Genomic DNA, 124999 nt, shown 5'->3' on the forward strand with positions numbered 1-124999 from the left:
GATTTAGTATGATATAGTACGCTCTGTTGTTTTCTGGTTCACAGATGACTTGAAAGTACATTCTATACCTAATCATCATTATTTCTAGAATGACCTCTGTTTCATAGTTATTGTACTACTGTGTATTTCATAATTATTTTTTTATTAAATTATTTAGTCATTTATCACTATGATTTACATATTTACCATAGCGCGCAGCAGGAGAAGATCCTAGCTGTATAGGCCGAGAAGGCTCATCATCAGCTCAGTAGCCCTACCCTCTCTACACGCAAACCATACATCGAAAGGGACTTCTGCCAGGAAGGGCTGCCAAGTCGAACCCACCACGAACTTTCAGCAAGAGAAAAGGCAAACTAGATGTGAACATGACATGAACAGATAATTGAAGATCAAGTATACAAATTACATCAGAAAAAAGTGTTAGTTGTCTCACGTGTTAGAACTGATCCTCGGTAACCCAAGCTTGTCGCAAGAAACTTCTAATGGGATCGGTTCCCAACTGTGTAGATTTATGCTCATGTTGATGATCATTAGTCTGGTCCAGACTCGATTACCTACAGACAGCCGTCCTATAGCTGGAATATTGCAAGGTACTGCATAAACCTAAACTCACCTACTCACCCACTCACCCACACACGCCGTACACCAGTACCCCTGCCTACAACATCGGTCTGTGAAAAATCAAATCTTGATTCTCAAGATATGGACGAGACCACCAGTGACACAAGCGTGTATTCGTCATTTTTGTTGCAACACTATGATCAGTGAACTCATCTATAATTATTTCCGACAATGCGATGTATCATCACGTAGCATAAATAAACATTGGCAGTAATCAATCAATCAATATTAAGTATAATAATAAAACACCGTAAGGATCTGCCCCAGTGGGTGACAAAAATACATACTGACGAGGGTACTTGGAAGTCAACGTTGTAAACGTCACAGTGACGAAAGTAAATCAATAATCTGTAGTCATCACTGTCTGCTTGAAAGATGAGGTCCCTCTGTGTAGGAAACAAGCTTGAAAGCAACACCTAGTCCTGTTATGTTACATTTTCAAAGGAATGTATCTTCTTTTACTTCTCATTGCTAAAGGTTGACTAGATCTACGTCTATTATTGACTTTTGTAAAATCGACGCATTCATCGAAGATATACATGTAACCGGTCCTTATTGAACACATAATGAGTGAGTGAGTGAGTTTAGTCTTACGCCGCTTAACAATATTCCAGCAATATCACCGCGGGATTCACAAATTGTACCCATAGCACACCCGGATCTTAGGCGTGACAGGCGAACGCTTTAACCGCTAGACTACCCCACCGACCTTATCATAAAAAAACACACGTCACACTGCGTTCGACCCATTTGTGATCTATGCTTGCTGTTGTTGTGTAAGAAATGAGATTCAGGCGTCCCTGCCCTATGCTAAACGTTCGATTACAACAGCTCCAGTCTTGCAAAAGTCCAATACAATATGATAATGATTCATTCGGAATCGTACCACTTGTCTGACAGTCGACTTCAGCATGCTGTAGGTCCTACTCCAAGAGTACTCCATCTGTAATGTTATGGGCAAGTACACTATGCTTACCATTTCATTCATTTCATGTTCATCTAACAACATGATTCAGTTTAAGCAGTCCCATTTGTCTGACTGTCAAATACAAGATGCTAAATATTCAAGTCAAAGTCATGGAACAGTCGAGAAGAACTTGCTAAAGGTTCATTTCAAACAGTCCTGTTTGTCTTACAGACGAACACAACATGATAAGGATATGATCCTAACACTTTCCTATTTATACTAGTATATACTATACTAGTATATTATATTCCCATGGCTTTTCACGTGAACAATTGCCTTGTCGCTGCATGTGTTTGTGATGATAACACGGGTGGAACGGTATATGCTCGCCGATCGCGAACATCGACTGTTGTCATTACTGATAGTGAAAACGAATGCATCTGATATAGTTGCAAACGTATATTTTAAATTACGATGCTCTACGCGGCTTTGTCGGTTTTAATCACAGAGCATCATTTCAGCAAGGTTCGAGTTTCCACACGCGTTTGAAGTATAGTTATCAATCTCGTCGTGACGTATTCAGTGAAGTTTAGATTGATTTATAGTAAAACTTATGGCGTAAAACATCAAATTCGGATAAGAAGTAGATTAATTGACGTCATGCCTAAAATATGTTCCATCTGTTTTTTTCACCGAGATTAAATGCACTCGACTGGAAGGTCGAGCGCCGACGATCTTAATTTGAACTGACTATCCAGGAAAATAAACAGTAAGTTCATGTTGGCTCAAGGAACAGTGTTTCAGTGTATCTGTTTCAGTTGAATTTTCCATGATATTGTTCCTCTGAATAAGTATAGAAAACATTTTCCTCACCATATCCGGCACCAATCGCGAAAAGCTCTTTAACCCTTTTGTTTTTTACTTGATAAAATAGTTTCTAGACATCACAATTTTGAAACGAAATGTATAAAACCCCCAAAGCATACCTACAGCTTTGATGATGCTATTTCCAATTCTTTGATTTATTAAATGGAAAATGAATGGAAATAGTGTAGCAATTGTTTGTATGGTTAATATAGTTGCTAATATACTTTCTTCCATCAATAAACATTTCATACAGTTAATCCGCAGGCGTCTGCCACAAGACAATGAATTATACTGACCATTATAACAGCTGCTGTGAACGGTATCTACATAGCAGCCCACGACAGAGCAAATGTGATGTCAGCGTGGTAACGCATAGTCCTTACATTTACTGTGCAAGAGTAACGTCCCTTAAATGTGGCTGAATTCGCTGACCGCCGGCCACATTCACCCTCCATACACTCTCCAGTTCCTGACCCTAATCGAGGTGTCAAAGGTGTCATTCAGTTCTCAACAAAACCGTGCGCTCACTTGACGTTTCATGATTTGCTGTATAGCTGCACAATATTACCTAAATGGGACAGGTGAACATGAACAAAGGAACAAGTGATTGATGTCATGAGCAACGACAACACTCACTGAACAAAGTCATCGCTTGTAATCAGCAGTCCCATCATCTCCCTAAGAGGTCTCCCATTGTCATTCAAAATCATTTTTTGCGGCTCGAAAACTCTTACCTGGCCATGGCGAGTGGAAGGTAGCTCCTAAGGCCAGAGTGTTTGGCAGAAACTCTGGATCGAAGTCCTGGAGGAGGTATGGATGATGGGGCGTGGTGTTTGTCTTCATTGTGTCTAGTACAGGGAGAGATTTCGTACTTTCAACAATGGTGCGCACGTTTTTCACTTCTGAAACATAAGGCAGTTCAACAGAATATTTGTCTAAAGGTGACGAGAAAACGTAAATGAATCATAACAACCGTTTGTGTGTGAGTAGTTTCTGGACATGCGTCTGTCTTGCAACTGGTACATACCACCGTGACACTGTGTACCCACAATGGTACGCAAACATACAGTAACTTAATTTCTAATACAATTTTAACAGCTACTCACGTTCCACAGCTATACGTTTTTCAGGTTGTGTCAAATGTTTCTGCTGAAGATCTTGTGCTGCGATTGTCGGACCTGAGAATGTTGGAAAACTATTGAAATCAAAGGAAACATATCACACATGCACATTTGAATATGTTCTGTATGTTAAATTAACATTTAAAGTCACTTTGTGTGAATATGGCCAAGCTAATAATTGAGCATATATAGGGCTGTCGTTGCCGGAATACAACAGCAGTGAACATGAACGAGTGGAGAGTTCCAAAGTTATCCACTCTGGATGCAGACATCATGTGTAAACGGTTCCAGTAAACAGTGGAAATGTCTGAGAATAGGTTCCGCCATGGAGTGTACTGGCATTAGGAACTGTCAAGTCGTGAGAACCCTCCCCTTGTACAATAACCCCAACATCTCTCCCTCCACCCGCTGAACGCGCTCGCGCGTACACACACACACACACACACACACACACACACACACACACACACACACCTTGTCATTTAGCAGAAATCGGATTTTACGTCTCATTTAATACAACACATTTAAATCAATGTTAAAAGAGCTATACTGAGCTAGGAGCTAGTTGTGGGTCCCTACTAAGGAACATCGTATGCCTTTGTAGGCCTTTAGATTCAAGTCTTGGCCAGACAATTCAGTGATCAGCACTGTGAGCATCGTGCTCGACCGTCAGGGAGTCGATATTTTTTTCAGTGGACTGGTACCTTTATGGAATACAATTTTTATCAGTTTCTTACTCACGTTCAACAGCTATACTTTTTTCAGAATGTGGAAAATGTTTTTGCTGAGGATCTTGTTCTGTGACTGTCGGACCTGAGAACGTTGAAAAAGTATTGAAATCAAAGAAACATATCACACATGCACATTTTAATATGCTCCGTATGTTAAATTAGCATACATAGTAACCTCGTGGTGTAAATGTTACCTAATAACTGAACTTATATAAGCTGCCGTTGTCGGAATTCAGCTACATGAACATGAACGACTGGAGGGCTCCAGAGTCTTCAGCCCTTGATGTAGACAAGACGGTATGCGTGTTATTCCCGGACAAGTCAAATAGTAAATCGTGGAAATGTCTGAGAATAGGTTCCTTCTTAGACTGAAAGAAATATCTCAGAGTTATTTTCTTAACATATGTTTACTCACGTTCCACTGCTATACTTTTTTCAGGTTGTGGGAACTGTTCCTGCAGAGGATCTTGCGCTGTGACTTTCGGACCTAAGAACGTTAAAGATTTATTTGAAGCATATCACTCATGAGAATTTGAATACGTTTGGTATGTTAAGTAAACGTTAAAAGTCACTCAGGCAGTGTGTCAGTCATAATGTGACGAGGAAAACTCACACCAACGCTCTCAGGGGCAGACGATCCGATATTCTAGTTATGGGGCATGGATGTTTGGGTATGATTGAAGCATCTGAAACATGGCGAGAAACGTATCTGTTCTTCCAATGCTGTATCCGATGAATGAAACACATAAATAGGAACATACTGGTCACACATGTAACACAACCGTACTGTAGCTTCAAACGAACTGTGAGACTGTTCTTGTCATAAGTGACAAAAAGTAAATTCTTGAACACTGAATGAAATTCCCTTTCGACTAATTGCTGGATTTTGGAATAATCTTCGTGTGGAACCATGCCATTATTGTAAGGCTGCAAATGCATCTTTTAACCAACAAAAGTATAACAAGCCAATTATTGAGAATTCATGTTTTTAATTTTAATGCTAATTAATCAAGAGCTATAGAGCATAATAACTGGAAGTAACTGAATGCAAAAGACCGTCATTTAACGGCGAATCACCAGTGGGTAGTGGACAGTTATTCTAGGATTACGAAGTAAGGCAAAAGGCCAATGATTGATGTAAGGCTTAACGAGTCAGCAATGTTGTATCGGGACATGTGACAGGGGTAGAGCAGGCTCGAGCACTACAAAAGGACACATTCAGTAATTCTAGGATTTCGAACTAAGACTAACGGCCAAGGAATAATGTCAGTTTTAACCAATCAGCAATGTTTTATCGGGACACGTGACAACGGCAGGGTCGACTCGAACACTTTAAAAGGACACCGTCAGCACTAGTCAATGGTGTGGTTTCAAAGTCAACACAACATTCGCATTGGGGTCGCTGCAGTTCCATTTTTGATAAAGAGCTTGCCCTGCCTTGTCCACTCACCATGCAATGATGAGAGGAATTAAATAAATCTATGCGAGAAAAGAACCTGGTCATGATTTAATTATTGTATGAATGAGCGCCAGTGCATGGCTACAATGTTGTTACTTAGGAGCACTTACTTCATCCAAACAATGATGAGGTCAGTTACAGATCCTGAACTCCAGACACCAGATGATGTAAATAACTGATGTAAGTGAGGTTATCGAGTATCTCAAAATGACGCTCAAACCAATCTCTTCTGTAGCATAATCTCAAATCATGAGTCCTACCTTTTGTCATGATCAGACAGAGACTTCATAACCCAGATGATAATGAGGATGATTTTCTGTGATAATTGAAATCCTGCCCAAAATGACGTTAAACCAAACTCATTCACAGTCGGACTCACCTGGTTTCCATGCAGGTAACGGCGCATCGTTTACTTTGTCTTTCGTTACAGGAGCTATCTTTGAGATAATATTGTCTATGATGTTCTGCTTCATGCTTTCTGAAATCCACTTTCTGTCGTCTGTTTTCTGTTTTTGAAATAACGATTCCCTCCATGACTTCTTCATCTTGCGCGATACACGTCTTTCCATAGGAGCTCTTATTCTCTGTGTTCTTCGCCTACTATATCTAGTAGGGTTGTTGGTTTGTCTGTTACGATTTTCATTTGTACTAGGTCTTCGATCCCGAGGGTATTCAAAGGCAGAACGAAATCCTGGATACGTTAGACTGTCTTTGGATTTGCTATATCTAGGAGATTTAGGTCTGACGGAAAACGAAATGCCTTTTAACCCTTTCCGGCGAAAGGAATCTCTCGGGCCAAAGGTCCGTCTTGCGTCTAGATCTCCCTTTCTTCTTTGAATGTTGCTTATACGCCGAATGTTGCTAACACGTCGGTATGGCTGGCTGTTCCACGAAGGATAAAAACTATTTCTATTAGTTGGAAACTCTCTGTTTTGCCGTTGAGATTCTCTTGAGTACTCATAGAGCCTGTTGCCACCACGCCTGTCTGAACAAAGAGCCAAATCGTCAGTAGTCACTGATGACACTAAACTCACATTTTTTGCTAGTATGCGCAGTGATGGTATTGATCAGAGAGTTTGTCTTGATTTTTGTTTCAATGTCCTGTTCATACCTATTGTGTCTACCACCCTACACGCTGAATGAAAGAACACGTCATTCTGTTGTTTACTGACTGCTTGCTGAATATTCAGAGACACGAATATTCGGATGTTAAACCAGTAACAGATTTTACCCCTCTCCTATTTAATGTAACATATGTTCAGCGCCAGAGATTCCACCAGAAAGAGCCTCATGAAACCCTTGATGTTTTACCCATATCTCCTTTCATAGTAACTGGTGTCAAACACTAGGCGTGGTACAAGGTATTGTTGGTCGGTGTCTGAAAGGATAGAGCTCGGGTACCGATATATCAAGTTTCATCTGGCTGGCTTCTCCACTATAATGACACAACATCCATATATACACCAGGACAATCAACAACTGAGTTTTAAGTTAGAATATAGTCTTCAGCAACAGCCATATGTCTGAAATTTTGTTGAGTCGGCATTAAACAAAAAATACATATGTAAGATATGAAGACATAATTTGGCACGTATTTTGGTCCTTCTGTCCAGTTGTATACACATAATGCACAAGTATAGCAACATGTATGATACCCGTACGTACAGGAAAGAAGTGTGCGTGTGTACATGCAAGGGACTTGTGAGTGGTGGAGACGTACATTTAAGCACAGAAATAGTGACTGTTCTTATTATTTTTATCGAAAGACAAAACAAAAATATCCCCAGAGAATTCTTAATTTCATCCCATTTGGATATATCCTACAGGGTCTGGGATACATACTGTCATCATCATTGGGCTTCCTGTTTTCAGACACATACCTTGTAGCCTCTGGGTGTGGGCTCCTTCCATCAGCACCAGCACGCCCGACATACACAGCAGGAGTCGAGCCATGAACTGCAAGCAGACATTATTATTGCAATGGTGAATAGTATAGTATCCATGTGTACACAGAGCGTGACGAATGTGTGATTAGTACTAGGTGCACGTGTGAAAAGTGGATGACGAATGTGTGCATAGTGCAAGGTGCATGTGTGAAGAGTGGAGGACGGATGCGTGAATAGGGTATTAACTTTTCGATGTAATGTGATACGCTCTATCTCGCCTCAAAAAGTCTTTGTGCACGTCTACCATCATTTCTAAGGTTTACCGACCACTGCTCACAGAGTCTACCATCATACACATCTATACAGTTAGTTATGGTTGAAAGTGGCAGATACACAATACGATTCTCTCTTACTTGGTTAGGAACTGACAGTACTCCACATTCCAGTCTTTATCTTGTTTTGACAATCGGTTTTAGTTCATACCTACAAAAATCTTCTAAATGGCCAAGGATAGTTTCCATTGTGATATCATAACAAATGTCCAGTCTATTACGTCTTCGAAAACATCATTTTGGGAATGGAACTAACACCTAGAAAATGGCTACAAGCACGATGTTGCACGTTATTGATAAGACAGAAATCTGTAATTTATGTAATACGTTATAAGGCATAGCTCCTATAGCTTCACATCCAAATATTGATCTAAAAGACGATCAAAGATGAACATGTTTCTAAATAAGAGTCGCGACAAATAAAATATGGTTGTTATTTTGGTATTATGATTATGAAAATGAATAGTTTTGGTCTTGTCCCCATTTATCTTTAATTTCCTATTGGCGCACCAAGTATTTGAACAGTCAAGCAACAGTTGTAGGTCTTTTTCTGCTAATAAGACAGGATCGTCGGCATACATGAGGTAATGACTTGATCGACTGAATCACACCAAGCAGAAAAACCACCTCCGAACGTTTACAACGTTATAAGATAACCATACATACTGTGTGCTCCTTCTGTATCGTGTCCGAACCGAACCTGATTTGACCAACTGACCACACGACTGGGCATGTAACTGATATTTGTTGCCATTACAATTCATTACTCCACAAGATAATTGTCGTCTGTAGTTGCACAATAGAATATCAATCAATTGTCTGACAAGGTATAGTTTATGGGCAGGTCATTCGTCACGGCCAAGAACTGGACAATGTACCTCACACAAATGTGACAGTTGCTGCTCATTTGCCAGGTTTTATTGTATGTCTACAAACAGAAGCGAAGGGACTGCTTATGAACCTGTACATTACCAACCCTCATCTTTATCTGAGATGCATTGTGATACTCCTTAATAGTTTTATTCGTTTAATTAAAGAAAAGAATATAATGATGGAGTATACCATTTTACCCTCAGAGAGAATCGAAATAGGGACTTAGACCCGAACGGTAAATGCTTTACCCACTGGGCTAAGCAAATATTGATGTTGTAGTCTCCCCTTTTATTTCTCCACGTATATATGCATGACAGAACATGTGTATTACAAGCCTCCCTGGATGTGATCTCGTTGATCGAAACGGGTTTTTCTCCCTTAGCACTCACGAAGATCAGTCAAGAAAGATCACGCATTTTTTCTTCGTTGCTTTTGCTTTTTTTAATCTATCTACGTTAAGGTCTTGCTGCCTCACAAAGGCAACTTACTCGGATCTATATCTTGTCATGTTCGCCCTCTAAAGATGATTCAATCACTGACCGGATGAGTGTGATCTAACTCTGTGACCTAACACAGTTACGCAACTGCTGGTCTGCTTAATGTGGGAAGAAAGTCTGAAGTAATTTATCCCTTGCAGGTTTATTTATTTCATGAAACCCACAGACACTGGTATGTTGATGACAAGTCTCAATCATAATTCTCTGCAATAGTAGATGTACCACACAAACTGGTCGTACTGAGTGGTGGACTATTCTGCAACTACTGAGCGATGGGAAGGTCATATATATTTCCTTTTGTCCCTCTGTCCGTACGTCCGTCTATGTGCGAACAGTTCTTAAACAAATGCATCGGTGGTACTGAGCTGATTTCGAGGAATATCGACATGCTGTACTTTTCTTCGTTTGATGCGAAATGAGCTCAAGATGACGTGTAATGGTGTGTAATGAGTGAGCACCACATGGGTGATCGAAACTACCGCCTTTCACCAATCTTTCAGATCTCGACTAACCTCGTCTAGATGTCTATTGTCTGTAAGGCCAGTTGACAACAGTTCAGTAATATAAGGGCTTCATTTCGGAAATATTAAAAGTTGAGGTGAACCCTCCATTCCACGAATGTTGCAAGAATATTAATGAAAGTGACGTAAAACATTTCCCTTCTCTGGAAGTGTGTGTATTAGATTGTCTAATGCTCCACTTCGCAGTGTTCCTGTCGCGCGACAGTGGTCAATAAATACTAGTAATCGTTTCTGGACCAGACAATCCGAGAATTGATATTGTGAACAAGCATGCAAACCGTGAGGCGAACATGTCATGCAATCAATCATGTAATTGTTCTTGACCACTTGAACCACTCAATAGCCTTGTAATGATAGCAATCAGCTTGAGGTCAACTCTTGCCCTTATTCCCTAAGGGGACTTAAGTGGTAAGTATAGCTTGATGAATGACAAACAAATGATATCCATATGCGCTGTTTAGTACGGCGCTATTGAGTATTTTATGTGATTAATCAGTCTCCATGAATAATAATGAAATGATATCTATTTAAGCTGTGCACCTCAATGAATGTTGAAATTAGTATTCGCGATCTCACGTCGCCCTGGATTTTGTTATAGTTTCATTTACTTTGATATCAATCTGACTCGTGTAATTAGATGAATGTTTAGTGATCACAAGTCACTATTGGCTACGTTAAGAGGTAAAACACATGTCTTTGATATCAATCTGACTCGTGTAATTAGATGAATGTTTAGTGATCACAAGTCACTACTGGCTACGTTAAGAGGTAAAACACATGTCTTTGATATCAATCTGACTCGTGTAATTAGATGAATGTTTAGTGATCACAAGTCACTATTGGCTACGTTAAGAGGTAAAACACATGTCTTTGATATCAATCTGACTCGTGTAATTAGATGAATGTTTAGTGATCACAAGTCACTATTGGCTACGTTAAGAGGTAAAACACATGTCTTTGATATCAATCTGACTCGTGTAATTAGATGAATGTTTAGTGATCACAAGTCACTACTGGCTACGTTAAGAGGTAAAACACATGTCTTTGATATCAATCTGACTCGTGTAATTAGATGAATGTTTAGTGATCACAAGTCACTATTGGCTACGTTAAGAGGTAAAACACATGTCTTTGATATCAATCTGACTCGTGTAATTAGATGAATGTTTAGTGATCACAAGTCACTATTGGCTACGTTAAGAGGTAAAACACATGTCTTTGATATCAATCTGACTCGTGTAATTAGATGAATGTTTAGTGATCACAAGTCACTACTGGCTACGTTAAGAGGTAAAACACATGTCTTTGATATCAATCTGACTCGTGTAATTAGATGAATGTTTAGTGATCACAAGTCACTACCGGCTACGTTAAGAGGTAAAACACTTGTCTTTGATATCAATCTGACTCGTGTAATTAGATGAATGTTTAGTGATCACAAGTCACTACTGGCTACGTTAAGAGGTAAAACACATGTCTTTGATATCAATCTGACTCGTGTAATTAGATGAATGTTTAGTGATCACAAGTCACTACTGGCTACGTTAAGAGGTAAAACACATGTCTTTGATATCAATCTGACTCGTGTAATTAGATGAATGTTTAGTGATCACAAGTCACTATTGGCTACGTTAAGAGGTAAAACACATGTCTTTGATATCAATCTGACTCGTGTAATTAGATGAATGTTTAGTGATCACAAGTCACTATTGGCTACGTTAAGAGGTAAAACACATGTCTTTGATATCAATCTGACTCGTGTAATTAGATGAATGTTTAGTGATCACAAGTCACTATTGGCTACGTTAAGAGGTAAAACACATGTCTTTGATATCAATCTGACTCGTGTAATTAGATGAATGTTTAGTGATCACAAGTCACTATTGGCTACGTTAAGAGGTAAAACACATGTCTTTGATATCAATCTGACTCGTGTAATTAGATGAATGTTTAGTGATCACAAGTCACTATTGGCTACGTTAAGAGGTAAAACACATGACTTTGATATCAATCTGACTCGTGTAATTAGATGAATGTTTAGTGATCACAAGTCACTACTGGCTACGTTAAGAGGTAAAACACATGTCTTTGATATCAATCTGACTCGTGTAATTAGATGAATGTTTAGTGATCACAAGTCACTACTGGCTACGTTAAGAGGTAAAACACATGTCTTTGATATCAATCTGACTCGTGTAATTAGATGAATGTTTAGTGATCACAAGTCACTATTGGCTACGTTAAGAGGTAAAACACATGTCTTTGATATCAATCTGACTCGTGTAATTAGATGAATGTTTAGTGATCACAAGTCACTATTGGCTACGTTAAGAGGTAAAACACATGTCTTTGATATCAATCTGACTCGTGTAATTAGATGAATGTTTAGTGATCACAAGTCACTATTGGCTACGTTAAGAGGTAAAACACATGTCTTTGATATCAATCTGACTCGTGTAATTAGATGAATGTTTAGTGATCACAAGTCACTATTGGCTACGTTAAGAGGTAAAACACATGTCTTTGATATCAATCTGACTCGTGTAATTAGATGAATGTTTAGTGATCACAAGTCACTACTGGCTACGTTAAGAGGTAAAACACATGTCTTTGATATCAATCTGACTCGTGTAATTAGATGAATGTTTAGTGATCACAAGTCACTACTGGCTACGTTAAGAGGTAAAACACATGTCTTTGATATCAATCTGACTCGTGTAATTAGATGAATGTTTAGTGATCACAAGTCACTATTGGCTACGTTAAGAGGTAAAACACATGTCTTTGATATCAATCTGACTCGTGTAATTAGATGAATGTTTAGTGATCACAAGTCACTACTGGCTACGTTAAGAGGTAAAACACATGTCTTTGATATCAATCTGACTCGTGTAATTAGATGAATGTTTAGTGATCACAAGTCACTACTGGCTACGTTAAGAGGTAAAACACATGTCTTTGATATCAATCTGACTCGTGTAATTAGATGAATGTTTAGTGATCACAAGTCACTACTGGCTACGTTAAGAGGTAAAACACATGTCTTTGATATCAATCTGACTCGTGTAATTAGATGAATGTTTAGTGATCACAAGTCACTACTGGCTACGTTAAGAGGTAAAACACATGTCTTTGATATCAATCTGACTCGTGTAATTAGATGAATGTTTAGTGATCACAAGTCACTATTGGCTACGTTAAGAGGTAAAACACATGTCTTTGATATCAATCTGACTCGTGTAATTAGATGAATGTTTAGTGATCACAAGTCACTATTGGCTACGTTAAGAGGTAAAACACATGTCTTTGATATCAATCTGACTCGTGTAATTAGATGAATGTTTAGTGATCACAAGTCACTATTGGCTACGTTAAGAGGTAAAACACATGTCTTTGATATCAATCTGACTCGTGTAATTAGATGAATGTTTAGTGATCACAAGTCACTACTGGCTACGTTAAGAGGTAAAACACATGTCTTTGATATCAATCTGACTCGTGTAATTAGATGAATGTTTAGTGATCACAAGTCACTACTGGCTACGTTAAGAGGTAAAACACATGTCTTTGATATCAATCTGACTCGTGTAATTAGATGAATGTTTAGTGATCACAAGTCACTACTGGCTACGTTAAGAGGTAAAACACATGTCTTTGATATCAATCTGACTCGTGTAATTAGATGAATGTTTAGTGATCACAAGTCACTACTGGCTACGTTAAGAGGTAAAACACATGTCTTTGATATCAATCTGACTCGTGTAATTAGATGAATGTTTAGTGATCACAAGTCACTATTGGCTACGTTAAGAGGTAAAACACATGTCTTTGATATCAATCTGACTCGTGTAATTAGATGAATGTTTAGTGATCACAAGTCACTACTGGCTACGTTAAGAGGTAAAACACATGTCTTTGATATCAATCTGACTCGTGTAATTAGATGAATGTTTAGTGATCACAAGTCACTACTGGCTACGTTAAGAGGTAAAACACATGTCTTTGATATCAATCTGACTCGTGTAATTAGATGAATGTTTAGTGATCACAAGTCACTACTGGCTACGTTAAGAGGTAAAACACATGTCTTTGATATCAATCTGACTCGTGTAATTAGATGAATGTTTAGTGATCACAAGTCACTACTGGCTACGTTAAGAGGTAAAACACATGTCTTTGATATCAATCTGACTCGTGTAATTAGATGAATGTTTAGTGATCACAAGTCACTACTGGCTACGTTAAGAGGTAAAACACATGTCTTTGATATCAATCTGACTCGTGTAATTAGATGAATGTTTAGTGATCACAAGTCACTACTGGCTACGTTAAGAGGTAAAACACATGTCTTTGATATCAATCTGACTCGTGTAATTAGATGAATGTTTAGTGATCACAAGTCACTATTGGCTACGTTAAGAGGTAAAACACATGTCTTTGATATCAATCTGACTCGTGTAATTAGATGAATGTTTAGTGATCACAAGTCACTATTGGCTACGTTAAGAGGTAAAACACATGTCTTTGATATCAATCTGACTCGTGTAATTAGATGAATGTTTAGTGATCACAAGTCACTACTGGCTACGTTAAGAGGTAAAACACATGTCTTTGATATCAATCTGACTCGTGTAATTAGATGAATGTTTAGTGATCACAAGTCACTATTGGCTACGTTAAGAGGTAAAACACATGTCTTTGATATCAATCTGACTCGTGTAATTAGATGAATGTTTAGTGATCACAAGTCACTATTGGCTACGTTAAGAGGTAAAACACATGTCTTTGATATCAATCTGACTCGTGTAATTAGATGAATGTTTAGTGATCACAAGTCACTATTGGCTACGTTAAGAGGTAAAACACATGTCTTTGATATCAATCTGACTCGTGTAATTAGATGAATGTTTAGTGATCACAAGTCACTATTGGCTACGTTAAGAGGTAAAACACATGTCTTTGATATCAATCTGACTCGTGTAATTAGATGAATGTTTAGTGATCACAAGTCACTACTGGCTACGTTAAGAGGTAAAACACATGTCTTTGATATCAATCTGACTCGTGTAATTAGATGAATGTTTAGTGATCACAAGTCACTATTGGCTACGTTAAGAGGTAAAACACATGTCTTTGATATCAATCTGACTCGTGTAATTAGATGAATGTTTAGTGATCACAAGTCACTATTGGCTACGTTAAGAGGTAAAACACATGTCTTTGATATCAATCTGACTCGTGTAATTAGATGAATGTTTAGTGATCACAAGTCACTACTGGCTACGTTAAGAGGTAAAACACATGTCTTTGATATCAATCTGACTCGTGTAATTAGATGAATGTTTAGTGATCACAAGTCACTACTGGCTACGTTAAGAGGTAAAACACATGTCTTTGATATCAATCTGACTCGTGTAATTAGATGAATGTTTAGTGATCACAAGTCACTACTGGCTACGTTAAGAGGTAAAACACATGTCTTTGATATCAATCTGACTCGTGTAATTAGATGAATGTTTAGTGATCACAAGTCACTACTGGCTACGTTAAGAGGTAAAACACATGTCTTTGATATCAATCTGACTCGTGTAATTAGATGAATGTTTAGTGATCACAAGTCACTACTGGCTACGTTAAGAGGTAAAACACATGTCTTTGATATCAATCTGACTCGTGTAATTAGATGAATGTTTAGTGATCACAAGTCACTATTGGCTACGTTAAGAGGTAAAACACATGTCTTTGATATCAATCTGACTCGTGTAATTAGATGAATGTTTAGTGATCACAAGTCACTATTGGCTACGTTAAGAGGTAAAACACATGTCTTTGATATCAATCTGACTCGTGTAATTAGATGAATGTTTAGTGATCACAAGTCACTATTGGCTACGTTAAGAGGTAAAACACATGTCTTTGATATCAATCTGACTCGTGTAATTAGATGAATGTTTAGTGATCACAAGTCACTATTGGCTACGTTAAGAGGTAAAACACATGTCTTTGATATCAATCTGACTCGTGTAATTAGATGAATGTTTAGTGATCACAAGTCACTATTGGCTACGTTAAGAGGTAAAACACATGTCTTTGATATCAATCTGACTCGTGTAATTAGATGAATGTTTAGTGATCACAAGTCACTACTGGCTACGTTAAGAGGTAAAACACATGTCTTTGATATCAATCTGACTCGTGTAATTAGATGAATGTTTAGTGATCACAAGTCACTATTGGCTACGTTAAGAGGTAAAACAGATGTCTTTGATATCAATCTGACTCGTGTAATTAGATGAATGTTTAGTGATCACAAGTCACTATTGGCTACGTTAAGAGGTAAAACACATGTCTTTGATATCAATCTGACTCGTGTAATTAGATGAATGTTTAGTGATCACAAGTCACTATTGGCTACGTTAAGAGGTAAAACACATGTCTTTGATATCAATCTGACTCGTGTAATTAGATGAATGTTTAGTGATCACAAGTCACTATTGGCTACGTTAAGAGGTAAAACACATGTCTTTGATATCAATCTGACTCGTGTAATTAGATGAATGTTTAGTGATCACAAGTCACTATTGGCTACGTTAAGAGGTAAAACACATGTCTTTGATATCAATCTGACTCGTGTAATTAGATGAATGTTTAGTGATCACAAGTCACTATTGGCTACGTTAAGAGGTAAAACACATGTCTTTGATATCAATCTGACTCGTGTAATTAGATGAATGTTTAGTGATCACAAGTCACTATTGGCTACGTTAAGAGGTAAAACACATGTCTTTGATATCAATCTGACTCGTGTAATTAGATGAATGTTTAGTGATCACAAGTCACTATTGGCTACGTTAAGAGGTAAAACACATGTCTTTGATATCAATCTGACTCGTGTAATTAGATGAATGTTTAGTGATCACAAGTCACTATTGGCTACGTTAAGAGGTAAAACACATGTCTTTGATATCAATCTGACTCGTGTAATTAGATGAATGTTTAGTGATCACAAGTCACTATTGGCTACGTTAAGAGGTAAAACACATGTCTTTGATATCAATCTGACTCGTGTAATTAGATGAATGTTTAGTGATCATAAGTCACTACTGGCTACGTTAAGAGGTAAAACACATGTCTTTGATATCAATCTGACTCGTGTAATTAGATGAATGTTTAGTGATCACAAGTCACTATTGGCTACGTTAAGAGGTAAAACAGATGTCTTTGATATCAATCTGATTCGTGTAATTAGATGAATGTTTAGTGATCACAAGTCACTATTGGCTACGTTAAGAGGTAAAACACATGTCTTTGATATCAATCTGACTCGTGTAATTAGATGAATGTTTAGTGATCACAAGTCACTATTGGCTACGTTAAGAGGTAAAACACATGTCTTTGATATCAATCTGACTCGTGTAATTAGATGAATGTTTAGTGATCACAAGTCACTATTGGCTACGTTAAGAGGTAAAACACATGTCTTTGATATCAATCTGACTCGTGTAATTAGATGAATGTTTAGTGATCACAAGTCACTATTGGCTACGTTAAGAGGTAAAACACATGTCTTTGATATCAATCTGACTCGTGTAATTAGATGAATGTTTAGTGATCACAAGTCACTGCTGGCTACGTTAAGAGGTAAAACACATGTCTTTGATATCAATCTGACTCGTGTAATTAGATGAATGTTTAGTGATCACAAGTCACTATTGGCTACGTTAAGAGGTAAAACACATGTCTTTGATATCAATCTGACTCGTGTAATTAGATGAATGTTTAGTGATCACAAGTCACTACTGGCTACGTTAAGAGGTAAAACACATGTCTTTGATATCAATCTGACTCGTGTAATTAGATGAATGTTTAGTGATCACAAGTCACTACTGGCTACGTTAAGAGGTAAAACAGATGTCTTTGATATCAATCTGACTCGTGTAATTAGATGAATGTTTAGTGATCACAAGTCACTACTGGCTACGTTAAGAGGTAAAACACATGTCTTTGATATCAATCTGACTCGTGTAATTAGATGAATGTTTAGTGATCACAAGTCACTATTGGCTACGTTAAGAGGTAAAACAGATGTCTTTGATATCAATCTGACTCGTGTAATTAGATGAATGTTTAGTGATCACAAGTCACTATTGGCTACGTTAAGAGGTAAAACACATGTCTTTGATATCAATCTGACTCGTGTAATTAGATGAATGTTTAGTGATCACAAGTCACTACTGGCTACGTTAAGAGGTAAAACACATGTCTTTGATATCAATCTGACTCGTGTAATTAGATGAATGTTTAGTGATCACAAGTCACTATTGGCTACGTTAAGAGGTAAAACACATGTCTTTGATATCAATCTGACTCGTGTAATTAGATGAATGTTTAGTGATCACAAGTCACTATTGGCTACGTTAAGAGGTAAAACACATGTCTTTGATATCAATCTGACTCGTGTAATTAGATGAATGTTTAGTGATCACAAGTCACTATTGGCTACGTTAAGAGGTAAAACACATGTCTTTGATATCAATCTGACTCGTGTAATTAGATGAATGTTTAAATTAGACTCGTCATTACTGAGTATATTAATTTGCTAAAATACCTAGACGAATGAGAAACAAATGATATCAATCTAAATTTGTTTGTACGATGGAGGTTTAGCGTAGTACTCGTGATAATACGTCACTATGGAATATGTTCACTTGTTGATATACCATGATGGATAACAAACAAGTGATATCAATCTGAGCTGTTTACGTCGATGAGTTTTGGAACCGTGAGCTCACGTCGCCATGGATTATGTTCACTGATCATTAATTATGAACAAATGATATATGTCTGAATTGTGAAGATTGTGGGTTGACATTAGCACTCGTGATCACAAGTCACTATTGGCTACGTTAAGAGGTAAAACACATGATATCTATATGAGCTGTGTTCATTGATTGGTTATGTTATGTGGTAAAACCCATGATATCTATCTCAACTGTGTTGATTGATCAATGTTGAAGTTAGTGTTCATCTCACGTCACTATTGGCTACGTTAAGAGGTAAAACAAATGATATCTATCTCAGCTGTGTTCATTGATTGGTTATGTTATGTGGTAAAACACATGTCTTTGCTATCTATCTCAACTGTGTTGATTGATCAATGTTGAAGTTAGTGTTCATCTCACGTCACCATTGGCTATGTTATGTGGTAAAACACATGTCTTTGATATCTATCTCATCTGTGTTGATTGATCAATGTTGAAGTTAGTGTTCTTCATCTCACGTCCCTATTGGCCATGTTATGTGGTAAAACACATGTCTTTGATATGTATCTCAACTGTGTTGATTGATCAATGTTGAAGTTAGTGTTCATCTCACGTCACTATTGGCTACGTTAAGAGGTAAAACAAATGACATCTATCTCAGCTGTGTTCATTGATTGGTTATGTTATGTGGTAAAACACATGTCCTTGCTATCTATCTCAACTATGTTGATTGATCAATGTTGAAGCTAGTGTTCTTATTCTCACGTCACTATTGGCTATGTTATGTGGTAAAACACATGTCTTTGATATCTATCTCAACGATTGATCAATGTTGAAGTTAGTGTTCTTCATCTCACGTCACTATTGGCTTTGTTATGTGGTAAAACACATGATATCTATCTCAACTGTGTTGATTGATCAATGTTGAAGTTAGTGTTCTTCATCTCACGTCACTATTGACCATGTTATGTGGTAAAACACATGTCTTTGCTATCTATCTCAACTGTGTTGATTGATCAATGTTGAAGTTAGTGTTCATCTCACGTCACCATTGGCTATGTTATGTGGTAAAACACATGTCTTTGATATCTGTCTCAACTGTGTTGATTGATCAATGTTGAAGTTAGAGTTCATCTCACGTCACTATTGGCTATGTTATGTGGTAAAACACATGCCTTTGATATCTATCTCATCTGTGTTGATTGATCAATGTTGAAGTTAGTGTTCTTCATCTCACGTCCCTATTGGCCATGTTATGTGGTAAAACACATGTCTTTGATATCTATCTCAACTGTGTTGATTGATCAATGTTGAAGTTAGTGTTCATCTCACGTCACTATTGGCTACGTTAAGAGGTAAAACAAATGATATCTATCTCAGCTGTGTTCATTGATTGGTTATGTTATGTGGTAAAACACATGTCCTTGCTATCTATCTCAACTATGTTGATTGATCAATGTTGAAGTTAGTGTTCTTATTCTCACGTCACTATTGGCTATGTTATGTGGTAAAACACATGTCTTTGATATCTATCTCAACGATTGATCAATGTTGAAGTTAGTGTTCTTCATCTCACGTCACTATTGGCTTTGTTATGTGGTAAAACACATGATATCTATCTCAACTGTGTTGATTGATCAATGTTGAAGTTAGTGTTCTTCATCTCACGTCACTATTGGCCATGTTATGTGGTAAAACACATGATATCTATCTCAACTGTGTTGATTGATCAATGTTGAAGTTAGTGTTCTTCATCTCACGTCACTATTGGCCATGTTATGTGGTAAAACACATGTCTTTGATATGTATCTCAACTGTGTTGATTGATCAATGTTGAAGTTAGTGTTCTTCATCTCACGTCACTATTGGCCATGTTTTGTGGTAAACCACATGTCTTTGATATCTATCTCAACTGTGTCGATTGATGAATGTTGAAGTTTGTGTTCTTCATCTCACGTCACTATTGGCTATGTTGTGTGGTAAAACACATGTCTTTGATATCTATCTCAATTGTGTTGATTGATCAATGTTGAAGTTAGTGTTCTTCATCTCACGTCACTATTGGCTATGTTATGTGGTAAAACACATGATATCTATCTCAACTGTGTTGATTGATCAATGTTGAAGTTAGTGTTCTTCATCTCACGTCACTATTGACCATGCTATGTGGTAAAACACATGTCTTTGATATGTATCTCAACTGTGTTGATTGATCAATGTTGAAGTTAGTGTTCTTCATCTCACGTCACTATTGGCTATGTTTTGTGGTAAAACACATGTCTTTGATATCTGTCTCAACGATTGATCAATGTTGAAGTTAGTGTTCTTCATCTCAATTCACCTTTGGCTGTGTAGAGTGGTAAATATACGTTGATGAATGGCAAACAAATGATGTTGGGTAATGACGTACCCTTCGGTCGAGTATCTTTCGGAAGTTTTGTTCGCAGCGGGGTATCATGTCTTCGCTTCGGGACAATATGTTTATAATTACCTACAACATATTGAAAGTTTCTAACATGGTTCAAACACTTAAAATCTTAAAGCTTTTGAAAAATTTCATGGCCGACATGTGCCATTTCTAACCTTGACACATTAGTGACAAAACTGATGTCTGATGCAATCGCGCGTTGTGACTGATATACTGTGTGCTGCTGTGTCTTTGCTTGTGTCTATAACAGGTGTCATCGCGTCCGACTCTCTTGCTTAAAGATCGCATGCCACTGGAATTTTGTGAAACATTCTGGGAGCAGTTAATATTTTTAAATGAATACCAGTTACCCAAGAATATCAAAATATTAATCGAACAGCGTAAAATAAAAAAAACCAACCTTTTGAGCAATATTGCCCGTAACATATTCATTCTAAAGGAACGTTCCCAGTGTTCAGGCAGATATGACGTCACAGTGTCACACTGACCTTCCCGACAAGAACTCTACTAAGGCAGGTGTCGCTCATTCCCGACGTACGTCAGGGATTATATTGTCAATCGAGTGAGGGATTTACTGAACCACGTTTGGGGAATACCTGTATCTACAAATATCGTCGTTTGGGACAGTATCATCATGCGACCCTTAATATAGACCATGTTTGAAAGGGGACTACGTACGAAGCGTTCATTTGTAGTTGCAGCGTTTTGCAGCTTTGATAGCTCAGTCGGGAAATGCAACCACGTCCTCTAGTCGTAGCCCACGCCATCAGTACTCATGCAGCCGACGCATGATCACAACACACAGCCGAAGTACACTGTTCATATGAACCTGTATCCACCATCAACCGGATATGGATTTGATATATGTTCCTAATTTCCTGGGTGAAACTTCCATTTCAGGTGATGTCGCCTCTAAAGCAACTCTCTAGTTTAGAGAATAAAATAATTAGTCTGACGCATATTTGAAAGAGTTGCTTTGATACACATAACTGTGAATAAAGGGATTAAATTTATGCTTGACGTTCAACAAATGAAGAAAACATTGCCTCTCATGAGCAAATTTACTTTCCATCTAGAGCTTCTTGCTTCTTGAAATTTGTTCAAGCGTCAGCAAATAGAGCTTCAGTCTTCGGATGGCTATATTACCCCTTAACACCGCCCTCAGCAATATTCAAGGTGTAAATATCGAGTCTTTACCAGACAGGAACATGAGCATCTGTCGACCTAAGTTAGAGAACCTGACCACCCGTTCCCGACAAGCATGGGTTACTGTAAAGCAATTCTAACCCGGTCTCTTCGCGAGTCCAGTTCTTAAATGACGCCATGTTTCAGCAAATGATTCACTGATAACATAACTCGCCAAGTCGGCAACTTGTGGGTAGTCACGAGTAAATAAATGTTTATGAACATGACATGATTTTTAATGTGTTGGAATACACTTTTTGCGAATCGGAAAGGAATAGGGAACTTAGGGAATATTCCTATGGAGCCATATATATACACGACTGTCTCATCGTTACGATTATGTGTGATGAAATCTGCTCAACCAACGCAGGTGGCATACATAATCATACATACAATTAACTGAAATCTGCCTTTTTGAGAATAACACAGAAGTCTAGACGCCGTCGTGATGTGCGACTGTATCATTTACTGCACATCTATTTTTTACGTTTAAACACGAAGCATCACACACAAGATGCCGATTCTTCTAGTGCCTGGATGAGTTCTGTCACTATTACTGGCAGTTTACTGTAGGCTGGAGATTTGAAAACGGAACCGCTGTATTCCTTGGAACTACTTTTTACTCCAAGAAGTGTCGATAGATCGTTCTCCTCTCCACTTTGACCAACAACTACCACGAACAGTTGGAAGCCATTAAACCTTGCTCTTCTTACTTCTGTCACAGCTGTTGAAGCATCTTCGATTTGGCTGTTGATGAATAAAATCCCGGCCGATCTAACACGGCTTGATTTCTTTGGTATTTGATAGCGCATTTTCTTTATCAAAGGGGCGTAACTCTTGGATCTAACGATTCGATGTGAATCGGCACATTCCGTCATAATCTGTGACGTGCGGACCTTTCCGGGCAGACCCGACAGATTCTCCGTGACGTCGGAGAGAAAGGAGAGAATGTTTTTCGTGGAACGAGTGCTGACGCCGTTGGTGTCGACGCCGATGATGAGGCTAAGAACACACTCACTGGAATCTGCGGAAGATGAAATGATCACTCTAAAAATTTACTGTCTGCTTTGACACTGAAACTAAACACAAGTGGTACGTGCAGTTAAAAGGATATGCTCATTGACGTTCATTTATGCATTATGTGCAGACTGTTCAGAGTAGTGTGATGGATTTAGTGAGTGAGTGAGTGAGTGGGTATGTGGTGAGATGAGTGAGTGAGGGTTGACATTTTAACCGTATTTCGGATAATATTATATAAATCAGAGCTTTAACATGGTTTGTAGGATTCGTGGAACCAGCAATTTTCCAACCATTGCACTGCGGCTTACAAGTAAGCTAGCTTCGCAATAGAAGAAAATCATAAATTTATATTCCATAACGTGCACCCACCAAACGTTAACCGCTCGTATTTTACACAGATACTGGCAAACACCTGCTTTTCGTATATGTTTTTACTTTGACAAAACCTGACAATATGTAAAGGTAGTTGTCCATGTCTTTGTCTTTTCCTGTATACAAAACAATTCAGCAGTCGTACTATGTCGGTGTAATTGTGCAAGCGGACGTAAAATACGTTGTGCAATATCTGCGATGGAATTATACTTTTAGTTCTTTGACGCCGCCGTATTTCATCGAGTCAAGACGAAACAATAGAATGGTTGACATCACGAGCATGGATCTATGGGGACAGAGTGAGATGCATGAACCACTTCACCAAGAGTCATCAGCCTACAAGTCTCATCTTACAAGACGCATGGGTTGCTGAAGATCAGTTCAACCCGGATCTTCACGGGTCGGATCATATTACAACTGTGAACAACAGCTCCTGCAATATTTAAAGCTGACTTGGGTCAGTATCACAAGTGCATATTCAGACAACTGGACAATTTGTTTCCTCATAAATCTTAACCATGCTTGTGTAGAGAAATATCAAAGCTACAATGCGTGTGTTACATTACTCTTGTATGCACAGCAACACCCGTTGAACTAACGAGGTTTTAATGGACTTTTATTTTCTGCAGTAATAATTCTCACACTGACGTGTTTGGTCGTATTGGCGATGGCTAGTTAGAGTTGTTACAAAGTTACTAAGCATAGTTACGAAGGTACTGTTCACATCGCAATGTTGTCTGTCTAGTTATTAGACACACACCCCACCCCCACCTCTACACACACACACACACACACACACGCACACGCACGCACAAACGCACGAACACGGACACTTACATCTGACACTCAAAAGCAAATACACACAAGCACTGACACACATATGCATCTTACAGAGAGATGGAAACCAGTACGCACACACCTCAAAACAATCAGACATACACACATACTTACACACATATATATCTCACAGACACACGCACGTCTCACACACAGACACACAGACACTTACACACATACATATCTCATAGACGCGCACACGCACATCTCACACACAGATACACACACCACACACTTGCACACATACACATTTCACAGACACGAACACGGACACACCCCTCTCACACCTAGACACACTCAGACATATGCATCTCACACAGACACACACACATCTCACACACAGACACAGACACATACACGTCTCACAGACACACACACACACACACACACACACACACACACACACACACACACACGAACACACAGACAGTACAAATTGTATTGAGAAATGAGTTAGGATAAACGTACCACGTTCATCGGGCAAATCGAAACTAGAATTTGGACCCACAAAGAAACATCCATGTACAGTATCAACACTGTCTTACCAGCAGGGGCATCAGCTTGTATGGTCGGAGCGGGTGTAGGCCTCGGAGTCGGCTTCACATACTTCACTACAGGCGGAAAATGAAGATACAAACATGATTTAACTAATTAACTATTCTTACATCTACAGGCGACATTTCACCCTCGTGCCCAGGTAAACCAAACCAGACCAGAATAACTGTTTTAGCCATACTTATTATTCAAAACATCTTCATCTTGGGACAACCGATATCTAGTTTGAAGAATAACGCAAGGCAAGGACTAATTGTGGAGACAGATTATATTTATTGCTAATGTTATCTTTTCTCATATAAGGTTGAAGCAATGGAAGTGGCATCGAATACTCAGTGACGATAAATTACCGCTCTCCAGAAACCGAAATACAAAATAATCAGACAAGACAAGAAGCCATGTAAATATGACTGCATCATGTCCATGACGTTCTCAAACAGTTACTGTGGAGACCCTAAGTTACCGGTCATTTTGGTCACACAGCCACCAGGGGTCACATAAATGCATAAAGCAACACCAAAGTACTACTTACGGAATACTTCAAGTGCAACAACGCCAAAGAATGACTATTCCCTGACAATACAGATTCAGTCATTGGTGAAAAACATATAAATCAGCGTATTCCCAAACTGGTGAAAACTGTGAAACAGCGTGTTCCAGAATTGGTAAAAAACAACATAAATCAGGGTGAAACCATATGAATCAGCGTATTCCAAAACTGGTAAAAAAATATCAGTCAACGTTTTCTGAAACAATACAAATCACTCAGGAACGATTATGACACCAGGTGTTCATACTGTCTTCGCACCCCTTTGGTTCTCATTCGGAGCCTACAGATATCCTCTTAACGAAAATCTCGAACATTTCTGAATCTTACCTTTGCACGTCTCAATTGCTAACCTTGTCTTTATACTCTGGAGGATAGAGTAGTCACCGATACGATGCAGGTAGGTGGTGTGAGGGCTAGAGGCAAGGGCAGACAACTCTGTCATATCAACTCCAGATCCAATACCAATCACAAACGTTGTGATCCCAGCCTCATGGTTCAGAGTTGCTTCATGAACGGTCACGCTCCGATCATACGACTGACCATCGGTCAAGACAATGGCAATTTGTGGAACCCCCGGACGAACATGTTCCTTGAATTCATGTTCTCTGATGTATTGAAGTGCCGTCTGTGTCTGGGTGCCTCCTACCCGCTGGATAATTCCCTCGATGGCTCGTTCCATGGCAGGCTTGTCAGTGAAACGTGTTAATCCAAATACAGGATACTCCTTTGTGCTGAAGAGGATGACTCCTACTCGAGTCTTTTGGGGGCCGATGTCAAACAGGTCTACCACGTCGCTCGTAAACTCGATCTGTTTGTGGAAGTCTTCAGCACTGATACTTGCTGAAGAGTCAAGGACGAATACCACATCTGCAGGTTTGCCTCCGCAGCCTTCGAAATACAAAATGTCAACATGACTAAAGTATAATATTTCGAAGTGTTTTAAAGCCATTCAGACGTAGGAACACGAATAAAAGGCACGTTTCTTGGATAGCAACAAGCAAATTAGGAACGTGCTAAGGAAGAAAAAGAATTTATAAAAACCTCGTGTCGAGTGTTTTTACAATGTTTTAAGTCCCAAGAAACCACTAGAAAGAAAACTGTTGTGACTTGAGACATGCATAGTGGCAGGTTTCGTGCTTCTGATTTGTTTGAGGCCACACGCAGTAGTTTGTAGTTTTTCAGCTGCGTGAAGGCTATAAACAAGCGAGTCTGGACCAGACAATCAAATGGAGAATATGGCGAGCATCGATATGCGCAACTGGGATAGGATTAAACATGTCAACCATGTTAGCGAGTCTGATCACCTGATCGTTTTAGGAAAATGACACACTGTATGAAGAAATCGACATACTGTACGAGGAAATTGGCACATTGTATACACACTTGTATAAAGTAATTGACACACTGTGTAAGAAAACTGACACACTGTATACGGATTTTGACAAAGAATGTCCGGGATAACGCAGTGTGTTTAGAAATTGGATAATGCTTTACACAATGGCCTGTTAGGAAGGACAGGGTAACTTTGAAAACTTCAATAACCTTCACTGGAAACGTACCCCTATTATACGTACCCCTATCATACGTACCCTTATCATACGTGTCCCTATCATACGTACCACTCTCAGCTGAAGACGCCCGCTGAAACACATTTCGACATATGTATTCTGAATTCGTGACACAACAGGCATCTTAATCAACATGTTAATTTAACGTTACGTATAATGAACAATAAAAAATCATTGTATTACTGTAGCAGTTTGCACTTTGAGTGAGTGAGTTTAGTTTTACGCCGCACTCAGCAATATTCCAGCTATATAAGGGCGGTCTGTGAATAATCGAGTCTGGAGCAGACAATCCAGTGATAAAAAGCATGAACATCGATCTGCACAATTGGTTAGTCACCTCTTACGACAGGCATAGTCGCCATTTTGTACTTTGATAAAGGACGTATTTTTGTGAAGTGTTTAATAATGAAGTTCACCTTCAACTTTCAAAATATTAATTAGATATTGAAGTAAGGCACGCATAAGATTTAAGGCCTTTCCCATCGAATACTCTTTGAGATACTTACGATATGTGCAACAAGCACTACACAAGGAATAATAAATCGCATGGTGCAGTGTTTTCCCACGATTGCGGTGAATGAAGCAATGGAATTAGTGCTAATGGTATTGACAACCGCTCTCCCACACTATATAGCCAGTCCGGCAGACCAGGGATTGGTTCGGACTATGCTAACTGAAGGTTAATACATTTATCATTAATCAGCTCACATTATGCCGTTTGTAATCATTTCTCTGTTAGCTACATAACTACATAAACTACGACTGTTTCCTTATCATTGTTCTCATCTACTCTCAACTTACACATTTACACACCGTTTAAAAATAATCATTATTTATTATTTGCATCGCTATTTTTTTGTAAAAGATCGTTTTGATAATTACCAAACAATAAGACATTCAGTCCACTTATATAAAATGTCACATATAATTTCCGGCGACTGAAGTATTTCGTGGCTCAGTGTGTGTTATTCAGTCGTCTAATGTCGTCACTGATTTTGTATCATCATAATGGTAATAGGATACTGTATGTACCCAGGCCCGGTTAATGACGGGGATGTTCTGTCATACAACAGACGCACACGTGTCAAGGTGACAGTGACCCTACACATATGTATTAAAGAATGGTATCAACAGTGGTCACTTCTGTAGACTGACGAAGTAGTCTACGCTCCATGCAGTCATGACTGTTGATACAATAAAGGCCAAACATACAAGCTATAAACGGGGTAAACACCTGAAAAGTAATTTTAAAGAACTCGCAAAGTTATGAAAAGTTTGGCGAAACATTGAAAATTTAAGTTCCACACACAAATATGATCTCGTTTCAAATGCATGAACATTTTCTGTTAGCCACCATCAAAGACATGTGTATAGTTTCTCATGCAAGGAAGTTTATAATAAAATGGTACAAAAACAGCCATTAGTGTATGAGATTAGTGTTTAGTCTCCTGCCGGCACCATTCTAGTCACATCAGGATTTGGGATTTTCCAAAACCTTACCACGTGATGCAGCTTTAATCAGTGCGAGGTGTTATTACTTTAATCAGTAGACTACAAAACCGTTGGAAAATAAAATACATGATGCATTGCGTACAGTGTTTGCCGTTCTTTAAGTTAACAGTTGGCCACCAGGGCCTGCTGACGCCTGCACGTTCAGAAACCTACAGATCCTGAAGGAAATTTTGTTAAATTCAAAGCAATAACTACAAAACAGATCGCGACTCCATTTTTCTATTTCTACAAAATCAGTCAACTACGCCACTGGCACACAGAAAAGATTCTATTTGTTAAAGACTGGTGTTGACATTCTTCATCGTAACATGATGCATCATGGGTGATTCCCAAACGTTAATAAAGAAAATTAAAGACAGAAATTATGGGAAACGATTCCAGTTTTCAAAAAAGACAGATAATTTACCGAAGAGCCTGCAACTATTTGAAACTCCCGGTCAGATGACATGACAACCGGCGTTGGGTCGGTCATTTCGAATGCTGATTGCATGATTTATATTGCTCTGTTCTGAGTATCAGTTTCACTGTCCAAAAAATAAATTGAAATTTGACCGTGCTCGTGTGCTCTTAGAAAAATGAAGATATGTCTGTCCTGTGATGAAAATTGTTTGTCTGTCAAAATCATTGTCTAATAATAATAACTGGTGAAATAAAAAAGTGATTGCCGCTCCTAGCATATTCCAGCAATATCTCACGGCGGGGTGGGGGGGTGACATCAGAAACTGACTTGACATTATACCCATGTTAGGAATCGAAACCGGCGAGACGAACGAACGCGCTGACCCACCACTCCTCCTAATACTAACGATCAGATAATTTACTATACAGCAGATAAACTCCCCCACCCTCACCCCGCAAAAAAACCCCCCAAAACAAAAAAAAAACATAAAAAAAAACCCCAAACCAAACCAAAACAAAACAAAACAGCAAAAAAACCCCCCCAAAAGCAACAAAAACAATCAATCAAACAAACAAATAAATAGCAACAAAAACAATCAATCAAACAAACATATAAAAAACCCAAAAGGGCATGATATAGGGCGATCTCTATATTTATAAGCACAGAAGGAAAATAGATGCCAGACCTGTTACTGGTATTTACGTGCATCGTCAATACTGACGTTGATAATTGTCTCAGAATGTATAATTTGTTTACTAGAATTGATCAGAATGTGCACGATATAGCCATCAGTGGATGTTTCTGGTCATCATTAAGATTTGCTGTGGTCTGCAGTGGGAGGGAAACATGTTGCAGAAGCAGGCACTTCAATGTCACATTACAGAGTTGTTTCCCTTTGCATGGTGCGAGACTAGTCTAACAACAGGGAAGTGCAATATTAAACAATATTTACGGATAACGACGTATTTTATTCGTGAGCGCGACATTTTGATAATTTAGCATATGGTACCAGAACCTATACCTCGAAATGACGAATAAAAAATGCTGTTAACAACAAAGTGTGTTCTTTATTGTGTCACAATTCCCGAAGCGCATTATGTTACCTAGCGCCCAACCCTTTCTGCAGTGCTGAAGATCTAAATTAGCAAGTCTTGTCTTGATTTCATCAGGTTCGGGAATCTCCCACCACAATGGGCTCCTTTTACATTTATAACCGATATTTGTTTGTATCAAAATTATATTCAGAGAATATCAGTCTAGCACTGACAGAACTGATAGCTCTTATTTTCATAAACCGTCTTGAAAATTGCCAGTCCTTTTGCGAGAAACATTATGTCCTAAATTTACACAAGCTAGCTTGTCATATCAACCAAGCCATTTTCGAGATTTTCTCGAACAAATGAATGTTTTGATACTTTCACCTTGTGCTCTGGGAATACAGGCGCGTAGCAAGCCATTTATTCGTGGAAGCTGCATATTTAAAAAGTATTGCGGGCTTGCCTATTATCATGTGTAAGCCCCGACGTTTTTCTTATTATGGAACCAACACCCCTGGGATATTTACACCAAATCAAACTCGGAATCTGTAGTTCTCCACTCCATGACAAACTATCACGTACAAAGTTATTTTATCGCTCTTGCTTGTACTCTTGTATGTACGCGAAGGAGAGCAACATGCTACCGTATGATTCCACCTGTAACATCCTGATTACCTGTCTCAACCTACAGACTACTCAGCACAACATGAAATCGTATTTCATGGCGATCTCAATATGATATGATCACTGCTAAAACCACAATTTATTCAGATTGTATTAACAAGGATGTCAAAACCCCAAGTTTCTGGCAAAGTAATGTCTTGCACTTAGTAACTCCCCCTTCATAAATAACAATAAATTACAATCACAATGAATGATATAACTGTCGACGGGGTGAATCACCTGTTCTAGTAACCCGTGTGTGAAGAGTGGAACAAGCGAGTCTTATAACTCAACATACACACAGCACATAATCCACGCGCTGTCTGCGTCTAACGGCAACCGTAAGTGGTGTGTTGTTTATCTACAAGAGCATTTTCCATCAGACATTTCACGTGTCGCTGTGTGTGACCCAAGCAGCAATGGGTTCTGCCTGTTCCTATAAGTTCACTACGTGCTGGGAGTAATATATCTGAGCATAATCATGAAATGGGTCACTGTTTGTAATATTTGCGTCATGTCAGAGGAAATGTAAAACTGTTTATGTCATGGAATATTAATATTTTGTGTGTAGGCTGACGCATGACACTAAGTAATAACCGGGCTTGTCCGATATACAATGTATACTAGCGAAGTACGACTGAAGGAGCATTGTTGGTTGGGTTCTGTTCTCGAGGGTTTACAAAACATTGTAGCTGGCTTAGACACCGACTAATCACGATGTATATTATACATATGTTTTAAGAAAATGTGTTATGAATTAACAAGTACACGAGTTGTTTGTTCCCAGTATATCCAATTCCGCACGTGCAACACAAGTGTTTTGTAACACAAACGAGCGCGCCGCATGACGTTGAAAAAGGCTGCATCGGTTCGCGAAATGTCAGCAGGTGAAGGGTTTCAAATGACAATGTCAGCGAGTGGCTTTAGAAATATAATAATGTATCGGAGGTACAGTGAACGTAGGAAATTCTAAACACTGATTCTCAATTATCAGGCAATTCACAATAAGGGACCTGTCTATCTTCAAGACTCCCTCCAGAACGCTCCGCTCCCATGATCAGTTTCCCTTGTACGTACCGACTTAAAAACTAAAATCGTTTGGTGCCAAGTCCTTTCAGTATGCAGCTGCTACCCTTTGGAACTCTCTGCCTTTTTGATCTAAAACTAGTACCAACTCTTCCACGCTTCAAAAGGAGACTCGAAACACACCTCTGTCAACAATGTATGTTTCATAAATCCATGTATTATCTTGTGCATATGAACTGTGACTTGTCAGCGCTTTGAGCATTGCCTTAGTGTGGTGGAAGTCAGCGCTACATAAATAATCTTATTATTATTGTTTATCATTATTACAGGCGGGATGATATTATACAGAGTAAACACGTAACGCGAATTTCGGGAACATACTGTACATCGCTGTCCCTCGTGTCTATTCCTGTACAACGCTATAGTGTTTCTATTTCCGGATCCTATGTGACGAGCGTGAACTAACAATGTCTAGCCACAGGAGACCCCTCCAAAAAATCGTCACATATTGTTCTAAATCCTGCCATATCAGACAGAAACATCACCGTTGCCTGTTTGCATAGGGTAAGGCAGAGATCATGACTGACTGTGTATCCTACATTTACGTTTCTGAATAGTCTTTGCTGCTTAACTACGCACTCAAAAAGGATAGCGACCCGAGGGTAATCACGTCTACATTATATAAATGCCAGTTTACGGTTTAGAACAGATATGTAAGTGTAATGTGACGCCTTTGACGAAACAGTCAATTCGTCCTTGAATGTCTGGAGAACCCCAGAAGATTTATGTACTTTGTTCTTACTCAATGGTCCGTCACCATATCAGTGGCATGCACGCAATCATCAACATTGTGATTGACATTTCCTGGAGACATCAGGGAGAGAGTTGCTATTGGCTGACACCACGTATTAGCAACATGTTACAGACAGCATGTGATGGCTCACGTCATCCAATAGATATATACTGATGATACAATACACGATTTTAAGAATTCCAATGGGCTACTCTGCATGAAGTTTTAAGAGACTAGCACGTGGAATGGATGATTGACCATGATAAAATAGGTGCTAAACAGTTGCTGTTTTATTGGTTTGATACCAAACATCCCGACAGTCAGTCATGATTGTATAGGTCGTTTGTGGATTTTGTTAGTAACACTGTGTTGTCTGCATGTACGGACATGCTGCCTTAGGAATAGGAACAGGAAGTTAGAAACGGATTTGGGATTTGGGATTCGGGATTCGGGATTGGGAATTCGAAACCCGAATCTGAATATTTTTTCCAGATTCGGGATTCAAATCCTGAATTTGAATTTCTGTTCACATTCCGGATTTTTCTTTTCTCTCTCACTCTCGCTCTCACTCTCTCACTCTCTCTCTCTCTCTCTCTCTCTCTCTGTGTGTGTGTAACCTAGGAACTATGAAAAGCACATAGTATATAGTTGGTCCATAATGTACTGTCACTTGTATATAAGGAACGTGTCACTTTGATGTAATAGTCTGACACTTGTATAGAGCCACCATTCTCGGACACACACTCCTGTATCTAAAGAGTTACCCCCTTGTTTTGTCAGGATATTAAAGTCTCAATCCTTGGCATCAGCGTGATTAACGAGCAGCACGTTTGTATATAATATGAACAGCGTAAAAGAACACGGGTAGTGTCCAAATCTCACTCACTCACTCAGAAATGGTGTTGAGACGTGTGCACAATGCAGGTGAGGAGAGAGTGTGCAATGCTAAGTCGGAAGTATGGTTGTCTGGCTCTCTGTCTCACTGTCAAGACTATGACAATGGAAATATGTTCCACTCTGTCTTTTTGATTGCCACTGCTCCTCCAGTCGCGCCCGAGGAGACGTATGTCACTCACACGTGCGCGTTTTATCACTCCGATGAGAATGAGTGACGTCACTGCAGTCTACTTCATTTAATCTATCTGTATTGTCGTGACGTTAACGGATAACGTTTCCCGTTGTGACCTTCTCACTGTCAGTTAGTCATTGTAAGGCTGGTATTAACATTGCGTCATAAGCCATGTACAGTGTGGTGTTCACACCGTGCCCTGAACACCCGGTATTGCATGTAGGTTGCGGTCTTACATTTGATCATGAACAAAACGGAGGCTATGGAATGTAAATCGCTTCATGAGCAGGGTATATAAGCTGTAATGTGATAATCTTGTCATGAGAGCCATATTCTAGATGTAGGCTGTGGTATGATAATGGCGCCGTGAACACTCTCTACAGGTAGACTGAGGTGTTTGATGCTCTGCACAATTTGAACGATATCATTTCTGTATGGCGGATTCCAGAACAGTCCTTCCCGTCCAGTGCCCCTGTGGATACAAGGTCATCAGCGCACGCTGATTTATAAGACAGATGGAGTTCAAGGTCATATATCTTAAAACACGATTGACTGGGGAATGTATAAAAGCACCAAAGCCGCATCTAAGTGGTAAACTCTATTCAAAACAGTGACAGTGAGTGAACTATAATTTAGTCTGAGCCGTGAATGAAATAACATATAATGTTCAATATGTCTCAATGGCAAATGCCAACTCTTAGTTTCTGCTGGATATTTATGATTAATTCAATTCGGATCTTAGACTCCCGTCGTTGGATATGTTTTAAGGACGATATAACAATAAATGTTTACATTATAGCCACGCAGACTAATACGTCACTGTGCAGTGGGTCGACGGTATCAATTCATCTCCACACAAAGCCTCCAAATCTGTATATTTCATGGCGGTACTGTAGACAGGTCGATTACCATTCTGTTCGTTTGATGCTATGCACGGCAGTATCAAAACCCCAACCAGGCCTTTGACAAGAAGAACTGACAAGATCCTGCCCTCCACATACATCGACTGACTAGGGGTTCAATCATCCACCAGTCGCTGCAGTGCTCGATGTGATTTCATAAACACTGGCAGTATCATCCGTGGTCAGCTGCGGGGCAAAGAAGTTGCATTCTGGTGGCTTAGAACAGGATGTTCATTATCAAATGTCTGATACGTTCCGATATTTCTTTTTTCCCTCGAAATATTGAACTCAAATGTGATGTTCAACACATTCATCAGTGTTAGCAATGCTATTTATAGCATCTACAAAATTATGTAACAAGTCAAAACATTTGGCTCCCCCCCCCCCCCGCCGCCACGTTGCGCTGTTACCTTTTGGTCACGCCCCCAAAGGTTTGTTTTGGAAACCTGGAGCCCTGAGCGGAGGATTTCAGCACTTTCACCTTGACGAACTATACTTTCTACAAGTATAAGTAATGTTTATGTCTTTGAAACTGACTATAAGCATGAAGAATCTATATATACGCCTTCTAAGACCTCACGTTGTTTCAAGGGTAGGACATACTCACATTGTCGGTGTTGATAATTTGTCTGAACCCTCCAAGACATCTGTGTTGATACTAATCTTGAACTACACATTTTAATACCGTAAGGCATATATACAGTGTTCCCAGAAATTATTGAGAAAATCTTTGTTTTGTTTTCTAATGATCCTAAGATTGAAAACAAGGGCTTTCACTATGCACTAAGTATACTAAATAAGGGAGACAATTCTTGAAGGCTTAGAAGGCAGCTCATTACGTCAAGAGTTAACTCCCTTGTCTGAGCAGACGGCTTCCTGTGTTGACATGGCAGAATTTACAGCAAGAGAGAAAAGAAAGCTCATTCTAGATGATTTTGAAAGGGGTGAGGCTGATGCTAAAGTGTTAGCTTGTAGACATGGAATTCCTCTGTCTACAGTATACAGAACTTTGAAGAATATTCAAACAGGAACCGGGATAGAGCACAAAGCAGGGGCAGGTCGGCCTAGGAAATTCAGTGTTGTGGATCGCCGAAGACTTGGGCAGATTGTGAGTAGGGGCAAATTGAAAAGTGTTGAGAACATCAGAAATGAAATGATTAGCAGAGGAAGTCCTCAGGTATGCAATGAAACAGTTAGGCAGGAATTACAGAGACTTTGTTGGGTGAAAAAACGTGGAATTGCCTCGCCGTTGATGAAAGATGCACAAAAGGAAAAACGTTTAAACTGGTGTCGGGCTCATGAAAATCAAGATTGGGATAATGTTTTCTTTTCGGATGAAAGTTCTGTTTGGCTTTTCCCTAATTGTGTGAAAATTTGGACCAAAGATACTGTCAAACCTATCTACCAGCGACCAAAACATAGCCCGAAGTTTCACATGTGGGGTGGCATATCGGCTCGCGGAGTGACGCCATTGTGTGTTTTCACGGGAAACTTGACAAAAGAAAGATACGTTGACATTCCAAATGGTCACCTTCTTCCGACAGCACAAACATTGTATGAAGATGATTGGATTTTCCAGCATGATAATGACCCAAAAACACACTGCGCGCTACACAAAACAGTGGTTGTCGGGCGAAAATGTTCACGTTTTAGACTGGCCCAGTTACAGCCCAGACCTAAACCCAATTGAGAATGTGTGGGGTGTCATGAAGGACAGAATAAACCAAAAGGGACTGAGAAATATTGAAGATATGAAGGCCGAGGTGGTCCAATATTGGGATACCCTGTCACACGATTACCTACAAACTTTGATGGGTAGTGTGCCTAGGCGTATTCAGGCATGCATTGCTGAGCGAGGAGGTCTAACATTGTACTAAAACAAGACTGAGACTGTAAAAGGATGATGTTTTAACATGTTTATGTAACGCCAGAAGTTAATAAACGTAATGAGTTACATGATGCAACATGATTCTCAATAATTTCTGGGAATACTATAAGTACAGACTGAAGAATGGGTAAGGTTTCAGGACCCGCTAGTCTGATAAGAGTATTTCTCTCGTCACGATGAAGAGACGCCCTGTTTCCTGTTCGTGGTTTGGATTTGGACATTTGAAAATGAAGTTTAAACTCTCCCAGTGCTCGGTACTCACGCGCTCATCCACTCACTCACTCACCCTTGCCGTGATTAAAATCTGTGTATAGATAAGAAGCATACTTCATGGATAACAACTTCTTTTATTTCGCGAGTACGACATTTCCACAGATTCTTGTATCGTTGTCATTCAGGACTAGCATGCCACTCAAAGGAGTTATATATACACGAACTGTCCGCATGAAACAAAAACCAAGCAAGGCTATATATAAGGTTTGTTCTCGTTCCACGTCACTGCCCCCGTCGCGTGACACCTACACACCTACATGTCGTAGGGCATGATGACCTCATATATGCCATATGTTATCTGTATGTGTTGACATCTTATTCAGCATGGAATCTGACATCTGAAAATAGAAACATGACTAATTGTCAAATTCAGACTAATATTACTTATTTATTATTACTTATATTTATTTAGAGCTCCCGCTTCTCACGATTTCGTCAGTCTTATAACTTCTGGTAACTGTAAAAAATTAATTTTCCTATTTGTAAAGTGTAAACTATAACGTATCCTTTGATGATGAGTGGGTAAGAAATTTTTTACGCCTATTGTAATGGTTTTCTGTTAAAAAAAATACGCTTTGAACCCACCATTACCGAAAGGTGAGCACAAATCAACATATTCAATGTGATAATTTCTGTATCCCGTGCTATAGTGAGGGAGGTGGATTAAAGAAGCACAACAGGGACTGATACTGAAGGACATTGTTTATGGATATGCAGTTTCTTTCTTCTGTATAGACGATTCTTATGTCATTGTCAAGCAAGAAAAGACAGTCACGTGCTGCACAACGACATTAGAGCCTATATCGAAACGTCGGTTACACAGAATAAAGGAGTTGTAATATCAAGGAAATAGATGTTACTTTCTGCATTATTATGGTAGGGAGTGACTACGACGACCAATGTCGCTACGGACATTGACGTCGTGAATGACTTTAGTCGTGTATGTAATTCCAGGTCATGACGTACCGGCGACTGTGAGTGAGTGCTTGGTACTAGACTGTTTACCTTGGTGCTATCGTCATAACCCGGCCACGTGAATCAACAGAGGTGATCAGAAAGAGATACGTGAATCAACAGAGGTGATCAGAAAGAGATACGTGAATCAACAGAGGTGATCAGAAAGAGATACGTGAATCAACAGAGGTGATCAAAAAGAGATACGTGAATCAACAGAGGTGATCAGATAGAGATACGTGAATCAACAGAGGTGATAAGATAGAGATGCGCGAATCAACAGAGGTGATCAGAAAGCGATACGTGAATCAACAGAGAAGATCAGAAAGAGATACGTGAATCAACAGAAGTGATGAGATAGAGATGCGCGAATCAGCTGAGGTGATCAGAAAGCGATACGTGAATCAACAGAGAAGATCAGAAAGAGATACGTGAATCAACAGAGGTGATGAGATAGAGATGCGCGAATCAGCTGAGGTGATCAGAAAGCGATACGTGAATCAACAGAGAAGATCAGAAAGAGATACGTGAATCAACAGAGGTGATGAGATAGAGATACGCGAATCAACAGAGGTGATCAGATAGAGATACGTGAATCAACAGAGGTGATAAGATAGAGATGCGCGAATCAGCAGAGGTGATCAGAAAGCGATACGTGAATCAACAGAGAAGATCAGAAAGAGATACGTGAATCAACAGAAGTGATGAGATAGAGATGCGCGAATCAGCTGAGGTGATCAGAAAGCGATACGTGAATCAACAGAGAAGATCAGAAAGAGATACGTGAATCAACAGAGGTGATGAGATAGAGATGCGCGAATCAGCTGAGGTGATCAGAAAGCGATACGTGAATCAACAGAGAAGATCAGAAAGAGATACGTGAATCAACAGAGGTGATGAGATAGAGATACGCGAATCAACAGAGGTGATCAGATAGAGATACGCGAATCAACAGAGGTGATCAGAAAGAGATACGCGAATCAACAGAGGTGATGAGATAGAGATACGCGAATCAGCTGAGGTCATCAGAAAGCGATACGTGAATCAACAGAGGTGATCAGAAAGAGATACGTGAATCAACAGAGGTGATGAGATAGAGATACGTGAATCAACAGAGGTGATCAGATAGAGATACGCGAATCAACAGAGGTGATCAGATAGAGATACGTGAATCAACAGAGGTGATCAGAAAGAGATACGTGAATCAACAGAGGTGATAAGAAAGAGATACGTGAATCAACAGAGGTGATGAGATAGAGATACGTGAATCAACAGAGGTGATCAGATAGAGATGCGCGAATCAGCTGAGGTGATCAGATAGAGATACGCGAATCAGCTGAGGTGATCAGAAAGCGATACGTGAATCAACAGAGGTGATCAGATAGAGATACGCGAATCAACAGAGGTGATCAGATAGAGATACGTGAATCAACAGAGGTGATGAGATAGAGATACGTGAATCAACAGAGGTGGTCCGATAGAGATTCGTGAATCAACGATTCGCTTAAACAATGGCGATGTTTCGGTATAAGTTCTTATATTGTTTTTAAGGATATGGTGAAATACAAAGTTTATCAAGGCGGAACATTATGAACATTATGAACATATGATAACGAGATAGCAATGACAAAGGTTCGAAAACAAAGCATCAAAGAAAGTCACATGAGCTACAATAACATGACGTTGTTGTTTTGTCTCTACACCAGCAACTTCTAGAATGTCACTCAACCAAATCACGCGTGTAATCGTGTTCTTATTTTGTGGAATGTTGTTCATATCAGACGCGTGATTGCCTGGTCCCTACACAATCAATAACATCCAGGCGCCATCATTATAGGGACTTTGTTTTGTGGCGTTGAACAACAGTCAGGAGGGTTTCATGGAGGGTTCATCGCAGAAAATGAATAAACAAGGGCGAAGTCCTCAAGGCGACCTAACACTTCAGGAAACAGATTTAGTTTGAAAGACAATATTTTGTTGGATATCCACTCATACTAGACCATTCGAAGACAGGGTACCTATTCATTCGTTGTCGGTTAAAATAAGCATATAATACAGTAAATCTTTTCCAAACTGTTGTATAATCTACCCTGGCAAGCAAAACAGTTTTATAACCTGTCCAAAGACAGAATGGGTTGTATTTTACGCTGTCTAAAAATATAAATAAATGAAATAAAAACCACTGGAGATAGATCTTTTTCAACAACAGTCCCGCTCGTATGGAACAGTTTCCCAAACTGCATTATGGATATGCGAACTCAACCAAAAAGTGAATATGCTGGAATAAAGATTTCTTCCTCAACTCATGTGACCCTCTGTATTTTTTTTTCTCTCTCTCGCTCTCTCTCTCTCTCTCTCTCTCTCTCTCTCTCTGTATTTATTATCAGAACAGTGATTGCTACAAACGCATGCCGTTGTATAACAGGACATTGCTACTCATGAGCAGACAAAGTAAAATCAGTTCATTGGCTCACAGACCATGTCTAATGCTTTGAGGGCAACATTACACAGGTGATTATGTCGTCATTGCTTGACACTCGAGAAACTGAAACCTTTAGAGACAGGGAAATCAACGTTATTGCTGCACATGCTAATCCAGCACTGTAATATCTAGGTAAACGCTGCCGGAGGGCACCTGGACGCTTGCTGACACTGATGAACACATGTCCATTTCTTCACACCTACACTGGACACTGGTCATTAGTAACGTCTCGGCGCAGTGACCAGAAGGTAAGTACTTACAAGCCTGTTATATCTTAAATCACTGGATTATGCATAAAACATGCGTCTAAACATCGAAGCTGAAGGATCTAATATGTAGTGATTATGGATAAACATCTGACTCAGTGTTACTTTTTGTTGTACCAAGTTTCCATGTATTATTGACAGACATGTTTATATCCTGACATTAGATCTGTGATGCTTATGTACTGTTAAACCCAAACTCAATAATTGCATATAATGACAATGACGTTCTACAATAATAAATATTGTAAATACCTCCATATTGTAAATGTACTCCATGTACAATTACAGTGGAACATTGGCATTTTTACATTGGTACACAAAAAACGAAAGATGGAAAAGGACTGTCAAGCAATATACTGTCATCATTACAGAAGGTCTCAAACACACACACACACACACACACACACACACACACACACACACACACACACATACACACACACTGTTTCAACACGTGTTCAAAATGGAGACATTTTAGCCTGATGTTACAAATTTAAGCCGTTATGTCCGGGAGAACAGCTCTACGTGATCCCCGCCTCAGACATTGCCATTAAGGTCAAAACCCTAGAGCACGAAAATGACGCCAAAAGATCAAGGAACATAGCTGTCGAACGTTGATATGCGCACATATGATGCATTCAGGTTAAAGCAAAGCCACGTTTTATAAGAGTTAAAACATTTAACTCGGACGGACACAATCATTTTGTGTCTGATATAAGTTTTAACGGTGTAATTTATGCAGAAAGATTTTGTTAGAAAGACTTATTTGATGGAATAGCGATGGACATACCAGCATGGGAATAAATTCGTTACGCATTGTTACATATATGACAGACAAGTTCGATTTTCCTTTTCATGCTCCACCATTGTCCATTCTCAGGAAGTCTGTAGTTTCTTCTTACTCCAGCAAAACCATATAGGTAGGACATAGGATAATTCAAACGCATGTAGTTCCTCGTGAAGTAATTGCTGTGACACAAGGAAATACTCAACTCACGTGGACACCACCAAGCATATGTGAGCCAGAACTGCTTAAACTGATCAATGATAACTCTATCTGCATCCATTTAAGGCTGTGTATATCCAAATACAAAATTTGCTTCTATTCTGGAGGAGAGGTTTGACACTTTTGACAGAAGCACAATTCCAAACATCTGTACGTTTTGACAAGTTGTGCATAACAAGATACACACCATGTGATGGCGAGAAGACTTATTATGAAACTATTGCAACCTTTCAAATATCTATTTTCATCATATATCGTGTGATAGTTGACGATCTACTTACAATATTTACTTTCACAATATGTGCATAAAACGTAAGTGAAATATCGCTTTCTTGAAAGCCCCAAACCCCAATGGTAAAAGATGATTGGAACATCAAGTCAGTTGGCATGTCTCTCTGACGAATCGTTCAAAAAACAACAAACATTGCTTTCGGGCCTGATGAAAATGACAGAGTTCGTGACGGGCTTGTGTTATAATGGGATTGTTGCCACATTTTGCAGTGACAGATGTTTCTTTTGGGTCAGGTGGGAAATAATGAGGGTGTTGAAACAATTGATTATCGACTGAAACAATCTTTCCGACAGTTTAGTTGTGGTTGGGATGAGAGATAAACTATCCAGCTAGTATACTATTAGATCAATATGCATGGTTAAACCTGATATGTAGGTACACATATGTTTATGTTCCTTTTGGCAAACATTAATGACGATGACGACGATGACTATGATGAAGCAGACAATGATCATATTGATGGCGCCGGCGACGATGATAATGACGGCGACAATGATGGTGATAACGACGACGACGACGACGATTATGATAAATACAACATTTCTGAAATTCAGAATAGATGACATAAATAGTGGCACATTTGACGTTAGTCAGTGAAACGATTACAATGACGGAAACAGCCAATTTAAACAATTGTGTTCGAGAGTAACTGTGTGAGTGAGAATGATTTTTACCGCTCTTAGCAATATTCCAGCAATATCACAAAACAACATGAGCTTCACATACAGTACCCAGGTGGTACATCGAGCCCGGGCCTTCAGAGCTGTAGTGGGCGCTAAGGAATTAATAAACTATTACTTTACATGGAGTATTATGTGCTTATTGGGCATTTAGAAGATGGAATATAACAGACAAACGTATTATACCGATTGACGATGTTGTATACACCAGGATGAGACAAGACGTAGCCATGAAACGTCGTATGGTGGAGTTGTACATCCACACCATATGGTGTAATGGAGTATTGTGTGTAGTTAATATTTTAAGATTATGTAAAAAAAATGCAACCTTTTGTATCAAAACAACATGTCCGTAGTACACATAACTCAACACGGAAAGCACAATACAAGAGATAAGTGGGGAAAAGCGGATACAATAATTCTTCCGAATTGAAATGATGATCAGTCCGTAGATATGAACTGATGGACGTATGTAAACACGGAATCATCTATTTAATAACAATAGATGTAAAAACATAATGTAATAATAATGTGTATTTCTATAGGGTATCTATTCACACAACATGCTCTGTGCGCTGCTCAGACAAAGTGGTTGTTAGAGAAATGTCCTTTGAGAGAGATAAGTCTTAGGATTAATTTTGATGGCAGGCACAGTTTCAGACATTTGGATGGATGCAGGCAGCTGAATCCATTAGTTAGAGGCAGCAGAGGCTAAGGTTCTTTTACCAAATGTGGCCGTTTTACACTTTGGAACAGTACAGAGATGCTTGTGCTGAGATCGAAGAGCTCTAGGTGGAGAATATTTGTGCAGCAGTTCTTGCAGATAAGATGGAGCCAGATCATGGAAGCACTTGTAGACAGTGAGAAGAATTTTGAAGTCTGTGCGAGAAACAACAGGCAGCCAATAGAGGTCTTTCAGCAATGGTGTTATATGGTCGAACCTACCCAGAATTACCTAGTTTTACCTACCCAACCTATAAATCGCAATATGAAGAAATTTTGTCACACAAAATACCCCTGAATACATTATCGTTATTCCGTATATAATTTTACTTACACATTCTATGGAAAAAGTGTGGAGTGTAAAAAAATGTTGATAAATGGTTATCATGTTAAGAAATGCTATTTTAACACGTGAACTCCACTGGTTTCATGGATTCGTAATGAATGACGTAAATGTTCTGCCAACTTGTCCGTTACGTTCCTAACGTTGATCGTAATATCAACAGGTGATCTGTTTTGAGGTGATGTGTAACTTGTCATGTCTCATCAGCTGGTTCATAATGCATCTCATAGCGACGTAAAAGGTGATTTGATTTATTGCCCACGTCAGCAAACACAAAAGCTGATAATGAAGGACAGGTCAGCATATCCCTTAGAGGGACACCCGTACTCATTACCACCGCCACTCAAAATATAGCATCCACACCACAGGTAAGCCATGTTTATAGACAGTAGAATAGAAACGTCTCACACAACTAAACCATCATTAAACAAACTAAAATGAAATGAATTCAGAAGTTTTCCAAAGAATTATATGAAAATCACTTATATGATACTTGTTTACAACGGCCAATGGTAACTCATTTTTTAATGCGTAGAAGTGTTCCCTGAGCCATGACAGAAACCTGCTATCGTGAATTTGAATCCCAGTTCGCCCTCATGATAATTCCAGGTTTGTTGGCATCTTGTTCGTTGTCGTCGTTGTTGCAGACGTCAAAGACCCGACATGCAACAACATATGTAATGCATGTTACCCACACTATACCCAGTATACTGACAATAGGAGCTCTGTAAGACATTTTCGCTGAAATGATGCTTTTTAGAAACACATGAGTTTGATTTGAAACCCGACCAGCGTAGAAGATTCCACATGCGATTGCTTGAAGTATCAAGTTGACATCTCCGAATTGTTATGACAAGACTCGAGTATAATCTATAGACCATTTCCATCTGAAAGGATTATTGGGTTTTTTTTAGTGTAGTATTTAACAAGCACACTCACAATATTTGATATCATAATAGGTGTCTGCCTGTACAATCTAATTGGTGCATGTTTGAAAAGCAAGTAATCTCAACTTCTTGGACAAAATAATTTAAGCGCTGTCGGTATCAAATTACGAGTGTTAGTTTACAAACACAAGAGAGGCCAGAAGGGACTTGCCAAGTATTTATGTTGCTCTATGTCAAGACGACAAGGAAATACATATTAACTTATGTTAAAAAGAAGTAAGAATCAAAGTGATGTAAAGGTATGTAGTGTTAACAAAGCAGTTTCTTTCTCTGTGTCGTGACAGAGATCGTGCTTAAATCAATTAACGCCTTGAAAATTACAGTTTTATAATTTTTAATCTGTATAAATATCATAAATCTGTCTGGTTGACGAATGAGAAATTTCAAGCCGTCACGCTCCAGGTTCAACAGCTTCAACTCAAGCATGTAAGCTTAAACGTATCTAAACTTGGACAAATTGTAGACTAAGTATCTTTACAGTTTTTTTTTATTGTTTCGTAAAAAAACAATTGTCTTTTGTTCTATAGTGCAAAAGTATTGCATTTACTTGCAATGTGTTTCTTTTCATTTATAATATATGCATGGATATTTCACGGGGATACATTTCAAGACTATATTAGGGTGAGTGAGTGGGGTTTTACGCAACAACAAAGCAATATTCCAGTTATATGGCGGCGGTCTGTAAATAATCGAGTCTGGACCAGACACTCCAGTGATAAACAGCATGAGCATTGATCTGCGTAATTAGGACCCAATGACATGTGTCTGCGAGCTTGACCACCCGATCTCGATAGTTGCCTCTTGCGACAAGCATAGCTGGCATTTATGGCAAGCATAGATTACTGAGGGCCTATTCTACCCCGGATCTTCACGGGTCTGTATTCGGAAATGTAAATAGAAGTACGTGTGTTGGTACTTTGGGGTTTGTTTTCTTGTCAGAGGTAGGAACAATGTAATTTTTCATTTGTTTCAAGACATTTAGGGCGCCCAGGCAACAAGTTTTGTCTTATTTTCATTTTGTCTAGTTGTTTTTTTACTACTGTCTGTAATAAAGCATTGCTTTAGGAAATCAAAGGAACATTCAAAAGCATCAAAGGACGGACGTTTATAACAAATTACCGACCTTTCAATCCACGAGGGATTCTGATAATATAATCCTCAACATCTGGATGATGATATTCGCCAAACATTTTAAATAAAGATATCGATGTGGGAGGCACTGTACAACACAATTCGATGTGAATAATCCCGACTCCAAACAGTTCGTAATGCTATGAGCTATCGTAACTGCATCGTTTATCAAGGGCTTACAAATGACGTAGCGCCAGGAATACTGTGCACCCTGATCAATAAATGCGTCCCTTGTGTTTGATAGTTTGTGAGGAAATATACCAGTGTGAGCCTGTGATTATGTGGTAAACACCCAAGATATACATCACTTTAGTTTCGGTTAAAAAACACTGAGGTGTTAAACCATTCTAGATCTCATATATCCTTTTCACAAAAGATCGACGGAACACTGGAATGTATATATGTTATGTGTCAACTTTGTTTGGACGTTGATAATTTATTAAACGTTTAAAACGCCGACCATTGACGCAACTACTATATTTATTTGATTTTGCATATAGAAGACGATTGTTCCAACCAAAATTACTAGGCAGGTGCTTCCAAAAGAAAGACTTGTCTTTTTCGGTTTACATTACGCCAGCATATATAAAAGAAGATTGTTCCACCCCAAATTACTAGTCACGAGCTTCAAAAGAAGCGTTTATTTTTTCGGATTCATTTACGCCTGACTATATCAAAAATATATTCCGCCCAAGATTACCTGTTTCCAAAGAAGCACTTTTTTGGATTCAATTACGCCAGTATCCCGGCGTTGACATAAACATTTTATGACTTTCATTGGTATGTTGAACGTAGACACTATGCTGATGTCCATCACTATCTACGCCCTGACGCCATTGCCAGACAATAGAGCAGTAAACCATGTAAATGCCCCAGGACCTAGATACTGTACCATACATACACTGCCTCTTACAATACTGTACACACACCACAATCAAATATCATGTTCCTTAAAAATAATCAGTTTAATAAAGTTTACCAGATATATGAAGTTGTCATCGTGCATCTACCGCTCCGCTCTACCGCTCCACTCTACCACTCCACTCTATCATCAGTGGTATATCAGAATCTGAAACATACACGTATACTCCAGAATAAAACTCCGTTCCCATCATAATGCGGCCTTTCGAAAACCTGTTTCAGACAAGAAACTACATTACCCCTATGCAACACAGTATTTGAAGTTAAAACTATTATACCAGTCATATACTACTTCATGAAATACACTCGAATATGAAACTGTTCCACCAATATACCTCTTTATGAATCCATGTTATCATTGGAATTGGGTTATGGGTGATATCCTACACGATTAAGTCGTAATACCTGTTGTAAGTCATATATAGCGCTGTAGCTGTTTGACGAGGCAAACACTGCACAATAAAATTATTACTATCTATATTATACAGTTGAATGTATCCAGCGTTCAGTTGCAGTTTTCAATTGCCTCCAGAATATATGATGTTTCGCCACAAGAACACGTGCCCCTGAACACTAATGGCCAACAAAAAGTTGAATAATGCTTTGTAGTGACAAAACTCAATCAATCATTTTCGTTGAAGAATTCAATTTACTCATCTCACTTCCGTAATATAAAAATTGATCACTTTAGGATGAATTATTGTACACGTGTTTGCCAAAAACATGTATACGCTCAGAATCTGCGACTAAATGTATTGTGAAGTGCGGAACCACATGCTCCTGTTTAAGGTATAACAGATGACGTTTAATAACGGCACTTTATAAGAAATGGCTCACAAGTGTAAAACGTGTCACAAGCGTGTTTGTAAGCGATGATTAACGGATTCGTAAACAATGGCTGATCAGTTTAATGAGCGTAACAACTTGCTTGCGATGGCTGACGAATATAAAGGATGTGATATTTCGTAAGCGATGGCTAACGAGTTTAAACGCTGAAACGTGAAATGTTATGGCTACGTTAATGCTTCATGTGAACCGATATGTGTGTGGAGTAATAATGAAAAGTTCAAGTTAACGACCGGTGAATATTTTGTTGAAAAGGTTCAAAGTACTTATGATGTATATTATATCACCCTTTTCACTTTTTACCTGTCAAAGCAGCTGACCAGCACGAACTGTTGAAACAAAATTCTAAAATAAAACAGTGAATAATAAGTTTCCCAATACGAAAAGAGCTGTGTACACGATCTCACCCTGTCCCCGTGCCTTTCCTTGCTATGATTGATGGCTGCTCTCCGTTTAATTACAATCTGTCACGCGTGATTTATTGGACAAAACGAACAATCCTATTGCTTCTAAAAACTCAGCATGTGAAGGAAAAGAAACGTGCCAGTTTGACTACGAATGTAACATTTCTTACATTTGGATTGCTGTTTGTGGGAAGTTTGAGGTATGGAGCTAGATGGGAGGACTCTTGCTAAACGATCACTATGTATGTACCCGTGTTTATTGTTAATTTGTTTGTGATAAACTAGGGCTACATAGATTGTTATTACCAAATGAGTTTTGTAGTTCACTTTCACATTGTTGTTGTTGTTGTGTAAATCTAGACCATCTACATTGGACACAATCTCAGGTGTACAAACGTATGATTGCAACACATGTATATTTGTCAGCGGATGAGATACATTTGTGCTGAAGTCCGTTCTTTACCTGTACGTTGTGTTTATTTCGCATAATGAGCTGAAACATCGGACGATGGAGGTAAGACGCCGTGTCAAACCTTATTTGACGTTTCGTCAAACACGTGGACGGACAAATCTCGTTATTTATTAAAAATTATTTTCAAAATCATTCTACGAAGCCAGATTTAAATGAGTGAATAAAATATCTGCAAAATATATGCAAAAATATTCGGCTTTCCTATGGAATGCGAACGTTGTTAAGAGCAACGATATAAATTGGCAAGTTCAGCTTATAAAGAATAATGATACTGGATTCAACTGAGCACATGTGCGTTTAAAGTTATTATGTAAGTATTACTCTACAGTTGTCCTTTGGTTGTAACTACCATGTGGAAACATGGCTGATATAACTTGATATTACCAGTAGGGATTATCAGTTTTGAAGTAATGAGAAGGTATTGTAATATAAGAAGTCGGAAGACCAACAGTGTTAAGGACATTTGATCCTCTATAGCTGTTATATGTTGAAGATATCACTTAGTTCATTTTTGTTTCCTTCGATACCTGGAAGTACCCAGAAATACTATCATTATCGGCGTTGCTTTTATTGTAGCTTTTTAGATATGGAACACTGAAATACTCACCGTGAGGCGGGACTACTCACCATAAGACGCAATACAAACTGCAGGCATGAACGTGTCTCGTAGACTAAACAGTCTTTAAACCAGTTAATCTGTTATTGTTCTGTTCGTTTTTAGCCATTGTGAACTACAAGTTCTTTCAAACTCTATCGCAAATGGATAGAAGCCCCAGTTTGAGTATAACCTCGTAACTTTTGATCATATGTAACCGATTCACATTTTCAGGTATCATGATGGCAGCGTGTGCGATAATTGTTCTAGTTCTGCTTCTTAGCCACAACGATGCTTCAGCACAGATAACCGGCTTCAGTAAGTTCACAGTTTACGTTTTACGAAATCAAGGATTCGTCTTTGCCTGTCATGCAGATTTTCAGATCAAATTCTTGTTATTGCATGCCACTAGAGTATTTGGGACTCCAGGATACCGCTTCACTTTTTACTGAACAAATACAAGCACCTGTCTTATTGAACATTTTAGGAAACAACTGTATTGTGTGTTGTCGTTAAAAATCCCTCAAAACGCGAGTGGCAAATGTTCGCTTACTCATTGGTGACATTTAAGGAATTGTAACATTGCGTAGTGTTGCATTGTTCTTCCATTCAGGTATCGTGCTCAAGTCTGTGTGCTCTTCCGATCGTTCACCAAAGCTCTGTACATCTGTAACATTAATATACCATTTCTAGTATATGCCCTTATGTGACAGTAGTTATACATCTGTTGATATACACGTCTACTGAATTTAATTAATTGTTTTATATATTGCTGTTTTATTGCAGGATATAACCGGAACCCAAACCAACAACAGAACTCTGTACGAAATGGGCAGACTTTCCCACAGAGGGCTAGTAGACAATTGAATGCACGGGAGAATGCAGAAACAAGTATAAGCTCACAAGGGAGGTATCAGTCAACGGAATGGAAACCAGGAGGGACAGGCCAGTACAGTAATAACATGGATCTCGTGCCAGCAATAGCAGGCAGAGGTGCCATGCCATCCAGTACACGTGGTACAGGCCACTCACGACCATCTGGGGGCAATCGCCAGATAGATTTTAATGGATTGAGGACGACCCAGTCAGCAAATGATATAAACAGTGGTAGGATTCAAAAGTCAGACATGGGTCAAAATAAACTGGTCCAAAGAAATAATTTGAACAGAGATATAAATGGGTTGTCACCCAAGAGGACAACATTGTCTGCACATGGACAAGGTTCATTTGAAGACAAGCAGCAACGTCTACACTCAATGACGACAAGACATCCACAGATGGCGGCAAATATGAGAGACAGCACTGCCCAGCATCATGACCGTTCAGCTATCCACCAGCAACGCCTTTCAACAGGAAGTCCCGAGCAAGCAACTAGTCTATCTCAGATGCAGATGAAACAGCGTGAACAAGAAATGCAAAAGTTACAACTGCAGCAAAACCGTTTAGCTCTCCGTCAGCAACAAACAGCACCGGGGCGTTCCGATCAGGCTCACAGCATCTCACAGGTTCAGATGAAGGAGCGAGCACAACAACTACGATATCAACAGCAGCAGCAGCAACAACATAGGAATCTTCGTGAACAACGGCTGTCAACGATACATCCTGATCAGTCATCGAGCCTGTCCAAACATCAGATGAAACAACAACAGCTAACACATCGCCAACAACAGCAGCAACAACAAGAACAACAGGGTTCAGGATACGATCAGTTACATCAAGGACGAACGCATGAAATGGATGTCTCTAGCACACCGAGATCAAATCACAGGAGAATAATCATACGAGGGGGTATGCCGGCTATGCCTGAGATATATTCATCTAAATCTACAGACATGAAACAACTTCAAGAGCCTTTGAAGTCTAACAAATCTCATTCACAGGGACCTGGCGAATCAAGACATCCTCTGTCACCATTTCCAGCCGTGAAGACACTGCCTTTACAAGGGTCCGGAAAAAGCAGAGACGTTTTACCAGTCTCCGAAGCCTATTATTACACTGGTGAAAGAAATGCAACCAATGGTGGCAAGAAGGGTTCAACAGTAGCTTTTATTAGCGTTGGCGATGGGCCTCCAAACCAAGGAGACATTTTCAAAGTCCACCCTAACGGAAATGACATTACTAGATATGAACGAATGAATAAACCAACAACAAAAACACACTCGTCCTATCGAACAAATCAGAGCACGACGAAGTTCATAACAAATGTATCAGATCCAGAAATAATGACAGCCGTTGACAATGTGTCTGCAATTCCAGGAAATGGAGCTGCTGCAGAACGGCGGAATGATCAGATGCATACAGATTCCGGATCAATGATGTCTACCAGACTGCCGATATTGTCCCCTGCTAATATTAACATCCATTCACAAAATCAACAATTTCCGTCTTCTACATTCTATTCCACACACAATGGCAATTCGTTTCACATTAAGTCTTCTAAACCGTCAGGATCACAATATGATGTGGTAAATCCAGCTGATCCACTTAGTACAAGAACTGGTACGAGACGGGATCGATACACAACACATGGCACCGTTTTCAACCAACAAAATTCATCACCAAAGTCACCATTTGTTGATGCACCGTTAATTGTCCCAGACAGCCACCATGGACCCTCCGCAGTTTCAAATCAGCAAGGACAGAACGCCTCTCCAACCAATCATAATTCACATCCTTCTCACCACGACCGGGGAACATCAAGAAATACAGGACCTGTTGCCTATACCAGTGCACAAGGTCAGCCAAGCGGAACCAAACATTCTTATCAACAGTCTGTCTCGTCTTTCCATTCCGCACAGCAACAAACAGAAAAACATGTACTGCAGCCGATGTCTCCTCCCAGTCCAGTGCAACAACACGCTGGACGACAGCAACGGCAACTGTCAGAGTATCCTTCTATTTCGACGCAACAAGGACAACAGAAGGTACAACAACCAATGACCCTTTCTAACCAATGGCCACAAAGAGGACAACAGCAAACACACCAGTCCGTAGATCCTTCTGTTTCAGCACGGATGTCGGTAGCGCCATCCAATCCAATGCAAGAACAAGGGCAACAACAGGCACACCAGCCAATGGCACCTTCTGATCCACTGCAACATCGAGGACAACAGTATGTACATCAGTCTCCAGATGCTTCTGTTTCGATGCAACATGGTCAGCACCTTGAACAACAGCCCATGGGTCCTTCCAATCCCGTGCAACAACGAGGAGGACAACAGCAAAGACAACAGTCTGCATATCCATCTAGTTCAATGCAACATATACAACGGCAGGCACAACAGCCGATCTATCCTTCTAATCCAATGCCGGTACAAGGAGCACAACCGCACGTACAACAGTCGATGGCTCCTTCCAACCCAATTCATAAGGTACAGCAGGTACAACATATGGCTCCTTCCAACCCAACATCGATACTGGGAGGACAAAACCACATACAACAATCTGCATATCAACCTAGTTCAACGCAACCTGGAATGCAACAGGCACAGCAACTGATAGGTCCTTCCCACACAATGCAACAAGGAGCACAACAGCAGATACAACAGTCCATGGCTCCTCCCAATCCGATGCCAGTGCAAGGAGCACAACAACAGATACAACAACCCATGGCTCCTTCCAATCCAATGCCGGTACAAGGAGCACAACAGCAAAATCCAATGCCGGTACAAGGAGCACAACAGCAGATACAACAGCCCATGGCTCCTCCCAATCCGATGCCAGTACAAGGAGCACAACAGCATATACAACAGTCCATGGCTCCTCCCAATCCGATGCCAGTGCAAGGAGCACAACAACAGATACAACAACCCATGGCTCCTTCAAATCCAATGCCGGTACAAGGTGCACAACAGCAGATACAACAGCCCATGGCTCCTTCAAATCCAATGCCGGTACAAGGAGCACAACAGCATATACAACAGTCCATGGCTCCTTCCAATCCGATACCAGTGCAAGGACCACAACAACAGATACAACAACCAATGGCTCCTTCAAATCCAATGCCGGTGCAGGGAGCACAACAGCAGATACAACAGCCCATGGCTCCTTCCAATCCACTGCCGGTACAAGGAGCACAACAGCAGATACAACAACCCATGGCTCCTTCCAATCCAATGCCGGTACAAGGAGCACAACAGCAGATACAACAATCTGCATACGTTTCGAATCCGATGCAAAAACCGTCGGCTCCTAACAATCCAATACAACAGGGACAACAGCAAATACAACAACCGCCAGTCCTTTCTAGTTCAATGCAGCAAGGACAACAACCGGTACAACAGTATCAGCCAACGCAATTACAGCCCAAACCGAACAGGACCCTTGCGTATTATGGTTACACACACAGTCACACTCAAAGTCAGTCACAGACTGCAAATTACCAGATACCAAGTAGTGGGGAGACTTTCTCGAATGGACAACAGGTACATGGAGTTTCCACTGCACAGAATCAAGCTGGACAGGCGCATCCACCAAGTAACCATCCTGTTGGAGTAGCAACCTATCCATCCAATCAACAAGTAATGAAGCAGCAACAAGTCAACGGTGTTTCCAGCACGCGATATGAACCTGGCAATCAGATCAATGGAGGAGGTCCTAGTGGTGTCATGAATGGAATGAGCGGCAATGGAAGAGGTCCTGATGGTGGCCTGAATCGAATGGGAAGTCCCAACCGTGCCATGAATGGGATGGGAAGTCCCAACGGTGCCATGAATGGGATGGGAAGTCCCAACGGTGCCATGAATGGGATGGGAAGTCCCAACGGTGCCATGAATGGGATGGGGAGTCCCAACGGTGCCATGAATGGGATGGGAAGTCCCAAAGGTGCTATGAATGGGATTGGAAGTCCCAACGGTGCCATGAATGGGATGGGGAGTCCCAACGGTGCCATGAATGGTATGGGAAGTCCCAACGGTGCCATGAATGGGATGGGAAGTCCCAACGGTGCTATGAATGGGATGGGAAGTCACAACGGTGTAATGAATGGGATGGGAAGTCCCAATGGTGTCATGAATGGCATGAATGGTGGGGGTGGAGCAATGAGAGGTCCAATGGGTGGCATGAATGGAATGGGAGGTCCTGTGGGCGTCATGAATGGAAGGCAAGGCATGATGAGCGCGTCAATGGGAGGTGGTATGAATGGTATGGGAGGTAACCCTGGTGGTATGAATGGTATGGGAGGTAACCCAGGTGGTATGAATGGTATGGGAGGTAACCCAGGTGGTATGAATGGTATGGGAGGTAACCCAGGTGGTATGAATGGTATGGGAGGTAACCCAGGTGGTATGAATGGTATGGGGGGCCCAGGCCAAATGAGTGGTATGAATGGTATGGGAAGAAGGGGCACTATGGGTGGTGGAATGGGAGGGGGAATGGGAGGGGGAATGGGTAACATGAATGTGATGGGAGGCGCAGTGGGCGGAATGGGTGGGCGTATGAATGGAATGGGAGGGGGAATGAATGGAATGGGAGGGGGAATGAATGGAATGGGCGGAGGAATGAATGGAATGGGCGGAGGAATGAATGGAATGGGAGGAGGAATGAATGGAATGGGCGGAGGAATGAATGGAATGGGCGGAGGAATGAATGGAATCGGCGGAGGAATGTATGGCGGAATGGGCGGCAACACAATGAATGGTAAGTCAAATACATCTGTCTCACTTTACATGACCTTGCAGCACTTACAGCTGCGCCTGAAACGCGAATGTGCTAATTTAGTATCATATTTTTGAAATGTAAAAACAATTCTGGCCATAAAATTGATAAAATGCAAATACGTCTGTTAATATGCCGAAGTATATTGTATTGTTGAAATGTCGTTTTTAGATCCGTACAACCCGCCGCCAATAGGCTCTCCCGCGTTTGTGGCATGGCTTCACAAAATGGATCAGCTGGGAATTGATACTCCTTATGAAATGCCAGACTCTACAGGTACCATCAACAGATTATTACCATTAATGATGTCACATTTCAATTCTTGACACGTGTCAAGCCATGTAAGCACGTATGGGTCCAACTGAAAACAAGGGTATTTAAGTATTTGTACTCGTGAAATACTTGTGGTGATTAGAGTTAAAATGTACTTGACACATACACTATATGTTGTTTTACTCATCAAAATATAAAATGGAATTTCAGATCCACCTACCACTCCAGCCCCGTCAACACTTCCTCCGCCACCGTCAACACCTCCACCGACCACTTCGGTACCTCAGATGATTGCAAATGCACCTTCTCCACACGGCGCACATGCACCTGAAACACATCCAGTGGATGCTTCCCGCACAAATCCTGATCCACCTGTTGCTTCGAACAGACTATCTGGTAATACACTTGCTGGTATTCACTATTCATTCCATAACAGGTAGATAACTTTACAGTATAAAATCCAAAGGATGAAAACTGTTTAGGAGACATACGCATTTATAGAATAGTAATGCACTGTTTCCAGTGTTTACAAACCGCGCAGCGCTTGCGACCTGATTAAAATGATTCATTGGTGAATCTGGAGAAATAGGAGTCTCACTGGGGATAAGACAAACACAGCACAACTATCAAGCGTGGGCACTAGTTTTCATGTCTTTAGATCTGTTACTCACTTTATCAGTGTGATATGTCCACTTCTTGTCCAGAGGTTGACATTCGATGACCTTTAGCAAAGGTATGCCATGCAACGCTTACTAAAGAGACATAAATAAGAGTAGCTTCCCTTTATCAAAGGGCAGTTACTCCAGCGTGCAGTCTGACAGATTGTGAGAAACTCTACGTGGCCATTCGTATTTTGCATGTGTATAAATGAAAGAACAGATTTCAGTCGGAATAAATGGATTACCTCGAAACATGACAAAACATTACTAAACTATTTGTAGGACAGTGTTGCTTTGTTGATTAATAATTACGACAATAAGTGAAAAGAAAAAAAATATTTCATTTGAACTGCAATGACGGTTTCACTTTCCAACTGATTCTCTAACGTATGGTTCATTGACGTTCACATTCCACAAGGTGAGAGGTTCGGTATCTGTGAGTGAATGCACTCTGCAATACTACAGCCGTTAGACAAACTGTCGGGGTACCCCTGCTTCCCCCTTTGGGTCCATGTTTATCATTCCAAAGTATACTGCCATGATAACCCCTATGCTGGTATATATATGCTCACCAGATTTTCTAGAAGCAGGAAATTCTGGGGAAATAGGCAGGAACTGTTGTCGCTCCTAATATATAAACAGCGAAGTTACTGTGTCTCATGGAACAAAACCTACTTTGAGGTAATAGCGCAAGATCGATTTTCCTTATGTTCTGTTGGTAGTGCTAATGTGTTCACCAAACGAACAGCTTGGCTGTTGTGTTGTGTCCATGATGTGGGAATCGAAGTGCTCTCACTCTGCTGATGTCCCGGGTATACAAATACTATTTTCAGCAAACATTTCACCTGGAAGCGCATTGGAACGAACGCTCAGAGCTCTACTGGACACTCTGAGGATACAACATGAGCCACCTACTACACCACCCACGACCACCACAACTACAACAACAACGACTACGACTGTCCCTACAACAGTGGAAGTTTTGTCAGATGCCGCTATAATGGCAGAGATGATGAACAGTTTGAGCTCGGGCGTTGGACTGGAGCAAACACTCATGTCGATGATTAATGCAGTACTGCTGCAGGAAAAACAGCAGCCACCTCCTACACCTATTACGACAACCATAACTACTACAACGCCAACAACAACTACAACGACTACTACTCCAACAACAACCACAACAACCACTACAACCACAACTACCACGACCCCAACAACCACTACAACCACAACTACTACAACTACAACACCACCAACCACAACAGTTCCTACTTATCAGCCCGCGAATAGTATTAAAGCTGCTGGAAACGAACAAATACAAACTGCTTTAGCTGCTCTTGCACAAAAAGTGGGCACGTCTAACCTTGGTGCTGCCATTATGTCCACATCCCTAAATCTTCCGCCCGAGTTAAAGAATCTTTTAACTAAACAACTGGCTGCATCTCAAATTAATTCGAAGAACAATCCTGTAAGTGACATGGCAGTCAGTGCAACCACTGCCACTCCAGAAACTGCAGCAAGTGTGACCTATTTACCCGCTGAAGTGCGATCAAACATCGCGCACGCCCCCACAGAAACCCAAGTGAATGACATAACTAAATCTGTTTATTATCCAGACACCGTCACACCATCGACATTTCGCCATTCCTCAAGACAGTCACAAATCGTCCGCTCCCCACCCGCGCCGCATGTGAATGGCATAGTTGACATTGCTCATAACCCTGACACCGCCACACCATCGACATTTAGCTATTTGACACGACAGTCAGACATCTTACATTCACCACCCGCGCCACAAGTGAATGGCGTAGTTGAACCTGCTCATAACCCTGACACCGCCACACCATCGACATTTAGCTATTTGTCACGACAGTCAGACATCTTACATTCACCACCCGCGCCACAAGTGAATGGCGTTGTTGAACCTGCTCATAACCCCGACACCGCCACACCATCGACATTTCGCCATTCCCCTATACAGTCTCACATCTTACATTCCACACCGACCCCTCATGTGAATGGCACAGCTGAGATTGCTCACAACACTGACAGAGTTACACCATCGAAATTTAGTAATTTCCCAACACAGTCACTAATTTTAAACTCACTACCTCCAACCCAAGAGAATGGCAAAACTCAAACGGCGTACTCTAACGACAGAGTAATGCCACCTACATTTAACAATTTCCCAAGTCAGTCAAACATTTTACACTCCCCAACTGGAACCCAAGTAAATGGGATACCCGGAACTGTTCAACATCCTGACATAATCACAACATCAGCAGTTGGTCAGTCAAACAAATTAGACACACAATATAGACAAGTAGACACACTCTTGAGCCATGGTCCTTCTAGTATGCCAAACATTACACAAACACAAAGAAATACTGAACAGAAACAGCTACACGAATCAGTTCCCCATAACGTCATAGAAACATCGACAGTTATGGCCCCATTGACAGAATCACCAGGGGCTAAACACCATGCAAACTATCCATCTCACACAGCAGAGGCAAACAAAACCTATCCATCAGCTTTAAATCATGGAGATCCTGCTTTGGACGGATTTTTAATGCAGGCTATTGATAGAGTGATGTCCACTCAAAACTCGGGAATGTCGGAATCACAGCTACTTACAGTAGCTTTTGAAACAGCATTTAAAAGGATGCAGGCTCTTCGATTCCCTGTCAAGGTTGATCCTACTTCTCAAACATCGACTCTCAGTCATCTAGTATCTGCTGACTCTGGGCACCATTCACCGCCATCAGCATACGATGTCCCCGTCCATTCTGCCTACAACACAAAAAGTGCAACAACTATTGATATTCAACACTCGGGTAAATCATAATTTCCTATATACATTCCGTTGAAAGTCATCATTATGTAAGAAAATATGTTAAACACCGCTTAGTATGTTTGTTCATCAAAATACATATATCGTAGTAAGTGCTGTCTTTTCTCTTGGGAGAAGGCTTTTATGAAGTTCTCTTTTTTTCATCATGCATTAGAGTTTAGAGGAACCTCTAACTATTTTCACCATTCCTTTTAGCATCGCCACTCCTGAAAGCAGCTGCTCCTCAAGGTACACTACAACAGGAAACAAATCTAGAGATACATGCTGGCCCTTCTGACGTTCAGATGAATAAAGTGCCTCATGGTGCATCATCACTTACCCAAACCAACCCCGGTGATACAGCAGCACCGACAAGTAGCACAGCAGTTGACGTTCTTCAGCCTGCTGGAACAGGCAACCATCCTGCAAGTTTGGCAGTTTTGCAAGACAGCATTCCTTTGGGTGGACATTCTAGCCATGGACCTGTAGTTCCTGATGGAGCATCTGCCGCTGCAGCCACTGAACCATATGAAGCTATTGTAACACCTGGTCAAATGAATGTTCCAGTCACTGAATCAATTGTCCCAAGTACACTTGCATCTGCTGGAAAAGCTCAGGCTACTGACATAGCTAACCAACCGAATATCCCTATCACTGATACCCATGTCCCAAATACACTTCCAGCAACAGGACAAGAAGGCCCTATTGTAAAACCTAGTCAAACAAATGTTCCTGTCTATGGAACACATGTCCCTAATACACCATCAGATGGACCATCTCAAGTGACTGGAGCTTCGTTTCCGAACACAGTTGGACCAGTTATTCTAGACACAGTTCCTGTCAGTGGAGCCAGCAGCCAAACATCTGATCCTGTAAGTGGGAAGCCTGTTTACAACATCCTTCCATTCAATGAAGTTCCTATCAGTGGAACACATGTCCAAAATACACCTTCAGATGCTGGACCACGTCAAGCGTCTGGAACTTCTTTTCCGAACACAGCTGGACCAGTTATTTTAGACACAGTTCCTGTCAGTGGAGCCAGCAGCCAAACTTCTAATCATGTAAGTGGGAAGATTGTTCACAACATCCTTCCATTCAATGAGCAATCCGGGACAGCTAACCGAACAAATACCCAAGAGGCTACTAAAATTACTATGCAAGATGTTGTTCCGGTAAGAGGAACAAATTTTCATATTCCAATTAATGGACAATCATACACAGTTGACACATCCAGCCAAGATGCAGTTGCTGTAAATGAGGCATCTTCTTTGAACATAACTCCATTAAGTAGAAAACCTCACACAGTTGGAGCAACTAGCCTAGGGACTGTTCCCACAAGCGGGTCATCTGTTCAAGACAACTCATATCTAGACGGACAATCTCACACAGTAGAGATGACAATCAATAAGAGGGTTCCTGTAAGTGCGACAGATGTTCAAGATACTATTCCCGTTATCGGACTCAGTCAAGATGTGGTTAAAAAATCTGGAAGCGGACCTTCCACACAAGTGGTACATTTTGACATCACTGGCACCAATATGCCGTTCCAAGTGTACAAGCAGAAACCTGTGGATAACATGGCGACAACGAAGGTGGCTAACGCAGTTAGTGGAACACATACAGGTAAGACATAGACGAATTCAAAAGTGATTGCTCACGTTTCCATTTGATTTACCAAAACTCGACAAGAGAAGATGGAAGAAATATTAAATAATTCATCATTACGTGAGAACACACTTGAAATGAAAACCACAGGTTCTAAAAAAGGTACCAAATGTGGATGTCACAACTTCTTTCTGTAACACGTACTCTATTCCCAGGCCTTACCAATTTACTTTGCACATGTATGAACAGATTGTCATATAAGTACATAATGAGCAATATATAGTCGATGCCAGGCATTTTGGATCACATGGATGAATCTGAGTGTTGTTATCTTCAACAGAGCCTGGAGTTGACACCAACATAAACAAGTCCCTCTGGAGAATACCTTAACGTGAAGACGGAGAGGATTCCACTTGTTTCAGTCAGAGCCTTAAATATATGTCAAATTGATCATGGACGACCTCTTCTGTGGCCTTCGAGAACAAAGATATAGTTCTAGTTCAATCTCCTCACTGTGTTACAGACTACTATGTTGTGGCATCCTGATTTGGAAGCATGTTCGTGGGATCTGTTATCTTTAGTCTCACATCATATGGAATGATAAATCAAACTTTTAGCGTATTTTATAATTTGTTACCTATCTTTCCTGTCACGTTGATGTCAAGTAAGCTGCCAAAGAAAGGTCTGAGCTGTGAGCTCTAGACTCACATTATGCCTACAACTTCATGAATATGCCTGTGACAAAGATAGTTTGTATATTATCACATAAGGCACCATTCGGAAGGTTCAGACTTTCCATAGAACTAATCTGGGCAGATTCACTTGAAGACTGAAACAGACTATTTTACGTGATTTATTGGATTACGTGTTAGACACAAAAATACATTTTGAAGAAACACATTTCAAAAAGGTGTCCTTGGGAAAGATGTATGTGCATTAGATTTCGCTATTATCCTTCAGACGTTTGATTTACATGAGATTCATCAAACAGATTTACTGATTAGAGTGACATAGGGCTTCATTGACGTTTTATTGCATCATTCATCAACTTTGTGTCACCTCAAGCCAAACATTTGTTACATGAATCTGTCGTTAAAATCAGATATTGACCGATCTGTCAATTATACACAAAAAGTGATATGAATATATTAAAAGACATATGGCCACAGGCTGTGGGTGGGTGTAATATATCATGCATGTGCATACAACTGATCACGAGGGTAATGTAGTGTTTTAGTAGAATATTTATGAGCTTGCTTTTTGAAAGACCAAATAAACTCAGATACAAATATATGACAGGTATCAGTTCATTTATTGTGATATGTACGCTAAAGAGCTTATACATTTATGCTGTAAAAATCTTCCAACGGGGTATTTAAACTTCATTACAACGATATTAAGATGTGTTGGACCAACCTTACACTTACGTGTACCTTGCATTCACGGAACATAAACAAATGATTAGATTGTGCATGTGTAACAGGTGACGGGTGCAACTGGTAGGATAGGATAGGTTCATATTTTCCCGAACACCCGTATCACAATCACAATCACAATAACAATCACAATCACAATCACAATCACAAACACATGCTCATGATCTAGTCGGAACTGTACAGTACTCTTTAGATTTTAGAGATGTCGTTTGGATGTGGAAAACGTTTTGTCGCTTTTACTCGAAATAGGCGTCCTGCTCCCATTGGTTTGTCAGTAAAGTAGACTTTCTTTGACATTCCCAAAGTTGAATTATTTTCCACACGATAGGAGTAAAGTGTCCGCTATTTTCAGTAATAAACGCTCAGGTATATTACGCCGATACACAACTGCGAATACTGTGCAGCAGTTATTTAGATTCTTCCCACCAACGGGTGGTGGGTTAATTGGCTAGTTAATGCGTGTAATTGTAGCCGTTACTACTATATTGAACACTTCTATTACTATGCAACTACAGAAACTACTGCGAAAACAGTTAATGCGTCCCTTATCTTGTAAACCCGCCGTGACCACAGCTGCGTCCGTGACCACAGTAATAATGATCGCACTGGACACACCTACTACATCCATTGCTACCTGTAACTGCGTTCGATTCCCCGTATGGGTAGTGTGTGTGAAGCCCCTTTCTGGCACCACCGCCGTGATATTGCTGGAATATCGCTAAAAGCGGCGTGAGAAAAAGGTCACTCACTCTAGAACTGTGACAGCAACCTTTTCGTCCGTTTCAACTGTAAATATTACCACCGTGACAGCAACTACTGCGTGAACGAGGTCACTACATCTACTACCCTTTACTGTTATAACCGCTATCGCCTACTGATAACACCAGTAGACAATGGGGACAAATTCACTCGACACACCAAATTTGTGGGTGCCGTTCCCGTATCAATGCAATGAGAAACCTCACAGTGATCATGACTGAATGAGTTCTGTTAACGGCAAGGAGCTTCCGCTTTTCAAAGACTGCATGGGCAAAATAACATCAACTTTGAATTGACTGAAGTAGAAATGTTTTCTATCGTCCCTGGCAATGCCATGCGTCATGACAGACGAAAGTAGTGTTAAATATACAACGACATCCTCAGAATGTTTTAGAGACACCCAATATGCCTCACTGGGTAAGGTCAGTTAGGGATGTTGCGTATCTTTTCCACTGTTCAAGGGCAATGTTACAGGGTTGAATTTCATCCTTTTATTGTGACAGGATGCGAGATAAAAAACAAGTGAGATAACTCCCAGCTGGAGAAGCTTCGCAGTACAATACATCATGACATGACCTGATGTTTTGGACTTTGCAGCATTACGAGTCGGGGGTCGTCTCAAAATTATATTGTTCAAACTCTTCAATACTCGCAAAGACACGATGGTCTGTGGAACTCTGATTGTTCAATGTCATTTGGAAACACGTTGTGAGTGTAAAGTTATAAATCGGTCACTCGCAAAACCCCAGAAATCTCTGCCCGATGGCTGGTTCCCGGACTATGAGGCAGATAACATGTTAGGTTAACAGACAATGTACTACCTGGAGGTATAGCTCTAGTAATGACGCTGGACATACATCAAGAATATCCATAACTGTCTTGTCTGTGATGACTGCTATGCACCTTGCCATGATTTATAACTGGTTCATGAGAATAATAGGTATATACTTACCATACAAATCTTGCATGTTGCATCATTCGTGACAAACCTCTGTTTAAAGCAGATGTGATTGTGCGATCCCGACATTATCTTATGCTCGTGTTTATGTTTAGTATCAAATAGTATTGAAATCCCGCGTTCATGAAATGGTGAGGTGATCCTGCTTCACAGACAACAAGAATATCCAGCTAATGTCAACGTTTTGATTCTAAATATGACACTCGCATGTCTAAATGTGCACGCAAAGAAAATAATTCAGATTACAATTGGAGCAGAATTTTATTCAGAATCTCATTTTAATCCAACCTGAAAATATGTTTTCTGTCACATCAATTATAACCCTAAGGGATCAATCAGGTACAATGTTGTTCAAAAGCCTGTTTTTGAGTCGCTTTAAGAGCGTAAGATATACCGTGTATTAAACATAGAGTGACACACACAATTTCCTTACATGCCAGTTTTCATTACATGCGTTGTTTCCCTAACAAAGGCACAAAAAATGTGTTGACCAGCATACAATTTATGTCAGAACAAATGCTATATCTGCCGAAAGATTTTGCAAGCGTAAATTATCTGGATATGTTAGGGAATGGATTATTTCTTAAAAATAAACACCAACCAAAGAACATCAAACATGCAAACAAACAAACAAAATCCCACAAAAAAAACCCATAAAATCCCCTCGACACCAGACTGTCTATCTATAAACGCATAATCATTTCTTAATTTTCTTTTTTACGTAATGGCCGACATTTTACCCTGTGAAACTATCGCTGATAATTATTTGTATGGATGTACAGGTGGAAGTGTCTATGTACTTGTACCACAGATCTTCGGTGAACCAAACGTCATAGCCAAGGTGCCTCTGGGTTCCCTGCCGTTATGAATGTCTGTTGAGTGATAAGTGTGACGTTGACTGTCTGCTACTGCGTCAGTAGATCACGCTTCAACATTCAGTTGAGAAGTCATATGCATGTTACTCGCTGACGTATTTTATCATTTGTCACTTACTGAATAGTTCTCTTTCTCTTTTATCCAGTTATGACATTTCTTTATTATAACATTTACGTCAACTTTAATGAACTTCACATATCTTGCGAGTTATAACATGTGGCGAGGTTTGGCCATAGTTGTTACTTCCTTCGAGCTGTGACCTCTTGTAAGTGGTGTTGTCTACAAGGTGCGAGTGTGGGGTAGCCTAGTGGTTGCAGCTATTGTTTGTCAGGCCGAAGACGCAGGTCCACATGGTTACAATATGTGAAGCCCATTTCTGGAATATAGCGAAAGCAGTGTAAAGCAATACTCACTTACTCACTCACTCTCACCTACAAGGTACCAGCCACATTGCCTACGCCAATAACATCACCAGCTCAACATCAGGTTCAAATCCATCAAGGGAAATGATGGCCTGTGTCACCTTATGGAATCTGTGTTGTTAGATTAGAGAAATTACATTAATTAAACATTAAACGGGTTATTCACCAATGTTAGTTTTATAAGTATTCGAATGTAAGGGATTGGTACCATACACACCGACTAAGAGTTGTTCTACCTCAGTACGGGAGATTTGTGTTTGTATGGCGTTTAATTATTGAGTTTATCTCCTATTCTGTATATATTCGGCACCGACAGTGCCCATGCCACCAAACGGTAGCTGCACAAGAAGCTGAACCTATGGAGTTAGAAGGTTACTTTAGAACAGAAGTATTTGATTGAACTAGCAAGTGGATACTTGTCATAGAAAATTTCTCCTGATATTAAAAGAGCTTCAACAGTAAATGAACATTGCAATGACTGGCAAAATGGTTATTTTCCTATCGCCTTACCACAGTACCCTGGGAATACCAGTTCTCCACAAGTGACTGATAAAGATGTGTTTCACTACATGACTAATCTTGCCATCATGTTGATTAATCGGACATCAACAGTACAGGGAGTAAACCCCGGAAATGCAACTTCAATGTTACATTTTTTGGATTCGTTGAGTACGGTGACATACATTCTCGAGCTCCCTTGCATTGATTCCTTATTTATTCATTGTAATTGAGGCACTCTGAACGTCGACGTATCCTCCTCATACTTTTTGAGAATATCCACGACTGATCCGGTAGGCCAGTGATCCGGGCACAGGGTGAGGAGATGGTCTTGAGGCCTACTTACGCGATAACCTGTTTACCTGGTGACCTAATGACTGATGGAGTCTTTGCCTTGTGACATAGTACCCATAGTACATATCAATAGAGATGGCGATGTTTCTTGAGTCAAGTTTATTTATCGAAAGCTATCGACATGTGTTAAGAACTTCAGTGATTGGCATTTTCCCTTCAATATCGGGTGCGATTCGATTCCTCAAACATGAACCTGTGACCGACAATACAAAATTATACCCACTAATAAAATTTGTTATACCTTACTGAAGCAAGACTCACATCGGAACCTTCCTGCAGACTTTGTCTTCTTCTTTAATGGGCATTCTAGAAGTTGGTGAGTCAAAAAGTGAAACATACAGCTTTATAGATTACAACTTCTTGTTTATTGCGTTGAGCGACGTTTCGATGTAGATTGTAGATTCTTACATCGTTTTCAAGCTCTGTGGGACGTTGGTAAATAGATCAACAACATCATAGCTGATAATCTGGTCGGGTTCAGTGATGTTGCTTATCTTTTGGCAGAAGTCACCCAAACGCTGCCCCCTCTAGGCAAAACAGCAAATTCCTACATCAAAGACGCCACAGACTTCTGCTATGACTATGAGACAATGTACCAATGTAGAGGAAATATAATACAAGCGCCGTGATTACAACAATAACAGTGATGGTAATATTCACGTCCCAGAAATAGTAAACCAACATGCAACTAGGCTAGGCAGAGTATATGATCCTCACAAGCCTGGTAATGTGAACTTAGGGGCTATAACGAGCTTCATGTGGATTCTCAGGAGTAGGGTGGATGAAAATGCTACGCTAAGGCAGATGATTCCAGATCACTCTCAGGATTTGCCTCTTGTGTTACAGCAAAATATAGCGCTATATAGTCTAAATATAACGCAGCACTGCCCGTAACTGGTTCTACTGATATCTATGTAACACATGGGAAAGTGTTGCACGGTGTATAACACATGGGGAAGTGTTGCACGGTGTAGAACATTGCATCACATCATGTAAGTATAGCTAGAACTGTACAAGTTAATTTCCTTTAACTAATCTCGGTAACATATGGATAAGTAATATCATTTGTCTGAATAAGAAAAGTGCGATGCTTTATGGTTAAAATACTGTATTTCTTATTCCGACAAATGACCGTCGACATGTTTCAGTGGTAAAGCACAGGTAACTGACATCTACAGCAACAACAAAAGTTGAACAGGTAACAGATAATACAGTAACAATATGAGGAAGCCAACTGTTGAGGAGACAGAAGAAGATACACATACACCTGGGACTAATGATGCCTGAGTGCCCTGTCCTGTTGTTTTCTTCAGTTCATTGTAGGCGCATTGCTACCAATATCCACTGTTGTTGTTAATCCCTTTGATATATACCCTCATGCTGTCTTACTAAATCCCTGTTACATGTAAATAAGTCGATTCTCTGCTGTATTACTTTTTTCTTGCTTGACAACAGTTTAAGAATCTACACCGAAATGTAGCATCACAATGAAATAAACAAGTTGTTATAGATAAGGTATTGTGCCTTTGTTATTACTCATCATTTGTCTGAAATTTGCAAAACGTGCGAAGCATGATTCTAGTGATAACGACTGACTGTTTGTATTCTTGCTTGCTTGTTTGTTGTTTGTTTGTTTGCTTACACAATTGATTGATTTTGAGCGGTCTTGTGAATATCAAATCTGGACCAGACAATCCAGTGATCAACATCATGAGCACCGGTCTCCGCAATTAGGACACCATGACATGTGTCTACCAACTCAGTGAGCGTAGCCGATCCCTTTGTCTGTTGGGACAGGTCACACTCATATTTTTCACAACGTTACAAACGTAGACGATTGCTCTTTTTGTGAACACTGGGTATCGTCACTGTTGTTATCAATATAGTCGATTAATTGTCAGCGTGGTTTTGTCATGTTGTCAACAGATAATTTAGACTGATGTTTCGTTTGCACTGACGTTTTGTATCTCTTTTGATTTTTACAGCCATTGGTGTCCCCGCGCAGTCTTCTTCGAAAGCACACACAGTCACCGCAAAAAATGTGTTCAACAGGATACTGGGTATGATGAAGCTTCTGAAGAATAGTAAAGGGCAACCGCTCATATCCCAGAACGTCTCTCAGTCAGGTCAGTGGAAATAGCGGCAAATACTACACCTCTTAAATAATGTGAAATGCACAGCTATTACGCCATTGTGTGATGTCAGTTGATCTGGATTTCTACTCCAAACACCCATACGGATAAATGGGAAGGTTGACAGCTAAGTGGTTAAGGCATTTGATCGTCATGCCGAAGATCCGGGTTCGATTCCCAGTTTGGGTACAATGTGTGAAGTCCATACCCGGTATCCCTCGCCGTGATACTGCAGGAATATTGCTAAAACGCCTGAAAACTAAACTGACACTGAGGATAAAACTAGACTAAGTATATATATAAGCATTCCTTCTTCATCACACACAACAATAAGACACTATTCATTGTTGAACTTTAATATATTTAGTTTCAAGACGCAGTACATGGATTTTAATGTGTAACCTCCCTCAGTTCCATGCGCTTCACCCTGTCTTTACCTACAGAGTACACGACGTTGCAAACAGTGTCAACAACGTCTCCAGCCACACCTATCCCAGCTACTACAATGGAAGTAGAACCAACTGAATCAGAAGGTTACCTACAGTCGAATTACTACTTACGCGCGATAATCAGATTTGCTTATGTATAGTTCCTAACGCCATTGTAGAATAGAACACAGGACTGCTTCTTATCATTGTATCGCATGCAAAAGGAAGATGAATGAAGGATCTCTTATAATACGTTGACCCGATTTGTGAGAGATGAAAATAAGGAAAGAATATGTGGTGCTAAACTAAATGCTTGTGCTGACTGTGCATTAGTAACCTTAATTGCTGCTGCAGTTTGAGTATATCCTAACACACAGAACCGTGAAGATCGGGGTTAGAATTGATGTTCAGTGACCATGCTTGTCGGAAGAAGCCACAAATGGGATCGGTTTGTCAGGCGCTCTGACAGGGTAGACACATGTGATCGTGTCCCAGTCGAGCAGGTTGATGTTCATGCTGTTGATACCTGGATTGTCATGTCCAGATGTGATTATTTAAACACCTCCGCCATATAGCTTGAATATAGCTGAGCGCGACGTGGTAATTAAACTCAGGCACTCACTGTAACTCATATTAGTCCTCTTGCTATTATAAGCTTTATTGAAAGCTATAACAATATAAGGTAGTCAATCAACTGAAAAGCGTGGCGGTGATGGTTTACAACAAATCATTAACGGACAAGTAATCACCCATACATATTACTGCTTTGGTGATAATCTGCCATCCATATGTCATATGCCAATAAAATAACCGATACAAAATAACAATGTCAGGTGTATGATTTCTTGTTTAAAAAGAAAAAAACCCCATATCTTCACGCTATGAAAAGATGATTATAATTCTTCAGGGTGGTCCTATCACATGAAATATTACTGCTATGGTATTTTGACAAACAATTCATAATAACCACACTTTATCAAATTCTGATATTTGCCTCGATAATACTTCAGTTGACATATTTCAGCATGTTATTAGCCACAAACTTTATTATATATAACAGCGTCTTTGCTAAACTGTGACGTTTCAGTAAGATTCTTAAAGTCCAGCATGATCAGATGACATGTATTTTCTTGCATCATTGAAATTAATACTGTGCGACCAAGAATGCCCCTGTATCCTAATGGTATTGGCATGCCGTCATCCTTGTGAAATATAGATTTAGATGTGAGTGTGTAAATTCCGTTCGCTTACATTCTGTAATAGATAAAGTAACGGCACCAAGTGCAACTGTCACGTCATCTCCACCTAGAAGAACAGAACAAGTTCAACAAGCAATGAAAGGTTTGTATCATACAATTGATAAAGATGAAACCCTACATTTCCGTCATTCTCCAATCACATTGCCATTTCTCTAATGTCTAAATATGTCTGACACTGGATGTGTCGCCAACATACCCAAAGTCAAACATTCCATCAATGAATCACGTTGATAGGTGTGTTGATGTGGGGAACTATATACTGCACGCAGAAATTAACTTTGTGCGCCTTCAGTACAATTTATTTTCTATTCGGTTCTTTTTGACACTTGTGTTCAAATGTATAAAATGTAAGGCATGTGGTATTAGTGGTGCATATAATATGACGGATGTTTCTTTCTTGACATCCATAGATACCCCTACTCCAGCTTCTATGACAACCTTAATCCCGAGGAACAGCTTGCACAACCGTTTGTTGGACATGGTTAAAATGCTATCCTCTAGAAGTCGAGCGGCCACGGACAAACGCCCTTCAGCATTGAAATCCGGAACTTGGTCAGGTTAGTTTGTAACTCCTGTACGACAGATTTGAAAGGCATAGAAGAACGGCTATCTGTTGAACTGAGAAACTCTTACAGAATGTTTATAATTCAAGACAATAATTGTATTATGTCGTGTAGCTATGATCTAGTGTTATTCCACATAAATCGAAATAATTACTTTATATAAAAATACGGTTAAATTCAATAACCGGGTGTCATCCTCTGTTTATAAACAGATAAAACAGCGTTGTCTACCGTGTCAGCAACGTCTCCGGCAGTAATTGAAACAAGCACCATAGAAGTTGAACCAACAGAACTAGAAGGTTATAGAAGTGGAATTAAAACTGCCATCACTGGATTACGCATGGCTTTCGGATATCATGATGTTTATAGAAGATTATATGTTTTGAATACCGTACTTTATGTAATAAATCTCAACCTTGCTTCTGTACATGTACCCTATGTGATTTCTACAATTATTGTTGTTTAATTTTTTTTTAAAAAATCAAAATATATGAACACGATAACTTTAGAACACCTAAATACTAAGTATTGTGGAACGTGGATCAGTTTTCTGTTTTTGGCTCTTCGAAAATCCTCAGTGTTGAAGTCGACCAACAATATCTGAAGTGCACTCAAACAACAATCATGATATGAAAGGCTTGCTTTATCTTCATGTTAGTCCAGAAACAAATCTCTATAGACATCATAGCAACGATTCTGTTATTACTGTGACTGTTATTACCCTGTTTCCATAACTATGAATGCCGTTATAATAGTTTGTTTGAACTAATATTGTTCAGTCATAAAATGACCCCTGTGTTTACCAACAGATCATACACCGTTGTCTACCGTGCCAACAACGCCACCGACAACTGTTCCAACAACTACCACAGAAGTTGAACCAACAGAACTCGAAGGTTATTGTCAGGCAAATTCTAAACAAAGCATACCGCTGGATTGTAGAGTTGAACAGTTGGCTTGCCTTGTTTCACCTCCGTCAGATGGCAGCAGCATGGCTCCAATACTGTAGAACCGCATTCATTTGATCATTAATACCACAAATGAAGGTAAAATATGTATGCACATATTGTATTAACCATACAGATGTAACGGTCTCTGTTTCTGTTTTATTTTCTGCAATAGACCGCCTAACTACTGAAATTGTGACAACATACCCTCCTTCAACACCAGCAGCGGAAACGGAAAGTCAAGAACGATCTAAGGAAGGTTGGTGGAAATACTTGTCATATACATGCACCTTCTCATGAGGTCAACCTTTGTAGATGCGGGTCTTCAATAACCCACGCATGTCGTACGACTAACAGGATCAGGTAGGCAGGCTCGCTGACCTGGCTGACACATGTCATCGTATCCCTGCGTAGACTGACGCTAATGACGTTCACCTTACTGACCTTATAAAGCTGGACTATTGTTGGCGTTCAGCAACAAACCAACCAACCATGAGGTCACATTTGAACTGACCTCCCTAATACAAACACTGTTTGCGTTTCCTTACAGTATGGCGGTTTGGAATGTTGCATCTTCCATCTAACGATGTTTTACATAACGTTTGACAATCGGATCTATAATTCAAACTGCTAAGACCAAAAGCAATCAAACTCGAATATCCGTTCCAAATACAAACTATTATGACCACTGACTTCCGTAAAGGCACCGTGTGTTTGTGGACATATTGCGCTCTACTTCACACACGTATCATTAAACAAGAAGTTAATGCCAGCAAGAAAGGAGATGTCACGTAAAGGAATGGCGCTGTTGAAAAGTTCCCCTATGTAGCAGATATATAAGGTTTCAAACAGTTGCCGGTATGTGAGAGAACTCAGTTGTTGATAGATGTTCGACACATATAAAATCCTATGTACCGTTACTGACTTCTTATACATGTATGGCTTGTTTCAGTTTCGACAGCCATGGATGTCCACACACCAGCTCCTTTCACAACCTCGGTCGCCGGAAACGATCCGTACCACCGGTTGCGCCATATGGTGAAGATGTTGTCCCAAAGAAGTAGAATGGCCACTAACGGATTCCGAAGGGGCATCTCATCAGGTGAGTGGAACGTTTGATATATGCATGAGATACAGGTATGCAAAATATGTCATCTGTGTGTGTAATAATACATGTGAGCGAGTCAGTGCGTATGTGCTTTTGTGTGTATGTGCTTGCAAAAAGCCGAATATTTGTGATTCTCTTCAACAACAGGGTCCGGTTTAGAATTGTTCTTCAGCAATCCATGCTTGTCACACACCTGCCAACTTCCCCGTATTTGTGTTGTGACTCACGATGTATTATTCCTGTCACGCTCGCACGACAAAACCGAAAAGTCCCACGCCAGTCTGGGTTCATTTGAAAAATATGAAAGAAATTGCTACAAAATTTCACAAATAGGTCTGACTGCAAGATTTGCAGTGGTTTCGGAACTGGCAATGATGCGCTGTCTTCAGGGTGTCTCAGGACATGGTAGTGGGCTGTCGTCCTTGGACCCTGACATAACAGGCTTTTTTCTCTTTTTTTTAAACTTTGTAGTCGTAACGGAGTCAGGTACTCAGACTCGTTGACTGTGATGACCATGCCATGGTGATCGATGTTCATTGTGTTGATCAACAGAGTACCATTTAAAGAACGCCTCCATAAACCTGGAATATTACTGAGAGTGGCGTTAAACAACAAACAAACAAATATTAAAGGACCGTGACAGAAATTCAAATATTTTAAGAGTCTGAAAAGAATTACAAATTAATTCATTTGTAACGTACACTTCACCTATGTGCCAAACAAATTAAAATTAATTCTTCTGTTAGTGTGATTATGGAAAAACATCGAGATTCAGTGCGCTTAGTTTGCTCTACTTGCAGCAGTTGAGTTTGTTAATATTTTGTTAATATTTCTCTTTGTGTGATTTGGCTCAATATGTGAATCCCATTTCTGGTGTCCCCCACCGTAATATTGCAGGGATATATACTTACTCACTCACCCTGTGTGATTGGTACACTGTTAAAAATCATCCCTTCCTGCTTCATGCATTGAATGTCTTGGGAATTAAAGTTCACAGAACCTTTTTCATCAAACATGTCTCCAGTTTATAACGTATGACATAAGGATTTAATAGAACACTACCGCGTGAAGATCAAGTCACAGACCTTGACGTAAAAAGCAAGGCATTGACGACAAATTGGATCCGGCAGTTAGGATCACTGATTCTGGTGATGCATAGATCAGTGCTCAAAGTGTCAGTCACTGGATTGTCTGGCCCACATGCAAAATCCTCATAACACCGCCATACAGCAGGAATATCTCTGAATGTAGTGTTAAACTAAGGAAAACATACTCACCATCTGTTTATCCGCAGAACACACGGCGTTGCAAGCAGCATTGCCCACAACGTCTCCATCCCCAACAAGCACCATGGAAGTTGAACCAACAGAATTAGAAGGTCAGTCTAATATCTACACTCGTGCGAAACTCTGGAAAGGAAACGTAGTTTAAATAACTGCGGTGTTTTCAATTTGAAGGTTGTAAACGTTGTAAACGTTTCAAATAAAAAAAATAATGCACGCTGTCGGTGAACGTTTCGAATACAATTTACAGGTTCAAAATCAACGTTTTCGAAGAAGAATCAAGTTTGGCCTGTTTTAATATCGTTGATGGCCCAATCCGAATGGGGGATTCTTGATAAAATATGCCGTTGATTTAACCCGACAGCAACTGTTCATCAACTGGAAACAAATGCATTATTTTGCCAACTGGAAACAAATGCATTACTTTGCCATATCATCTACATGTAGTTCATGATTAATGGCAAAGAATGGCGGGACAACTGCAGTCTTGGTTCATCTGTTATGTGGTATTTGAATCCATTCTATACTTCAACAGTTATATAAGTTGTTTGATTTGCTATAAAATGAATAAAACACTTTTAAACTACATTAGGCTGCCAGAATTTAAACAATAACAAGACAAGGCAAGGCCTTTATTAGTTAAAAAAAACAATACTGTTCAGATCAATTGAATATTTGGTTGTGCGCGCGATGGGGTACCCATATAGACAACAATCATATCGCTATTATCATTACTATTACATTATCATTTGGAAGTGTGACAGTTATGGGTACTGGTGTGAATGTGTGTCATGCATAATATGTGTATTATCATTCGTATCGCAATCCCCGCTGGGCTCTCTGTGCCAAATTGCTGCACTTTGGGTTCAGGTTATTGTGATATATGAAGTTAATTCCTACATTTAGAAACGTCCGCCTCATTATAGTCTACTGCTTCAGAGAGATAAACACTGGATATGGGTGTCTCCACTATGTGAGAAATACCAGTTTGTAACGCATAACTTTAACAATTCAGATAAGGCCATCTGAACATTTCTTTGCGTTTCTGATCTCCCCACCTCAAACAGTAACACGATGGCGGGCAACAAAGACATAAAATAACAAAAATGAACATTTCATCATTGTTTTTCGCTCTTTGGAGGTATAAAGTAATAAAGTAATAAAACAATTGTAGATTATGGGGAAATATATCTTGAATTATTTTTTTATATAGATTGAAGCTTTCGAAACAATTTTAAAAACTTTAGGAAAGATCGAGCTGACCTAGATTGCATGGGTATGCGACAGTAATCGTACGTTTGTGTCATAAATGTAATAATTTGCGGGGACAATTGTAATTAGAAAACTTCATATATTATTTCGCCTCAGACGCATGGCGGGCGGAGGATGGGAAACAGAGAAAATATACTGCAAGCCTGGCATGATTTTATATATGGATGACTGCCCAGCATTCATTTGCTGACATGAAGAGGACTTAACTCGAATTTCTAAATAAATAACAATGGTGATTACACGACAAAACTTAAATTATTGCATTCTGTATAAATTATAAGGGATACTATTACAGTTGTTTGCCTATTTGAGTGATGTGTCTTGCATTTATAAATCCATAAAGAGACATAGTAGCAGGAAACATGTTTGTGATAGGCTTGGGTTGCATGGCCACTCTGCTCACTACTAATATAGTATTTTGTCTGTAGTTTTTGTGTGTCAATCATTAGATAGCCACGGCAGTTTGTAACGTTATCACTGTCGACAGCAACCTAAGGTTACTCTGTGTGTAGTCATGGCAACCTGCAACACTATTATTGTCGACAGCAACCTTAAAGTTATCCTGTGTGTATTTCCTGTGCTGATTAAATGAAGTCACAAAATGAAACTTGACTGTATCCTACTCATTCATGGTCATGATAACTTGGATGAGTCAGTGAGTTAATATTTAACGTCACATCGGCAATATTTCAGCCATATCGTGACAACTTGGGGCTTGAAAGGGGGGATGGAGGAGCAGACTCAGTATAATCTTAATGGGCCACAGTTCGATTGGGGTATTTTTTTGCTTTCGAATTCTATCCTCATGTGTTGGAATTCCAGATTCGTCCCAGCCATGCATCTGAGCATGGTGCACTAACGTTTCACAGAAGTCAACTACATTTAAAGACAGTGGATAATGTAGATATGATGAAATGTGCCTATCTAAAACGAATGTATTGGCAGATAGAAAAAAAACCAACATTTGTAACCTTTTACATAGTGATAAGAATTATAATATCTGTGTTTCATGCTTTGCCACAGATATAGTCACGACACCTGCAGCAACTACCACATCTACACCCCCAACCGTAGCAGACACAGAGGAGGCTGGAGGAATAGATGGAGGTTCGTTCGTTCGTTAGTCATTCGTCTAGCATCCTTACCATAGCCATCACACACACCTACCTGCATGCCTGCACCAATATATATTCAGTGAAACGAAACCAGTTTATTGGAAAGGGCGTGCTTCCCCTTTTAGGGAACACCTAGTGCCATCTCACCATTTTTACTGCTATGCTGTCTTGTAGTTTCGCTGGAATCTGTTACAGCACACATTCAAGGCTAAATATTCCCTCTTGTTGTTTCGCTGGAATCTGTTACAGCACACAATCAAGGCTAAATATTCCCTCTTGTTGTTTCGCTGGAATCTGTTACAGCACACAATCAAGGCTAAATATTCCCTCTTGTTGTTTCGAGTCCATATTACCATATGTGGAAGCAGATCTAGAGCTTCCTATAATGCCTCATTCATCTGTGTTCTCGCAGTTCCTGTCGGTCCACAGACTAGGACGGTTCCACGAGGTCGCCAAAGCCTGTACAACCGACTGCTTGACATGGTCAACATGCTGTCAATAAGACGAGGAGGGTTATCTAATGGTCGCCCTGCTGTACACAGATGTGAGTTCGGTGAAACATTCTTGCATTAAAGCTTGCTCTATATACACATACACACAAAAAATACATCCATTTCAGTTCTATGCATACACTCGAGATACATTCAGCTATTTGATTCGAATAGATCCGTTTGACACACACAATCACGCACACACACAGACACATTCAGTACACTGATCTGTGCACACACAATGTGCACCCATTCAGTTCTGTATACACACCATATAGTGTGCATAACGTCAGCTGTGTATATACACAATGTGCATCCAGACAGCTCTGTGTATACACAATGTACATCCAGTCTGCTTTGCATACGCATAGAACTACATCCAGTCAGCTCTGTATACACACAATGTGCATCTAGTCTGCTCCGTATATATAAACCTGAAGTGTGTTTCTCATTATGTATTGGGTCATCTCATCTCTTGTTTTTCCGAGAATAACCGCATTTGAGGATTTTGTTTTGCAGGGACAGGTTTTACGCTAAAAAAACCTCTTCTCAGTGTTTATTTTTCGTTAGGGAGGCCGCCTCCCAGGTTCTACTTTTTCTAACTTTATACGAACATCAACATTCAAATGATGCATGAGTGTTTGAATTGAAAAATATCGTTCACAATTGAGTCCAAAGTACAATTGTTTTCCCGAACGAGATTGCAACTGCAACTCTCAGATTTGCAGGCAGACACTCTACCATGCGTCCAACGGGCTGCTGAAGGCAATAGGGTGTATATTACCAACTTATAGTTACTGTCATTAAATTGATTTTACGTGCGCTTCAGTCATTGTTATGTAGCTTCACTAAATGATCATCTACATTGTAATTATCCTTCATGGACGGTATACATGTAAGGGAAACACTTCTCCTCGGTTTTGGTAGACGATGTAAACTGAGCTGAAGATGGTCGGTTTAATGTAGATCGCCAACACATTCTCGCAGTGATTAAGCCTGACAGCGTGTACACTTTTTTTTCAAGCGAGAAGTCTGTTTTAATGAATACCAGTTACATGGCAATAACCAGTGTGTGACTGAAGTTGGAATGAAATCAGTGACCATGAGGTATGTGTTTGCATTATGATCTCAAGGCAGATATATACACACCTGAAACTTAAAACATATCATTACTAAATCAGCAGCTGCTACAACACAAAAGTCACCAACTGCTACAGCAAGAACAACAACAACTACTACTACTGCTACAACAACAACAACAACAACGGAAGAGCCACCGGAAGAGGAGGAAGCGGAGGAGGGTAAGGAGGAATTCAATATGTATCCGAAACTGAATTTATAACTTGTCTTTTCTCGATGCATATCTGCAGTCATCGCATCACGTACTCAATATTTGTTCCTGTCAAGGAGTGAGTGAGTATGGTTTTAAGCCGCTTTTAGAAATATTCCAACAAGAATCACTGCGGGGGACACAGGGAATGGGAATCCCCGTGATGTGCACGTGTGGGGAATCGAACCCGGGTCTTCAGCGAGAGGGGCGGATGCTTGAACCTTTAGGCTATCCATGTTACAGCTATGTGTGCGGGGAGAGAGAAGTCGCTAAGGTTATGCTCTTGTTGCAGTGTTGACGTCCACGACAATGGCTCCAGTGACGACGGGAGCCGTGCAAGATGGTCATAACGTGTACAGTAGGCTGGTGCATGTGTTCAAGATGCTGTCAGCCAGAAACAGAAACATCCAGGGTTAGTTCATTGTACTTTTATCAGTACTGTAGTATTAGTATTCATTTTGAATGCAATGTTGGTTTTGTTGCCTTCATGTCTTCACTATTTGGTGCTGGTGACAACCACTTCTATGGTACAGCAGCTGGTGTCTGCGTTCACGGAGATCGAGTGAGTGAATTACTTAGGTTTACGCCTTTTTGCAGTATTCCAGCAATATCAATGTAGGGTCACCGGAAATAGTCTATATGCAGTGCACCCATAAGGAGAATCGAACCCGCGTCTTCGGCGTGACGTTCGATCGCGTCACCCATTAGTCTACCCAGTGGCCCAAGCATCACACTCCCGGGCGTCATACCACAGTCATACGAATGATGCACATTGTTACTTTCCCTGGCATGTCTACCGAGTCTCGGAGTCTCGCAGTCTCGGAGCCTCAGTACAATGTGGCATCCTTAATATGCTGTGGGATATATCAGTACACTGGTGCCATTAATACAGAATCCACCTGGACTGGTGCCAAATGTCATCAACAATATATCCTGTTATCGTTACGTTATACCAGTCACCAAACTTGGTATCAACACACACACTTATTGTACATGTTAAAAATTTCACTTATTCATCTTTAGTTTTGTGAGTAACAATACAAGTCGAGTAATTTCGTCTTGCATCAAATGAATATATACTACGCAAAGAAGAAATGCATACCTGAAAATTGTTATCAATTTATATACTTTAGGTTCAGTAATACAGGTCAGTAATGAAGAAAACCTGAATGAACATTAATGGTCCAACGCTGCAAGAAAACGTACGTCACAAATGGCAAGTGTTCCAAGGTCAAGGTGGCAGGGCAGTCAGTATTATGTGTGGTCACCATTAGCATCAACGGTTGCTTAGCATCGGCGTCCTATAGACTGGATCAGATTCCGCATGAAGTGCCTGAGAATGAGTTGTACTCTTCCCCCAAGTCCACAAACAGAGCACGTAGCGTCTGTGGCTGAGGGTGGCTTCCACCAACTAAATCTGTCCATTTCCTGTACACAATTTACAGCGTAGCGTTCGTTACGATGTCGATATACACGTGCTCTTCCGTCGGGACGTGACAGCATGTAACGTGACTCATCACTGAAGATAAAAGTACTCTATCTTTGCAATGGTCATGGGAGATGCTGGCGACACCACTGACTGCCCTGTTGCCGATGTTGACATGTAAGGACAGGCCCTCGCAAAGGTCTTCTGGAACGAATACCAGCCTCACGTAAGCGGTTCCTGATCAGAAATTGTTCTGAGTCCTGGCACTACCGATGTTGTGGAGGATGCTGTGTTGAACCTGTTCCGCAAATGTCGAAGCCGAACAAACCTGAACTGAGCCTGCGAGGTCACCTGGGGCGATCACGTGTTGACCCTTGCTGCTGGTAGTGATGCCAAAGTCTTGCTATGGTGCTCTGTGACACATTCGGTTGCCTTGCAAATCGCAGACTGAGACTGCCCAGTCTCCAAATGACCAATCGCATCGTTGCGCTGAGCCTCAGTGACTTTAACGCCAAATGTAAGGTTGTCAACTGTCGCAAGAGCATTGAAAGCCCTCGACTTTTATTGGAAACGACGCATGGAATGTGCGTGCAAAAGGAAACGCGTGAATTTCTTCCCGTTCACAATTTATTGCATTTATTGGGGAAAGAGATTTTTTCGTCGGTGATAATGGATTCAAACTCGGAAATGTCTGCAGACAGCGCCCACGATAGATATACTGATTACATAGACACCAATGATTCAAATTCGAAAAGTTACGTGGAAACATATTACCTATGCGTTTCCTTTTTTTCTTGAGTAGTTTATATATATATCGCGCTACTTGTATTTGTACATATCATATCATCACCAGCTGCTACAAGAACAACAACTACAGCAACAACAACAACAACAACGGAAGAGCCACCGGAAGAGGAGGAAGCAGAGGAAGGTATGGAAAAATTTAATGTCTATCCGAACATGAATTTATTATTAGTCTTGTCTCGATGTATATCTGCAGTCACCACGTCACATAGTCAATATTCGTACCTGTCAAGGGGTGAGGGAGTGAGTATAGTTATACGCCGCGTTTAGAAATATCGCAGCAAAAATATCACTGCAAGGGACAGAGGAATTGGGCGTCACGCATTGTGCACATCTGGGGAATCGAACCCGGGTCATCAGCGTAATGAGCAGATACTTAAGCACTGGGCTACTGCACCGTCCCTGAATGTGTTTGCAGACTTTTGTCAAACCACTGATTACCATGACGTCACACTACTATGTCATCACGATGTACAGATGCACAATATCGCGCGCGAATATGTTTTATGATTATCATCTCCATTTTCACATCACTGACATTCAGTTTATTTACATTTACACTGTCAACAGTTAACGTAACCTTTGGTTTGTTACTTTATGTTTCAGAGAATAATGCTATGATATTCCCAGATTACCTTGGCTTTACTGGTAATCAAGGTTCTTATGCAATATTCTATGTTTCTTCCTCGGTGTCTGATGGCGTCGGGTAACAATTTGTGTAACTAGTTGCTTTTGGTGTCAGGAGACTGGCAAATATATATAGCCTTAGTGGTGACATGTATAGTACGGAAACGTCCTAGCGCCACAGCCTGAATTTTTTTCTCCTAATTAAGACTTAATATTTCCTACATATATCCTCTGTGATTTGTTTGTACATTCTTGTCTTCTTCCAGTAAGTACTGGTATATATAATGTGTCTTGTACTCCTGTCTCTATCACCTGAAGAAGGGAAGAAATAGAACCGAAACATCGTGTTAGACAATATAAAGAAGTTGTCATTAGCTGTTTACATCGCCTCATCATCATTGTTTATATAACGTCTATTTCATCCACCTCATTTACTGTAAACACAAACACACCTCAGGCTTATATCACTCTGTTGTGTTTACATCTCCCCATCATCATTGTTTATATAACGTCTATTTCATCCACCTCATTTACTGTAAACACAAACACACCTCAGGCTTATATCACTCTGTTGTGTTTACATCTCCCCATCATCATTGTTTATATAACGTCTATTTCATCCACCTCATTTACTGTAAACACAAACACACCTCAGGCTTATATCACTCTGTTGTGTTTACATCTCCCCATCATCATTGTTTATATAACGTCTATTTCATCCACCTCATTTACTGTAAACACAAACACACCTCAGGCTTATATCACTCTGTTGTGTTTACATCTCCCCATCATCATTGTTTATATAACGTCTATTTCATCCACCTCATTTACTGTAAACACAAACACACCTCAGGCTTATATCACTCTGTTGTGTTTACATCTCCCCATCATCATTGTTTATATAACGTCTATTTCGTCTACCTCATTTATTGTATACACAAACACAGGCTTCCTGTAAATCTAATTATCTGTATATGACTCTGGTGTGTACACATCTGTTAACTGGCTTCACTTAACCCCTTTTATCATTGTTTTTATAACTGCATTTGATCTGTCCTCTGTGATTTGTTTGTATATACATGTACTTGTTTTCCTCCTGTAAGCACTGTTATGTATAATATGTCTTGTACTCTTGTCTCTATCACTTGAAGAAGGGGCAAGAAATAGAACCGAAACGTCGTGTTAGACAATAAAAAGAAGTTGTCATCAGTATACTCGTCTTATTATCTTCAGCAACTTCTAAATGCCTCTCAAGAATCTCAATACAGTGATGACGCAGACAAATGAAAACCAATGCCAATTAAAAGCGCTACTCCAATCAAGGTTGAGACAACGAAGGCAACCATCTTGCTCCGATCCAGTACAAACCTCTAAACTCTAATAAGTCCTAATTAGGCGATATTAAGTCCTAATTAGGAGATACGATGTCCTACTTAGGACATAATAAGTCCTAATTAGTAGATACTAAGTCCTAATTAAAAAATATTAAGTCCTAATTAGGAGATAAAAAAAATTCCGGCTATGGCACTAGGACGTTTCCGTACATTTGCAGTTTTATATTTGATCTTTATTCTAACACCGAGCCTTATTTTCTGCTTCACTGTGGACGGTTGTTGTAATACCAGTTTTCCAACTTAGTCAGACAATTCAGTTAGTCACAAGTGTACTATCAAAAGTGCTTTTAGCAGATATTTCTTATGGACGAGGAAAGGGATTTGTCGCTTCAATATCAGTGGGTAAAATTGATAGCGAAACATTCGCCATTCGTGAGAGGTGACTAACGGCTAGCGTGAGAGGCTCTCGAGATTGTTTGACACATGCCATCGCGATTTCAATGGTGTCGATCGATGCTCATGATGTTGTCCATTGGATTGTCTGGTGCAGACTCGATTGGGTGTGGCGTTAAATAATGAACACACCCTCCTTCATCTTCAATCAATAGATGAACATCGATTTGCTATTTTTAAAGAGCTTTCAATATTAGAAATATGGTTAGCAAGTTTAATTTGTTCATTATCAAATATGGATCGTCATCTTAGTTCTCTGATGGTCACGAAACCTGGCACAGATATGTATAACAGTGCATGTCACTGTTCACAATGACCTAGACAATACTATGTGGAATATGACAGCAAAAGTCTAATAGCTGTAACTTAAAAGAATGTAATGACATAGAAGCGACTGGTCGAACATTTACAAATAGAGTTTCTCGCAATGTACTTTGAGAATTTCAAAATTTATGTTGAAATGTATATGAATGCTTCAATCCATGAAATCAAATGATATGTTACCACTATGCACATTGCATATATTACAGACAAGTCTATATAAAATAAACATATTTACGTCATCGTTTTTATTTGCAGCTGGCGGTTCCCAGGATTATGGTAAGTACCAGGATTTATTTATCGTTTTTTTTTTCATTTTCGAGGTTTCCTATGTTAGTTGGATTGGGATATAGAAAGAAAGACAAAACATATTCATTTGAATGCTGAACCACATTACCCGTATGTTTAACCTGCACAAAAAATCCGATTTATCATTTTTGTTGGATAAACAATTGCTACATGCTGAATGGTATAATCATGATAAAATTCGGAACTAGGAAACCCCATCTGAAAGGAAAGTATCTTAACCGGTTATCTATGGTAAGCGAGTGCTTTATAGACTAAGGGAGATAACTCCATTTGACTTTGACAATACATGGCAAAGCATGTATTGCGATTACTTCAAGAACTATTAATGCTACAACTTCATCCATAATTGTTACCACTAAAACGACAACTGTTATTACAACTTCACCAGTTTTTATTACATCGTCTTAAACAGCTTTCATTACAGTTTCATCTCTATTTTCACTTCATCTCTATTTTCACTTCATCCTTTCTACTTCTACTTCAGCATCCAGTGATGATACAACAAATTAATCAGTTCCTTTAACAGCCAGGGGTTCCATTCACAAAGCAAATTTTGCTGTAAGGTTAGCCTTAACTCCCATTCACTAACACTGCACTAAGGTTAACTAAGTCTAAGGTGAACTTAGTGCAATGTTGAAGAGTAGGAGTTAAGGTCAACCTTAGTAAAGGCTGCTTTGTGAAGTGCAATGTTAAAGAATGGGACTTAGGGTCAACCTTAGTAAAGACTGCTTTGTGAAGTGCAATGTTAAAGAATGGGACTTAGGGTCAACCTTAGTAAAGGCTGCTTTGTGAAGTGCAATGTTAAAGAATGGGACTTAGGGTCAACCTTAGTAAAGGCTGCTTTGTGAAGTGCAATGTTAAAGAATGGGACTTAGGGTCAACCTTAGTAAAGGCTGCTTTGTGAAGTGCAATGTTAAAGAATGGGACTTAGGGTCAACCTTAGTAAAGGCTGCTTTGTGAAGTGCAATGTTAAAGAATGGGACTTAGGGTCAACCTTAGTAAAGGCTGCTTTGTGAAGTGCAATGTTAAAGAATGGGACTTAGGGTCAACCTTAGTAAAGGCTGCTTTGTGAAGTGCAATGTTAAAGAATGGGACTTAGGGTCAACCTTAGTAAAGGCTGCTTTGTGAAGTGCAATGTTAAAGAATGGGACTTAGGGTTAACCTTATTAAGGGTTGCTTTGTGGAAGTAGGCCCAGGTCAACAATAATTACTACTACATCCACCGAATCAGTTACTGTAATTACGACTTCATCAACTACTAGTACCACTTGGTCGATTGTTATTACTAATTCATTGTGACATATTGCCACCAACCAAACAGTCACTGTTCCTGCCAGATATTCAATACTATCACCCAACTCAATTTCCAAGCAGTTATACTACGTCATGCATTATTATGACAACAATTACATATGTTGATAATCAGTTACTTGTGCTGTAGTCAACGTCATCACTGTCTCTTTCAACCACTTGACTAAGCATAATTCTTCAAACTATATTAAGACGAATTCTTTAACATGATTATTAATACCTAATCAAACTTCAAACATCATAATCCCTGACACAATTTCAATGACCATGTCATCTAGGAGTCTTAATGATTTGTATTGGATTACACATTAAACAACATGAAAAACACCCATGTTACACTTTACAGTCTTAAACATCTGTCTGTGTGTTTCAGAATACGAATACTGACCCTCTCGGAAGATGCTTGACCACCAGAGGATCATATTTGATGAGGTCGACAAAATCAGTGCTACAATGGTCCGTTTTAAAGGCCCATTGGTATTTGTGATGGGACGCAAGGATAATATTCAGAGGACAAAGCGTTTGGTGTTATGAACATATATTCATGTTATATTAAATGGATAAGGGTTTCGTCCTTATACTTGAGAACACCCCTCTGTAAACAAAATGCAAAGCCTCGGTAAACACACAGAATGGTATAGAAAGAGAAAACTGGATGTTAAACCGTATGTCGTTATGGTCATGTACGGACACACCAGAAATGCCCTATTGGAGAATCGGTAAAGTAATCACCGCTCCTCCAGGATAGGTACGGAGAAAATATAACTTAAAGTAAAACATTGCATGAATGTTAGTGCGAATTCAAACACATTACGGCTTTAAGAAACCGTACGTAAGTTATATTTTAGTCTATTACATGTATTTCGTGAAAAATACTTATTAATTTATTTCCCCAATGACTAATGGCACGACAGGTAAATGGCACACTTGATATGTAATTTATTTTATTTTTGAAGACTGTTGTGTGATTGTACAGTCATAATGTACTAATTGTAAATGTATATCCCTGGCGTTTGACGTTCATGTTTGTCAGCGTGTGTATCAAGCGGTTTATATTAAAGCTTTAATGAAAATTTGACAAGCTACATTGTTTTACGTTTTCTTTATTCTCGAAACTTAATGTAGAATGCTACACAAGAGTATCGTGAAGTCAAAACCATTTACTCCAAAACGATGGTATGTATATGAAGATATTTTGTGGGCAGTTACGGTTTGCCAAGGCTAGCACGTTTTACATCTAACCATTCTGTGATCTGTCCGGAATTTTTGGGTGTGTCATACCCTGGAGTATGCATACACTTCTGATTTCAGACACTGTTCTGCCAGCCTCAACACACCCCAGCCAGATAAAACCTTCTGCTTCTTAGTTCGAAACAGTACCGGAAGTAACGTGATTGACATCTTGAAGCATAAAGCCACTGAGAGTGCAAACTGATCACACAATCCCTTTCTTCTTTGTCACTTTGATGAGCGAACATCAAACGAAAGCATCCATCATGAAAACAACGAAACACCTTTGTTTGTCGTAAATTGATGTATTCGATAGCACTTGGAGTTGTACCAGTTTTGAAACAGCCCAATGGCAAATGACGGAATACGCTCCGGATACTTTTGTAGATGCGAGCTCAGAACTGGTAATCAGTAGCGTGGTTTCGTATTAAGCTTGATGTATCAGCTGACAAATCTAGTTGATTTGGTCCACTGAGTGACAATGCAACTCGTCAGCAAGGAACATTCGACACAAAAGCAATCACTGAGTAGTTTGAGACACGAAAACGTGCAACAGTGCTACCCCCGTAAAACGAAAGAACACTGTATGAAAAAGAAATGAATGACAAAAAACGGAGAATGTAATTTGTACATTAGAATGTTAGTGAGGTAGCTCTGTGTGTGTGTGCGTGCGTGCGTGTGTATATGTGTCTGCGTGTGTATGTGTTTATGTGTGTGTGTGGTGTGTTTATGTGTGTGTGTGGTGTGTGTGCGTGTGTGTTTATGTGGGTGCGTGTGTATGTGTGTGTGTGTGCGTGCGTGTGTGTATGTGTGTGCGTGTGTGTGTGTACACAGTGACAATAGGTAGTAACTGGTAGAAACACAAGATGCGAGGCACATCGAGTTCCTGGATGATAGGGGCAAGCAGAAAGGACGGATCTAGAAGAACTAAAGGATCGTTATTGTTTCAGCAATATAGCGACGGCATGGAATTTAGACATTTAAAAACGTCTACAATTACACAAATTTACACTCAAAAGCAAGTTTTCTTGTACACGCTAAATCTTACTGTTATCTTACACCACACGTCCACTGCAGTATGTTTCACATTTACTCAGTATTCGGTTATGCTTCATACGAAAAAGGCATCCCTTCCTGGTTAAACGTTTAATGGTTTGCCAAAGCAAAGCAATTATAGTATTTGATAAATTCCTGATTTCAAGATATTAATTCCTAATCAAACAATGTATTTCACGTCAATATGTATATGAACCGAACATACACCACGTCGACCAGCTGCATATCATGAAACAGATGATGAATAGCGCTGCATACCACAACATAGAAAAATGATAGTATTACATACCACAATATAGACAAAATGTATAGCGTTGCATACCACAACACAGACAAAATGTATAGCGTTGCATACCACAATACAGAAAAGTGTACAGCGTTGCATACCACAAAACAGAAAACAAAAGGTGTTCAGCATCGCATACTACAAAGCAGAAGACGTGTAGCGTTGTTGACCAGAAAATAGTAGTGCATACTATGCTGTGTATCACTGTGTATCGCAGACAAAAGGGCAATAACAAAAGAGTTCCAAGAGCATGAACTAAATCATTCTTTCAACGTTGTATCAGACAATATTTGCGTTGCTAAGTTATTTTCACTTTTTTACTTTATGAGAAGCAGTTGGTATGTGCAATGCATTGTTCTTTTTATTGTTTATCATGCCTATAAACAATCAGGTGGTTTCATTTTATCATGATATGACAAGCACGCTCCTCGAAAATTGTTTGATTTGGCAATTATACTCACGTTTTGCTTTATGTCGAACAACATACCCACAGTTTCAGCTTTCTTTAGATATTCGGCAACGTCGACTCAAAAGATGTTTGATCAGACTTTATCCAAGGCGTACAAACGGTTCGAAATCTGACGAATCAGTGCTTCAAGTAATGTCTGAGGCAATTCGCCCGATGGAATCGCATGTTCGCGTGTTTCATCTCTGGGGTAAGACTGATTTACCTTTGCATGTGTTTATGACGGGTACCAGGGCGCAGGCTACTTTCACTTTTCCTCGAACAACTTGTAACTTCACTATTTGATGGTGGAGCTCTCTCATTAGTCGGAATCTTAAAATGTTTTAGTACATATTAGATTTTGGCGGACATCTCTCTATAATTTGTTATAGACTAAGAACATTCAAACCATCATGTATCGACCCTTGTTATATGCTCTTCCAGATACAATCGGTGATGTTCGTCTCGCCAATAGATGTCAGGTGGCTGTATTACAGAGGTAAAAAGGTGCGAACCAGAACATGGGTCTCATGAAGACATATAAATCTGTAACACAAAACCACTCTTCGTGATTTGTCTGAATGCATATGGATAACTTACCTTTTGATTTATGCAGGCCATCATGTGTGTACTGACAATAGCGTAATAGTTACTGATCATTATGTCTCCAGACCAGCCCTTTTCTTTTTAACGATGCCTTTTTTCATTTCCTTTTATGTGTCATTTATCTGAGGCACACGTCTTACACCTGAGGCAATGCATGCACATATCATGTATCGGTGCCAGTATCTGTACATCATGTCGACATTCTACTGATCAAAATAAATATTACACTTATTTGAACTGATCATAGCTGTCATGCAATGATCCCCATCACAATTGTTAAAAGACGACAGGCAATGATGGTACCCATTTAAGGCATATGTCGTAAAATGTTATTATATACCTGATAAATCATCCGAGACACATTACAATGATACAGTAATAACAACTCTATTATAATCTCATTGGGGTTCGTCACGAAGCGACTTTTTCATGGTGATCTGTTTTGCCTCAGGAAAGAACACGCTCCTTACCTACAAAAAACTATGACGTTCTCTTCAATGCTAAACCCTGGTTGGATAGTCTTTGATGCGATGAATGACTTCAAATTGCCACCGAACTAACAGCTGAGCGTGCTGCTTCCACAGCCAGGACTGTGAATGTGGATATCGTTGAGAGGTCGACAAAATATATAAGGTATATGATATGTTTAGTTATATCTAATAACATGAAGCATAACTAGAAGTTAGTTATCGATACGGACGAATATGTCACACAGTGTTGTCAGTTACGAAAACGTTTGTATTGAATTAGTAATCATTTACTAGAGGGTACTCTGATTGTGTTACTCATATTTTGGAATATTGCTCAGGATTCTGTTACAGCATGTATATACCAACATATATTTAGTTAAAATGTTTGCCCCTAATTATTGATGGTCACTAAACGTAATGATCTGCATGGGTCATCAACATATTATTATCAGATTTTAAGATTCAGCTTCTATATAAAACAAAAAAGAAGGATAATACATTTCTCCAACATAACAACTGTGATACATTGTAAAGATACATGATGAACACTGCAGCTGCCAGTGGTGTCTAGGTTATACCAGTACGAGGCTATTCTCAACGAACCAATGTTAGACTCATATGAAAATTTTGTTTAAACAATTAAACAATTCTAACAATAATAAATTAATTATACCTGCATGACGACCATAGCAGTTCAACAGTAATGTAACAGTAAATTTCTGTGTCTTTGTCTAATCATACAGCTGTCATGGCCGGTCATTCAGCATGTTTGTGCCTCACTCTCCTTTCCGTTGTGTGGACGTCCACAGCCATGTATTTTGCGCCGAAATTTCAACCAGGGTACCAACAACGTCAACAGCCTGGTTTTCGTCCACGAACAGGTACCATCTACCATTGTTTTAAAGCGTTGGTTAGCCATATATATATATCAGCTGGGCACGACCTTTCTGTCTACAGTATGGTACAACTGGCGCATGGTCGAAATGTGATCTGGCATCTGTGTTTATAGTTACTGCTTAAATAGGAGGCATCCGTGGCCTCTGTGTTCCAGTTCAATCAAGAACACTTGAACCTCATTTGGGTACTAGTCAGTATTTCAAAGTTTAGTACCCTCTTGATAACTTCTATATTGTTTCAAAGTACAGCTGCTTTCTGCTGGAACATATGTGTACGTTGTTATTATTTCCATTTGACGAGGAGCCACAGAGTGTATATATAGCTAGTGCTATATATGTGGTCGTACGTCACGACCATGTCGGCTTCAAAAAGGGGTGCTATACTGTCGGCAGAGAATCGTGATCTTCCTGCTCATGATACTGATCCACTTGAAGTATATATTCTCCCCGTGGTCTGGAAGTCATCTATACCGTGGACTAGACGTGGGGTTACCGATTCAGTGTGCATGGTTTTCCGCCGCTTTTAGCAGTATTCCAACAATGTCACGGCGAGGGACAGCGGACGCGTAACCATTACCCGACCCCATCGACCTTCGGGCTGGGTTTAGTACAACTACAGTCGTCAATATTTAACACATAGAGACTTGCAAAGAAATAACTCCAGATCCGAGGATTCAGTGACGGATGTGACAACGACATGGATGTTTTAGGCTGTTTCATGTTATCTTGATGTCATACCTTGATATATAAATTGCGTATGAATGTACTTCCATTCAATATTGTATGTTGTTATAACGCAATTGTGGCTGCAATTTTATTATTATCACGGTTTACACAACAGAATGACCAAGACAAATTATAGCTTTTTTGTGATACAACGCTGAGAAAGACGTATAGGTCTTTAAGCGTCAGATTAAATAGCTATGATTTTAGTAATTGAATGAAACAGCTCTTTCAACAACATATTTGCAGGATCTGCTGGTCACGCGTAATTATTTAATAACATAGGAAGTTGGTGGATGCTTGTGGATGTGTTCTTCTCTCACTTGTGACTAAAGATGGATCAGAATTGTGCCACTGCTCTTTGTGAAATGAGCGCTGTACACCAATTAGATATTAAAAATAATCCTCCACTAGAGAAACGATGCTTTCCCAACACCCCATATGTGGTCGTAAAAATCGAACTAATTCCGAATCAGTGGGATTGTGCTGTTCGAAAGAGGCGAGTGTATGGGTGGTAGAAGGGATGGTCAGGCCGCCTAAAAGAAACGAACATGGAAACAATCGTTGTCCATTATATGAAATATCAGACTCACTCTTCACGTTCCCACTGCCGTCCAGTGGGTCACAAGAGTATTATTACTTGGTTGAGTGTAATCAACAGAGAAAGAACGAAAAACGTGTCATTTCAAATCTAGCTCTAAATGCCATAGGTATATAGAGTTGATAAGAGAATGAAATTGTATTAATCTGAATGTAACATTCTTATTTTGCAGAGACACGTGCACCACCATCCTTGTCCAGACCTAGACTTACTCCAAAAGGAGGAATTGCTTATTTTCCAAGACCTTCTTCTCGGCCTGTTGTTGGGGCACCTGTAGTAGGCATCCTCCCAGGAACTGGCAGTGGAACGCTCAGAACGCTCCCCTCTGGAATTGTTCCGGTTGGCTCTATCAGTAAGGGAGCCCTTGAAACTGGAGCTTATTCATCTCTACCTGCCATAGCACTTCCGGTCCGAACTGGACCTGGCCTGCAAAATCCCGTGACTGGCACTTATCCAACGAATCTTGCTTCACGAGTTGGTCTTGTCGACACTTATCCAGCTCGTGCTGTGGTTGGTACTTCTCAGCCAGGGGTTGGTGCGGCCAGCACATATTCTACGGGAATTGCTACAGGAGCTGGTCTCGCTGACACGTATCCAAGGAGTGTTGCTTCAGGAGCTGGTCTGGTCGATACGTATCCAACGGGCGCTGTAGTGACTGGTACCTCTCAGCCAGGGGTTGGTGTGGTCGGCACTTATCCCACGGAAATTGCCACAGGAGCTGCTGACACTTATCCAGCGCGCGTTGTTCCAGGAGCTGGCCTGGTCAACACGTATCTAACGGATGCTGCAGTGCCTGGTACGTCTCAGCCAGGAGTTGGGGCGGCTGGAATTGACACATTAAATGGTCCTGCTGCCGCAGGAGCTGGTCTGGTCGGTACTTCTGCGGCCGTTACTTCTCCGACGGGACTTGTCCACTTTTCTGGACTCTCTACAGCCGATCCGGCACATTCTGCTGGAGTCGTCCCTATTGCAGCAAGCGCGACTGGTGCTAACTCTCTCAAAGCAGCAGCACAAACACGCTTGCCTACTATTATAGATAATGTTGGGTTAGTTGAACCGGGAATGGTGTTGGGAAGTACAGAATCAGCAACAGGAGTGGGTGTGGATCTTGGCTACGATGGATATCAGGGATCTTTAGATGTAAATACAAACGTTGGAATAGCAGGAATTCGAACTCCAGATACCAGGATCGGAAGTGTTGACGCTGGAAAAATAAACACTGCCAGTGCTGGATCCACAGTTGGAGGAAGTTCCGGAAGAGCTACACTAACAATTGAGTTAGGTGGTACAGGGCCTGTGGCTGAGGTTGCAGGCATCGATCAGTATGCAACGAAAGGAGTTGCCTCCACAGGAACAGATCAGTATGCTGCGAGTGCAGTTGGCGCCACGACTATAGATCAACTTGGTGCAAGTGAAGTTGGTTCTATTGGCACAGATCAAACTGGTGCAAGCGGAGGTGGGGTAACAAGCATAGGACAAATTGTAGCAGAAGCAATAGCACAGAGTGGCGCTGGTGCTTATGACCCCGGGCAGGCAGGGCAAGGAGGACAAGCTGGTTCAGGTACTGGGAGCGTTATCAGCGGGACTGGAGTGTCATCAGCTGGAACAGGAACCATGGGCACAGCTCAAGTTGGTGCAAGCGGAGGTGGAGTTACTAGCATAGGACAAATTGTAGCCGATGCAATAGCTCAGAGCCGCTCTGGTAGCTATGATATCGGACAGGCAGGACCAGATGGACAGGCTGGGTCAAGTACTGTTGGCCACCTGGGTTTAGATCAGCCAGTTGCAAAGGCAGTTGGCTCTCCTGGGGTAGATCTGTATACTGGAAATACAGGTACCTCTGCAACAATGAACCAGTATGTTACAGATGCAGCTGGCGCTACCGGCCCAGGTCAAACTGGTGCAGGCGGGGGTGGCGTAACAAGCATAGGACAAATTGTAGCAGAAGCAATAGCACAGAGTGGCGCTGGTGCCTATGACCCCGGGCAGGCAGGACAAGGTAGACAAGCTGGTTCAGGTACTGGGATCGCTATCAGCGGTAGTGGAGCGTCATCAACTGGAATAGGAACAATGGGTCAAGGTGGAATAACAGTGGGATTCCCCAATACTGGGAACGCTGGAGGAGCAGTCGGTGTTGGACAGATAGGCGAGGGAGGAATAACCATCTCAGATCCTCAGTTCTTTCATGACGGACCCCAAACAGTATCCCCTATTGGATCCATTGCCGGAATAGATTCATATGGGACCGAGCTGCTAAATAATGTTTTGAATGAAATGTTTGATTCACCGAGAGGATCAGCACAGTCGCAACGAAACGGTCCTCTACAACCGGGCAATATAGCTGGAATTCAAGACGTTCCACTTGGCACAAGTGCCGGGTCAGGCGCAGTCCCGATAGATAAAATCGTACAAGACACTATCCGTGGTCAACAAGGACCCGCGACAATGCAGGATCTATATGTAGCGTCTGCACAAGGACCAGCTGTGTTACAGGGGCACTCTTCGACGGGCCCAAATAGTTTAGGACAGGACCCACAAATGTATTCTGTCCAGACAGAGGCCGTTCTCTCAGGGTCAACATCGAGCCAGGGTGTTCCAGGAGTAAATAGCATCCAAGACCCACAGATGTATCCTCTCAAAACTGGTTCCAGCAATCAAGGCAGCACGCAAGGCACGTCTGCATCCACAACTATCCAAAATACGCAAATGGTAAATAATTTGGACCTTATCGGAAAGAATGGTGTCCAAGACCCACCAATGTATCCAGTTGAAACAAGGCCCTTGAACCAAGGAAACACTCTGGCTCTCGCAGGTTCCACATCTAACCGAAATGCACAAATGTACAACACAATTGAGAGGACAGGAACAATCACTATTAAAGATCCCAGACTGAACACCATGCCGGATATAGCTTCACCCAGCTCTTTCCAGGATCAACCAACTGCCACTATTCAAAATCAACACATGTATAACAATCAAGGCACATCCATAACTGGGACTATCCTAGATGCACCTTTGTTAAATACACAGGATGTGAGTGTTTCTAATGCTGCTCAAAGTCAACCAGTACAAAATCTTAATGCAGTATATAGCACCAACCAGGATATGACGCCATCTGGCAATACTCAAGATCTACAAATGCTCAATAACCAGGGTGTGGGTGGATCCAGTATTGCTCAAGATCTGCAAATGCTCAACAACCAGGGAGTGAGCTTGTCTAATACTGCTCAAGATCTGCAAATGCTCAACACACAGGGTCTCGGGGGATCCAGCATTGCTCAAGATCTACAAATGCTCAACAACCAGGGTGTGGGTGGATCCGGCATTGCTCAAGATCTACACATGCTCAACACCCAGGATGTGGGTGGATCCGGAATTGCTCAAGATCTACAAATGCTGACCAACCAGGGTGTGGGCGGATCCAGCACTGCGCAAGACCTACAGATGCTCAGCTCTCAGGGTCTCGGAGGATCCAGCATTGCTCAAGACCTACAAATGCTCAACACCCAAGGTGTGGGTGGATCCGGCCTTGTTCAAGACTTACAGATGCTCAATAATCAGGGTGTGGGTGGATCCAGCATTGCTCAAGATCTGCAAATGCTCAACAACCAGGGTGTGGGTAGATCCAGCATTGCTCAAGATCTACAAATGCTCAACAACCAGGGTGTGGGTGGATCCATCACTGCTCAAGACCTACAAATGCTCAAGAACCAGGGTGTGGGTGGATCGAGCATTGTTCAAGATCTGCAAATGCTTAATAATCAGGGTGTGGGTGGATCCAGCATTGCTCAAGATCTGCAAATGCTCAACAACCAGGGAGTGGGTGGATCCAGGATTGCTCAAGATCTACAAATGCTCAACAACCAGGGTGTGGGTGGATCCATCACTGCTCAAGACCTACAAATGCTCAAGAACCAGGGTGTGGGTGGATCGAGCATTGTTCAAGACCTACAAATGCTTAATAATCAGGGTGTGGGTGGATCCAGCGCTGCTCAAGATCTACAAATGCTCACCAGTCAGGGTGTGGGTGGATCTGGAATTGCTCAAGACCTACAGATGCTCAATAATCAGGGCGTGGGTGGATCCAGCATTGTTCATGATCTACAAATGCTCAACAACCAAGGTGTCGGTGGATCCAGCATTGCTCAAGATCTACAGATGCTCAACAGCCAGGGTGTGGGTGGATCCAGCATTGCTAAAGATCTTCAAATGCTCAACACCCAGGGTGTGGGTGGATCCGGCATTGCTCAAGACCTACAGATGCTCAATAATCAGGGCATGGGCGTCCCTAATTCTCTTCAAGATCTACAAATGCTCAACAACCAGGCTATGAGCATGTCTAATACAGCTCAGGATCTACAAATGCTCAGTAATCAGGGTGCGGGTGGATACAGCATTGCTCAAGATCTGCAAATGCTCAACACCCAGGGCATGGGCGCCGCAAACTCTGTTCAAGACCTACAAATGTTCAGCAACCAGGGCGCGGGCCTGCATAATACAGCTCAAGATCTTCAAATGCTCAGTAAACAAGGTTTGGGAGGATCCAGTATTGCTCAAGAGCAACAAATGTTAGCATCACCAGCTTCTCCAAGTGGGAGCAGTTATCAAAACAGTATCCAGGATCTAACTGCAGTGAATAACATTCAGGGGCAACAAATGTTCGGCATTCAAGGCATGGATGGAACCAACCCTACTCAAGATCTCCAAATATTCAACTCACCGTTGCAGCAAGGAGCTGTCTCTTTACAGGATCAACATTTGACAAATAATAATAACATTCAACCATTCAACAGCCAGGATATGGCATCTAGCTCAATTCCAGATACCCAAATGTTTAACGCTGCAAGAGATATAGGTGAAACTACCGCCCAGAATTTAAACGCACTTAGTGGAATGAGCTTTCAAGATAATGCTTTGATGAGCTATCCGACTGGTGCTTCAACAAAACAGGGGGGAATGGACCTTACTTCCAGAATCTCTCTGCCTCTTCAACAAGATCAAGTACCAAATTTGCAAAATGAATACGGACAGTCTGCCTTCAATGAACCAGCATATAGTGCGCAGATTGGTCAAGGTACGGTTTAACACATTTGTGTATCTGTGGTAGTGCATATCTGTTAAACAGAGTATTGTGTCCGCTTGAAGAAAAATGTTGCTCGTTTTCTACATTTAAATTTTGTATGAATGGAATATTTTCATATGACCTGATATTGGTACTGTTCCCACGATGATTCACAATGCCGAAATGCCTTCTCTGTGTTATTATAACCATCTTTAATGCGTGATTGAAAAGCACTTTCCGTCACATTCATCAAATGTAGCTTCCTCAATATTGCTTAACTCTTTCAACTCTTTCAACATTTGGCATTGTGCAGGTTAAAGATTAAACTGAACAAATGTCGTATTTTATATTTTACAGGTATTGGTCTCCCAGATATTGGTAAGCATATGCTGTAGGGTTTTGGAGCGAGAGGCATTGATCTGATTGGTCTTTTGTCATTAGTGTCAGTCTCGAACACGTTTGAATGTTATACTCGAGCCACCCACTGTATGTGTCAACGCTTCTAATCCACAGTACACAGGGAATAGCACAACATTTAGTTTGTAATTTCATGGACCTATGGATGATAAAGGAAATGTGTTCATGGTATATACTACAAAACTACAATAGAGAGAGGACCCATATCAGTAATCCCTCACCATTGCACGAATATCGCGGGAACAGACCCTTTGTACAAGCAACTACAGGCAGCATTTTACACATCATTCGAATAAACATAAGGCCACCTCATCGGTCTTACTATCATCAGGAGCTACATTGTTACCGTGGTGAAGGGATGAAGCCTGGGTAGCAGAATTAGACGAGCTTTATGCTTTGACAAACGTGAAAAGAATTCATATAGTGCTAATATTAGAACATCTGCGTGCAATCCATGTGTGTGGCAATATAGGTTTGAATCGTGATAACCACTGGTCTGTTACGGCTCGTCGAAAGGTAACGATGCACCTTTGCAGCTTTTTCGCCAAACGCTTGGCTTTGCATCTCATGCACGATCGTTAATGCTTTCATTAGATTCCATAAAGATAGCCTTCACTGCTTCTGACAAACAGCTATACTTCGCTTTTCAGCTTCGCCCTTAGATGCTACGTTAGCATTTGACACTAACTTTGGTAAGTGCACTTTGATGATCATCATATCCATTGCCCGTAACCCGAAGTTTTTCTCTTGTCTTCTTTTGAGATTTATTCGGTAGTACGTGTGGATATTGTTCACGAAAAGGCCGAGATACTGTTTCACGATGCTCTGTTATGAATGCAGTATCGTTGTCATTACTTGCTGAGAGTAGAATTACTGGGATGTGAAACGTTTTATATTGTATTGTGTGGTAGAAGTGTTATATGTCAACAAATCCAAACGATATTCGAATTTCTTGTAACAAGGTGTACTTATTAATCACGTGTCTCATTTGTCAGAGGTGTCTGAAAACGAATAATGAAAATTATTCGTTGTTCAGGATGTTCTGAAAGTTGAGTAATGTAAAATATTTTATTGTTAAAATAATTTGATGGATGAGGAAGAATTACCTTATATTCTTGTTCAGTTAAGAAAGATAAAAAAATTATAAAAACGTAGTTCCCTTATATTTTCTGCTTCACAGTGGTACGTTAAATGGGAGAGAACCCAGGGATACATCTGTCATACAATGACACAATCTTAACTATACATTATGAGAAATACCTGGTGATTAGTATTGCTTTATAGTAGTGAGTGTTTGAGTGCTTTTAGAACATATCTGTTAACATTAAGCCTCATTCAGCTTCTATACGGAGTTAATCCATTTCGGATATTTGAAGGGAATGTCCTTAGTCAGGACAATACCGATGTTATTTCCGGAAGGTCTGGATTTAGCATAATTTTACAAGTTCAGCGTTTATGTACTCTGTTTCAGCTCCACAACAGCAAACAAATGTGATGAATGAGGCTTTCGGTAGGTATTTAGGCTCTGTTCGGTAAATCCACTTTGGCATCGATCCCGTAAAGAAAAGATTTTTACCAAGCCATGTTTTTCGTGAGGGGCGATAAATAGGATCATGTGGTTAGTGTTCATAAATTAAATTCATTATATTATCTAGATATAATTTGTTCCTGTCGAGTTTTCCCAGTTGCAAAGATTCTCATGATGTCACTGTATCACTTACCATCATCACATCATCAACATATAGAAAAACGGATTTCTGTTTTTGACATTTCAAGATCTGCTGGTTGTGAGTTTGAACCCAAGTGTCCTGTAACTGGTCCGTTGATGCCATCCACAGAATGCCCAATTTCTGAACATATCCGGTGTCTATTGTCACTCCTGACACAGCACTAGGGTGTTGAATTTTATTTCAGTCCCCATGTCCCTCTGGTAATGCGGCGTAAAATCTCATTCGCTTCTTTTGCCCCATTCCCGGACAGAGGAGTCTGACGTTCCTTATTATATCCCTGAACTGAATCACGGTATCTAATGCTTGTGGTTTAATTGTTTATATCTTTTTCTTACAGGAGGACTGGCTTCCTTTTCTTCGGGTAAGTGTACACGTATGGTATGTTCGATTGTAGCGTGATAAACCCTCTGGAGTCATCACCTGATTGTCTGGTTTAGCTGCCTGCTGCCATCTTATGTGTGGTTCAGGCAACCAACACTCACGGGTTAACGCAATGTGAGTGCATGGCTATGTTATCAGTAGGGCAAGACACGTATACACATATAATTGATTTTCAGGAAAAATGTTATATGATTTTACCTGCGATTTCGCAAAATAATCGAGAATACGAATACTCTCTTGCATTTAGGTTTTATATTGTAACTAAGGAAACGGCCACTTATTTTGTATTAGATGGGCGTACTCGTCACGAATGACCTACTACTTACTCCCTTTAATTTGGAGTATATTGAAACAAACATTTTGTAAAATTGCCGACTAGTGATTGAGTTTTGAGATTTTGGCAACTGCGTTTCAAACACAATCAAGACATAACGGTGAACTTATGATATTTGTTAATGATATTAGGACATATGACATTATATGATGTTTGCTATATCTGTTCTCTGTGTAGTTTAACACCCATGTAATCAATACACAAATTCTCTTCTTTGTCAGCACCGGTCCAAGATGGGGGCTTACGAATGAGCACAGGCTTGAGTATGTAACATTTCTGTTCATAAAGATCTTTTTGGAAACTGAGAAACTTCCAACTGTTGATCTTTTATTCATGTTCGATTCCTTTCCTGACATTCTAAAAACGTTTTACTAATGTCAACAAAACAATTATCGATATTTATGACTTTTTTCAGCTTTGAATGAAAATCCCTCTCTTTCGTCTGGTGAGTGTTGCATTGGTGTATGTTTGGTTATCAGTAAATAAAGGATACTACCTTAATATTATAGTTACATGATGGCGGTGTGTAAATAATCATATCTGACAGACAGTCCCGTGATTGACATCATGAGCATCTATGATAAAATGCTATAGACCGCAGGCAGAAAACATGAGCTCCCGTTTGTCGTCTCATACGACAAGCTTGGGTTGCATAAAATCAATTTTTATCTGACATCTTCACGGCAGAGAACTACAGACGAATACTAACTGATCATAGCATTCACGCGCATGTGAGCAATACACATAGAAATATTACATGAATCTTGAACTAGAGAGAGAAAGGCAGTCTTGTCTTTACTGGTTTTGGTTTGTGTTACAGGGCAACCACGGGTATCAGGTAAGTTTAAGTGAAAATGACAATAAACTTTGAACGAATCTCTATGGGTCATGGTTGTGTGATCGAATTTGTTTTCAGTAATAAGTTTTCATTTCGTATTAGTCATCACAGAGACACTTCAGATTATTATATATATAATAATCGTTGCTACAGCCTTGAACATAGACTAACGACAAAACAGCATTGTGACAGCATGTGATCTATCACTCTTCGAATATGAAAGCTTTTTGTTAAATTGGATAGATTGCATACACGCACCTAGAACAAAGCTAAACACTTCTCAATATATCTTGCTGTCAGCTTTAAGTAAAGATGTATCTTTCAAAAAATGTCTGACGAAATGAGTGTACTTTTGTCTGCAAATCCACTTAAATACGCATCTCGATTATCTGATGTCATCTGATAAAATATCTTGTCCCAAATAGCAGGTAAGCTCTAATTTAATATATGTAAATTGTATATGTTTAATAGATATGCTCTACCTATGTAGACATTACCATACTGTACATGTGTGATTATAACAAAAGATGCTTCATGTATCCTCCGCGCCTACAACCAATACGAAGCAATACGCAGGTGGCATTGACTGCATCGTGTTCTGCATATAATCTGAATATTAAAATGTTCGAAAATATCCAACTACTTCATGTTTATATCTTTTTGTGTATATAATTTCAGTTTGAACCAAACATGTTGTCCTAGTCAGAGAGAAAATTCCTAAATATTTTAAATTCTTTGTACATCTGTTGCTTTCAATTTTGAATTTGTGTCGTCATGCTGAATGCATATTGTATATCATCTCTGACTGTGATTGAACACAGAGACAACCGCGTAGACACCAAAGACAATCGTCTCTCTGTCATCGATGTCAATTGTTCATCTTGTACTAAATCTGTCAATTCTCCCGACAGCCTCTCCATTTGAGAGTGGTATGATTGCCTCGAGCGGCATGTCAGTCCACAATGCCGGAGCACCTCCTCTACAGTCTATCAAGATTTCAACCACCATGTTTTGAATACTTCCGTGAGTCTCTAATGATTGAGTGAATCAATGTGACAAAGACAATGGTTGTTGTAACTGTCAGGTACTTTGGGACAATCATTAAACAGTTGACATCGCTACCATCTCGTTAACATAAACAACGAGTTTTACTTTTAGGCATATTTGCTTGAAAACCTCTCATTGATCTCTGAGTTTGCTAAAAAAACAGTCACAGAACCAGCCAAAACGATGGATGAAAAACCTTATACATGCCAAAGGCTATTTCCTCCTTCATAATTTCACAGTTTTCATATGTATTCTGATATCAATGCCGTGTCTCCGTGAAAACATAGAATGACTTACCATGAAATATGATAACTTAATTCTTACTTCCAATTAATGTGTGTATGAAAGCTCGGTGTGTTGCTGTCGCAGTAGCTTGCTTTTAGGTGTGTTTTTTGCGTTTCTTTCCTGTGACAAATGTATGATGTGATGCTTGGAACAATCTAGACACTCCACTCTTATACTTGATGACGCTTGTTTCAGGTATGCCCTGACAGTTGACGTCCTGGTAACGTCAATGACGTACACAATCTTTGACTCGCTCGGCATCTCAAGAAGCTGCGATTATGTCTCCCTGTTACCTAAACCCTGTGTCCATGTTCAAGTTTCTGTGGAATAAATTACTCTGTGTTATTTGTACTTCAAACTCTTGTTATATTTGAATGACTAGTTTTGAAAAGTGCTGGTATTATGTTTTAGTGTATTTTTACTGAACGGAAGCCATGGGTAACTGCCTTTTCACTCCTGCTTTCTCACCTTCTCCAAAGGGAAGGACGTAGGGAGTGAAGGCATTTCGTCTGGTCAATGAAGGAAGACGATGCCAGATGTTCGACAATAGCCGAACCGTGGCCCTTATCACAAATGCATACAGTCAAGGCATGTGTTCATGTCATTATAACGACGGATTCATATAGTACATGTCAAAAAAGCGAAATACAAAGAACATCATTCTTGTCAGACATGTGAAAATGTAATCCACACAGCCACCTGGACACTTAGTACAATGCTCTAATTATGCATTAATTTCAATGATTTTGATAAAACGACTTTTGATCAAGAGTCATGTGGTCGTCTTGATACCTTTGAATAATGAGCCTGCTCGGTTGTACCACAAAAAGAAGCAAAGGAAAACTCAATGCGAATGATCTTTGGATTATCCAGTGTGTTCACCATGATTACGGTAATCCTCCTATAGGCAACGGTGTATGTTTATTTTCAAAGAGTGATTAAACAAAAGAATTTTCCATGGACTTTATTGTGTGATATTTTAAAATGTATGAATGACCATTCACATGATAAGTTGGGGCCAGGTTGTACCATTCTTGAGCATAAATACACCTTCATATTTTCGGACAACATATATCTGTTGCTTCCTGTCTGAATTTGCCAATCATGTATCTCGTTGTTTTTAGAGCAAATCAGTCTTAATTGTCCATTGGAATAGTGTGTGTGAATATAATGTCTGATGTTTAATTGGGTATAATGCCCCGTTAATGAGTGCATATACATAACCTCGTGATTAAACATAGGTTTACGAAACCTATGCAACAAATATGCCCCAAACATACGAAACCTTCCACAACCACACGAACAAGAATTAAAGGGCTAAGTATCATACATTTCTAAACGAGACTGACAATGGACAGCCAAGAGGACAATGCTACAAGTTTAAACCATGATTCACTTAATCATGTCTTGGACAATGTTTAACAAGACGCACTAAACAAGTTAGAAGTATGTTTTCATATTTACTTACCAGGAAAACATATAAATTGGAAAACAAATATACCATTTGTTACCACAAATCCATACATTTGTTGTGTATTTAGGACATTTTCTTGATGTCGCCTACGACACAAACCCATAAGAAATGATTACGTATTTATGAACTTATTTGCAAGATAAATCATAATTCTGTATTCCACATAATTTTATTGTGTATCCCGAAACGTCAGTGGTAAATCAAGAGGCTATGATATATCCACTTCTGATGGAGGTAACTTCTAACAGATATTATATGTGGTCCATCTGAGACAGATTGATGGTGGTTTTGCCAGCATCAAAGTGGCCACCCTTATTTCAGCCACTGACGCTCATAGAAGGATACAACGTGAGGTAACATTTGTCAGTGTTAACGCGGGGGGACAATTAGTCAAACATGACTGACATCTGGGTCACGTTCACCATTTGGTGATAACTACACTGATCTTGTCACGAAGTGTCAGGAGCTCACAATGTTATATATGACTGTCAAATACAACAGTTACATAAACTTACTGACTTGACACAGATACTCGGAAAGTGGACAACCGATTGCTCAGAAAGAAGACTGTCAGTGTCATTGGTCTCATTGTTTTTCACTCTGTGATTTGTAGAACCCCATAAATCAAAGTAATGACCTGTTCCTGTAGTCATGCATTATATTACTTCCATTAGTCATTCATTTTGTACACAGCATCTGAATAAATTCAATTTCTTTTTGGTTTGAGTGACACGTCATGATGTTATTATTGTTATATTTTTCCTGAACAAGGTCAGAACGTAACTGCCAGAGAGGTAAAAAGGGAGTCGCTTACACACACAAAAACTAACATCAGTACTTGTTGTGGGTCAATATAGACAAACGTTATGAATGGCAACTTCTTTACTTCGTGAGTGCGACATTTCGATACAGGTCCTTATACCGTTGTTAAGCATTCTATACGAATCTGTTCTACACTGTACTGCTCAACTTGCCACTCAAAAGCATTTTGTGACTGGACAAAATATTGCGCTTAGAGCCCCCGTCGATTCAGCCCGAACGTTGCTTTTAAATGGGCATCTGCGCAGATTTACGCAGTGGAAATAATATTTCATAACCTCTGCTTTCAAATCACTTTTCAGCATGTTTATGTGACTGATCAGTGACGCTTCTACATGTACCACTATATTGTCCTCCGGCTTGTTGTTAAAAATTATATTTCTTAATTGCCAATGAATTCATGTGATTAACTACATCTGGCTTAAACACAGTTCGAACGGGAATTACAAAATACTCATTCTTTAAAAATGTGTCTTCTTTCGGAACTTTCATATTTTTCGAACTGTTTCTGTTCATGGGAGATAGACTAATCTTGCCCCACGGCACTGTCGTTGTACTCTGACTGACTGACTGTTTGTTCTCTCGTTAACAATGTGATTAACTGTGTTCGTCAAACCCCATCACAAATGTCATAATTAGTCCCTGTAAACATCCACTAGAATACGTTCCCCCTGGGGAGAAGATGAACATGGAGTAGAGAACGTTGTCACTGGGTACCGTGTTGAACTGCAGCAACCATACACTAATCGCAATCTGTGATGAGGCTCGTTGTCAACATGTTAACACTCGCTATAAAACAGAATTGCCCTGAGACGTAACTTTTGCAATCTTGAATACATATCCAAGATAACTTAATTGCAAATGACATCATGTATCTTTAAACTGCATTTGGAATAATTTTGGTTAATGCTGATATTTCAATATTTTAATGTCATTGGCTACCGGCAATGTTTTGAAGACTAACAGCAGTCTGTATTCAAGCAGATGTCAGCATTTATAACACTAAAGAATATATTTGTAGCGAGATGTAACTTTTGCAAACTTGAATATATATCCAAGATAACCTAATACAAACGCCGTGGACATGTATACATATTTAGAACGCATTCAGCTTCTCTTAAATACTGATATTTCAATATTTAAATGGTTGAATCTTATATTGAATTTTCATTTATGATCAAGAGACAAGTGTTTAAATAGTGTTTTCATGTAAAATGCAAAATAAAAAACTATTTTAAGTTTAAAAACGACTTACAGATTTAAAGAGGGCAAACGGAGAATGAAGAATGTATAGCTCTTCCGGCAGTGCCCGTCACTGGACAGATCAAACTCAAACGATTTTCCTTCCTCAGATATCATTCCCAACTGTCCAAAGATAATTCCATATGTGGGAGGTCATATTGAAGGAGATTACTTTGGGAACTGGGTTATCAACCCAAGCGTATATAGTTTTACTAATTTCCTCGTTGTAGATGCTGCTAAAGATCCCCATCAGGTAGCATCAGTGAGTATGGTTTTACGCCGCTTTTAGCAATATTCCAGTAATATCAGGACGGGGGACATCTAAAATGTGGGGAATTGAGCCCGGGTCTTTGGCGTATCGAGCCAACGCTTTAACTACTTGACTACCTCACCACACGGCAGGTAGCAAGAAACGACAACGAGCAATGAACGGAGAAACGTTCAATCCTCATGTCAAGAGGAATCACATAGGTGCAGCAATACAATAACTGCCATAATGAAAAACGTATAGCATATATTTAAGACAAAAACATTACATATATACAATAGACGAGACTGTCTTGTTTGGGGCTTTGGAGTTTGGTATGTAGTTTATTCAGCCGGAAAGTGGATGAACATTGCATGTCTACTGAAGTACGCATAATTAATGTATGAAGATCGTGTCTGAAGTACGCATCATTAATGTATGAAGATCGTGTATGACGTACGCATTATCAAGGTATGAAGATCGTGTCTGACGTACGCATCATTAATGTATGAAGATCGTGTCTGAATTACGCATCATTAATGTATGAAGATCGTGTCTGAAGTACACGCTATTAAAGTATGAAAATGGTGTCTGACAAGACACGGCGATGACTGTGTGTGAAATATGCCTACTTCCGCAATACTGTGACATACAGTCCGATTATAACTTATACAAACGTATCAGTGTTTATTTCGAGAAACCCCTGAGCGTACAGACAATCTGGTTACTTAAACGGCTCTAAGGATTGCACGTGGATTTTACGGATATGTAGAAGGATAGAGAAAATGAGAGATAGAGTGAGTGAGGGGAGGGGTGTTATTTATAATTATACCTTACAATTAAGAAAAAGTTCGACGATTACCGTACATGACGCTACACCACAAACAGATTGGACGGTGTAACCATAGATCTACACTTCTTTAAGAAGCGTTGTAGAGGTTGGAAAGATGAAGGAAAATGATGTTTAAATGATAGTCAACCTCTTTATTGCAAAGAGCGATGTTTCGGCGTAGGTACTAACACCGTTATCAAGCACGCGATACAACACTTTGAAACATGAAGAATCTGTACATTGCTGCTTACGAAGTGTATAACAATTAATAAGGTTGGACATTAGGTATCAGAGCGTGAGCAGAGTAAACGAAAAGAGATATGGAAAACGGAAAGTAACCATTTTGTATCATGCGGTCTTGTCTCGTGAACCTTAACGCACAGGTCGATATTTGAAACCAAATGGTCTCTTCTGTTGCCAGTTCCAGGTGATGATCAGCAGGTCGAATTCTGCAAGACTAAAGGAGATACCATGGAACTCGTACGTCATTTCCCTAATACAAGGAACACAATAAGGCATCGAGCATTGTACCAAAGGCATTTCTCACACTCAGTTACCCTCTAGTTTGATATGAGGAACCGTTTACTCTAAATTTCAAAATAGCAAATGCTTATCAGAATCAGAACGGTACCTCGTTTATAAGTATTGTACTGAATATCTAAACGATTCACTTACAATATTTGTGACTTAAGAATGCGTCTGCACATTGACTAGACCCGGATTATCTATTTGAAATTTAGAATAGACAAATGTGAATTGGGAAATGTCACTTGGGTCACAACACACGAAAAGATTCTACATTTCCACTGTGACGTCTGTGACTTTGGCGCTGTCTTGAATCACATCAGCATGGTCCACAATGATCAAACTGTTTGTCTCGACTTTCAATGAACCATTTGTTGAGAATGAACTCATTGTTAAAATCCTTTGCCTGGGGACTGGCTATCGATATCCTCTCCACAATGACATATGGTAGACACAGTACGTCATGATCATAAACTACCTCCTGTCCTATGACGTAACATGATGTCAGTTTGACCAGTCGCAGGGTGTATATAACTGACCACTGGCCAGATGAACGTCACTCGTCCTCTTAAGGGTACAGTCAACACAACTCAGTACGGTAAGTGGGTAGTTGCCCTCGCAGCAGCTTTGTAGAGTCACGGTACCACTTTATCGCTTAAATCCAGTAATTACGTAGATTGATCAATCCTATTCGCATATTGAACCGTTGTTTGTCATCACAGGGCACAAAAACACGTGTTCGAGTTCGTCACTTGATCATTGTATGTTACATCTTGATTGTCCGCTGAAGTCAGACCCGATTATTAATATATATCGCTCAGAGAGCTGGTAACACTGTGTGTAGTCTATAATAATAATTGACATGCTGATATTTAATTACATCTAGGATCTCTAGGCTAGAGATATATGGTCGTGTAGTGACGTTAAATCAAGTTTATCTCATTTCATCGATATTTCCTTGTAAAGAGTGTCAACGTTATTACGTTTAGGTAATTACAGGACGGTTATACCGTTCCTTTGTCTTTATACCCTTTTAATGTTATGCCCAGCATAATCATATTTAATTATTCCATGACTTTTATATTCATTTTCAGACAGCAAAATCTTTTTGGAAGATGTCTAAGCTAACCATTGTGGCCTTTTTGGTAACCGTCGGTGTGCTCGCAATCAACGGTGAGTCTGGCGTACTTTACCAGTCGTAAACTACTAAAACATGTCCTTCTATGTTCGTTACTTCCACACAAAGCTCTCAGACCATGATATGACTGAAATCATATTCAACGTTGACTTTAAAGTCACCTGAGACTTCACCTCCAGTCGAGCGACCACCCAGTGTAAAGAATATGACTTGACTGAGATTCTCGAATGTGTTCCTTTCAACATAGTACCCACTAGAACTAACAATGGCATAATATTCCACTGAATTCCGATTCTGTGTTTTCCGTATAGATTCAGCATCATCCTGTATATATCTTAACTGATTGATTTTTCTTCACATGTAGTTGGTCACTTAATATATAGGATTCTGCTCTTGAAATCTAAATATGTTCGATTTTGCTTTCAGGGTTGCGTGTTAGACCGATTTACAACTATGAATCACCGGGTAAATAGTTTAAATATGTTTACAGTTGAATATATAACATTCTGTCAAAACCCCTTATTCGGTCAATCTTTTCATAAATTAAAAACTAATTTCATATATCATTGAGTCTGACGTGTCATTTCTATAGCTTCAAAACATAACATTTAAATACATATATACTGCTGATTCGATCAATATGTAATATTCATGCGATCGAAGTATTCAACTCAGCGTTATTGCTATGGCGAAACTTAGCAACAAATGTTTCAAACAAATCTTCCAGAACTCCGCCTCATTCCTGGGAGGAACGGACATCCGAGATTGGTTCGTGTCTACGACAGACCAGATAAACCAGATCACTGTAAGTCACAATCAACCCTTTCATCAGGAGGCTAATAGGGTTTTCAGAAGCTGAAATAAAGGGCGATGGAAGCTTAGAGGATAAATCGTTGGTTTGGGCACACATATTATGTGGTTGATTCCTTACCCTAGGAAAATGTCAAATGGTTTTTTGGGGAGTGTCCACAATATATGACTACGGGCTATATAATAAGAGTATTTCAGTATTGATAGATCAGTGTTAGAAATTCTACCCTTTTAGAAATGCTGCCAGTTTGACTTCTGAAATTATATTAGAGTAGATTTGTATTAACTAACATGAAAAAATGCTTAAATATCCTTTTGTAATAACCTGTTTTAAGCTCTTAGTAATGTATAGAACATTATTGAACGCGAGTGTTTGTGGATAATAGAAACGTTATTCAAAATATACATAAAGCTGTGCACTGTCCAAGACGCACACTTTTCTCTTTGTTAATGTCAAGTGTCCTATCTCACTTCAGTGGTGATTACGCAAGGACGTGGAGCACACAGACGGACCTACGTCACCGACAACGTTGATAACCGTAAGATTACATCCTTTTGCGATAAAAACTTTGTCCATATTTAGTTCAGACGTAACCATTCAAGCTTTGTGGTTGTCGCGTATTTACGTGACAGAAGAAGATACTTAAGTATATGTCATCATGAAATTACTGTACCCGATGCCAACTTGAAATCTTGGGTGGAATTGGTATTCAGCAACCTCATGTCGTAAGAGGCGACTAACAGGATCGGATGGTCAGGCTCTATGACTTGGCTGACAAAGTCGTACCTCGACTGCATAGATTGATGTTCACGTTGTTGATCACCGGGTTTATTTTTCAGTCTTCATTATTTAAAGACATCCGTCATATAGCTAACATATTGCTCAGTGCCCCGTGAAGCAACAAACAAAACAGAACACTGGTTCCACTTTGGCACACGATGTCAGAATACCGTTTGCTGTGTCCGTTCCTTTCTCAAAAACCTGGTACAACCACAATTTGATAATCTTTGACGGTCGGAAATTGAATCAACTGAATGCTGTATATACATACATTGATAATGGAAATCATTTTATTTATTTGATATATAGTTTTCTTATAGTGAATGTTTTCCTAATTTCAGTGTACGATCACCCTCTGATGGGCGCACACGTTCTCCCATCTCATCACGCCTACAGCACTCTTGGAAGTGAGTAACAAATGACGCTTAAGTTTGTTTGTTGAGTAATACCTAGGTAAACATTATTTTAACAATATAATGGGAGTCTCTAAGTATTCGACGTAGTGCCAGATGATCCAGTTATTTAACATTATAGACCAATGCTTAAAAGCTAACTTTGTATATTTTACCCACGGAATTAATATTGTCCATAGAGTGAGATTAATTGTCCGAAAAACACGTGAATTTAATGGTTAAATATACTTTTATACGCATAATTATTGTTTTTGTTTTGTTTTACAGAAAGGAAGCGTAGATCCATCCTGCATCCATTCCACAGAGGTAATATAAGGATACAATTATAACAGTCACTACTTGTCTGATATATATCATACTTTTGTCAGTATTTTTTAAAATATTGTTTTACACGCAAACCTCACCTGACGATTGTGATAATCTTGAAGATCTATTATTTCTTCCGTCGAAACTTTCTTAAGGGAGTATGCAAGATCAGTGCTAAGATCACTGTGTGGGAGGCAGCATAGGGTTGCTGAATTAGGGTTCCCTCTCTGAATAATGTGGTAACGATTTGTCTGTCTTCTTTCAGCTCCACTGATGCACCCACTTTTAGCTCGCAACATTGGTCTTGGTCTCGCTCTCAGAGCTCGAGCCCTTGGCGCCTTGTCCTACAGAAATCGGATTCTCGGAGCACATGGGCTTCTCGGGCGACACCTGTTGAGACCCGCTGTTAAGATTGCACAGGTCGCGACACCAGTTGGACAACACAAAACCCCAGCTCCAGTGACCAAGGTTGCAACTAAACAAGCCCCAGCACCACTTCCTTCGGCTCCTGCTGTTGTCCCGTCCAAAGCTGTAGACCCTTACCCAGCTCCCGCAGACGTTTACCAGCCAGGTCCTGGTATCGACACCGGAATTCCCACCTACGTAGAACAAGTCGGCCATCCCTACCATGATATCTTTGATCAACAAGCTGGAGGACAGCCTCTATACGAACCTGTCCCAGCCGGGAGCGTTGAACTTGGGGGAGCAGGAAGTATTTACAACGATCCTGCCGTTCAGTCGGCCAGTGGGATCTATGACCAAGCAAATGCAAATGTATACAACGATCTTGCGGTTCAGTCTGCAAATGGAATCTACGATCAGCCTGGTCAGCCAATCTATGATCAACGCGGTCAGCCTGCCTACGATCAAGCCGGTCAGTCTATCTACGATCAAGCCGGCCAGCCTATATACGACCAAGCCGGTCAGTCTGCAAATGTGATCTACGATCAAGGTGGTCAGTCTGCAAATATGATCTACGATCAAGGTGGTCAGTCTAGAAATATGATAACCGATACCACTGGTCAGCCCGTTGATTTGTACAACGGTCCTGGTGCTCCCTACAACGATCCTGCTGGCGCCCAAGTCCTCACAGGCTCTCAAAGCGGACCCGTCTATGAAGGTACCAACGGAGCTCCTGATTTATTCAACAATGGAATCGATGTCTACTCCACGGATCTCGGTGCCAGTCTTGGGGCTTCTAAAGCTAGTCTTGGTCTTGGCGATTACATCATCGAGGGTAATGGCCAGAGTTCGTATATCCTTGACAATAACCCTTCCAGTATTGGCGTATCGTCAGGCACGGCTGGCCCCGAACCAGCTCCACGGTTTATGTAGATGTTGATGTTATATAACGACAAGCTCCACCTCAGTGAAGGCGAAATATTGTTGTTGATAGGGTTGCAGCATGAGAAGTTGCGTTGATCGACACTGGAGTGTTTCACATAGGTATGTGAAGTGAATATCTGGAATAAATAGACATATATATCCAAAAAAATGATTATTGTTGTGTTTCACATGGGAAATTGATTACAAATGATTACATTGCCTATCGTTGAGCATAACCAGGGAAAGTCATACTGAACACAGTTACAGAGACCTTCATGAATAAATCTATACACACTCAGCATGCTGTGACAAACATCAACTTACAGTTAACAAAAACATGTAATTCAATGATGATTGATGATGAAAAAGTGAAATTTCATTCCTAACAACTTTTAAATCCACACAAAATTGATGAATAAAGGATCACATTCTAAATTGTCAAAACTCGTTACATGGGTGATAACTCTATGACACTTCCCTATGTGGCGCTTGTTCTAGTTGAAAATTCCCGCTGTGGCCTATGGTCGTTTGGTGTGTCCCTAAGTAGCTTTTGTGTGGAGTAAGAAATGACAGGTAAAGTGTTAGGTCATTACGACGTTTCCGTAATGAGAAACAAAAGTAAAAGTTTAGTCTTGTATATTTCTTTCTTGATTTAGAAGCATTCTTGGAATAGAGCTAGCGCGGCATTGATGCAAGTTCAAATCCCATCCGAACATGTGACACTGGTAGGAAGGCAAGTCTGATGTACATCACTCGTTATCTTATCTCACACATGAATGTCGTTTTCTGATTGGCTAAACGCTAATCTATTATTTTCAATGTACACCGCTTGGAATTCCGAACTCTTCTGGTGCTTCATGGCAGTACATTTTTTTATCTCGAATAACATTGAATAACATTCCGCATGAAGCACGGAAATTACCGATGTTTTGCGATTGAAAATCGATGGAAGGGGAGATAACTCTAAATCTGTTCACCTTGTGTTGTCTGCAGAATGGCGATTCGCCTCGCATTCAAGAGAAGTGCTTCAAACAGTTTAAAATTAAAATTCAGGTTTTCGGTAAGATAAATCCGTTGTTCCCTGGTCCCTGCGGGCTCGAGGAACTTAAAGAAATCTCGATGGTACATGAGCCCATGGACCCCGAGGGAACAGTGGACAACTTATAATGTCCGGTGCTCTCTGGATATTCCCAGTTCTGTAACTTTCTCCAAAGATCTTGTCCAATGTTATACAGGCGAGCAGAAGAGATTATCACAATACCCTAGTGGCGGTTTAACAAATAATTAATTATACCCAGTCTAACACGTAGCTAATTAAGCACTAGTAAACATTCACACCTGGTCACCTGTATCTCTGTGGCACATGGTCTCTACTCATAGAATAAGTATATATGGATGACAACTTCTTTAATACTGGAACACGACCTTTCGATACAGGTTCTTGTATCGTTTTCAAAGTGTAAATGAGTACAAGTTCATTCATCCATATATACTTATTCTGTTTACTTCCAACTTCTAAAATTTGCCTCTCAAGCTGGTCTCTACTCAGTTTTCCCTCTATAGCCTATAAAATAAGTGATGTGTGACAGAGACACGTGCCACAAAGGGACAGTTACCCTTTTCCTGATCAACCATAGGGAGTATTGTCTTAACGGAGTGCGTTTTGGGAGGATACCAATAGTATGCGGCACGTGCACATAACTGGACGAGGCCTGGTGGGGAATAAGAACAACAAATAGCACAGACCATGCAGCTAATGAACAAGAGCGATTAAGTACTACCAACGTTAATAAGGCGCTAATTGATAATCTATAGCTTGATTAACTCTTCACGCGCTGATGGTGGCAGATACCTGTATTTTATGGCCTCTTAGTTATCTTGTTATCATTGTCACACCTGCCGCAGGTGCTGTTCAGGTATTACATAATTTGCTTGATGGACATAATAACAGTGTGCGAAATCCGTATAATGCCGGAAACGCACACAAAGTTTCCAAATTAGCATAGACGGAGGTTTGACGCCACTCCGTCTGTCTGATGTTGCGCACTGACGCCTCTTTTTAAACTCACACTTGAAAGCAGGCTTCCACGCGCTGCCTCATATGTACATCATATAGCGGCACATATGTATGGTGTATATCATACACAGTCACATGTGAACTGTGAACATCATATAGCAGCACACATGTATGGTGTATATCATATACAGTCACATGTGAACTGTGAACATCATATAGCGGCACATGTGTATGGTGTATATCATATACAGTCACATGTGAACTGTGAACATCATATAGCGGCACATATGTATGGTGTATATCATACACAGTCACATGTGAACTGTGAACATCATATAGCAGCACATATGTATGGTGTATATCATATACAGTCACATGTGAACTGTGAACATCATATAGCGGCACATATGTATGATGTATATCATATACAGTCACATGTGAACTGTGGACATCGTATAGGGGCACATATGTATGGTGTATATCATATACAGTCACATGTGAACTGTGAACATCATATAGCGGCACATATGTATGGTGTATGTCATACACAGTCACATGTGAACTGTGAACATCATATAGCGGCACATTTGTATGGTGTATATCATATACAGTCACATGTGAACTGTGAACATCATATAGCGGCACATATGTATGGTGTATATCATACACAGTCACATGTGAACTGTGAACATCATATAGCGGCACATATGTATGGTGCATATCATATACAGTCACATGTGAACTGTGACCATCATATAGCAGCACATATGTATGGTGTATATCATTTACAGTCTTTCTTTCATAGAACTGATTTTTTTATTATTACAGTTACATTTGGAACGACTTTACATCACCGACAGTTCCTCGTGCTCATGTGGTCTTCCAGTTATTTTTCCATTATTTTTTCACATGCAATTAAAAGACGGAATGTTGAAAAAAATCATGCTCCTATTTAAAGGGGATTTGTATCAACACACTGCGGTGGGGATGTGCCTACCTCACTCGCAATAGTCTGCACAAATTATTAAACTATATTCATGATTACATAAGATTTGATCGATTTGATGTTTCATAATGACTTTGAATTTGACTGCCAAACAAACGGATCGATATTCTTGCATTATCTTTATCTTGATGGGAATTGAAGTTAAGCTTAGTAAAGGTTTGCTTTGTGAAAGGAGCCCCTGTTCTTCAGATACGATCATCGGAGCTTGTTGGCCATTCCATTCATGTTTTCATACACATATCTACGGTGTATAGTATACACTGCCACATATGTACTGTGAACATTATATAGCGGCACATATCTACGGTGTATAGTATTTACAGCCACATATATGTACTGTGAACATTATATAGCGGCACATATCTACGGTGTATAGTATACACTGCCACATATGTACTGTGAACATTATATAGCGGCACATATCTACGGTGTATAGTATACACTGCCACATATGTACTGTGAACATTATATAGCGGCACATATCTACGGTGTATAGTATACACTGTCACATATGTGTACTGTGAACATTATATAGCGGCACATATCTACGGTGTATAGTATACACTGTCACATATGTGTACTGTGAACATTATATAGCGGCACATATCTACGGTGTATAGTATACACTGCCACATATGTACTGTGAACATTATATAGCGGCACATATCTACGGTGTATAGTATACACTGTCACATATGTGTACTGTGAACATTATATAGCGGCACATATCTACGGTGTATAGTATACACTGTCACATATGTGTACTGTGAACATTATATAGCGGCACATATCTACGGTGTATAGTATACACTGCCACATATGTACTGTGAACATTATATAGCGGCACATATCTACGGTGTATAGTATACACTGCCACATATGTACTGTGAACATCAAATAGCATATATGTACGGTGTATATTGTATAAAACCACATATGTATTGTGAACATCAAATAGCGGCAAATATTTACGTTGCATATTCTTATGTAGCCACATATGTGCTATATATATGACTTGCATACTGTAGAGGCTCATTTGAGTTTTACATATATTTGCACATGTGTACATGCATCAGATCGCGACACAGTGTATTGTGGACATCATTTAGCAGGATTCATTTATTGTATACATCAGACAGTGACACTGATCTACTGTGTACATCACGAGAACGAACGAATGAATGATCTATTGAATGAATTGAACTAATTACATGTTAGTAATCATATCACATTAAGTCTCAGTCAGCAACCCCCAACCCAACCCCCCCCGTTCACACACACACACATGCACACGCACGTGTACTTGAATTTCTGTATATGAAACAAATGACGTTGTTTGTTAACTTGATTATATTATTATACGCTCAGAATATGTACCTTTGCTTCTCAAACCATTTGTACTTGTCGATATCTGTATTGTTGTTTATATGTCTGATACATATCCGTATATGTTTGGCATCGCCTACTCTGATCATCTACTTTACACGTACAGACAGACATGTGCATGTCACATCTATACGACTGTCATTGTGTATGCAGTCCTCAGTCCTCATGTTTACAGATAATCCATTCTCATTTGTTCATCAGTTGCTTTTAATCTCCTCGTCACTCTTTCAGCTTTCTGTTCAATTTTCAACTTAACTACATCCAAGGCAGATTTGTTTCGAGAAACAAGCCAGCCAACCCTCTTAGCTCAATACTACCTCTATTGACTTGTATCTGCATGATCAAACATGCACAATCAAACATGCAGTTGTTTGTCACCACTGCTATCATTCTCCATGCTGTCACGCGTGACGCAATTCACTGACAAACGTACATACGTATTCGAGTGTTGACAAGCAAGCCATTGATACTTTGACCGCAGCATATTTCAAATGCACTGCCGGGGGGCTTCGACTGATCAGAACAATGCAGCTTCAGTACCAACACTGACATCTGTAAGACGATCATAAACAACCTACTGTCCCATGATGTAACGTAATGACAAGACTGACCAGTCGCAGTGTGTATATAACTGGCCAGTGGTCAGATGAACGTCACTTGTCCAGTCAACACAACAGAATCAGGTAAGCGGTCAGTTGTCCTGTCTCATATTACTGTTTTTATTCATAGATTGATTCTTTCTGCAGCACCTTGTTTAAAATCCAGTACATGCTGAACCTATGCTTACCGCAATAGGGCCTCACATTTGTTGCAGTTCCAGTAGCCTACTAGATAGGTCAGGAGTGAGTGTGTGTGTGTACGTGTGTGTGTGTCTGTGTCTGTGTGTGTCTCTCTGTGTGTGTGTGTGTGTGTGTGTGTGTGTGTGTGTGTCTGTGTGTGTCTCTGTGTGGGGATGGGGGTGGGGGTAGGAGTGGGGGTGGTCAAGGCTTGAGCATTCCTGAGACTAACGTAAGACCACAGACTATCAACACCATGCAAATAGTGATATTAAATGCTATTGTATTCCGTACAATAACGTTGAAGTAGTTCATTTGATTTTATCAAACTGTAATAGTACTTTTACGGTATTCGATGATAACATAATTCACCAATGATTGTTTGTTCTTTTGACTCCATAAAGCCATTACCGCGTGTACATGTTTATATTTATTTGCAGATTACAAGGTTCTTTGGAAACATGTCTAAACTAACAATTGTGGCCTTCTTGGTGATTGTGGGAGTGCTAGCAATCAACGGTGAGTGCAACTAACATGACGAACTTCTGCTTCCACGGAAGGATATTGTTTGTACTTAAATCCTCTTTTTTTGTTGGCAAATTCATTGACTGAAATGCCGAAAAGTTGTACTGTCGCTAAAGATGCCTACAGGCACTTTAACGATGAGTACGGGTACTTGGGGCATAGAGGTTTAGACCCTAGGTTACCTGTCTGTTATTACAATTTCCATGCTCGTGTGGTTAACCAATGTGACAAACAGGGTGTAATGGTTGTCTTCAACATCTAGATGAAGCACCGTGATATAACTGAAATACTATTAAGCACAACTAATCATGATATGCATGGGGTAGCCAAGTAGTTAAGGCACCCAAGTCCAAGTTTCACTTCAGACTGTTTTCTTCATAGGATCCAGGTCTTGCGCTTTCTCTAAAACTAAATGAGTTTTTTCTTCGATTTCAGGTTTGCGTATTCGACCGATTTACAACTATGACTCACCAGGTAAATATTGTTTACATATGTCTTCAATTAAACATGTACCATTCTGTTAAAATTTGTTAACTCTACAAAATCATTGTTCTCGTCGATCATGTTTATAAAAGAAATATTTATTCTGTTCATGATGACGTGGGTAATGTTAACATCAGTATCGAACAAATATTTCAGATCTTCGTCTCATTCCTGGGAGGAACGGACAACCGAGATTGGTTCGTGTCTACGACAGACCAGAAAAACCAGATCATTGTAAGTCACAATCATCATAGACCCTTTCATGAAGATTTATAGATGCTGATATACCGGTCCAAGTGGATATAGCGTTCTCCCAATACCCAGATAACCCAAGTTCGAACCCCAGAATATGTAAATACTCTGGTGTACCGCGTCGTGATACTACTAAAATTGCTAAAACAAAGATGTCGAAATGACTTTCTGATAAAAACATCTTTTCAAAACGACACACATGACAGCTACTTGAACTAACGTGCATATAACAAGCTTATTGTTTGGTGGGCAATGCCCATTATATAATAACGTCTCAAAGAAACTTCATGGAAGTGTATAAGCGGGATGAATAATGAATTACATATTGCATTGCAAATTATTTCAGATATACATTATTCTTTTTAATGTCTAATCTTTGATCTTTCTTCAGTGGTGATTACACAAGGACGTGGTGCACACAGACGGACCTACGTCACCGACAACGTTGACAACTGTAAGACTACATCTACCTACTTTTAGTGATTTGTTGCTTTTCAGCTCCACACAGTCGTGCCATTATGTTTAATATATATTATTTAGTATATAGTATAATATAACGGAGTGTTTTAGGGACCCAGTGTTCAAGGTGTCAAGACCTGAAGGTTTCCTAAAACGTTCATTTTCGAGAACATCAGACTCCAACACTATTTAATAGTGGTCCATCATCACAAATCATCGGAGTTCAAATTTGGTTCTTTGTTGAGATTTCTTTATATGATTGAAATCTCTTTACTGCTTTTATTCATAGTTTACACGTAATTACTCTTTTCTTTATTTCAGTTTATGACCATCCTATGATGAGCCCCCACGCCTTACCATCTCATCACGCATACAGCAACTTAGGAAGTGAGTACACTATAAAACTACAGTTTCGTTGTTGTTTAATGTGAAAAACAGATATAGTCACTTGCTGAAAGACCAACTTTAACCCGAATCGTTACCACGGAGAACTGTTGGGAAATGTATATTCCAATATGTACTTTAATATGATTGTTTTGTCTTGTTTTCCAGAAAGGAAACGTAGGGCCATCCTGCATCCATTCCACAGAGGTAATACATGGCTATATTCCAATCAACACCTGTTTGATTAAAAATATATTTTACCGGATTGTTCTGATTCAAATGAACGAAGATGTTACCTACATTGTAATATGTATAATCTTGTCCAATTAAATTGGCGTCAGCCATCACGCTAAACCATCATTAATGCTAAGAATGAGATGTGGGACGGTTCAAGTAATAATTTGTAGTGCTTTGTGTGTCATGTTAAACGTGTTTCCTAAGGCAATCAAAATGACGATGCAATAGTATGTCTTTCTAAATAATGAAGTAACAATTTTTGATTTTGGTTTTCAGCTGGACTATTCCCCCCAGTGTTAGGTCGCAACCTTGGTCTTGGTCTCGCTCTCAGAGCTCGAGCCCTTGGTGCCTTGTCCTACAGAAATCGGATTCTCGGAGCACATGGGCTTCTCGGGCGACACCTGTTGAGACCCGCTGTTAAAATTGCACAGGTCGCGACACCAGTTGGACAACACAAAACCCCAGCTCCAGTGACCAAGGTTGCAACTAAACAAGCCCCAGCACCACTTCCTTCGGCTCCTGCCGTTGTCCCGTCCAAAGCTGTAGACCCTTACCCAGCTCCCGCAGACGTTTACCAGCCAGGTCCTGGTATCGACACCGGAATTCCCACCTACATAGAACAAGTCGGTCCCTACCAAGATATCTTTGATCAACCTGCCGGACGTCAGCCCCTCCAACAAGAGCCGGCAGGTCTTTACAACGACCCTGCTGTTTTACCGCAGTCGCCGGATCTGTATAACGGTCCTGTTGCTCCGTACAACGATCCATCTGGTGCCCAAGTCTACCCAGATCCCCTCACCGACCCCACCTACCAAGGTACTAACGGAGCTGCAGACATATTTAGTAATGCTGGTGGAGCTTCCAACTCTCATCTTGGCATTGGGGATTATATCATCGAAGGCAATGGTCAGCCTTCTTTGGTATATGACAGCAATGCTCCCCCCAGTATGGTTGGAGCAGGCGTTCATAACTCCGCTCCAAGTTTCATGTAGATGATGAGTGATGTTCCTCCTCTTTATAGATGAACTATTGTTTCTAATATTGTTTCATCTAGAGCAGTTCCTTTGAACGATTTTGAGGTGTTTCACATAGGTATGTGCACTGTTTGAAATAAACATTTATATCATAGTATCGATTATTGTAATAGTTTGCTCGGGTTGTTGATTATATAATTGTTACACGAGCGTCTTCGATGTGTGACATAACACATGGTCAGTATGGCTGGAGGATTACAACATAACATCACCTCACAATACTGGTCAATCAACGTACTAGCAATCTTTACACAACTCGAAAACCGTTTTGTAGTGACGCATATATACTGGACAAAATAAGTTAGGGATATTAGTATTTTTATGATTGATATTCCATCAGTGTGTCAAGGAATATAAAGATCATTATTCATAATTTCAAAATTTATTTATATCCCTAACTATTTTTGTCCAGTATATATGATCTTATTTTGTATTTGCAGTCATTTGACGTAATTGAATACATTCATGAATAACAAACATTCCTTTACATATGATTGTTATCAATATAAGAAAGAAAGAATATAAGAAAGAGAAAAAAACAATCTAGCAATCTATTATTATCTGACTTACCTGAATACGTACCGTGAATACGTTTGCCATCTGACTAAGTAACCATTCACCTGTATCACGAGGATGTTTCCATGGAAACCGTGCTCACCATGTTGCGCAATGGCTAGGATACCGTATTGCTGGCTGCAGTTTTATAAGCGTTAGAGAGAGAGAGAAAGTATCAAGATCCAGTGGTACAAAGTGGTAGGTGAAGCACTTCTGTTATGCGTAGAACGACGCAAACATGCGTATATGACAAATCTCATGTGAAGCAAAATGATGTTGTCTGTGATGACCAGAACAAGCTTCAAATGTATCGTTATGACGTCACGCTTCAGTTCTTTACACTTATCCGGGAACTGTCAGGCCATTGCGACCCTGCCATTGAAACCAATAATACCAGCTGTGTGATGGAGATTCACCAACACTAGTGGTGTTCCGATTAATTGAAATAATCGAAGACTGATCGAAATGACGAAACGACCAAGCAATCGATTACATTTTATCAACTTTTATAACTACCCGTTTTAATCTTTGAAACGCGTGGCTATGGATAGATCTTCAGCGTCTAAATCTTGTTTAATTCTTATAAAATTCACCCAAGTAACTGAAAAGTCATCACTGGATATTTCTTTACGACTCTAGGACGTTTATGTTCATGATAATGATACATTAGTATTATCATTAATTATCACATTCATGAAGGGAAATGCATCATGTTACACATATCTGTAATAACAACCTGAACTGAAAATCCGAATATATGACGCTAACCTACTTTTCGAAGATTGTTCCGAGTGAAGTAATCATCACTTGTGAGATTTCAACCAATTTCCAACACTAATCAACACAACGCACGTGCACGATGCAGCCGAAATCATACAACCGCTGTTACATATTAGCTTGGAGAGGGTTGTGACGCTTTTCCTGTTAAGTCACAGAAAATACGATAACATTTTGATTCTACTCCAGAACTGAAGAGTGTAGAGTATTTTATTCATTATCTGATTCCTGTCATATGTTACCAAGAGTGTAGACTATTATATTTATTATCCGATTCCTGTCATATGTAACCAAGAGTGTAGAGTATCATATTCATTATCCGATTCCTGTCATATGTGAACAAAAGCGTAGACTATTATATTCATTATCCGATTCCAGTCACATGTGACCAAGAGGGTAGACTATTATATTCATTATCCGGTTCCAGTCACATGTGACCAAGAGTGTAGAGTATTATATTCATTATCCGATTCCAGTCATACGTGACCAAGCGTGTAGAGTATTATGTTCATTATCCGATTCCTGTCATATGTGAACAAAAGCGTAGACTATTATATTCATTATCCGATTCCAGTCACATGTGACCAAGAGGGTAGACTATTATATTCATTATCCGGTTCCAGTCACATGTGACCAAGAGTGTAGAGTATTATATTCATTATCCGATTCCAGTCATACGTGACCAAGCGTGTAGAGTATTATGTTCATTATCCGATTCCAGTCATATGTGACCAAGAGTGTAGACTATTATATTCATTATCCGATTCCAGTCATATGTGAAAAAGAATGTAGAGTATTATATTCATTATCCGATTCCAGTCATATGTGACGAAGAATGTAGAGTATTATATTCAGACAGACAGGATGCGTGGGATGATTGTCAAGATTTTAGTCACGCATCTTTCAATTCTGGTAATGAAGGGCTTTTCACTGAAATATGGTCAGTCCAGTATGGAATCCGAGAAGGGACATTGTCGCGTTGTCGCATTGTCGCGTTGTCGCCCTCTCAAAAACAAGCAAAATGAGGTGAAAATTAACCAAAGCGCGACAATGCGACAATGCGACAACGCGACATTTCGCCTGTTTGTCGCATTGTCGCGATGTCGCGTGTCGCGTTTCGAATAACATTTACTCTGTTCCTCCAAAGTGCGACACGCGACATAGCGACACTTTTCAAGGTCAAAATATGTCGCGTTGTCGCATTGTCGCCCTATCTAAGATATGTAAGAATTCACTAAAACGCGACACGCGACAATGCGACAACGCGACATTTCATCAAAATGTCGCGATGTCGCACTGTCGCGTGTCGCGTTTTATTAAAATATTGACCATAGTATGCATTTAACAAATTAACTGAAACGCGACACGCGACAATGCGACAAAATGTATGTCGCATTGTCGCGTTGTCGCCCTTTTTGTTACCTGTGCGCATGTGTAGAAAGTAAATTAATCTACGCATGCGCAGAAAATGTTATACTCTATTCCATACTTCACTGGTCTTTCGTTACCTCCAATGGTTTTTGAAATGAAGTAGTGCCCGAAATGGCCTTTTCTTCTTGAACTTAATGCAAATCTTTCTTTATTGTTTTACATATTGCAAATGTATTTAGCCATTCAAGTGTGTTCTAGCAGCAAAACGAATTAGTAGCGCAACTATTCATTGTAATCACGGCGCACTGTACCCCTGTCATTCAAGGCCGGGCAATTTGCTGAGCAGTTAGTCTCTTAGTCACACCAGATAGTTATTACCATACGTTCGAATACCAGCACCATACACATTAATCACGTTGGAAATTTCGATGACAGGTTGTGATTACAGGTTGTGAAAAACTAAAATATTGTTAAAATTCAAGCCACATCGGCAAATTCATCAGGTGATGTCCTCGAATGGGTCACTATGTTCCATAATGTGGCTCCTGACAGTTTCGTGGTACAGTCCTGTCGGACGCTGACGAATTTGTCTGGGATCTGCCTCTGTTCAGCCAGCAGTGGATGGATACCAAGTAGAATTAGATATCACTTAACCATCCGTCACCTCAAGGACAGTTTTGGTCGACTTTGAACGTGATAATGGGAAAACGCCTTACAAATGGACTGTTAGCAGTAGGATATTAGAAACAATGACATCACTTGGTAGAGTTGCGTACACTTGTAGTGCCAGAAACCAGCTTTCCCTCCCTCACTCCTCTTACTCTTCTCGCCGCTCCACTCCACTCACCCAAGGGTTATTGGTATAAATAGCACGGTATTTCATTACAATCATGTATTATGATGCCCGTTTTCATTTCTGTTTGAATCCTATATTATTAATCCTGCACACAGCCTGATTCACAATATGCCTCATAATTTGTTCATACGGATACTAGATCCAGCGATATACATGTACTTGTATCGTTTTAAACCTACGGCTGTTATATCAAAAAAAAAAATTCAGCAAAAGGGTCAGTCTGAATAGAACCATTCCGTTAAGCAACGACACTCAGCCACTCTGGACTTCACGACTAGATGTACGTTCATTTATCATTGTTCTGATGTCGATCCCTGGCTATCTGAACCCTTTAAAAATATCGAAAAATAATCATGCTTGTCATATTTTCTTTTTACATTCCGCTGTAACTACTACAATTTTGATGAAATGTCGCATTGTCGCATTGTCGCGCGTCGCGTTTTGTTAAAATATTGACTACAATGTGAATTATAAGATATTAACTAAAACGCGACACGCGACAATGCGACAACGCGACATTTTGATGAAATGTCGCATTGTCGCATTGTCGCGCGTCGCGTTTTGTTAAAATATTGACTGCAGTATGTATTATAAGATATTAACTAAAACGCGACACGCGACAATGCGACAACGCGACATTTCGTCAAAATGTCGCATTGTCGCATTGTCGCGCGTCGCGTTTTGTTAAAATATTGACTACAGTATGTATTACAAGATATTAAGTAAAACGTAGTCTGTCGTACAGACCCTGAGGTATATATATCCAAGAGAGCCCAAGCAAGTCTAGAAAATGTGGCAAGTCTAGATTTTCATAGCTTCAGGGTCTGTACCAATCTGCTGAATTCATAGCCAGTATATGGTTTAAAATTATCAGTTGATCGCTAGCTGTCACTGGTGTTTAGTATAAATTCATGGGGAGGCTCCCATACAGCTCCGCCATCGCCCCACACTTGGCTAAGACCTCGTGCCCTGTCCTCTCACCGCGAGGCAACATGTGTCGGGTTTTATTCAAGATTCCTGATCTTCCTTCCTGGAATTCTTCCCTCAACTCACAATGTCATCGGTAGACTAAGAACTACTCTCTCAAATGAACATATTTTACTGGGAAAAGGTCATAGTGAAAAAATAAGAATAACATAACTAGGATTGCCTCATGGGCAATACTGACGGTCTTCAGACTTCCTCCATACACCCTCCGAGGCTATCTTCACTTGAACAGTTTCTTTGGACGCCAACTGGACCGTCCATTGCGGTAATGTTTATATTCATTTGGCACTGAGTCAACACTGCTGACACGACCACATAATTCACAAACTGCAGAAAAAGAAACTGGATGGCAAAGTCAGATATACAAAGTACTGGAAAGATTACAACCTGACATTTCCCATACACTGTTTTGTTTGTGGGTCATAGGTTCCAAATTGGGTAGGTCGATGCTCATGCTGTTGATCACCGGATTGTCTGGTCCAGATTCGATCATTTAGAGACCACAGCCATATAGGTGGAATAGTACTGAGTGCGGCGTAAAATTCAACTCACTCACTGTAACAAAATCGACTATTTCCTTAATCCTCATGTATTTCTGTGAACACTCACTGCTATGCCAGTGTAACGCAGGAATACGACTGAATGTGGCGTAAAGCAATATACAAACTAGTGGAAAGATTAGAATCTGACATTTCCATACCACTAATACTGCTGAGTGCGGCGCAAAGCAATATACAAACTAATAGTTTCCACATTGCACAGATCGATGCTCATGCTGTTGATCACTAGCTGGAATAATGCTCAGTGCGGCGTAAAACTCAACTCACTCACTTTTACACAATCGACTTTTTCCTTAACGCTCATGTATTTCTGTGACCATTCATTGTTAACCCAGTGTAATGCAGGTGAAGGGAAACTCGAGTTGTAATTTGAGTGTGCCAAAGCGGCGTTCAAAATAGATATCTGCCTGTCACAGCCGGACGGGAACATTTTGTTAAAACTTGAGTTGATTCAGGCTGGAAATGTACAAATTTTCTTTCCGTCGTAATTGTGACGTAAGTATTAATTTTTTACATAACCATAATGTGAAGCAAAGATGTTCGCCGTTCAATTAGCTACAGTTTGGTACCCTGAACGATGAAATCCAGTGTGTTTTCGCAGAGTTATGACATTTTAATGAACCCTGTGAAACGTTGACCAACTTTCAAGGGCGATAACTCCGAAGCTATGTAAGATATCACGATGCCTTGAACAAATTAAGCTTTCCAGTGTATGAGCTTTCTAATGGTGTAACAAATGGTGATTGTGCTATATGCCGTTCTGGAAAAGAAGGTTTTCAAAGACAGGCACTGGCAAAACGCGAAAATCGGCGAAAATTTCAGTTTTTTCAAAATAGCGGAAAATCTGTCACGGCGGCCAACTTCCACTGTGCTTTGAGTCGATGGAGAATGATGTTGTCTCCCTTGTGTGAAAATTTGGTTAATTTATCTCTTATAGGTTCCGAGATATTCAGGGTGAAAGATTTTTACATTTTGGGTTGTCTGCCCTTACCGGAAGACGGTAGAAGTTTTTTCCATTGTATCAATTTCAGCATACAGGCTATCATCCCTGAAAGTTTGATCGAAATCCATCCTGTGGTTAGGTCAGGAGAGCTGGTACAATATTCGTACAAATAATAATAAGAAGAAGAAAAAGAAAAATGTTCGGATAATAACAGTAGGTCTTCCAGACTTTCAGTCTGAAGACCTAATAAAATGGAGACTGAGACCTTCTTCACTAAGCCTTCTTCAGAAGCTAAGGGAATCTAGACTTGCCACATTTTCTAGACTTGCATGGGCTTTCTTGGATATATTTGCTTCAGCATCTGTACAACAGACTGGGTTTTTTTATCTCAGTTCTTTTGCGACTTCAGTTCCACAGGACAGGTACAAATCGATGGCAGTCTTTTCAAAGGGTTTTACAAGACGGCACAAAGTATCGTCGGTATGAGTGGCCTCGTGAACATTTTCTACACGC

At 40.0% G+C, this 124999-nt stretch overlaps 5 protein-coding genes and 1 long non-coding RNA gene across 18 annotated transcripts; 4 read left to right on the plus strand and 2 right to left on the minus strand.

Annotated features, from left to right (window-relative positions):
- Nucleotides 1-22404: 22404 nt before the first annotated feature.
- On the minus strand, nucleotides 22405-27688 carry LOC137285127 (collagen alpha-1(XXI) chain-like). Of its 2 annotated transcripts, none has more exons than XM_067817360.1 (5): nucleotides 27599-27688; nucleotides 27144-27165; nucleotides 25852-26412; nucleotides 24965-25030; nucleotides 22405-23214 (listed from the first exon to the last, which is right to left on the minus strand). In XM_067817360.1, the coding sequence occupies exons 1-5, from the start codon at nucleotides 27638-27640 to the stop codon at nucleotides 22694-22696; spliced, it is 1212 nt and encodes a 403-aa protein (XP_067673461.1). In that variant the 5' UTR covers nucleotides 27641-27688; the 3' UTR covers nucleotides 22405-22693. The 2 variants fall into 2 exon arrangements, with proteins under 2 accessions (XP_067673461.1, XP_067673452.1); XM_067817351.1 differs by having other exon boundaries at nucleotides 27114-27165.
- Nucleotides 27689-47794: 20106 nt separating this feature from the next.
- Nucleotides 47795-84643, plus strand: LOC137256601 (uncharacterized). 11 transcript variants are annotated; one of them, XM_067794512.1, is made up of 25 exons: nucleotides 47796-47892; nucleotides 48952-49035; nucleotides 49504-52332; nucleotides 52366-54354; nucleotides 54544-54648; nucleotides 54856-55041; nucleotides 56138-58141; nucleotides 58354-59760; nucleotides 67031-67171; nucleotides 67621-67710; nucleotides 68869-68946; nucleotides 69275-69421; nucleotides 69640-69726; nucleotides 70237-70323; nucleotides 70550-70633; nucleotides 71327-71476; nucleotides 72777-72860; nucleotides 75061-75144; nucleotides 75565-75696; nucleotides 76825-76944; nucleotides 77266-77385; nucleotides 79253-79330; nucleotides 79810-79851; nucleotides 82197-82217; nucleotides 82732-83692. In XM_067794512.1, the coding sequence occupies exons 1-25, from the start codon at nucleotides 47853-47855 to the stop codon at nucleotides 82755-82757; spliced, it is 10215 nt and encodes a 3404-aa protein (XP_067650613.1). In that variant the 5' UTR covers nucleotides 47796-47852; the 3' UTR covers nucleotides 82758-83692. The 11 variants fall into 11 exon arrangements, with proteins under 11 accessions (XP_067650649.1, XP_067650658.1, XP_067650613.1 ...); XM_067794496.1 differs by lacking the exon at nucleotides 82732-83692 and adding an exon at nucleotides 83932-84643 and having other exon boundaries at nucleotides 49504-54354; XM_067794504.1 differs by having other exon boundaries at nucleotides 49504-54354; nucleotides 75565-75705; nucleotides 76861-76944.
- On the minus strand, nucleotides 63684-87212 carry LOC137256666 (uncharacterized). The gene is made up of 3 exons (XR_010954593.1): nucleotides 87176-87212; nucleotides 72760-72891; nucleotides 63684-64147 (listed from the first exon to the last, which is right to left on the minus strand). It is a non-coding gene; the product is annotated as an uncharacterized lncRNA (long non-coding RNA).
- A 512-nt stretch (nucleotides 87213-87724) lies between these two features.
- LOC137256677 (uncharacterized) lies at nucleotides 87725-100316 on the plus strand. 2 transcript variants are annotated; one of them, XM_067794560.1, is made up of 12 exons: nucleotides 87725-87814; nucleotides 88395-88532; nucleotides 90044-94945; nucleotides 95291-95311; nucleotides 96001-96042; nucleotides 96822-96860; nucleotides 97418-97441; nucleotides 98017-98058; nucleotides 98211-98240; nucleotides 98616-98633; nucleotides 99545-99656; nucleotides 100161-100316. In XM_067794560.1, the coding sequence occupies exons 2-11, from the start codon at nucleotides 88400-88402 to the stop codon at nucleotides 99646-99648; spliced, it is 5355 nt and encodes a 1784-aa protein (XP_067650661.1). In that variant the 5' UTR covers nucleotides 87725-87814; nucleotides 88395-88399; the 3' UTR covers nucleotides 99649-99656; nucleotides 100161-100316. The 2 variants fall into 2 exon arrangements, with proteins under 2 accessions (XP_067650661.1, XP_067650660.1); XM_067794559.1 differs by lacking the exon at nucleotides 96001-96042.
- Nucleotides 100317-106219: 5903 nt separating this feature from the next.
- Nucleotides 106220-109887, plus strand: LOC137285141 (uncharacterized). The gene is made up of 8 exons (XM_067817368.1): nucleotides 106220-106277; nucleotides 106669-106707; nucleotides 106970-107047; nucleotides 107529-107591; nucleotides 108175-108240; nucleotides 108514-108552; nucleotides 108818-109396; nucleotides 109568-109887. The coding sequence occupies exons 1-8, from the start codon at nucleotides 106220-106222 to the stop codon at nucleotides 109885-109887; spliced, it is 1242 nt and encodes a 413-aa protein (XP_067673469.1).
- A 5637-nt stretch (nucleotides 109888-115524) lies between these two features.
- Nucleotides 115525-118395, plus strand: LOC137277579 (uncharacterized). Its single transcript, XM_067809380.1, has 7 exons — nucleotides 115525-115582; nucleotides 116024-116062; nucleotides 116228-116305; nucleotides 116715-116777; nucleotides 117104-117169; nucleotides 117335-117373; nucleotides 117680-118395. The coding sequence occupies exons 1-7, from the start codon at nucleotides 115525-115527 to the stop codon at nucleotides 118393-118395; spliced, it is 1059 nt and encodes a 352-aa protein (XP_067665481.1).
- Nucleotides 118396-124999: the final 6604 nt, after the last annotated feature.

Source organism: Haliotis asinina, chromosome 1 (assembly GCF_037392515.1).
Source record: "Haliotis asinina isolate JCU_RB_2024 chromosome 1, JCU_Hal_asi_v2, whole genome shotgun sequence".
In the NCBI taxonomy this organism is placed as follows: domain Eukaryota; kingdom Metazoa; phylum Mollusca; class Gastropoda; order Lepetellida; family Haliotidae; genus Haliotis; species Haliotis asinina.

What these genes read in the sequence shown, in the direction of transcription:
- LOC137285127 (XM_067817351.1), bottom strand. Translation starts at nt 27,640, where the DNA reads ATGCGATTTATTATTCCTTGTGTAGTGCTTGTTGCACATATC. An exon ending in AGCAATTGAGACGTGCAAAG is followed by an intron (nt 25,031 to 25,851) that starts GTAAGATTCAGA and finishes TTCCGCCTGTAG; the next exon opens with TGAAGTATGTGAAGCCGACT. An exon ending in ACAAGCTGATGCCCCTGCTG is followed by an intron (nt 23,215 to 24,964) that starts GTAAGACAGTGT and finishes CATCTTCCGCAG; the next exon opens with ATTCCAGTGAGTGTGTTCTT.
- LOC137256601 (XM_067794480.1), top strand. Translation starts at nt 47,853, where the DNA reads ATGGAGCTAGATGGGAGGACTCTTGCTAAACGATCACTAT. An exon ending in CCAGAACGTCTCTCAGTCAG is followed by an intron (nt 67,172 to 67,620) that starts GTCAGTGGAAAT and finishes CTTTACCTACAG; the next exon opens with AGTACACGACGTTGCAAACA. An exon ending in TGAACCAACAGAACTAGAAG is followed by an intron (nt 69,727 to 70,236) that starts GTTATAGAAGTG and finishes GTTTACCAACAG; the next exon opens with ATCATACACCGTTGTCTACC.
- LOC137256677 (XM_067794560.1), top strand. Translation starts at nt 88,400, where the DNA reads ATGGCCGGTCATTCAGCATGTTTGTGCCTCACTCTCCTTTCCGTTGTG. An exon ending in TAGTGCGCAGATTGGTCAAG is followed by an intron (nt 94,946 to 95,290) that starts GTACGGTTTAAC and finishes TATATTTTACAG; the next exon opens with GTATTGGTCTCCCAGATATT. An exon ending in TATTGGTCTCCCAGATATTG is followed by an intron (nt 95,312 to 96,000) that starts GTAAGCATATGC and finishes TTCGCTTTTCAG; the next exon opens with CTTCGCCCTTAGATGCTACG.
- LOC137285141 (XM_067817368.1), top strand. Translation starts at nt 106,220, where the DNA reads ATGTCTAAGCTAACCATTGTGGCCTTTTTGGTAACCGTCGGTGTGCTC. An exon ending in TTACAACTATGAATCACCGG is followed by an intron (nt 106,708 to 106,969) that starts GTAAATAGTTTA and finishes CAAATCTTCCAG; the next exon opens with AACTCCGCCTCATTCCTGGG. An exon ending in CACCGACAACGTTGATAACC is followed by an intron (nt 107,592 to 108,174) that starts GTAAGATTACAT and finishes TCCTAATTTCAG; the next exon opens with TGTACGATCACCCTCTGATG.
- LOC137277579 (XM_067809380.1), top strand. Translation starts at nt 115,525, where the DNA reads ATGTCTAAACTAACAATTGTGGCCTTCTTGGTGATTGTGGGAGTGCTA. An exon ending in TTACAACTATGACTCACCAG is followed by an intron (nt 116,063 to 116,227) that starts GTAAATATTGTT and finishes CAAATATTTCAG; the next exon opens with ATCTTCGTCTCATTCCTGGG. An exon ending in CCTGCATCCATTCCACAGAG is followed by an intron (nt 117,374 to 117,679) that starts GTAATACATGGC and finishes TTTGGTTTTCAG; the next exon opens with CTGGACTATTCCCCCCAGTG.